The sequence below is a fragment of the Borostomias antarcticus genome (assembly GCF_949987555.1).
Source record: "Borostomias antarcticus genome assembly, chromosome: 15".
NCBI lineage: Eukaryota > Metazoa > Chordata > Actinopteri > Stomiiformes > Stomiidae > Borostomias > Borostomias antarcticus.
This window is the reverse complement of record NC_140248.1, coordinates 24,843,166-24,950,665: the sequence shown is the minus strand read 5'-3', so window position 1 is coordinate 24,950,665 and position 107,500 is coordinate 24,843,166. Positions and strand designations below refer to the sequence as shown.

The window sequence follows — 107,500 nt, the reverse complement described above, 5'->3', positions numbered from 1 at the left end:
GCAGGTTAGGACCTCTCATTGTGCGGCTCGGATACTCGGGGGTCTTTTGTTGTGTGGTTGAGTCCCGGGGCGGGGGGGGGGGTACGGGAGGGGGCTGGGGGGTACGGGAGGGGGCCACCCTTGCAGGAACAACGTTCAAGAGTTCGGAATATCATGGCAGTTGTCTTTTGTGTGCACTTGGTGCGAACAGCTGTATGGTAATGTCTGGCACATGGTCTGTCCACAGCGCCTATTGTCTTCTCGAACCGTCCTCGCAACTGCGTACTTTGTTGGTTTAGGAGTCACAGTGGTAGTATAGCCTATAATTTCCAGCATCTGTCACTGTCCCACATTATTTCTTTCTTCAATGTGGTCTATAAACTATCTGGACTTTAGAGCAAACTCTTCTTTGGTGATTCATATGACCATGACGCACAATGAGCACTTGTCACCAAACACGGACTAGGCTAGCCTATAACACCAATGACCACTGCTCCTATCTTAAGAAGTAGATTTACTTTGAACATTCATCCTGTTGTGGATGAATACGTGTACCCCACAGACGTACTGGTTTGCCATATTGTGTTTATTAAAATAAACATCCATTGGTTTAGCCTAGGGAAGATATTGAACAAAAAAAAACTAAAATAGGACCTAGTCAAAAATGAACGGTGCGTGAAGGTGTTTTAACATTTCAGACGTACTTCAAGTGTGTGTGTGTGTGTGTGTGTGTGTGTGTGTGTGTGTGTGTGTGAGAGAGAGAGAGAGAGAGAGAGAGAGAGAGGGAGGGGGGGATTTCTAATGAGGGCGGCGCGTGCCGTCACTGACCCGCCCATCTCCGGCACGCTTCACCAGCGACAGCTCACGTCAACACAAGTGAAATAGGTCCTACTTAATATGTGTAACAAGCATGTCGTCAGTTATATATGGCTATAGCATTTGCCTGAAGATTTTTTTTTTGCAATTATTTCTTTTAACTATCGTTTTGAATTTACATTTACATCTTTATTCTGGTCATATTTGGGGTATTTTTAATAAATCTATGTAGGTGATAAGTGTGTGCGTGAATTGACTTTTTTCTTTAGAATTGGATCTACGGGGAATGGATTCTATGCACCACAAAAGAGACAAAGCAAGTGTGCGTGTTTCCTTCATCATATTAGAGCAAGTGTGCGTGTTGCCTTCATCATATTAGAGCAAGTGTGCGTGTTGCCTTCATCATATTAGATAAGAGCAAAACTACGTCAGCTGTACCAACTTGCACATTTAGAGAATCACTTTATTTGAGTAGGCTATTCATCCAAACGTATTAATACATGACTATAATATCTGCAAACTATCAACTGTATCTTTGTTGGTAGGCCTATTCCTAGATATAGGCTACTAGTTACAGATTAAGATTTTAAGGTAGTGGAAAGTTGAATAACTTGATAGGCCTATTAAACCATACATGTACTGTATCATATGAACCAATTAGTGTTGACAAAGTCAAACCAATGCTATACCAAAAAATGACACACATGCCGCTTGTTGATTGATTGACTGAATTTATTTGACAAATTTTAAAAACAATACAGCTTAAGCAAGTCAAACATCACCATACAGTAAAACTAAACAGAGCAAAATAGAAGAGAACGTGTATTTGCCCTGTGTAACACGTACAGGTACATTGGGATTCTTAGTTGTTTGTCCTTACAGAACGTTATCAGAGCTAATCAGCTCCTCATTCCAGTCCCAGGTACTCACACACTCAAGACCCCAAGCTGGACATGTGCTATACTCTCCGTCATCTATCAGTCTATCAGTATCATCCTCATCTACTCATCCCATCCTATCATGGATGACTATGTCTGCGTCCACGATGAAGGTCACACAACAAAACCCTAACCCTAACCCTAACCCTAAGGGCTCGTTTCCACTGTGTTCCCCTGGAGGGGGGAGGGGTCAGGGGGCAGATCTTCATACAAATTCCACCAACCAATACATCAATATAATGATATGTCAATACACAAGTACTTCACTAGTTATAGCCTATACATAAACCTGGCACTGTACATCATCACAAACCACTTCAATACATCAATAACGTCCTGAAAACAATACAACTGTCAAATCATATCCGACTATAATTGAATTCTGAGACATTTTTTACACACCTGATTGAAACTGATGGACTGAAGATTAACTGACACCTGTTCCACAGCGTTGCTCAAAACGCTTCCTTAACTAGGTCTTAAATCTAGGAGGAACAAAATGTGTAGTTCTTAAGATACATAACCTTAGTCTATTGTCATCTCTTTGAGTCATACAACACAATGATGTGTAGTCCTATTATGTAGGTAATGTCTGCCCAACATACTGTATGCACTCACTAGACTGATTGTTTCAAAAGACCTTTATCTATGATATCTGATCTCAACAATGCACCCTGTATCTCAGTACCTGTGCCCTTTGTGTGTGTGGTGTGTGTGTGTGTGTGTGTGTGTGTGCGTGTGAGTGTGTGTGTGTGTGTGTGTGCGAGTGTGTGAGCGTGTGAGTGTGAGTGTGTGTGCGAGTGTTTGTGTGTGAGTGAGTGTGTGTGTGAGCATGTGTGTGTGTGTGTGTGAGTGTGTGTGTGTGAGTGTGTGTGAGTGTGTGAGTGTGTGTGTGCGTGTGTGTGTGTTGCATATCTATATGGTGGTGGCCGTATCCAGAGTCAGGAGAGCAGATGGGCCGTGCCTGAGCCCGCCCTGCTGAGTCATCTGTATCCCTGGAGGACGGTGACACGAGCGTGCCACGGGGCATGGGAACCTGGTCCTCACCCCCCCCCCAGCAGAATGACCAGCATCTGCCTCCCTCACAATGCTCCCCGCCCCGCCCCGCCCGCCTCCCCCAGGGGAGAGAGAGGGGAGCAGCAGCAGATCAGGCCCTGACCCTGGGGGGGGGAAGCAGCAGATCAGGCCCCGACCCTGGGGGGGGGAGCAGCAGATCAGGCCCTGACCCTGGGGGGGGAAGCAGCAGACCAGGCCCCGACCCTGGGGGGGGAAGAAGCAGCAGATCAGGCCCTGACCCTGGGGGGGGGAGCAGTAGATCAGGCCCTGACCCTGGGGGGGGGGAACCGGTCTGCTCCTGCTGGAGATCCACAGATCCAGCCTGCGTTCTGACTGGGGACTGGACAAGAGGAGGGTGAGGAGGGGTGGAGGGAGTGTGTGTGTGTTTGTGTGTGCTGGGTGGATGGGTGTGTGTGTGTGTGTGTGTGTGGGGGGGGGGGTCATTGATATGCTGCACATGTATGGGGGCTTACGGTTAAGTGTGTGTCTGCATTTCTAGATGGCAAAATTCTCCGTCCGTATATCGGTCTGCGCCAGACATGAGATGAACTGCAGCATGCGCTCAATGACATGTTTGTTATGAGGCTAACATGACATCTCTCGTGTTCTGGCGTGCAGCTGCCATGGGAGGGAAGAGCATCGCTTCAAACCTTTGAAACAAAACTGAACAGACTCTCAACAAAGTATGAGGTCTGATTAAAATGTGTTTACATATTTCTATGTTCCACTCCTCTGAAACCACCAGCATCAACACTCACCAATAGTGAGGAAATGCAGTGAAATAAACCACATTCATGTTTTGGCTTCAGCAACAGACGTAAAATTGGACGGTTGCAATTCCTTTGTCTGGTGAATTGTGGTGGTATGGCGATGATTTAATACAGGCAGACGCAAGGGACAGATCTGCCTGTCTTCACGCCTACCTCTCCCCCATCTCTCTCCCTCTCTCTCGCTCTCTCTCTCTCCTGGCAGATGGGAGATGAAAGAGGGAGTAGGAGGGACCGGAGAAGAAGAACAGGTGGGGGTGAAAACAGAAGAATGAAAGGTCACCGGGGTCAGCAGGGGTACAGAAAGGGGGAGGGATGTCTAGCTTGTACTCGCAGAAGGGCCGATCGATGGATAGATTTGGTCTTTTCTCTCACATCTCTAAATCCACGCCTTTTTTCTCCACCAGACGTCAGGCAACTCTGTACCCCGGTGGCCGGCCTCTGCTGTGAGGAAATCTACAAGAAAAACCACCATACACAACAATATCCAAACATTCAAAATTAACATGGAAAAAATACAGATCTTCATATACATCTTTGCACATACATCTTGGTTGCCATAAATCACTACTTATAGTTTGTTGGATGCCTATACCCATATTAATTCACCAGTCACCACATGCTATGTGCTTTGATTATAATGGTGGTGCATCTGTTATGCTGATGCAGATGCTACCGCTGGGCGTGTGTTTGAGATGGATGAATGGGGAATAATTTAATCCCTTCATTTGAATGAAGCTGGCCCCTAGCGCGAGGTCTCGGCTGGGCCTCGACGGAGACATGTTCCTGGGGAAATATCAATGACTTCAAAAATGTGAATGTAATTCCTGAGCAGAGACTGTAAATGTGGAACAGGAGCCATGGGACAGCGGGAGAGACTACCCACGTAGTCTACATAGATAACATTTACACCAGAATCACTTCCTCTACAGTCTCTAAACAGAGGAAGTCTGGCACCATAAGACTGTGTTTTTCATCTATAGACTAAAGATACAGACATACCAGACCCAGAATACCTCTACTAGTGAGTTCTGGAGAGCTGTTCAAACCCCAGAAGGATAATTCCTCAGAAGCAGTAAACGTGTCAGAGCCTTTAGTCTGTGTGACTGGAGGACTCTGAACTCAAGGTATAGGAGCGCTCCAATACAGCTGCCTATTCAGAGTCCCTCAGCCATAATACCTCCCTGCCCCCCCCCCAGCCATAATACCTCCCTGCCCCCCCCTGCCCCCCCCCCAGCCCCCCTCACCAGACTCCCCTGCTGCTAGCTGCCTTCCAGCTATACGGAACCCCCCTCACACCCCCCCGACAGACCCAGGAACCCCCGTCACATCCCCCCCCCCCCCCCCCGACAGACCCAGGAACCCCCCTCACATCCACACTGTCCACGCCCTCCCCCCCCCCTCCCAGGACAGACCCTCCCAGGCCAGCCCCCCCCCCTCCCAGGACAGCCCCCCCCCTCCTAGAACAGCCCCAGCAGCTGTTTAACCAGCCTACCGAGACAGGAGGAGGAGGAGGAACAATGCAATCTGGTTAACTGCCACTTCTGTGTGTGTGTGTGTGTGTGTGTGTGTGTGTGTGTGTGTGTGTGCACACGTGTGTGTGTGTGTGTAATCAGTACTATGGTGAGTGCATGAGGGACAATGAAACTATCATGAAATCCATTCCTTAGGCCCCACTCTCTCCGAATCTGGTCTCACTTTTGTCAGAAAAAAAGTCCGTTGCTGGGGTTCAAAGGTCACTGATAAGATGGAGACCAGATTCGTAGAGGGTGGGCAATAATGAGTAGATTTCACTACAGGTTCATGTGATGTAGAAATGGTTGGTCGAACAATACAAAAACTAAATAACCAAACAACTTTTATTGCCATACAGTGGTCACACACACACACACACACACACACACACACACACACACACACACACACACACACACACAGGGGTCAGGGAGGAGGAGTATGCGGACCTGCTCCCTCTGTGCAGCCCTGTCTGGACCTGTGGTTCTGTACAGACCTGTACGACTCCCCCCACATTGGGACCGGGCCTTTTTAAAGTAGAACATGAACATGGAGCTCAGAAATACTGTGTTTGCATTCAAGAATGAGACTCAAAAATGGAATCTGTGATTGTATCTTTGCTGTAGGCTACCGCTGCCTCAGCCCCAGTGAGCACAGCCAGGCTGGGAAGATGCCTCACCTTCACTCTTCATCCATAGTCCTGTGATGCCTCACCTTCACTCTTCATCCATAGTCCTGTGATGCCTCACCTTCACTCTTCATCCATAGTCCTGTGATGGATCACCTTCACTCTTCATCCATAGTCCTCTGAATTTTCTCACCTGTCTTTTGAGCCTTTGGGGCGAAGAGTCAGTGCAGGCCAATTTCAAAGCCGTTTATGAGGAAATTTCAGCCGCGATGGTAGAGCAAGGTTTGAAACGCTTGTGGCTCCAGTGTCAGTGCAAAATCAAGTCCCTAAAAGCTAAATACAAGGAGCACAAAGACCACAACAGCAAGAGTGGCAATAGTCGTATTACATTCCCCTTCTACGACTAAACGGGAGTCATTTTAGGTGACAGGCCTTGCTGCTGACCAAAGAAAGAGCAGGCTGGTGGTTAGGTAACCAAGGTAACCAAACCCTTGTGTACGCATGCGGGTTGTTTCAAGTGTTAAGCAAGTACAGTAACAAGTAACAAACCATGGGGTTTGAAAGCTCGGCGCTACCGTTAAGTGATCTTTTTAGCCGTTTTTTGTTGAATCGTCATTATTTTTTGAGGTAGTGTTCTTCAACTGCCATACAACTCCACATAGCGGACAGCGCCCCATCTGGTCGGAAATCCTCGAAATACCTCGAAAAATAATGACGATGCCACAAAAACCGGCTAAAAAGATCACTTTATGGTAGCGCCGAGCTTTCAAAACCCATCGTTGGTTAGAATAGGCGTTTCTGCTTTGGTGAGGGGCTTTGAAATGTTTATTTGACACTTTTAAATATGAGCGCCAAGCGCCGCTGACTTGGCGACTATAGGGAGGGAAAGTGAGAACATGCGCCCCTAGCGGATGTGTTCCTATCTGAGAGGAGTTTCAATGTAAACTCCCTATTGCGGCTGACTGGCGATCCAACTTTCAAAACAGCCGCGGTAGGCTAAGCAAGGGAAATTGTCAATTGAATTACGCGCACAACAAATCCACGTCTGCGTCTGCTATAAACGTTTACCTCTTTATTCCATTTCACATCGCATGTCAATCCAGACCAGTTTCTGCATTATAAGTAGGCGAGTGCAAGGAGGCAATATTATCCAGTGCAGAGTGTTGCGGTAAACAAATAGTCTCCTCTTTCCCCGTGCTCACCCCACCATTACCAACAAACCCAACAGGTGCACAGGCTAGAGCAATTAGTAGGCCCCAGCTACAGGTACACGCCCACTGTCACTCCCACACCTAATTGCCCATACAACAGTGAGTGCATCCACATAACCAATAACAAATTCATAATAACCCTACCCAAACAACTACAAATAATAAACACACATATGGCTCCTACATTCCCATAGACCGGATTTTCTAATAATTACTACGAAGTCATTTTGGTGAAGTTATCAAGACAAAAACTTGTGAGTGTCTTTACAGTAATAACCTACTAACTGTGAGAATTTCAAACAGTATTTCGCCTTCTTTCAAATTTTTGAAATTGCTCCATTGGTTTCATAAAGGGACTACGAAGCCGTGCGCTTATGTACGTCACTCATGAGAAAAATGCAGTGCTTTGCGCCAGATTGCTCCCATCGGTATGAGATGAACGGTTTTATATAGAAAAAAAAACAGCTTAGGCTGGTCAAGCTGGTCAACCTCAGACTGGTCATAGCTGGTCAGTATGGTCTGATCAAGGTGGTCTTAGCTGGTCAGCATGGTCTAGCTGGTCAGTATGGTCTGATCAGGCTGGTTAGGATGGTATTAGCTGGTCAGACTGGTCTTAGCTGGTCAGCATGGTCTAGCTGGTCAGTATAGTCTGATCAAGGTGGTCTTAGCTGGTTAGGATGGTATTAGCTGGTCAGTATGGTCTAGCTGGTCAGTATGGTCTGATCAAGGTGGTCTTAGCTGGTCAGACTGGTCTTAGCTGGTCAGACTGGTCTGATCAAGGTGGTCTTAGCTGGTCAGACTGGTCTAGCTGGTCAGTATAGTCTGATCAAGGTGATCTTAGCTGGTTAGGATGGTATTAGCTGGTCAGACTGGTCTAGCTGGTCAGTATGGTCTGATCAAGGTGGTCTTAGCTGGTTAGGATGGTATTAGCTGGTCAGACTGGTATTAGCTGGTCAGACTGGTATTATCTGGTTAGGATGGTATTAGCTGGTCAGACTGGTATTAGCTGGTCAGACTGGTATTAGCTGGTTAGGATGGTATTAGCTGGTCAGACTGGTCTTAGCTGGTCTGATCCGCAGGTGCGCCTGGCTATTCTTTTCATTCAAACCTTTATTTATTCTCGAAAAGACAATTGAGTTTTCCCTCATTTACAATGTCGCCGAGATTATTATTCTTACTGGTCCGTAACCCTAACCTTAACCCCTAACCCCAATAGGCTCACTTATGATGCTAACTCACCGTATCATGATATGACCCTTCATGCTAGCCCTGACCACACCTAACAGCTCCCCCTGAGAATGGCGGCATTTTTCTACATGGCCAGATCTAAAATGATTGTCAGCATGTGGGATGCACTTCTTGTTATTGCTGAAGTATTCTGCCAGCCATGCAATGCATATCGGCACTTTCGTAGGTGTACTGATTTGTACTTTGTAATTTGGTTGTATTGTGTTAGATGTTAGCTGGAGGAGTCAGCAAGCTCGCAGAGGCGCAGAAAATGACCTCATGTATGTATGCAGTTCTTTACAACCTCGTTACAAAAAATATATGCATAATTCGGATTGTGATTGAAAATTAACTATGATCACCAGAATCAATAAAGTTTGTCTCCAAGTATATCATATTTAATGCATTCTACTAACTTTTCGATGTAGGCCGATATAGAATTTTTCAGAAAATGTCCAATGAGAAATCCCATTCATTCTCTCGTCATTAGGAACACTACCGCAACACTACCGCTAGAGGGCGATGAGACTACTTGAATTTGCGGGACCTTTATTTTGAAAATCGTGTCCTTACTGGCTCAGGCTTCACGCGAACGTTAGTTTCCCCAACTTTGATTGACATCCGAGAACAGGTGGGTGTTTGTGAACGTTAGCTATTCTAAAACATCATGCTAAATATGGTGCTTCTAATAACAAAAATGTCACACATAATGGGGAACATTTAACTTGTGAAGAGGTAGTACTGTATAAGAATTGTAGCTTTCCACAGCACCTCCCGTCATGTTCAAGTTTAAAACTCACGTGTTCAGTTGCTAGTTATATAATATAATATAATTCGTCAGGTGTTAGCCTCGTAAAGGTCTGTTAGAGTTCATCCCAGGTCAAGGATAGAGTTTAAATGAGCTAGCTAACCTAGGGTGCTTGAGTGAACATAATAACCGTGTTCTGCAGATCGGCCTACATCCGAGTCAAAATGGCGGATCAGCCGGTTGTGAAGAAACGTCTCCCCAGAATGGCGGCCACCCTCCTGATGCGCTTCCCCTCGGAGAGAGAGCCCCACCTGGGCCTCCACCTGGGCCTCCACCGGGGAGGCAGCGGCCTCCGGGGCCGGGAGTTTGGTCTTGGTGGGTTTGGATCCTCCGGAACCCCAGACCTGCTTGGGGCCGTGCTGTCAGAGGACTGCCCCCCCATGGGGAGGTCACCCTCCCCCAGCCATGGCCTGAGGGCGCCCCGGCTGGGTGACCCGGGGGAGATCACCGATGATGATGAGGATGGGTGTGATCAGTACTCACTTCCTGGGACGCCCTCCAAGGAGGACAGCAGGTTGCTGGAGCAGGAGCTCTTGGACCAGTCTGACAACCCAGAGAGCAGCCCCAAGAGAAGCACGAGGGCTGGAGGTGAGGCCTGCTGATCTATCAGTGTTTGTCCTGGCTCAGAATGAGTCTTTTGGGGGGTGATACACACACAATTATGGGGGGGAAACCTGTTTTATGCCGAGTAGCCTGCCATATATAGACCTATATTCTACCAGCGTATATAGACCTATATTCTACCAGCATATATAGACCTATATTCTACCAGCATATATAGACCTATATTCTACCAGCATATATAGACCTATATTCTACCAGCGTATATAGACCTATATTCTACCAGCATATATAGACCTATATTCTACCAGCGTATATAGACCTATATTCTACCAGCGTATATAGACCTATATTCTACCAGCATATATAGACCTATATTCTACCAGCATATATAGACCTATATTCTACCAGCATATATAGACCTATATTCTACCAGCGTACATGACACAAAATGGCAAAAAGTTTAAGATACTGATAACCTGTCTATTCGTGGGTTTCATTTGTAGTCCCAGATCTGCCATTTTGAGGACCTACAGGTGTTTCATATTAATTGATTGCATAGGATTCTATGCAGTAGAGCCAATCAGACAAATGATACACCTGTGCAGGTCCTCAACATGGCCGGTCTGTGACACCCATGAATTAATGATCTCCATTACTAGTGGTCCAAACCATGACAGTGCAAGAAAGAGGGATGGGCTGCACTTGAAACAAGCTATCAAACACATTTGGAGAGGATTTGAATTGCTATTTTTATTCTCAATTTTTAGCATCTTGGCACTGGTGATTTTCCTTTGGCTCTGGCTAAAAGCAATTTCCTCTATGCAGGAAAAACCCTGCTATGGTGTGGGATGCATGGGTTGTTCAACTGAGGAGTGAGTTTAACCAATTCAACATGGCAGCTACAGGCCTACATTCTGCCCTGTTTTTCTTCTTCTAGTGGGTGTCACAGAATGGCACAAGCACGGGGTGGCAGCGGTGTCTAGTGTGAAGTTTGATCACCTCCTGAGGGAGTTCCCAGAGTTCACCAGCTGTAAGAGCACCCTGGCTGCCTTCGTCCTGGAGAGAGGTGAGGCCTCTTCTGCTGACTACGGCCTGTCACACACAACATGTTAAGAGAATTACTGTGACCTCTATTTAATACTCTTATGAATTACTCTATGATTAGCCAAATAGGCAGATATGAAATGCAGCTAGCTAACGTTAGCCAGGTTAGACATTTCAAAGCAGAGATCTACGTATAACGTTAGGTTGACTTACTTATTTGTCATTTGCCCTCCGGGACGCTCCGGTCTGTGTCTCCTCTTCCAATTTATCCTATCTAAGCGGAAAAAAGTTTCCAAAACTCCTCGGTCCAAATGGGCTGTGTGACTACCATGCTCTGTCCTGGGCTGCGTGACCTCCATGCTCTGTCCTGGGCTGCGTGACTACCATGCTCTGTCCTGGGCTGCGTGACCTCCATGCTCTGTCCTGGGCTGCGTGACCTCCATGCTCTGTCCTGGGCTGCGTGACTACCATGCTCTGTCCTGGGCTGCGTGACTACCATGCTCTGTCCTGGGCTGTGTGACTACCATGCTCTGTCCTGGGCTGCGTGACTACCATGCTCTGTCCTGGGCTGCGTGACCTCCATGCTCTAAAAAAAAAAAAAACATTACAAAAAAAACAAATTTCCTGCAGAAAATGCGTATAAACGCTGAAAATAAATCGCAAAAGCATTGCTGAAAATGCATAGATTAAATGGGAAAAATGTGAACTAACCCATTTAGTCCACAACACACAGCCTAGCTAATGTTAACCTACAATGTATGCCCTACATAGTTACTAACATCAGAAGACATGACATCACTGTGGTTACATTACTTACCCAGCAGCAGAAAATATTTTCATTTCATCTTTCACTCCCCAGTCTTATGCTGTGTTCACACCGGGCGTGGCGAGAAAATTCATGCTGCCCAGTTCGTCCAATCTCGCCGCGGGATCAATGGGTAGCCACGCGAATCCGCCGCAGAAAGTCAAAAAAATTGAACTTTTGCAAATGTCACCGCGCGGCGACTCCTGGCCGCCGGATTCCGCGATTCGCGCCGCCCGCGCCCAGTTCGCACAAATTCTATTGACTTTCTATGTAAACTCACCGCGCCGCAGGAAAAATTTGCACCGGGTGGGAACACAGCATTATGCTAAAAATGTTAGCGATCTAAAAGTCCGTTATTTTTGAGTTTTTGGGCCGCCCCTTCAAGGCAATGGCAGGGGAAACACGGTCCTGTATGCTTACCTTACGAAGTCCGGGGGAGGAGGCTATGATTTCGGTGCCGTGTGTCTATTTGTTATTGTTAATTTGTTCGTTTGTTAGTTTGTGCGTACGTGCGATAGTACATCAGTATGTGCGCAAAAATGACAAGACGAATTTTCTTGAAACTTGGTGGAGGGGTGTAGCAAGGGTGATGGAAGAACCTGTTAAATTCCAGACCACAGGGTCGATCCAATAATTATTTTTCATTTTCCGTTATTAACATTGCGAGTGTAGTGATGGGAGTTATTAATATTTCCGACGAGCCACTAGAGGGCAGTAACGACTAACTCTCTCCACAAAGCTACACTTGTAATTACAAATGTAGGTTCTACAGTAGTTAATACATAGTCCTACTTGATGAGCCCAAGTTTCATAAGTTTAGATTAGAAACATCAGCAAGGTGTTATATTATACAACAAAGTGTATAACAACAAAGTGTGACGTAACGCCACAAACGCACGTGTAGTTTGCTTCCAAATTAAAGTAAAATAAAAAATAAGTGTTTTGGAACACTTCATTTCTTTGTTCCCCTGGCACAAAAGCGGGAATAAAAATAAAATTAAAATAGCCATCAGCCATCGGCCGGATTGTTATTTTAAACATCGGCATCGTCCCAGAATTTAGTAATCGGTGCCTCCCTATTTTCTCATGCATCTGTCCCTCCTCAGAGGTGTGTGACACCGGGGGTCAGTCCTGCGAGCGCTACGAGGTGGTGGCTCTGGGGACGGGCCAGGCGAGCTACAGCGGCTGGCTCTGCTTCACCGGCACCCTGGTTCATGACTGTCATGCCGTTGTCACAGCCAAAAGGGCTCTCCAAAGGTAAGAACTTTGCTTCTGTTCACATTTTTAAACAAATCAAACTTTGTGTATAGCGCTTTCACCCGGGGGCCAGAACAGTGAGCTGTAAAAACTCCTCCCTGACCTCTCTCAACGTAAACAACTACCCCTCAATCTGCATTGTTTCATCACTGCTCTTTATTATCTTTCATTATGCTTCTATTGTCCTATTGTGTTGTCTACTGTGTTTTTTGTATTGATTGAAATGGAAAGCACTTTGGTCAACTCTTGTTGTTTTAAATGTGCTCTATAAATAAAGTTGGATTGTATTGGAGTGCTGCCAGAGAGCGGAACCCGAGAGGAATACGTCCTGATTGTGTTCAGGTTCTTGTGGAAGCAGCTGCTGCTGTTCTTCAGCCCCGACCCGGAGAGCAAGGAACGCTCCATCTACCAGAGCTCCTCAGACCACCTGCTCCAGCTCAAACCCCACATCTACCTGCACCTCTACACCAGCCAGACCCCCAAGGGAGCTGCGCAGTGCATCCTCATGTAAGTGTGTGTGTGTGTGTTGGGGCTGAATTTTTTTTCCAAAGGTTTCAATTGGACAGTAATAAAGTGAAAGACATGTTATCAGTGCTCATGCATTGTGTTCTTGAAATATAACTCTATCATATCAAATCACACATTATCATTCACCAGAAACATTTTATTGGGTGCGTTCAATAAATGAAAAATATGGAAATAATGTTAAATGTCCCTAGATTAAAACAAAATGACCTTGAATTAAATCAGCCCTCACAAATGAGAAACTTGTGTCAGTGCGTGCTCTCTGAAAGACATACCCTCTAAATAACATTGTAGGCCAGACCATTTTAGGTCATTTTAGGGTGCGTCATGACTGTGATCAAGATGTGTGTGGGGGGGTTTCTTAGAACACAGGCCATGTGACGACCACCAACCAAAATGGCCGCTGCAAAATCTTTCATGATAAAATCAAATACTGTTGTGATGCCGACATTCTTCTCTATATTGTAGGACACCATTGTGCCAACATCAAGTTCCCCAGTTGATGACCATGTGCTTGTGTGCAACTTTTTAGGCTGAACACGACTAATTATCGACTAACTTAAACACTGTGTGTGTGTGTGTGTGTGTGTGTGTGTGTGTGTGCGCGCGTGCGCAATTACTTGTGTCTAATAGGTACTTACCTGTGGTTGATAGCAGAACACAGTGCATTGTGTTGCGTTTGTGTATGAAATGCGCTATATACAGTAAATAAAGTAGACCCAGGACCAGGTGGCGGGACTACACCTCCGCACTGGTCTGTGAGCGGCTAAAGATTCCCCAGGCAGAGCTGGTTGATGCTGCCAGGGAAAGGGATGTCTGGCGCCCCCTGCTGGAACTGCTGCCTCCGTGACCCGACCCCGGATAAGCGGATGAAGATGGATGGATGGATGGACGGTAAATAAAAAGTAGTTTTGATGGTTGCCCTCCTGTTTCCCCTGTAGGAAAACCCAGAGCAGCAGCTACACCTCTCTGAAGCTGCAGTGCCACGTGAAGGGCTCCCTGATCCCCGCTGCCCTCCTCCACCCCAGCGCCTGGGGGGCGCGCGTCTGCTGCATGGCCGACAGCGACAAGCTGTGCCGCTGGACCGTGACCGGGGTCCAGGGGGCGCTGCTGAGCCACTTCCTCCAGCCCCTCTACATCACCAGTGTGGTGCTGGGTAAGATGCTTTGTTTATGTAATGTGATGTTTATGTAATGTGATGTTTCATGTGATGTCTCAGAGCTGTGGAGCAGTGTTGTTCGGTGGATAATATCAGTCTCATCTAGTCAGCTATGGTGGCAAGGCAGTTGATTTTGTGAATCAATAGGCCTTACATAGGTTATAGTCTTTACCCATGAGCACATGGGGTCTTTGAAGATCCCAACCTGATGTAACTTGATACTTCCACTGCAAAATCAAAACCCCTGTCGATGTCCCTGAAAATACATTACTGATGATTAGTGTTAGACCAATCAGAATATCCCCTACGTCACTGCGTCATGATCGTGACCAATCAGAATATCCCCTACGTCACTGTGTCATGATGGTGACCAATCAGAATATCCCCTACGTCACCGCGTCATGATGGTGACCAATCAGAATATCCCCTACGTCACTGCGTCATGATGGTGACCAATCAGAATATCCCCTACGTCACTGTGTCATGATGGTGACCAATCAGAATATCCCCTACGTCACTGTGTCATGATGGTGACCAATCAGAATATTCCCTACGTCACTGCGTCATGATGGTGGGAGAGGATGGAGAGGGAAGTGCGAAGCCGTTAGTTGCGAAGCCGTTAGTTATGTCAGCGTCTGCATGCGTCAGGTGACTCCAGCCACTACTCTGAGAAAGTGTCCGACACCATCAACAAGCGCCTTGGTGAGGGCTGGGAGGACCAGCTGACTCCGCCCTTCCGATGGCAGAAGATCTTCTTCCTGCGAGGCGAGGGCGTGGGCTCTCCTCTCGTCTCCCCCAACCTCAAAGACCTGAGCGTCAACTGGTGCCAAGGGGACACGAGCATCGAGGTCCTGGACAGTACGACCGGCCTCATCGCTGATGGGTGAGTTAGAGGAGACACACTCATTAGAACAAGTCTCATATCATGAGGGCGCTAGGTACCCAGTGGCATCCGGCCAGTGACTGAAGGTTGCTGGTTCAAGACCGGACAAAGCCACTTGACAAGTGATTTCCCATCAATCGCCTACCGTTGTGCCCTTGAGCAAGGTACTTAACCCCACTAGTAACCCCGCTAGTACTTAACTAGCTCATAATTGCAAGTCGCTTTGGATAAAAGCTAAATGTAAACATCCCCTTTGGCTCCCAATAACTCTTGGAAATACTTTCCCATAATGGTGGTAATTGTATGCCTGACAGTGTCTGAATAACTTGGTATCATGTAGCTTTGGATTATGATCTTGTATTTATTCCTAATACAATTTACCTTTTTTTAAGTAGATGTACTAAATTGGGCTGTCCTACAGTTGTGTAGACATCACATAGTTGTCTGCTCTCTAGCCTGGTGGTATTCATTCATTCATTCATTCATTCATTCATTCCCTCAGGTTCCCCTATATGAGTGGCCCTGGCTGTACCAGTAGACTGTGCAAGAGCGCCCTCTACAGCTACTTCAGGAAAGTTGCAAAGCTGAGTGGACAACAATCCTTTCTGGAACTCCCCACATGTCGCAGTGTTAAGGTGTGTTACCAGGAAATCATGTTTTGAAGAGAAATAAAAACTCCTATTTGTTTCAGTGAACATTGGGGAGGGAAAGCTTTATGCCGGCTCAGACTACAGGATTTTTGGGCCGATTTATCCCCGATTCACCCCTCCCGACAATCAGAGGAGAAATCTGGTCTGGAACGTTGGTCGGGGCCGATGTTGGGCCCAGATGATCTTGTAATGTGAGGGTTTACAGATCAGATCCAATCTTATACCTCCCGATCGGCTCGCAGACCCATCCGGGCGGCCCCAATAATATCAAACATGTTTGATATTTAAGATTATTACGTCCCGACTTTACAAGTGAGACGGCGAGACCAGTGGTTCCTCGGGCGCGATGAGATCCTGTCAGGAAGCCGCGGGGCCGGACGGTAATGCAGGGCGGGTCCGAAAGGCGTGCGCCGACCAACTGGCTCCTGTGTTCACAGTGATATTCAACCTGTCCCTGGTCCAATGTCCATTGCAGTCCATTGTCCTCACATGCTTCAAGACGTCCTCCATCATCCCCGTACCGAAGAACCCAAGACCAGCCTGCCTCAATGCCCAGCACACTAGACCCCCTACAGTTCACATAGACCCAACAGATCCACAGAGGATGAGATGGCTCACATCCTCCACACTACCCTAACCCACCTAGACAAGATACCTCACATCCTCCACACTACCCTAACCCACCTAGACAAGACTCACATCCTCCACACTACCCTAACCCACCTAGACAAGATACCTCACATCCTCCACACTACCCTAACCCACCTAGACAAGACTCACATCCTCCACACTACCCTAACCCACCTAGACAAGATACCTCACATCCTCCACACTACCCTAACCCACCTAGACAAGACTCACATCCTCCACACCCCCCTAACCCACCTAGACAAGACTCACATCCTCCACACCCCCCTAACCCACCTAGACAAGACTCACATCCTCCACACTACCCTAACCCACCTAGACAAGACTCACATCCTCCACACCCCCCTAACCCACCTAGACAAGACTCACATCCTCCACACCACCCTAACCCACCTAGACAAGATAACTCACATCCTCCACACCACCCTAACCCACCTAGACAAGACTCACATCCTCCACACCCCCCTAACCCACCTAGACAAGACTCACATCCTCCACACTACCCTAACCCACCTAGACAAGACTCACATCCTCCACACCACCCTAACCCACCTAGACAAGACTCACATCCTCCACACCCCCCTAACCCACCTAGACAAGACTCACATCCTCCACACTACCCTAACCCACCTAGACAAGACTCACATCCTCCACACTACCCTAACCCACCTAGACAAGACTCACATCCTCCACACTACCCTAACCCACCTAGACAAGACTCACATCCTCCACACTACCCTAACCCACCTAGACAAGACTCACATCCTCCACACTACCCTAACCCACCTAGACAAGACTCACATCCTCCACACCCCCCTAACCCACCTAGACAAGAGAGCTCACATCCTCCACACCCCCCTAACCCACCTAGACAAGACTCACATCCTCCACACTACCCTAACCCACCTAGACAAGACTCACATCCTCCACACCCCCCTAACCCACCTAGACAAGAGAGCTCACATCCTCCACACCCCCCTAACCCACCTAGACAAGACTCACATCCTCCACACTACCCTAACCCACCTAGACAAGACTCACATCCTCCACACCCCCCTAACCCACCTAGACAAGACTCACATCCTCCACACCACCCTAACCCACCTAGACAAGACTCACATCCTCCACACTACCCTAACCCACCTAGACAAGACTCACATCCTCCACACTACCCTAACCCACCTAGACAAGACTCACATCCTCCACACTACCCTAACCCACCTAGACAAGACTCACATCCTCCACACTACCCTAACCCACCTAGACAAGAGAGCTCACATCCTCCACACTACCCTAACCCACCTAGACAAGACTCACATCCTCCACACTACCCTAACCCACCTAGACAAGAGAGCTCACATCCTCCACACCACCCTAACCCACCTAGACAAGACTCACATCCTCCACACTACCCTAACCCACCTAGACAAGACTCACATCCTCCACACTACCCTAACCCACCTAGACAAGACTCACATCCTCCACACCCCCCTAACCCACCTAGACAAGACTCACATCCTCCACACTACCCTAACCCACCTAGACAAGATAGCTCACATCCTCCACACCACCCTTACCCACCTAGACAAGACTCACATCCTCCACACTACCCTAACCCACCTAGACAAGACTCACATCCTCCACACTACCCTAACCCACCTAGACAAGACTCACATCCTCCACACTACCCTAACCCACCTAGACAAGACTCACATCCTCCACACTACCCTAACCCACCTAGACAAGACTCACATCCTCCACACTACCCTAACCCCCCTAGACAAGAGAGCTCACATCCTCCACACTACCCTAACCCCCCTAGACAAGAGAGCTCACATCCTCCACACTACCCTAACCCCCCTAGACAAGAGAGCTCACATCCTCCACACTACCCTAACCCACCTAGACAAGACTCACATCCTCCACACTACCCTAACCCACATCCTCCACACTACCCTAACCCACCTAGACAAGACTCACATCCTCCACACTACCCTAACCCACCTAGACAAGACTCACATCCTCCACACTACCCTAACCCACCTAGACAAGACTCACATCCTCCACACCACCCTAACCCACCTAGACAAGACTCACATCCTCCACACCCCCCTAACCCACCTAGACAAGACTCACATCCTCCACACCCCCCTAACCCACCTAGACAAGACTCACATCCTCCACACTACCCTAACCCACCTAGACAAGAGAGCTCACATCCTCCACACCACCCTAACCCACCTAGACAAGACTCACATCCTCCACACTACCCTATCCCACCTAGACAAGACTCACATCCTCCACACCACCCTAACCCACCTAGACAAGACTCACATCCTCCACACTACCCTAACCCACCTAGACAAGACTCACATCCTCCACACTACCCTAACCCACCTAGACAAGACTCACATCCTCCACACTACCCTAACCCACCTAGACAAGAGATACCTCACATCCTCCACACCCCCCTAACCCACCTAGACAAGAGATGGCTCACATCCTCCACACCCCCCTAACCCACCTAGACAAGACTCACATCCTCCACACTACCCTAACCCACCTAGACAAGACTCACATCCTCCACACTACCCTAACCCCCCTAGACAAGACTCACATCCTCCACACTACCCTAACCCACCTAGACAAGACTCACATCCTCCACACTACCCTAACCCACCTAGACAAGAGAGCTCACATCCTCCACACTACCCTAACCCCCCTAGACAAGACTCACATCCTCCACACCACCCTAACCCACCTAGACAAGACTCACATCCTCCACACCCCCCTAACCCACCTAGACAAGACTCACATCCTCCACACCCCCCTAACCCACCTAGACAAGACTCACATCCTCCACACTACCCTAACCCACCTAGACAAGAGAGCTCACATCCTCCACACCACCCTAACCCACCTAGACAAGACTCACATCCTCCACACTACCCTAACCCACCTAGACAAGACTCACATCCTCCACACCCCCCTAACCCACCTGGACAAGACTCACATCCTCCACACTACCCTAACCCACCTAGACAAGACTCACATCCTCCACACTACCCTAACCCACCTAGACAAGACTCACATCCTCCACACTACCCTAACCCACCTAGACAAGACTCACATCCTCCACACTACCCTAACCCACCTAGACAAGACTCACATCCTCCACACTACCCTAACCCACCTAGACAAGACTCACATCCTCCACACCACCCTAACCCACCTAGACAAGAGATATCTCACATCCTCCACACTACCCTAACCCACCTAGACAAGACTCACATCCTCCACACTACCCTAACCCACCTAGACAAGACTCACATCCTCCACACTACCCTAACCCACCTAGACAAGACTCACATCCTCCACACCCCCCTAACCCACCTAGACAAGACTCACATCCTCCACACCCCCCTAACCCACCTGGACAAGACTCACATCCTCCACACTACCCTAACCCACCTAGACAAGACTCACATCCTCCACACTACCCTAACCCACCTAGACAAGACTCACATCCTCCACACCACCCTAACCCACCTAGACAAGAGATATCTCACATCCTCCACACCCCCCTAACCCACCTAGACAAGACTCACATCCTCCACACTACCCTAACCCACCTAGACAAGACTCACATCCTCCACACCACCCTAACCCACCTAGACAAGACTCACATCCTCCACACTACCCTAACCCACCTAGACAAGACTCACATCCTCCACACTACCCTAACCCACCTAGACAAGACTCACATCCTCCACACCACCCTAACCCACCTAGACAAGAGATATCTCACATCCTCCACACTACCCTAACCCACCTAGACAAGACTCACATCCTCCACACTACCCTAACCCACCTAGACAAGACTCACATCCTCCACACCCCCCTAACCCACCTAGACAAGACTCACATCCTCCACACTACCCTAACCCACCTAGACAAGACTCACATCCTCCACACCCCCCTAACCCACCTAGACAAGACTCACATCCTCCACACCCCCCTAACCCACCTAGACAAGACTCACATCCTCCACACTACCCTAACCCACCTAGACAAGACTCACATCCTCCACACCCCCCTAACCCACCTAGACAAGACTCACATCCTCCACACCACCCTAACCCACCTAGACAAGACTCACATCCTCCACACTACCCTAACCCACCTAGACAAGAGAGCTCACATCCTCCACACCACCCTAACCCACCTAGACAAGACTCACATCCTCCACACTACCCTAACCCACCTAGACAAGACTCACATCCTCCACACTACCCTAACCCACCTAGACAAGACTCACATCCTCCACACTACCCTAACCCACCTAGACAAGACTCACATCCTCCACACCCCCCTAACCCACCTAGACAAGACTCACATCCTCCACACTACCCTAACCCACCTAGACAAGACTCACATCCTCCACACCCCCCTAACCCACCTAGACAAGAGAGCTCACATCCTCCACACTACCCTAACCCACCTAGACAAGACTCACATCCTCCACACTACCCTAACCCACCTAGACAAGACTCACATCCTCCACACTACCCTAACCCACCTAGACAAGACTCACCTCCTCCACACCCCCCTAACCCACCTAGACAAGACTCACATCCTCCACACTACCCTAACCCCCCTAGACAAGACTCACATCCTCCACACTACCCTAACCCACCTAGACAAGACTCACATCCTCCACACTACCCTAACCCACCTAGACAAGACTCACATCCTCCACACTACCCTAACCCACCTAGACAAGACTCACATCCTCCACACCACCCTAACCCACCTAGACAAGACTCACATCCTCCACACCCCCCTAACCCACCTAGACAAGACTCACATCCTCCACACCCCCCTAACCCACCTAGACAAGACTCACATCCTCCACACTACCCTAACCCACCTAGACAAGACTCACATCCTCCACACTACCCTAACCCACCTAGACAAGACTCACATCCTCCACACCACCCTAACCCACCTAGACAAGACTCACATCCTCCACACCCCCCTAACCCACCTAGACAAGAGAGCTCACATCCTCCACACTACCCTAACCCACCTAGACAAGACTCACATCCTCCACACCACCCTAACCCACCTCGACAAGAGCATGTGAGACTGCTGTTCATTGACGACAGTTCAGCTTTCAACACTATGACCCCTCCCAGACTCGACACCAACTGAGGAAATTCAGAGCGTCCCACCAGATCCAATGTAGCTTCTACTCATCCATGATCGAGAGCCTCCTGACTGGGAATATCGCCAGCTGGTACGGGAGCAGCAGCTCTCAGGATCGCCAGGCGCTACAGAGAGTGGTACAGTCAGCTGAATGTACTTTTTTAGGGGGGGGCAAGTCCCCCACCTTGAGGACATCTACACCAGAAGATGCAAGAGCAAGGAAGGCCAACAGGATCCTGAAAGACCCCAGCCACCCAGGAAATGGACTGCTCTCCCTGCTGCAGTCTGCTTCTTCCAACAGGACATCCAGCACCTGAACGACCATCTAGAACATCTAGTGAACATAACATAACCACATGCAAATGCAAATGGTCATATACCCCACCGGTTTATTTATTAATTTATATCAATATATAGCATGTGCATAATCCATCCAGACCAGTATATATTCTCTCACCCCTATCTTTATACTGTATAAAAATACTTAAGTACTTATTGTGTAATTAAGTACTTGTGTCATTTGTACATTTGTAAATCTGTCATTTGTAAATTGAGTGTTGGAGTTTGCTTTGTGTACTGGGTCACAGTCATGCTGGAACTGGGTCACAGTCATGCTGGAACAGAAAAGGGCCTTCCCTAAACTGTTCCCACAAACTTGGAAGCATAGAATTGTCAAGCATAGAAAGCATAGAAAGCTATTCCCCAAGACACACTCCCAAATCTTGTAGAAATCCTTCCCAGAAGAGTGGAAGCTGTTATAACTGCAAAGAGGGGACCATCTCCATATTAATGCCTATGAGTTTAGAATGGGAGGTCAGGAAAGCTCTGATAGGTGTAATGTGTAGGTGGCCCAATACTTAAGTCCATGTAGTTTACATTACATGTGACAAATAAAGAAATCTTGAAATCTTGTTATAGTGAATAAAGCATGCATGCCATAAACTCAAGTTGTGTTGTTCAAAAACCTATATATACACACACACACACACACACACACACGTACATTTGACATTCTCTTTCGTTCCAGATGCAGGCCCAGCTCTACCAGAGTGCCAAGGCTGTTGTGAACCAGCAGTTCCTGTCCAACAACGCCGGGCCCTGGAACTCAAAGCACCTGGTGGACTGCTTCCGCCGCTGAGGCCCTGGAAGAGAGAGCAGCGCCCCCAGCTGCTGCTGAAAGAAGGCTTTTTACTTTTGGAAGTTAATTTAAACATATTTACAGTTAAGCATTTTTTTTTAATAGTTAGAAAACTTCCTCCAGCCTTCCTCACACACTTGTTTAGTTCTACAATTCTTAAGTTTGGCTTCATAATTGTTTATTAATGTTTTTTATACATTCTATAAATTATAATCTATGAATCCCTGTGTTCTAATAATCTAAAAATAAAAGTTCTACAAAAAGCTAGAGGTAAGAAATTGAGATCATTTTTAATTTGCTTATGTGACATCTCCAATCTCAATACTATAGTACATGGGGAAACTACACGAACGGGAGCATTCATTTACATGTGGAGAACATGGACCAAGTCATTTACATGTGGAGAACATGGAACCAAGTCTTTACATGTGGAGAATATGGAACCAAGTCTTTACATGTGGAGAATATGGACCAAGTCATTTACATGTGGAGAACATGGACCAAGTCATTTACATGTGGAGGACATGGACCAAGTCATTTACATGTGGAGAACATGGAACCAAGTCATTTACATGTGGAGAACATGGAACCAAGTCATTTACATGTGGAGAACATTGAACCAAGTCATTTACATGTGGAGAACATGGACCAAGTCATTTTTCTCAAGTAGCTATGGCCAGAAATTCTGCAGCCATCAAACCTCTAAACACAATCTGCCCTTAGATTATTTTACAGTAAAGGGAGACCTGGGTCATAGAAAAACAGTTGAAAGCTATTTGGTCACTATAAAACCATTAAAACATTTTACCAGTGCATTTACTGTTACAGCAATGTTGGAAAAAATGCTTTCAAACTAAGCACACCTTCATTTTTAGGTCTTGCTCCATGTCAGGTAACATTAAAAAACATGAGATCATTACATCACATCAGAAGTAGGTTTGACACCACTCCATTTTAACAATTTTCATCTAAAATATGAGGAAAAGTATTAGCTAGGTTCTTCCAAGCAAAACAATTCATGTTTTAATAATTGTTCATTTTGCTGTAGAGGGCTTATTGCTTCAGTTCTTCATGACTGATCAGGTACAGTAATGAAATCTGAAAGTACAGTAGCCTTATCTCAGAACACCATTCCTATGGCAGGTCAACCCTGGACTGAACGACTTGGCCAAGGAAGGACCAACCAGGTTCCCAGTGTACATTAATAAACAAGTCCCGCCTCCTGCAGGCAGAGAAGTCTTTGGAAGATGACGATTGGCCAGACTAGGCCTACAGGAAGCGTCAGGTGACTTGTCACTATAGCGCCGGGCGTCCGTTTATTTTGTCGTGCATGAGAGCCAGGGCTCCGCTGGTGAAATCTCGGAGCACCTGCACTGTCTCTCTCTGGAGCTGCAGCGAGTCGCGAACAAACTCCTGCTGCGTCTCCGCCAGCTGCTGCACCGACTCGGAGAGCAGCTCCAGGGAGCGAGACACCGTCTCCAGCAGCACGTTGGTGGCGTGCTGCTCCTGAACGCTCTGAGAGGCGCTCTGGACCATGCTGTCCCGCGCGCTCTGAGGGGGCTGTCCCGACGCAGGGGGGGGAGGAGGAGGAGGCGCAGACGAGGAGGCGGGGGAGGGCTGGGCGCTGCTGGTGGAAGCCTTCTGGACGCCGCCGTTCCCCTGGCGCTCCTCAGAGAGGCTGGACGACTGGTTAGCAGAAGGGAGCAGGTCATCGCCGTGGTCGTCATCAGAGTCCCCAAAGGGCCCTCCTTCAGTGTCTAAAGCAACAACAACAAAAAGGCGGTACCTACGTGTTTATTTGTGTTTGGAATGTAACACTTGTCACAAATATCAAAACTTGCATGCAAGACACACATAGCAAGACATGCAACTCTTTTGTAATATCAGGTGCCCTTACCTTCCAGCGGAGGTATCTCGTACTGCATTTCAAATGAGGGCTGTGACGACTCGCCTGAAACAAAGAAAATCAATTAACATATGAATGAACATACTTTTCAAGTGAGACGAGTTCAAGTTGTGTCTTCCGGTCCAGTGTATGAAATACAATAAAATGTATGCCAAGCACATCCACCATGCTGGTGCAGGACAAAATGAAGAGTAAGGTTGAGGTCCGCACACAGCTACTCCACAGGGCTATTTATTAGGTAAAAGGTGACGATGTTTCGACCCGTGTGGGTCTTCGTCAGGTGTAGGTGTAGGTTCGGGTCCAGTGTACTCACGCGTCGAGCTGCTGTAGTTGGGCAGTGACGGGTCTGTGTTGTGCGAGGGGAGCGGAGGCATCGACCCAGGGACCGAGCCTGGCATCGCCATGGGATGGGGGGGCGGAGGCATCGAGGCCATGTCCATTCCTCCGTCGGGGGACCTGTGTATTCCAACCATGTCGTCATCCTCCTCTTCCTCCTCCAGCCCCTCGTCGTCGTCCCCTAGCAGCCTGTGGGGGTCGTAGGTCAGCTCGCCCAGGTCACGCTTCACGTCCATCTCCAGGATCTGGTGCACGATGCTCTCCGTGGGGGTGAGGTCACGGGACACGCGCGAGTTCACGCTCTTGTGGCTGCCCAGCCCCGACCGCATGGCGGCCACCTTGCGCTTGGTGTCGCACTTGAGGTCGGACCACTTCTTGATGATCTCGATGACCTCGCGCTGGCAGTCCCCGATCTCGTTCACGCGGGCTGTGATCTCCGCCCACGTGCGCTTCTTCGTGTCTGTAGGCACGCCGCGGTTAAACTTGCCTGAGGGGGGTCACAAAAACACATGACTGGTAGGAACGCCATGACAGGGGTTCAGGTGGCCATGCAGGTGTGCATGCCCAATCAAATGGGTTAATATATGGCGTAGTGCATTAACATCAAAGACTTACATTGTCATTAGGTTAGAATTTACATCGGCAAGGCCAGAGCTAGTTACATACCAACAACAATATGGCGGTGCTTTCTCACTTCATCCAGGAGGATGTGGACCTCGCTGAAGCTGAAGCGGGCTTTTCTCTTCTTGAAGCGGGTCACACTGTCTTGGTTGTAGTACAGTGGTGAAGACATGTTACGGGTGACTGGTGGTTGATCTCCTTCAGCCACTGGGGGGGTCTCTGCCTGGGCTCCCACTGCCACCTGCAGCTCAACTCACTCTGGGTCTGAACACAATACACACAAAACAAGCATGGTACATTAACACAATACACAGAAAACAAGCATGGTACATTAACACAATACACACAAAACAAGCATGGTACATTAACACAATACACACAAAACAAGCATGGTACATTAACACAATACACATAAAACAAGCATGGTACATTAACACAATACACATAAAACAAGCATGGTACATGAACACAATACACATAAAACAAGCATGGTACATTACACACTTGATGACAACATGTGTCTTAAATTGTTAGATGTGAGAGAACAGGGGTGGCCTAACTACATGGTTTGATGATGGGGTTGTTACATGGACCCAGGTTCACAGGTAACACATCATGTGCTGCAGCAATGAACACGTGTAGCCACTCATTAGCCAATTGCAACCCACTTGGTACCTGATACAAGTATTATATAAACCATGCATAGCACATCTGGTCTGGCACAGGGCTCAGTCTCACAGCCTCTTCCCAGATCATTCCTCATTAGCTTGGGCTTTTATACAACCTCATTTCCTCCGAGCAGGTGCAACTAGTCTGTACATGTTAAACAGCTTCAGTAGCTAGCTGATCAACAAAGGAAGGCTGTGAATATGGTTAAGGTTAGCTAGCTAACTGGGTATCGTTTGGGCTTATGTAGCCAGCTAGCTAATAAAGGCAATCCCGAGGGCAACAGCAACACTCGCATCCAAATCGCTAGCCAGGTGGCTAGTTTGAATTTAGCCGTATTGCATTTAACATCAACGTAAAGCCACGGCTAGCATGCTAGCTAGCTAACTAGCCTACACTGCTAGCGAGCTAGCGTTACGTCTACGCCAAATCAGGGTCACCAACGTACTAACATTTATTCACGCTTATTCTCTCATTCATTTGGATGAGAGGAAACCCTACCGACACACTCGGACGTGTGGTTTCGAGTCGTGCTCTCCGTGTGGAGGTTACCTGAGGGGGCTGGGAAAGGTTCGTTATTCTGAGGTAAATCCAGAAAGTTCGTTAGTTAGCTTAGCATCATCACGTAGTTACGCGTTCCACGGGGCGCGCGCTCAGGGTTCTAATGCTCTCGCGCAGGGTTGAGGGTGCAGTACCGCGAACGGCCGCTACACGGGTGGCGCGGTGCGTATATCATATTACTAGAGTGTGTGTGTGTGTGTGTGTGTGTGTGTGTGTGTGTGTGTGTGTGTGTGTGTGACCACTATTTATTAGGATGAAAACGTTAGTAGCTACACTGTTACACGCGTAATATCTATCAGAAGCGTGCGTAGCGTAGTGCACTGTTCACGTTGCAGGCGTCATTTTTTCCCCCAACCAACTTCTGCCATAACCACGCCCCCGCGAGTTTTCATTGGATAACCCTAACCCTAACCCCTAACCCTAACCCCTAACCCTAACCCTAACCCTAACCCTAACCCCTAACCCTAACCCCTAACCGTAACCCTAACCCTAACCCTAACCCTAACCCCTAACCGTAACCCTAACCCTAACCGTAACCCTAACCCCTAACCCCTAACCCTAACCCTATGAAAACTCGCGGGGGCGTGGTTATGGCAGAAGTTGGTTGGGGAAAAAAATCACGCAGCTACACAACATCGCGTAATGTAAATCAGAAGCGTGCGTAGCGTGCGCTGTTCACGTTGCAGTTTACGCTACTTCCTCTAGAGGGCATGCTGAGTCAGCTGACATGAGGATGGTGTTCCCATGGAGATTATCCCACAAACAGCCCCAACCCACCCAGTAAAGTTTAGCTACTAGTCATTAATCATGGGGAAGAAGTCAGCTGAAGACAAAACTACATTGGCTGAGGCATATATACATTTCCAGTAAGTAATATACCTAAATCAGCAAATAACAACGTTAAAACTTTTGGCAGATATCATATTACCTGCTAGATAATATTACTTGGTCAAATAAAATCAGGTCAGCGAGGCAACTTACTAGCTAGCTCATACTGGGTTGTGCACTGTGCACTGTGCTATCCAGCTAACTAGGCCTGCTATCTGTCGTATACACTCACGTTTACATGCTTGTGTCTTCACCCCAACCCCACATTCTTGAGTCAGACCATGTGTTATATCCAGAGGCTTTTTGTTTTTAAGGCTTGAAGTAAAGAAAAAGGAAATACAAGATTTCCAGGAAGAAGTCATTCAACTGGAGGAAAAGAAACAGAGATACACCGAGTTGGTTAGTCTCAGCCAGTATAAAACAGGCGAGCAGAGTGATTTATCTCTTGCTAGACCCTCGTGCTGGAAGAGGCTTCTCTGCGTGCTCATGTTTCTCTCTGCTGGCACTAGAGGATAACTAAATACCCGCCATCTGATTTACACCAGACTATTATTCATGAACATTGTGATGGTGATGATGGTGAATGAGCAGGAGTGTGTGTGTCCCCTCCCCAGAGGGATCAGCTGAAGGAGGAGCAGCTGGGCCATATGAGGGTGTTGAGGCAGCAGGCCAAGGAGCAGGAGAGGAAGCTGAAGCAGAGGGAGGAGGTCAACAAGGAGCAGGTGGAGCTCGCTCTGCGTCAGAATCTGGACGTGGCTCGCCGCCAGGAAACAGACCTAGCAGGTAAAAGAGAGCTGTTGATATTGGCAGCAGCAGCGTTTCTGCCTGTCGTTAGGCCTCATGTGTAAACTAGCAACAGTAGATGCGTGTGAAGGATGGACCAAATTATGATAAATAAATAAATAAATATGTAACCCTGAGACCTCAGTTTCACACAGTAGTCTCTCATAGACAGAAGTAACACAAAACGAATAAGGTTGATGTCTGTTATATATGTATATGTTGTGTGTGTATTTGTGTGTGTGTGTCTGTGTGTGAGAGAGCTACACAGCGAACTGAGGCGTCTAGAGGAGCAGGTGCTGGTCTTGCAGGCTGAGAAGCACATCTGGTTGGAGTACAAGAACGTGGGGAGCCAAGAGCACCAGCGCCAGATCCAGCATGTGGAAGCTCATCTGGATGACATGCAGAGGGGCTTCCAGGAGATGGCAGGTAGGCTGGAGGATTTCAGGAGCAGAGGCTGAACAAATATCTGGGCTGGGGGATTGCAAGTTGGTACTGCCCAAAGTCTATCCACACATGAAACCAAGATTTAGAGGAGCAGACTGATCTGTAGTCCTCATCCATAACTAGTAAGAATGACAGCTTATAAATCTAGAGCAGTCTAGGGTATGACTCAATAATACTGACACATATTATGTGAAATCAAGTCACACATTTGGATCAATAAGGGCTTCTAGTCCAATGATTGGTTTTTCGGTCCTTTCTTTTACTCCCAGACAAAGACAAACGAGCTCTGGAGGTGGCGTTCAATGAGATAGATAAGAAGACGGCGCATCTGATCGATGAGAAGAAGCATCTGGCTAAACAGGCAGGAGAGGCGCCGTGTCCATCGCATCACGACCACACCGTCTCAGTCATGCACCGGCGCTCTAGTTTGACATCAGTGTTTCTGTGTGTAGAGGGCCATCAAACACCTTGACAAGCACAGCAGACAGGAGAACAGAGAGAACGAGTGGCTAAAGAGAGAGGTATGGAACAAGATCATTCAGAGATAGAAGCCTATTTCAATACTCAAGAGATGGAGAGATATAAGATGTGTTTTAATACTCTAGAAATGCCTCCTTCCAACCCTGCCTTGAGGGGATCTCTAACGTGACTGGATAGGTGAAATGATGTTGCTTAGATGTGTCACTAATCTCTTCAGATCAGTGACTTGTCAACAGAAAGAGGAAGTGTATTGAAACGATCGTCCCAACAGGTGGCGCCATGAACCAGAAGAATTCATACATATTATTATTTTCATGTATCCTTTATTCATACAGGGTTTAATGTGTTAAGAGAGAGAGAGAGAGAGAGAGAGAGAGAGAGAGAGAGGGAGAGAGAGAGAGGGAGAGAGAGAGAGGGAGAGAGAGAGAGAGGGAGAGAGAGAGAGAGGGAGAGGGAGAGCGTTGACTTTATAAACCCCCTAAGGGAAATAGAATCACTACAGCAGCAGATACATTAAGATCAAGTACATAAACACAAATATTCAAACACTCAACCTAAGTCTCTTTCTCTGTCAACACAAACAACACAATACAACAACAGAGACATCAAATAAACGGCTATGAAACCAAAATAATTCCAACAAAAAACATGAATAAGAGAATAGAAAACAAAACACACATGAACACATGAGCTAAAAACAGCTCGATTCTTTTGATGAGGTTGTTCAGACACCATCCTGCTGAAATGACTCACAGGAACCAAGGACTCCAGTTTCTTTATTTATTTATTTCTTCCATTCATTCATTCATTCATTCATTCATTCACTTGCTCGCTCGCTCACTCACTCACTCACTCGCTCGCTCGCTCGCTCGCTCACTCACTCACTCACTCACTCACTCACCCACTCACTCACTCACTCACTCACTCACTCACTCACTCACTCACTCACTCACTCACTCACTCACTCACATCAAACACACATGCATATCTAACCCCTGCTGGTCTACCTCTGTGTGTTCCAGCTGGACATTTACAAGAGGGAGGTGTCCATCACTACGATGGCTGTCCAGGTTCTGGAGGAGGAGAACCTGGATTACATGACTCAGCTGTTTGATCACCGCCTGGAGAACCTGCAGATCTCCAGGTGTCACATGATCTCACCTCATCTCCATAACAGGGGGGTTGAGAAGCTGTCACATGATCTCACCTCATCTCCATAACAGGGGGGTTGAGAAGCTGTACTACTCAATACTGACCTTCAAGGCCCCGATTCATCTCTCTCTCTTCTCTCTCTCTCTCTCTTTTCTCTCTCTCTCCTTACCTTTGCTCTTTTCTTTACAGAGGTGTCTTCCTGACTCAGATAGCTGGACTGGGACCTTGTGAGTGGACTGACCAGGAGAGCGAGGCTTTCAGCTGCCCAGCTACAGGTGCGTCAGAGTGGGTCAGTTCCTCTTGAGTTGTGAAGCCCTGAATCTCCAGTCACCAGCTGCATTACATTCACACAGAACATGTGTGAAGTCTTAACAGCCACAGCAGTTAGAAATGGAAGGTAATAAGCAGGATTCAAAACCTTTTCTGTATCCCTGAATGAGACGGCCGTTGTTGAGCACCTGAATGATTCTCCTTATTCCACAAGGGGGAGTGAAGGAGTCCACAGGGGCAGAGCATCTGAATTCAACACTAGGGTGTAGACTGGCTCCATTGCTAAACGCTGTTCATTTGGTTAGCAGTGGTGGGGTGAGAACAAGTGCTTCTGAGCACGGGGGGGGGGGGGGGGGGAGGGGGTCACGTGTTCCCTCAGGATCATTAGTAACATGGCCCCCAGACCCCTGGGGCCCCAGACAGACATGTCTTTTAGCTTCAATCCCTGATAAAAGAAAAGAAAAACACAACAACAACCGTCACATTTTCTGGTAGGCCTCGTTTTCCCCACTTTCTAGGATTCCCCACTGATGTGCCCTTATCATGCCCCCCCCCCCCCCGCCCCATGCCTGTGGTTCCCTCCAGGGACGGAGGTTTCGGGGGCCGCCGGGAGGGGCGGAGCTCTGGAGAGGGATGAATCGGACGGCAGCTGCAGCCCGGCAGGCCACCAGCCAACAGACGCCCTCCCTGGGGACCTGAGCCTGCTTCTGTATGGCAGACAGACCCAGCTGCAGGTGAGACCCTCTCTGGCCCTGGTCAGACAGACCCAGCTGCAGGTGAGGCCCTCTCTGGCCCTGGTCAGCCAGACCCCCTCTCTGGCCCTGGTCAGACAGACCCAGCTGCAGGTGAGGCCCTCTCTGGCCCTGGTCAGCCAGACCCAGCTGCAGGTGAGACCCCCTCTCTGGCCCTGGTCAGTCAGACCCAGCTGCAGGTGAGGCCCTCTCTGGCCCTGGTCAGCCAGACCCAGCTGCAGGTGAGACCCCCTCTCTGGCCCTGGTCAGTCAGACCCAGCTGCAGGTGAGACTCCCTCTCTGGCCCTGGTCAGACCCAGCTGCAGGTGAGACCCTCTCTGGCCCTGGTTAGACCCAGCTGCAGGTGAGACCCCCTCTCTGGTCCTGGTCAGACCCAGCTGCAGGTGAGACCCTCTCTGGCCCTGGTCAGACAGACCCAGCTGCAGGTGAGACCCCCTCTCTGGACCTGGTCAGACAGACCCAGCTGCAGGTGAGACCCCCTCTCTGGCCCTGGTCAGACAGACCCAGCTGCAGGTGAGACCCCCTCTCTGGCCCTGGTCAGACAGACCCAGCTGCAGGTGAGACCCCCTCTCTGGCCCTGGTCAGACCCACCCAGCTGCAGGTGAGACCCTCTCTGGCCCTGGTCAGACAGACCCAGCTGCAGGTGAGACGCCCTCTCTGGCCCTGGTCAGACAGACCCAGCTGCAGGTGAGACCCCCTCTCTGGCCCTGGTCAGACCCAGCTGCAGGTGAGACGCCCTCTCTGGCCCTGGTCAGTCAGACCCAGCTGCAGGTGAGACCCCCTCTCTGGCCCTGGTCAGTCAGACCCAGCTGCAGGTGAGACCCCCTCTCTGGCCCTGGTCAGTCAGACCCAGCTGCAGGTGAGACCCCCTCTCTGGCCCTGGTCAGTCAGACCCAGCTGCAGGTCAGACCCCCTCTCTGGCCCTGGTCAGACAGCCTGTCTAAGAGGGATCAACAAGGATGGACCAGCACAGAAGACAGACGTATCCAAGATTGAACTCTCATCGTTGTTCACCATTTGATCTAGAGTCCACATACTGTAGTCATAGTAGGACTTTATTTAATCATATTTCTTGTAACTTCCCCTTGCACTCCCTCCTGCTGCAGGCGTTTAAGCATGTTTACCCAGAAGAGCAGAGATGGTATTAATGAACATTCAAATTGTAGCATGTCATTTAAGTCACGCAGTGATCATTGTGACAGCGAAAAGCAAGGAGATTCCACCTGACAGAGAAGCTTTGATTAGTCCTGAGGGAGACAGAGGAGGAGGAGGGGGAGGAGGAGGAGAGGAGGAGGAGGAGGGGGAGGAGAAGGAGGAGGAGGAGGAGGAGGAGGGAGTGTTGCTCCTATTGCAGCCACTCCAAGAGGAAGTGTCAGAGACTACCCAGGGACCAACAGTCTCGCTCCTTGTTCGCGACGGCAGACCTCCAGCCAAACAGGAAGCGTGGTTTGTGAGCGCCTCCCTGTGCGGTTTCCCCCCGGGCAGGAGGGGCCCGTGCACCTGGGGCCTCTGGAGCAGAAGCTGCTGTGTGTGGTTGGCCGGGCCGTCCCCCCGCGCCCCCCCCCGCCTGAGGACCGGTCTGTGCAGGGCTGCCGAGGCCCCTCCCCCCCAGGGCGGTACCACGCGTCCCAGGCCCCGGAGCCCTGGCCCCTCACAGCACACATCATCCACAACAGATTCAAGTAGCGTTAACGCACCCTAACACCCACCAGGAAACACTACATTACTATACATGCACAATAAAATGAATTTGTGAAGCAAGCATTTCCAGTTTGTTGAATGTTTTGTTGTGTATTCACATTGAGTTGGCGACTGACCGGGCAATGTTTGATTTTCAAAGTAACTGTTCGATAGGAATAGGTATTTATAAGTATCTATATACCACACACACCTCTTCAAATGACATGAGTCTAGATGTGGCACTGAGGGGAGATTGTATATGACTAGAGAGAATTAATAGAAGATTGTATATGACTAGAGAGTCTTAATAGCAGATTGTACATGACTAGAGAGTCTTAATATTAGATTGTATATGACTAGAGAGTCTTAATAGCAGATTGTTTATGACTAGAGAGTCTTAATATTATATTGTATATGACTAGAGAGTCTTAATATTAGATTGTATATGACTAGAGTCTTAATAGAAGATTGTTTTTGACTAGAGTCTTAATATTAGATTGTATATGACTAGAGATTCTTAATAGCAGATTGTATTTGACTAGAGTCTTAATAGCAGATTGTATATGACTAGAGAGTCTTAATAGCAGATTGTATTTGACTAGAGAGTCTTAATAGCAGATTGTATATGACTAGAGAGTCTTAATAGCAGATTGTATATGACTAGAGAGTCTTAATAGCAGATTGTATTTGACTAGAGAGTCTTAATAGCAGATTGTATATGACTAGAGAGTCTTAATAGCAGTGACTGATCTTCCTGCATCTCTGGGAAGCAGCAAACCCGTGTTCCTCAGCTGTTTCAGGAGCCCCATCATTTCCTAAAAAGTCATTCAAGACAAAGATTGTGGAAGCTACACTTTATTGGAAAATCAACCAAAGTCTGCATACATTTCTTTTTATATATTTAAATATATAAACAAAAATATAATCTGCAAGGACAATGCCGCAAATATGCTCAATTAATGAGAAGAAACCCTTCATGCTCAGACCATCTCTCATCCTAACCCAGCAGAAGAATCCTTCATGCTCAGACCATCTCTCATACTAACCCAGCAGAAGAATCCTTCATGCTCAGACCATCTCTCATCCTAACCCAGCAGAAGAATCCTTCATGCTCAGACCATCTCTCATCCTAACCCAGCAGAAGAATCCTTCATGCTCAGACCATCTCTCATCCTAACCCAGCAGAAGAATCCTTCATGCTCAGACCATCTCTCATCCTAACCCAGCAGAAGAATCCTTCATGCTCAGACCCTCTCATCCTAACCCAGCAGAAGCTCAGACCATCTCATCCTAACCCAGCAGAAGCTCAGACCATCTCATCCTAACCCAGCAGAAGAATCCTTCATGCTCAGACCATCTCTCATCCTAACCCAGCAGAAGAATCCTTCATGCTCAGACCATCTCTCATCCTAACCCAGCAGAAGAATCCTTCATGCTCAGACCATCTCTCATCCTAACCCAGCAGAAGCTCAGACCCTCTCTCATCCTAACCCAGCAGAAGCTCAGACCATCTCTCATCCTAACCCAGCAGAAGCTCAGACCATCTCTCATCCTAACCCAGCAGAAGAACCTCCTTCATGCTCAGACCATCTCATCCTAACCCAGCAGAAGAATCCTTCATGCTCAGACCATCTCTCATCCTAACCCAGCAGAAGAATCCTTCATGCTCAGACCATCTCTCATCCTAACCCAGCAGAAGAATCCTTCATACTCAGACCATCTCTCATCCTAACCCAGCAGAAGAATCCTTCCTGCTCAGACCATCTCTCATACTAACCCAGCAGAAGCTCAGTCCATCTCTCATACTAACCCAGCAGCCCACCCTCGATGGGCAGGATGTGTTTATATACACACAGCACCGATCAACAGTGCCCCGTTCTCCTGCTCAACCGGACACCTACAGCCAATTTACCAAGACGGAACTGACGCCACCCAATTCCTTTCATTGACCGCCTGCTCCAGGACCCGGCCAAGCCTCGTCAACCGGATCGCTGACCAACAACCCTGTTGAAAACGCCCCAGTGTTGGTCTACACAGCATGTCAAGATGGCCGCCGCAGGAAGGAGAGCGCACGTTCAGGTTGGAAGGCAGCTGTGAGAAGGGTCAGTGTATAATCAGTGGCATGCCAAGCGTAAAGCAGAAATGCACAACTTTCCCAATTCAACGCCGACAAATCACAAATGTAGTGCTTTGAGTTTACCAAAATGTTCCCTTGCCAAACCAACTCTAACTCACAGAATTGACGGTGTGGATTAATTGTTTTCTCCTGTATATGCCCGTATCAACCTCACAAAAAGGAGGGTTAGGAGCTTCTTTTTGCCATATAGAACTATACCAGACGTCAACAACGCCACTTCAGAGCCCCATCAGTCAGTTAAAAGGTCTAATCTTTTTCTTTATATTAACTTTTTTTTTTAACTCAGTCACTCAAAATCCAATTATACAATCAGTCATACCCATATATAAACCTGAATACCTCCCACAAGGAAGAGTTCAGTGACCGCCCACCCCAACTCAGATCCTCAGTGGGTAATAAATACAAACAATACACAAGGAATGTCTACTGCAAACATAATACATTCAAAAATAAATCATGGTACAAACAGGTTAGCATGTCTAATCTGCGATGGTTAAAGTAGATAATCATGACTGATGATCAGCTCAAGCAGTTATCCCACCCTTGCGCCCAAATCCTCACCCAGTGAGAACATCCTGTTTGTGTGTCAACCTGCTATATTCTGATACATAACGGCAAAGTCAAAATAGCTCCCTTTCAGTGCTGATGTTTCTGTTTGTAGATAACAGATTGGATGAGAGATCCTTGAAGAGGGGTGGGGGGGGGGGGGGGCAACATGCCGTTACCTCCTTAGACATATTAGGAAACCAGCACCATGTTCATTGTGATGTCGTCAGACAGGGTTGAAACAGGCACCATGTTCATTGTGATGTCATGTTCATTGTGATGTCATGTTCATTGTGATGTCGTCAGACATGGTTGAAACAGGCACCATGTTCATTGTGGTGTCATGTTCATTGTGATGTCATGTTCATTGTGATGTCATCAGACATGGTCGTCACAGTTTCCCAGACGAGTCCTTATTTGGGCCAATATTCTCAGAGGGAATTAAACTGCAAAGGAGTTTTGCTTGAAGGTGAATATTTCGCCGTCTTGTGGCTCGTCTTCCAGGGTCCCCTCAGGATCACATGAACTGCATCTGTGGAGGGTCACAGAAGAGAAGGATGAGTCTGTGTTGGTTATATAAGGGAATGCATACAGATATTAGATCGATACTTTACCCAACGTGGAAGACACCCTTTCTTTGGCGTAACTCTTAACTTCTTTCACATTCAACTTATCGTGATGTGATGCAAGTTATGGAAACGAAGACAGCAAACAGCAAACTTAATGAGACGGCAAAGCTGATAAGCTTGATCAAGGCACACTGAAGCACACTCAAAAACTCCTACAATATTGTGGGCTTTTTGTCCTAGAGTACACTAAGACTCCATTTTAACATGCAGTACTAAAGCATTTTAAGCATCCTCAATCCAATCTAATTTCTAATAGCTGGAGGCAGACTGTCTATTTCAGAACACATTCTGAATGGATGCTTATTGAGGTGGTTGTGCAACTTAACTATTCAAATGGAGGTGGTTTGTTTTTGTGTAAAAGCCCAAATGTCTACCAGTAATCTTGTAAAGTCCTCTGTGCAGACAGACAAGGAGAGATTGGGAGAGATTAGGAGGGGGTGAAAAGTGACACGAAGAATGGAGCTATTATGGGATGTCTGAAGCGCACGTTTGTGACGACCAGCCAGCTAGCCAGTGAGCATGCAGCGCGTGCACACACACACTCTAGAGATGCAAACACACACACACAGGACATGCTGTACCTAAAGATGTTCTACAAGAAATCCTTGAGAGAGAGTTGTGCAAAGGGGTCCGTCCCTGGAGCGGTGAGGGGACAGAGACTGGAGGGACTAGAGGCAGCGGAGGTCTAGTTCAGAGAGGACGAACCGGGGGACAGACAGGAGGGACAGCCCTCAGTAAAAGTGGAGGGAGGAAGAGGAACGCTTGGTTCCTCACTCCTACAGTGTTAACATGCCAGCAGCCATCATCCTGGGATCAGATCTGAAATCAGTTCTGAATAGAAGCTCCACAGTGAGAGTTCTTAGTACCATTTGGAACAGAATTCCATGGGTCATGTGACATGTAATGCAATTTCACAGTGCTATATGAAATACAGGGTGTATTCCAATAGCACCTTTATGAATAATGAGTGATGAGACAGAACAGTACATAAGATCCTAAGAAAAAGAAAAAAAACTTCACCTCAAGGAGTTCAGCTGAAGTTATTAAATGATCCGACTGACTTGGACGGCGCTCCACTGCTAGTCATTGGTCAACTTGGCCAGGAAGTGAGGTAAGGGACGTACCTGTGCTCCGGGGGCGGAGCCAAAGGGGTTAGCTGGCCTCATGACCGGCTGTGTGTACATCATGGTAGGCTGGGTCATCATCGCCATGGAGCCCATCTGCGGAGGCTGAAGGGACACAAAGCAACAACAGAACAGAATGAGTTGAGAACTAGAAATAAAAACATTCTACCAGCATTTTAGTGCTGTTGTATGTTTGGTTGGATCGTCAGTCACCAACCAGCAGGCCTCTGTGGGAAAATGTAATGGAACATTTGACCTGCTTTGTCTGTTTTCACAGGGAGAGGAAGTCATTTGAAATTTGAACCGAACAAATCATTATTATACCTTCTTGATTTGACTCGGGTTACTGGTTAACTATAGTCTAAATATAGCTCTGTTTTGAGAGCGGTAGTGGAGGTTAGATTGGAATCGAGCCAGGCGTACAGTGTGTGTACATGGTAACCGTTGGCCTGGTGAGTCATCATCCATGTCCCTCACACTCCGTTCCCCCTGGATTGGCTAGAGGAGTTTGGTTCCCCTGGATTGGCTATAGGAGTTTGGTTCCTCGGTGTCGGTGTAAAGACAGGTAATAACATCCAGAACTGAAGAATTTACTTCCTGGAATTATATTTCCCAAACAATTCCGGAACGGAACAAATCATTTCCGTGTGTCATCAAGTGAGTCATTCTCAGATACGCTTTGAAAGGGAGGTGACTGCAGCCTGCATATTAATTCCACGCGTCTCCAGTGAACTGAGTAATACGAACACATCCGTTACATAACACCTAGAGTGGCCAGCATCAGGTGGATGAGGTGAGGTTATCATCCAGCCACCAGGGGGCTCTCCTGTGTCCTACCACCTACAGTAACTACACCACTGGCATACCGCTGTCCATTCCAGGACTCATAGTGAGCCCAAAAATAACTATAAAAGCAGAAGTTCTGGATGCAGAGTACAGCAGGGCGTCCCGGGATATTCAGCACCATTCACCACATTCTTCACAAAATCACAGGAAGTCATTCCAGTCGAAGTACTATGGTAGAATGCTGGGCCAGACACACATCCAGACACTGAAGCCTGCTGTAGACCTGCTACCTGCTGTAGACCTGCTACCTGTAGACCTGCTACCTGCTGTACACCTGCTACCTGCTGTACACCTGCTACCTGCTGTAGACCTGCTACCTGCTGTAGACCTACTGTAGACCTGCTACCTGTAGACCTGCTACCTGCTGTAGACCTGCTACCTGCTGTAGACCTGCTACCTGTAGACCTGCTACCTGTAGACCTGCTACCTGTAGACCTGCTGTAGACCTGCTACCTGTAGACCTGCTACCTGCTGTAGACCTGCTACCTGTAGACCTGCTACCTGTAGACCTGCTACCTGCTGTACACCTGCTACCTGCTGTAGACCTGCTACCTGTAGACCTGCTACCTGCTGTAGACCTGCTGTAGACCTGCTACCTGTAGACCTGCTACCTGCTGTAGACCTGCTGTAGACCTGCTACCTGTAGACCTGCTGTAGACCTGCTACCTGTAGACCTGCTACCTGTAGACCTGCTACCTGTAGACCTGCTTTTAACTGCACGTACAAAAGATGGCCACTATGCTGCGTCTCCTTCCTTCCTGTGGAGCGTTGGCTGTGATTGGCTGCAGGTCCTCAGAAATCAACGCCGCAAAATGTGTGCTTGCCTACGGGCTGTGAGACAGCAAGTACACCGCAGGCTTTAACATGAAGAATGAGGTCATAACATGAATAATGAGGTCATACGCCATGAATTCCAACACTCCCACAATCCCATACTTACCAGAGATGATGCTGTTCCCAATGAGCTCGCTTCTCCCACGCCGTTCTTTTCACACACACACAATATTGCTCCAGAATCTTTTTCACTCACGTTTGCAGAATCTGTATGAGCAGAGCTGCTTGAGAGTGAGACCCTCCCCACGTGACTTACCATCCCATACGCCACCAGGCCCGTTGGTGTGGTCGCCGGGAACGCCATGACAGATGGTGCCTGAGATGACAAGCAAAGATGATCAGTCACAAGAGGGATATATCTGTCACACACACACACACACACACACACACACACACACACACACACACACACACACACACACACACACACCTTGTTATGGGGATGTATAGAACAGGACAGCAGTACTTTATTGATGAGTTGTGTCCCATTTGAAACAGTCAGACACTGTAGACACTCGCTATGACAGTTACACTCGCTATGACAGTTACACTCGCTATGACAGTTACATAACTGCTATAAGGGGGAGTGTGAACTTGAGTTCTGAATTTGGATAATCACACGATTGCGAGTACTAGTTTATGCATGCGTATCCCTACGCCGTTTTTTCTCATGAAGTCTATGAGACAGACTGGCGTTTCTCTTGAGCGACAGGTGCAAACTGAAGCTCCATGCAGGTGCAGACGCAGAGCGAGTCCTTGGCTGCCGAAGGAGCCTCTCTTCCAGGAACCAACCGCCTGGACAAAGAGCTCTTTGTTCATCCCTCCAGCGTCACTGGTTCATCATTCACACGCCACACTCGCCGCACGCTGCTTTCACACTGGAGAGGTACTGCTTATAGACCACATCTGAGACACGCTTCTTACACACACACACACACACACCTACTTCATCCTTAGCAGAGAGAGAGTGAGTGAGCACGCGAGAGAGGCAGGGAGAGAGTGTGTGAGTAGAAGGCTGTTGATGGCAGGTGCAGAGCGCTGGTGCAGTAGAGAGAGCTCTTTATACCAGAGCTGCTAGGCTCTTTAAACGCACCCTGCAGTGGAAACAGACCCACATTTGTTTCAACATTACTGGCGTTTTCAGGGGAAGGAAATCTTTTATTAGGTATTCCCAACGGGGAACGAACCCCGAGCAACGCACGCACGTGTCCGACAGACCGGCCCATGGAAACTCCGCCCACTAATATCCAATGAGGCTACTTTACATGAAGGCAAATTCAGCAGTTTGGCACGCGTCACGCCACACGACCCCAGCGCCCTCAGCTGAAACCCTGCCCACATCAGTGACCAGTTACCTGCATGACGTGATGGTGACTAACTGTGCATTCTTGCCACAGTTATCTAGATATAATGCCTAGCCAACTGGCGGTGCTAAATAGGTATACAGTCAGCGTTCATGAAGCTGGTTTATTAAGCCACGCCCATTCATGACACCTTGTGTGATTAACATGGCGGTGGTATGCGCCTTCAAGCATCCATAAGCCCAGAAAGCGTTAGCATTAGGGATGTTAATAGTTAATCGACTATCGATTAATTGCCGATTAAGAATTTACTCTAATAAGATTTGGTTACTCGATTAATTGCTTGTTAATGGAACATAACTTATTTGGGGGGAACGAATGTTATCAACGGGAGTTGAGTGAAATGTAATCATGATTTAGGGTCTGACTGCACATGAGGGCCACGCCATGTAGTGAAGGATAATTGGGATGCCGGGAAATTTCAACGACACAGCGGAAGAAGACACAAAAATGAAGCGAGCAAAGTGCAGTCCGGCGCGGGACGTTCTTATCAATTAATCGACTATCGTTTAAGGTTAACAGTTATCGATTAATGAAATTCCTTGAAATTTGCAACCCTAGCTAGCATATATTATTACCAGTGGGAAACTAAACAGCTGGGCTGAATGAACATGCCCACCTGTAGCTCCTAGCATCAAAGCACATCACACATTCACAGGAACTGCTTGGGTAAAAGCCACATGCTAGCAGCTCCACTGGATCTTTGGTTGACAGAACATTTTACAAATTGCTTGAACCATCACACCCTTCCAGGTGGTTAGAGGGTGGGGCTTAATTTAGGACCAGGCCGAAGCCTGTCATGCCGTGTTAGCAATGCTCGCTGTGCAGACCAGAAGTGCATTGTGGGCCGAGACCCAAGCCTCCTGGCGCAGGCCTCAGAGTGAGCTCGCTGGCTGGTGAATGTGAGCGGTTAATCGAACCACACATGCCAACTTTGGTCAAAGTCAAAGAGCAGGAAATGACTCAACCGTTGGGACTTACGTATTGTGGGACATGCATGCCCTTCTGTATGTTTGCCCCCGGAGAACAATTACACAACGCAACACACACAGAAATGTGATAATATCGTTACAAACAACGTTAACACATACAGTTCAACAAGAAGGAACACACAGCTAGTTAGTGCTTTGGTCCCATTTCCCCAGTGACTTGGAATCTTAAAAGCATAGGTTTACTAAAAACACTTGTTCAAACAAACTATACCATCAGCCCTGATCACAACACAACCTTTTCTTGAGCACGAGCAGTCTGGTGAGGACGTACCATGGCAGCAGGGTTCCATGTGGTGGACGGAGCCGTCTTGGGCTGCCAGCTGGTCCCACCGGTCAGCTTCTTCTGACCCGGCTGACTCCAATGAATATCACTACAAACCAGGAACAAACCAGGAACAAACCAGGAACAAACCAGGAACAAACCAGGAACAAACGTTACTCACTAATAGCACACTCGAATCAGTGCAGAAGCAAGCCGAGTGTGAGATACTCACTTTTTCGTAGTGCCATTGCCAATTCCCAAATCTAGAAGGAAACAACGAAGCAATAATTTACTTTAAACATTCTGGCTGGTGAATTCAGTAGTTTGGCTGGTGAATTCAGTCGTTTGTCTGGTGAATTCAGTCGTTTGGCTGGTGAATTCAGTAGTTTGGCTGGTGAATTCAGTAGTTTGGCTGGTGAATTCAGTAGTTTGGCTGGTGAATTCAGTAGTTTGGCTGGTGAATTCAGTCGTTTGGCTGGTGAATTCAGTCGTTTGGCTGGTGAATTCAGTCATTTGGCTGGTGAATTCAGTAGTCATCTGTTAATCGGTTGACCCCTAATCTGAGATGGTGACACACAAACGGCAGAGGACCCCGAGGGGGGAACACTACAGTTTGGAGGGGGCGCGTGGCGTGACCGGTGGTACTGGGGCGCGTGACATGACCGGTGGTACTGGGGCGCGTGACATGATCGGTGGTACTGGGGCGCGTGGTGTGACCGGTGGTACTGGGGCGCGTGGTGTGACCGGTGGTACTGGGGCGCGTGGCATGACGGGTGGTACTGGGGCGCGTGGCATGACGGGTGGTACTGGGGCGCGTGGCATGACGGGTGGTACTGGGGCGCGTGGCATGACGGGTGGTACTGGGGCGCGTGGTGTGACCGGTGGTACCGGGGCGCGTGACATGACCGGTGGTACTGGGGCGCGTGACATGATCGGTGGTACTGGGGCGCGTGGTGTGACCGGTGGTACCGGGGCGCGTGACATGATCGGTGGTACTGGGGCGCGTGGTGCGGATACATACTGCCCACCAGGTTGGCCAACGAAGAGTCCAGGTCGTCAGACACCAGCTTGCCGGGCAGCAGGGCGTTGAGGCCGAGCCCCTGGCCAGGAGAAGCGCTCACTGTGGGTTTGAGGATGCCGCCTAAAACATCTTAAAGAAAGGGGGCAGGACAGGGGTGGGCACACAACAGGCCAGGAGGAGGGTGAAGACAGAGGACACACACACACACACACACACACACACACACACACACACACACACACACACACACACACACACAACGCCACAGACGAGACAGGAACAGGATGTTTAACATGGGCGAAGCAGGAAGTCGCGCTCACACATCAGAGTGAAGTGGCCGGCGGTCCAAGAGGAGTGTGTGTGTGTGTGTGTGTGTGTGTGAGTGTGTGAAGTGTGTGAGTGTGTGAGTGTGTGAAGTCAACTCACCCAGTCATGCGTGTGTCATGCAAAGACGAGGCCAAGCGTGTTTAACCAGGACCAGGGAGAGAAACAGAGGGGGGGGGAGATAGTGAGCAAAGCACCCAAAACCCACAGCACACACACACACACACACACACACACACGCTCACACACGCTCACACACGCACACACACTCGCACTCGCTCACACACTCGCTCACACACACACACACACACACACACGCTCACACACGCTCACACACGCTCACACACACACACGCACACACGCTCGCACACGCTCACACACGCTCACACACGCACACACGCACACACACTCGCACTCGCTCACACACTCGCTCACACACACACACACACACACACACACTCACACACACACGCTCACAAACACTCTCACACGCTCACACACACACACACTCTCTCACACGCACACACGCACACACACACTCACACGCGCACACTCACACGCGCACACTCACACGCGCACACACTCACACACACTCACACACACACACACACACACACACACACACACACACTCACACACACTCACACACACACACACACACACACACACACACACTTTCATTGTCTGCAAATTCAACCCAATTCAAGAACAGTGGTCAAAATTAGAAGCTCAAACCAGACAGAAGCGTTCAGCTGAGGATAAAACACAGCGTTGTTGTGGTGAACAGGAGAACTCAGACCTTCCTGGTTCCAGCAACAACACAAGCAGCTCATGACAGATAAAGACAGGACATCCAAAACAACGCCTGTGACCTACGACCTCAGGAAGGTCTTCCCAAACACAAACAGGAACGCTCTCCAGTGTCCTAGAGGCGTTCATAACCCTCATGGTGACAATACTACGAACGCTCTGCTAATAGTCAAAGGGCAAAGTCACTGCAAAAACCACCAAGCCCAGAAGAACAGCAATGACCAATGAGAAGGTGCGTTGCAGCCTAGTTCTCTATGGGACGGCAGGGTGTATGAGGCTGACGCGCTGGCGCCCCCAGTGGCGTAGATGGGAAGTGCGTGTGAGGAGATTGATGGGAGGAGGAGGAGGAGGAGGAGGAGGAGGAGGATGGTGCGGTCCTTACCAGCAGGGTCCATGTTGTTGACAGTGCTGCCATTATTGCCAAACACAGAGTCGAAGTCGACGTTCAGGCCTCGGGAGCTCGGGGTCTGGGAGGTGGGCGACGCTGTGAACCCTGGGACAGAACAGGAGGGAGAGGACGGTTAGGAGACGCTATGAACCCTGGGACAGAGCAGGAAGGAGAGGGCCGTTAACACTGAGAGAACCAACGTGCGCTAAGACGACACACGCTGCCCAGACGACTTGTAGTGGCATCTTATTTTTGGATGCACCCGTTAGCGGGCGTGTGAGCGAACGTCATATTGCTGAGAGAGCTTTGGGCCTGGAGAGCCGTGCCCCCCAGCCCTGGAACCAGGTGAGGATCTGCGCTCAGTCAAGACGCGTCCAGACTTCCAGAGAGTAACAGCACATCCACACCCACGCAGCACATACCAGATGGGAGTGTGAAGCATTCTGGGTATGCCGTGACCCTCAGTAGTTACAGCATTTCAAACAGATGCCCATACCGGGTCAGTGGCGTACCCATCAGTAGTGTACATCTCCGCCCTGCATATTATAGCTGGGGACATACAGGGGTATTATAATCCAAATGGGTATTTTGACCAAACTCATGCCAAAAACACTTTCCACTATTTCTTTTGCAGTTTTCTGAGACTACAGTACGTGAACATTTCTTTCGCTCCTGTTGTTACTGGAAAGCCGAGCGTGATCAGCTGTGATCGAACCCGATGATCAAATTGAAGGCAGGCTCACACCTCCTGGTCCAGGAGCTCTCTCCCCTGGTTCCCTCAGAGTTAGAGGAAGGGAACCATGTCTGCACTCGACCCCTAACCTCTGCTGGGCTTGACCTCTGACCTGACCTGTCCTCATAGACGTGTCTCTCACTAGGGGAAGGAGGGGATGGTCACTACGGTTCAGCCCATGCCAGAGGGAGGTACCTACCTCCAAACAGCCCAGCTATGGACGGGGGCTCGGGGGGAACAGAGGGGTAGTAGGGTAAGGAGCTGGACCACACGCTGCCAGGGGAAGGAAGCAGGGCGAGAAGAGGAAGCAGAGAGGGGAGCGTTTAGGAGGAGACGCGTGACTCAGAAGAGGAAGCAGAGAGGGGAGCGTTTAGGAGGAGACGCGTGACTCAGAAGCAGAGAGGGGAGCGTTTAGGAGGAGACGCGTGACTCAGAAGCACGGCCAGACTAGAGACACCGAGCACAAGTAGAGCAGACGTTTAAAAACCCGAACCTACAGTAGAGGCAGGGAAACGCCAGAGCTACGGTCAACGGAACAACCCAACCAACAACACTCAGACGCTAGGAGGCACACGGCACTCTGGGAGGAGCCAACTGAGCCAGCGTGAACCGAGCGTTCAGGGCCCTGTGTTGAGTCATCCCCCCACCGTGGACCCTGAGACACACTGCTCTATCTGACCCTGGTACCTGAGACACACTGCTCTATCTGCACCCTGGTACCTGAGACACACTGCTCTATCTGACCCTGGACCCTGAGACACACTGCTCTATCTGACCCTGGTACCTGAGACACACTGCTCTATCTGACCCTGGACCCTGAGACACACTGCTCTATCTGACCCTGGTACCTGAGACACACTGCTCTATCTGACCCTGGTACCTGAGACACACTGCTCTATCCACATCCTGGTACCTGAGACACACTGCTCTATCTGACCCTGGACCCTGAGACACACTGCTCTATCTGACCCTGGACCCTGAGACACACTGCTCTATCTGACCCTGGTACCTGAGACACGCTGCTCTATCTGACCCTGGTACCTGAGACACGCTGCTCTATCTGACCCTGGACCCTGAGACACACTGCTCTATCTGACCATAGTACCTGAGACACACTGCTCTATCTGACCCTGGTACCTGAGACACGCTGCTCTATCTGACCCTGGTACCTGAGACACGCTGCTCTATCTGACCCTGGTACCTGAGACACACTGCTCTATCTGACCATAGTACCTGAGACACACTGCTCTATCTGACCATAGTACCTGAGACACACTGCTCTATCTGACCCTAGTACCTGAGACACACTGCTCTATCTGACCATAGTACCTGAGACACACTGCTCTATCTGACCCTGGTACCTGAGACACACTGCTCTATCTGACCCTGGTACCTGAGACACACTGCTCTATCTGACCCTGGACCCTGAGACACACTGCTCTATCTGACCATAGTACCTGAGACACACTGCTCTATCTGACCCTGGTACCTGAGACACACTGCTCTATCTGACCCTGGTACCTGAGACACACTGCTCTATCTGACCCTGGACCCTGAGACACACTGCTCTATCCACACCGTGGACCCCAAGGTCAGATGAGATGGAGGAGCCGGGGTCAAGAATGGGATTGTAATGATCTGGAGGGTGAAGAGTTCAAATGGACGGTGAGGCTACGGTGCTTCACGCTAAAATCACGCTCAACACAAAGACATTGATCCAGCGGAAAATAATCAACTATGAAAATGTTAAATGTGTTTAAAAAGATGATGTGAAAGAAGCCTGGATGGTGACACACGCTGTATAAATATAATCATTTATTATTAGATCCATTGATTGTCAGCGAATGTTTGAGTTCATGCTTAGCTGGCCCGAATACAGAACATAGTTTTTCCAAACTCCTAACCTCCCTCTCCTTCCTCCCCCTGGAACAGGGAGTTTCCTAACTCCTAACCTCCCTCTCCTTCCTCCCCCTGGAACAGGGAGTTTCCTAACTCCTAACCTCCCTCTCCTTCCTCCCCCTGGAACAGGGAGTATGGTTATGATCTGATAAGAACCCCCGGGCCAATCATGGAAAGACTCAATAGGTCTAGCGTCAATGCCGAGGGTTTGATTTAGGCTGGGCTTTATTTAGGCTGGGCTTGTTTCAGGCTGGGCTTGATTTAGGCTGGGCTTGATTTAGGCTGGGCTTGATTTAGGCTGGGCTTGATTCAGGCTGGGCTTGATTTAGGCTGGGCTTGATTTAGGCTGGGCTTGATTCAGGCTGGGCTTGATTTAGGCTGGGCTTGATTTAGGCTGGGCTTGATTTAGGCTCAATGTTATTTATGTTAACTAAGGTTCACTCACCTAACTCTAACCCTAACCTTAAATAAGGTATTAATTAACATTAGTAACCTAACCTAACGCTAAATAAGCATTAGTTAACAGTTAACTAATGTTTTTGTGACCCTTATTCTAAAGTGTGACCAGTAACAGTCCCTTTGTAGATGTATATTGAATATATTGTACGTACGGTCACATACTAGGCTTGTGTGGTTACAGTCAGGACAGCTGAGACACGGTATGACTGTGACATTTGACGACACCACATTTTACACAGAGAGAGGAAAAAAAACTTAACAGGAGAGAGAGAAGGAATGGAAAGGAATGTTTACCACCGAACGCTTCATGACTGGGTGTCCTGGACCTAGAGGACAAACTCCCAGCATCGAGACACACAACAGGGAGAGGGACAGCAGCGACAACAGGAAGTGTGAGGAAAGGGTTTAAGTTTGGAATGGAGTCATCGACAGCTTCTGAAGAAGGGAAAGGATCTACGCGGGTAAAAGAGGACAGGAGAAACAGAAGGAGAGAGAGAGAGAGAGAGAGAGAGAGGGAGGGAGAGAGAGAGAGAGAGAGAGAGAGAGAGAGAGAGAGAGAACAGGGAGAGAGATGTTAGAAGGTGATGAGTCAGTCACATGAGGTCAGACATGCATGCAGAGTATTGGACCAGAGTGCAGCAGGTGAATACAAACCCATGTGGATCGATCACACACACACGCACACGCACACGCACACACACACACCTCTGTATAGGGATGCACCGATGTTGGCCTTGTTGACTGCCATCGGCCCATCGGCAAATAAAATTACATTCACCGATGCTACCCAGCTGCAGATTCAGAGAAGATCCGTGACGTAACGCCGCAAACGCACGAGTAGTTTGCTTTCAAATTAAAGTGAAATAAAAATGTCGGCCGTGTGGGGATATTTCACCATCTCAGACAAAGGCGCTATGCAACTTGTAAAACTTGTTCAAGTGACATTTCAAGAGGAGGTACTACAGCCAAGGATTTTAACACATCAAATCTAACTGGCCATTTGAAAAGCAGGCATCATTTCTTTGTTTCCCTGCCACAAAAGGGGGAATAAAAATAAAATAAAATTAACATTGGCCGGATTGTTATTTTAAACATCGGCATCGGCCCAGAATTTTTCCATCGGTGCCTCCCTACCTCTGTACCATTTGTCCTGTAGATCCTGTTCTTCAGACAGAAGAGCTGATCCACTACAGACCGTTTGGAAAAACATGCCAATTCCTGAATGTCTTCTACAACATGCAGTCCTTCACCTTCTGGACTTACAAGTAACTCAACTCAGAAGCTATAGTTCAACATGCATCAAATACATGCTACAAGAACATGACCAAATACTGCAAACACAATCAAATCCAAACTTCAAGCAGATTAACTTGTCCATGTTCACGATATGAAAGAGAGCGATATATTGAACTGATCAATCACAGTTACCTCTCTAGACAGTTACTGCTCTAGACAGTTGGCGCTCTAGACAGTTACAGCTCTAGACAGTTAGCGCTCTAGACAGTTAGCGCTCTAGACAGTTACCGCTCTAGACAGTTAGCGCTCTAGATCTAGGTCAGAAGGAAACAGAGCACTACCACATGTAGGCCAAAAGTTAAAAATAAAAATAAAAAAGGGATTCTGTATCTAATCATTTGACTCTTATCCCTATTTACCCCTCACTGACATGAGGCTGATTTCCAGAGCACACATGGTTACAGGGCTGCCAGATAAAGACGCCCGCTCAGCGCTCATGACAGCCCTCCTGACGCAAACACTCGTTTTGTCGGGTCAGTTGTTTGGCAACCCTATCTGTTAAGACAGTGATCAGATACTTTGGAGCAATGATCAGAGACAGAGCAAGACCCAAGGCAACGTCCACTGACAACCCCCCCCCCCCCCACCCACAGTCAAAATGATTCCTAATGCACTGAATCCATGTACACATGGCTTGATGAACAACAATGTTAACAGTGAAAACCCAGAATATGGTCCAAATATATTTGGGTCCCAGGCAAATAGTTGGAAAGCGCCCCCTGGGTTTCTAGATGATTCTGTAAGGTGTGTTTATACTGCGGTGTGCACCAGGCCTGATCGGCAGTGTGTGTGCGTGTGTGCGTCTCAGGATCAGGAGGGGCCATCGCCAGGCTTCCAGGGCTACAGGGAGGGGGGGGGGGGGGGGGGGGGTTCTCACCTGCCCACGTGCTGGCCGGGGGGGGGCCCGCGGAGAGGGGCGGGGTCGGCTGGAACGCCGGCTGCAGGTCCAGCAGATCGTTCGCTGCCTTGGAGGCGCTGTGGTGACGGAGGAAAGAACACAAGAGACAAAACATGAGGCTCATCTCTCAACAGAAACAGCCTGGATCTGGTCCTGGGCAACAACAACCAGTAGATGACCTCCTCCCTAACGCTCCTCCAGACCAGGCATGTTGAGAACAGTGTTTGATCTGGGATCAGACCGGCGGTCCAGTCCGGTCCAGTCCGGTCCAGCCAGGAAAGAGAGGCGGTCCAGGAGCAAACCCTGCGCCAGGAGTTGGTGAATGTCACATAATCAATATTCTCCTTCCAGACATGGAGTCTCCTTCAGTTATCCAGCTCTACACGCTTACAGACGAGGACCATGAGCGTCTCCAGCTGCATGGTTCAGCTATATTTACCTTGGTCATCTAAGATGGGGTTCATTGGATAACTCGTCTGACCTCGATTCCACAGTAAATAAAAGTGAGACGTGCAGGAAGGTTTGGGATGATATCTCTCTAGGAAGGTTTGGGATGATATCTCTCTAGGAAGGTTTGGGATGATATCTCTCTAGGAAGGTTTGGGATGATATCTCTCTAGGAAGGTTTGGGATGATATCTCTCTAGGAAGGTTTGGGATGATATCTCTCTAGGAAGGTTTGGGATGATATCTCTCTAGGAAGGTTTGGGATGATATCTCTCTAGGAAGGTTTGGGATGATATCTCTCTAGGAAGGTTTGGGATGATATCTCTCTAGGAAGGTTTGGGATGATATCTCTTTAGGAAGGTTTGGGATGATATCTCTCTAGGAAGGTTTGGGATGATATCTCTCTAGGAAGGTTTGGGATGATATCTCTCTAGGAAGGTTTGGGATGATATCTCTCTAGGAAGGTTTGGGATGATATCTCTCTAGGAAGGTTTGGGATGATATCTCTCTAGGAAGGTTTGGGATGATATCTCTTTAGGAAGGTTTGGGATGATATCTCTCTAGGAAGGTTTGGGATGATATCTCTCTAGGAAGGTTTGGGATGATATCTCTCTAGGAAGGTTTGGGATGATATCTCTCTAGGAAGGTTTGGGATGATATCTCTCTAGGAAGGTTTGGGATGATATCTCTCTAGGAAGGTTTGGGATGATATCTCTCTAGGAAGGTTTGGGATGATATCTCTCTAGGAAGGTTTGGGATGATATCTCTCTAGGAAGGTTTGGGATGATATCTCTCTAGGAAGGTTTGGGATGATATCTCTCTAGGAAGGTTTGGGATGATATCTCTCTAGGAAGGTTTGGGATGATATCTGAGACGCTATAGAGACCAGTGTCTCTAGTCTCTAATGGTTTCAAACGCCCCCCCCCCCCCCCCTCTCCCCCTTTACTCCCTCTTGCTCCCCCCCCCAATCTGGCAACTTCATGCTCTATTTGATCTCTCTCCCTTCTTCTGTCTGTTCTCTGTCTTCTGGCCAGCTGTGTTCTATATTGGTCTGTCTTTGTTTTAGTTTCGTGTTGTTTTTTATGCTGCCATTTTGTCCAGGTGTTGCTGTAAAAAGAGTTCTTTGATCTCAAGCTTCTTTACCTTAGTACCTTAGTTAAAAGTTAAATAAAGGTTAAAAAAATGAAAAAAATAAAAGTGATTGTCCGGTCTATGATCTAATCTACCTTTTCTCCATCTTTCTGTAATTTGAACACGAAATAAAAAGTCCATCTAGGGGTGAATAACAGACTTTCCAATATCTACTGTACATGAAGCCTACAGTCTGGATGAGCATCTGCCCCCAGCCCGGACCACGGTCGGGGGGATGAGAGGGGGAGAGTCCTCACCTGGTTGTGGAGCTGGGCGTGGAGAAGAGGTCGGGGGGATGAGAGGGGGAGAGTCCTCACCTGGTTGTGGAGCTGGGCGTGGAGAAGAGGTCGATGGCGGAGGTCCCTTCCCCCATGGACACGGGCGACGCGGCGGAGGGGTTCTTCTGAAGCTCCTTCAGACGCTGCGGAACCAGTCCAAGTCAGAGAAATGCGACATCGAGCACAGAAGGCCTAGTACATCACTCTAGCACAGAAGGCCTAGTACATCACTCTAGCACAGAAGGCCTGGCTACATCACTCTAACACAGAAGGCCTAGTACATCACTCTAGCACAGAAGGCCTAGTACATCACTAGCACAGAGGGCCTAGCTACATCACTCTAGCACAGAAGGCCTAGCTACATCACTCTAGCACAGAAGGCCTAGCTACATCACTCTAGCACAGAAGGCCTAGTACATCACTAGCACAGAAGGCCTAGTACATCACTCTAGCACAGAAGGCCTAGCTACATCACTCTAGCACAGAAGGCCTAGTACATCACTAGCACAGAAGGCCTAGTACATCACTAGCACAGAAGGCCTAGTACATCACTAGCACAGAAGGCCTAGTACATCACTCTAGCACAGAAGGCCTAGTACATCACTCTAGCACAGAAGGCCTAGTACATCACTAGCACAGAAGGCCTAGTACATCACTAGCACAGAAGGCCTAGTACATCACTCTAGCACAGAAGGCCTAGCTACATCACTCTAGCACAGAAGGCCTAGCTACATCACTAGCACAGAAGGCCTAGTACATCACTAGCACAGAAGGCCTAGCTACATCACTAGCACAGAAGGCCTAGTACATCACTAGCACAGAAGGCCTGGCTACATCACTAGCACAGAAGGCCTAGTACATCACTCTAGCACAGAAGGCCTAGTACATCACTAGCACAGAAGGCCTAGTACATCACTCTAGCGCAGAAGGCCTAGCTACATCACTAGCACAGAAGGCCTAGCTACATCACTCTAGCACAGAAGGCCTAGCTACATCACTCTAGCACAGAGGGCCTAGCTACATCACTCTAGCACAGAAGGCCTAGCTACATCACTCTAGCACAGAAGGCCTAGCTACATCACTCTAGCACAGAAGGCCTGGCTACATCACTAGCACAGAAGGCCTAGTACATCACTCTAGCACAGAAGGCCTAGTACATCACTCTAGCACAGAAGGCCCAGCTACATCACTAGCACAGAAGGCCTGGCTACATCACTCTAGCACAGAAGGCCTAGTACATCACTCTAGCACAGAAGGCCTAGCTACATCACTCTAGCACAGAAGGCCTAGTACATCACTCTAGCACAGAAGGCCTAGCTACATCACTAGCACAGAAGGCCTAGCTACATCACTAGCACAGAAGGCCTAGTACATCACTAGCACAGAAGGCCTAGTACATCACTCTAGCACAGAAGGCCTAGCTACATCACTCTAGCACAGAAGGCCTAGTACATCACTAGCACAGAAGGCCTAGCTACATCACTAGCACAGAAGGCCTGGCTACATCACTCTAGCACAGAGGGCCTAGCTACATCACTCTAGCACAGAAGGCCTAGCTACATCACTCTAGCACAGAAGGCCTAGTACATCACTAGCACAGAAGGCCTAGTACATCACTCTAGCACAGAAGGCCTGGCTACATCACTAGCACAGAAGGCCTGGCTACATCACTAGCACAGAAGGCCTAGTACATCACTAGCACAGAAGGCCTAGTACATCACTAGCACAGAAGGCCTAGCTACATCACTAGCACAGAAGGCCTAGTACATCACTAGCACAGAAGGCCTGGCTACATCACTAGCACAGAAGGCCTAGTACATCACTAGCACAGAAGGCCTAGCTACATCACTAGCACAGAAGGCCTAGTACATCACTCTAGCACAGAAGGCCTAGCTACATCACTAGCACAGAAGGCCTAGTACATCACTAGCACAGAAGGCCTAGTACATCACTCTAGCACAGAAGGCCTAGTACATCACTCTAGCACAGAAGGCCTAGTACATCACTCTAGCACAGAAGGCCTAGCTACATCACTAGCACAGAAGGCCTAGTACATCACTAGCACAGAAGGCCTAGCTACATCACTAGCACAGAATGCCTAGTACATCACATGACAAAGCAGGTATATAACTGACTGACGTGCAAGCTGCCAAAACATGAGTCTTCAGGTTTCATACAAGGTTACCTTCATACGTTCATGTAGTTTTCCACCAGCCCACCCTTAGCTACTATACTTAAGCCCACGCTACCCTGGAGCTAATATCTGTTACTGATGTGCTGAGAACCAGACTGAGTGGGTAGTTATCAACAGTCCATGACAAATCCAGCGCAGAGAAACTTTGGTACCTTGGCCCATACATGGCTGTGGTTTGTTGAAGAAAATCATGTATTGGAATTCAAAAACAAATTATTTTTAAGGCACCTTACCTACAAAAACATGCTGAATAAATTAGAGTAGAAATATAGCCTCTCACTAAAACTCTGCAAACAAAACAATCGTCTTTAAAAATGACCATACAAAGCAAACTTTTCCCTCTCCAGTGGATTCAATGTGGATTCAATGTGGATTCAGGGATGAGCTGAATGCGTTGAGCAGGGAGGGCATCCAGGCCATGAAGAGTGAGGGATGTGGAAGAGAGGATGAAGAGAAGATGAAGAGAAGATGATGAGGATGAAGAGAGGATGAAGAGAGGATGAAGAGAAGATGAAGAGAGGATGAAGAGAAGATGATGAGAGGATGAAGAGAGGGTGAAGAGAGGATGAAGAGAGGATGAAGAGAGGATGAAGAGAGGATGAAGAGAAGATGAATAGAGGATGAAGAGAGGATGAAGAGAGGATGAAGAGAGGGTGAAGAGAGGATGAAGAGAAGATGAAGAGAAGATGAAGAGAGGATGAAGAGAAGATGAAGAGAAGATGAAGAGAGGATGAAGAGAGGATGAAGAGAAGATGAAGAGAGGATGAAGAGAGGATGAAGAGAGGATGAAGAGAGGATGAAGAGAGGATGAAGAGAGGATGAAGAGAGGATGAAGAGAAGATGAAGAGATGATGAAGAGATGATGAAGAGAAGATGAAGAGAGGATGAAGAGAGGACGAAGAGAAGATGAAGAGATGATGAAGAGAAGATGAAGAGAGGATGAAGAGAGGATGAAGAGAAGATGCACCTTCAGGGCCTTCAGACGCGCCTGCTCCTCCTCCAGAGCTGCCTGCTTCTCCCTCTCGTCCGCCTTGGTGAAGGAGATGCCGGTGTTGGCCAGCGAGGAGACGGCGCTGGACAGGGTGCTGGCTCTGGGGCAGAAGGGGCGGGTCAGTTTGAGGGGTGGGGGCGGAAGGCGCCATTTACACGCCGTTGTAATAAATAAATAAATAAATAAATGGATAATTGCTGTGCTCAGCGACAGTCACACAGGCTCAGGGAAGGAAAATACCAGATATAGTGAGGTGCAACAACTATGACAGGAAGTTGGCAGAGGAAGAAAGGACTGCTGTTCTAAAGCAATAAGTTAGTCCAAAAATAGTCCTCCCACTGGAACAGAAACACAACCTGCTGCAACGCAGTTCACACGACATTCAAAAGCACCATTTGGACAAAGAATTGACTCCTGAGGCCTACGGTGACCATACAGTAGCTCTATCAACAACGTTATATGTTTACATATTGTACGACACCAACAGCCTGTAAAACACTACAAAGCCTCTTCTGGAGGATGAGTCAATGTTTTCCCTGAAACGATGGTGAAAACAGCTGAAAGGCTTAGCGGTACTTTGGACTCCAGGCGTGGAATTGCAGCCAGCCCACACACACATTTAAGCTCCAACTCACACCAACCTGCTACCTGCTGCATGAGCAAACAGTGTTGGTCTGACAGGAGCGGACGGCGTTGGACAGGAAACGTCGAGGGGAAAGTACTCTAGTCATACCTGCTGGCCGCGGTGGAATCTTTCACTTTCTTCCCTTCTAAGGAGGCCAAGTGCTGCTCCAGAGCATCCAGGAGACTACTGGGAGCCTGGGCCACGGAGAGAGACAGGGGTCAGCTCAGAGGTCATGAGGAGAGACAGTAGTCAGCTCATATGTCATGAAGAGAGACTAGTCAGCTCAGATGTCATGAAGAGAGACTAGTCAGCTCAGATGTCATGAAGAGAGAGTAGTCAGTTCAAATGTCATGAAGAGAGACAGTAGTCAGCTCAAATGTCATGAAGAGAGACAGGAGTCAGCTCAGATGTCATGAAGAGAGACTAGTCAGTTAAAATGTCATGAAGAGAGACAGTAGTCAGCTCAGATGTCATGAAGAGAGACAGGAGTCAGCTCAAATGTCATGAAGAGAGACTAGTCAGTTCAAATGTCATGAAGAGAGACAGGAGTCAGCTCAAATGTCATGAAGAGAGACAGGAGTCAGCTCAGATGTCATGAAGAGAGACAGGAGTCAGCTCAGATGTCATGAAGAGAGAGTAGTCAGTTCAAATGTCATGAAGAGAGAGTAGTCAGTTCAAATGTCATGAAGAGAGACAGTAGTCAGCTCAAATGTCATGAAGAGAGACAGGAGTCAGCTCAGATGTCATGAAGAGAGACTAGTCAGCTCAGATGTCATGAAGAGAGAGTAGTCAGTTCAAATGTCATGAAGAGAGACAGGAGTAGCTCAAATGTCATGAAGAGAGACAGGAGTAGCTCAGATGTCATGAAGAGAGACTAGTCAGCTCAAATATCATGAAGAGAGAGAGGAGTCAGTTCAAATGTTATGAAGAGAGACAGTAGTCAGCTCAGATGTCATGAAGAGAGACTAGTCAGTTCAAATGTCATGAAGAGAGAGAGGAGTCAGCTCAGATGTCATGAAGAGAGACAGGAGTCAGCTCAGATGTCATGAAGAGAGACAGGAGTCAGCTCAGATGTCATGAAGAGAGACAGGAGTCAGCTCACATGTCATGAAGAGAGACAGGAGTCAGTTCAAATGTTATGAAGAGAGACAGGAGTCAGTTCAAATGTTATGAAGAGAGACAGGAGTCAGCTCAGATGTCATGAAGAGAGACTAGTCAGTTCAAATGTCATGAAGAGAGAGAGTAGTCAGCTCAGATGTCATGAGGAGAGACAGTAGTCAGTTCAAATGTCATGAAGAGAGAGAGTAGTCAGTTCAAATGTCATGAAGAGAGACAGGAGTCAGTTGAAAGACACATAAAATCACAAAATGTTACTTTCAAACAAGAATGAAATACAAACATTGAGCATGCCTTCAAGCATTAAGCATTAATTCATGGTCTGTGGGGAGAAGAAGCAAGCTACCGTTGAACACAGAGAGAGTGAGATACACAGAAAGAGTGAGATACACGGAAAGAGTGAGATACACAGAAAGAGTGAGATACACAGAAAGAGTGAGATACACAGAAAGAGTGAGATACACAGAAAGAGTGAGATACACAGAAAGTGAGATACACAGAAAGAGTGAGATACACAGAAAGAGTGAGACACACAGAAAGAGTGAGATACACAGAAAGAGTGAGATACACAGAAAGAGTGAGATACAGGTACTTACACAGACCGAGAACTGAAAATGGAGAGATAAGGAAAGATACAGAATATAAAGGTGGTAATTGTCAGAGAGAAGTGAAAGAGATTTGGGGAGAAAAGACCAATATATCCAATATTGGAGTAGCTAGCTGCTCATCTCTACGGTCCAATACAGAACAAAATACAGTAAGCTATGGTTTCCTAGAAAATGCTTTTGGCTTGATAATGCACCATTTCAACAAGAGGCAACTGTCTTAAAGTGCCCAGACAAAGAGTGAGAACTTATCCTCATTCAACACGCTGCCCTCCTGTCAAGGTGACCTATGCCAGGTGCGTGGTTTAGATACTGGAGGTGCAGTGTAGAGTTTTCCATTTTCTATGTGCTGTAAACTATGCAAAGTGAATGTACTCTCCTCTATCATGTCTCCGCTCCTCTAGGCACTGTCCACATCGGTCCCATGACAGAGACTGGCCCATGACAGAGTTACACACCTTTATTTGCTGTATGTTGTGCGAGGTTAGGGGCAGGGTTAGTCTGAACCTTTCAACTAGGAGGGTTAAGGGGTGCAGCAGGGTTCAGATCAGGCCTCAGCCCAGCTGTGTTTAAGGACCAGGGTCAGCAGGGTCAGCAGAGTCACGGTCTGTGTTTAAGGACGAGGGTCAGCAGAGTCACGGTCTGTGTTTAAGGACAGGGTCAGCAGAGTCACGGTCTGTGTTTAAGGACCAGGGTCAGCAGAGTCACGGTCTGTGTTTAAGGACCAGGGTCAGCAGAGTCAGAGTCTGTGTTTAAGGACGAGGGTCAGCAGAGTCAGAGTCTGTGTTTAAGGACCAGGGTCAGCAGGGTCACGGTCTGTGTTTAAGGACGAGGGTCAGCAGAGTCACGGTCTGTGTTTAAGGACGAGGGACAGCAGAGTCACGGTCTGTGTTTAAGGACCAGGGTCAGCAGAGTCACGGTCTGTGTTTAAGGACAGGGTCAGCAGAGTCACGGTCTGTGTTTAAGGACCAGGGTCAGCAGAGTCAGAGTCTGTGTTTAAGGACGAGGGTCAGCAGAGTCAGAGTCTGTGTTTAAGGACCAGGGTCAGCAGAGTCAGAGTCTGTGTTTAAGGACCAGGGTCAGCAGAGTCAGAGTCTGTGTTTAAGGACGAGGGTCAGCAGAGTCAGAGTCTGTGTTTAAGGACGAGGGAGAGCAGAGTCACGGTCTGTGTTTAAGGACGAGGGACAGCAGAGTCAGAGTCTGTGTTTAAGGACGAGGGACAGCAGAGTCAGAGTCTGTGTTTAAGGACGAGGGACAGCAGAGTCACGGTCTGTGTTTAAGGACGAGGGACAGCAGAGTCAGGTCTGTGTTTAAGGACGAGGGACAGCAGAGTCACGGTCTGTGTTTAGGGACCAGGGTCAGCAGAGTCAAGGTCTGTGTTTAAGGACCAGGGTCAGCAGAGTCAGAGTCTGTGTTTAAGGACGAGGGACAGCAGAGTCACAGTCTGTGTTTAAGGACGAGGGACAGCAGAGTCACGGTCTTACTTGGGAGAGGTCTGGGATGTCCCCACGGTCGATCCCTACTTGCTGCAGAGAGGAGACAAACGACAGAATGAGACATAACGCTCGAATAAAGGCACAAATAGATTTACATCAAACGGTTGATACAGTAGATAGACATTTACTTACCTCTGCTACTTTGAGGAACTCTGAGATTCTCGTCATTCGCGTGAGGAATTTCTTGTAGATGTCGAGGCCTTCTTTGCATTGTGTTTTCTTCATGTCAAAGTACTTCTCTGTGGTGTGAGATGGAAGAAATGAATCTGATTTCAGCTTCACAGCATTAAAATAGACAAAACTGCGCAATGAGGACTAGAAGCCACTTTAGTCAGTCACTCAGAAGCCACTTAATCTTTACTGGTTTCCCAGTGGAAATAAACCCAACAGCTTCCACACAGACCTGCACTCACTCAGCGCAACTAGAGCACTGCAGAGCCCTCATTCGCTGTCAGAGTTGGGCAGGTTACATGTTGAGCGAGTTGAGTGAGGAGGAGACAATGAGGACATTCAGGCCAGGGATATCGTTCCCGGGCGTCACGGTGTCTTTCGGATAAGTGCAGCTCGATGGCAAACGATGATATGGTGACTATTATCTAGCTCTGGCAGGCTGGGGCCTCGGGGGAATCAGCCAGGGCACGATACGGACGTGTCTTTGGGAGGCATCGGAGGCCCTTACCCAGGAGGTTGATGATGCCTTCGTTGTACGCCGCGAACAGCCGGATGGCGTCTTTGAAGAGGAGCATAAAAGCTGCGTTGATCACGCCGTTGGTCAGTTCGTTGGTGTAGACCTGAGGGGGAGCGGGCAGGGAATGTGAGCCCTCGCTGAGGAGAATCTCCCACCCACACCTCAACACAGAGCCCAGTTATAGCAAGGCATACTTTCTACTGGTTCAGGGAGACAGAACACATACTGTACCATTTACAGTAAAACCTCAGAGATCCCAACATTAGAGATCCGAAACGTCCAGCCAACCGAACAGGTGTCAAAACCGGAAGTAGCCATCAAATTGAACATTTTACTGTAGCGTGACAAAATGGCTAGCACATAACACAAGTACAGTACATGGTTGTTTGATTGCAATTTCTCACTGCTTTTCCGATTGTTATTCTAACACATAAATGCACTACTCTCCGCCTGTCTGTCCTCCGCCCCTCTGACCAGACCTTCCTCTGACCCCATCGGCCTGACAGCGCCTCTATCCAGACCTTCCTCTGACCCCATCGGCCTGACAGCGCCTCTATCCAGACCTTCCTCTGACCCCGCCCCTCTATCCAGACCTTCCTCTGACCCCATCGGCCTGACAGCGCCTCTATCCAGACCTTCCTCTGACCCCATCGGCCTGACAGCCCCTCTATCCAGACCTTCCTCTGACCCCATCGGCCTGACAGCGTTCATATCTGGTACGGGTATCCGCAGGGGTCCCGGACAGACCGTGACAAGGTCGGATTTTAAAATTATTTAAGTTTTGGCTAATCTTAACATAAAATACTGCCAGCCAATAGAAAAACTGCTCCTAGTAGAATCCTGCCCCCAGTGTTCCAGCTGCCTACTCTAGAATTATCTGCTCATCAGCTGCAAGGAGCTTTACTGAACTATTACCTCACACAAGCCCTGATAAACACTGAACTATTACCTCACACCAGCCCTGATACAAACACTCAACTATTACCTCACACCAGCCCTGATACAAACACTCAACTATTACCTCACACCAGTCCTGATACAAACACTCAACTATTACCTCACACCAGCCCTGATACAAACACTGAGCTATTACCTCACACCAGCCCTGATACAAACACTCAACTATTACCTCACACCAGCCCTGATACAAACACTCAACTATTACCTCACACCAGCCCTGATACAAACACTCAACTATTACCTCACACCAGCCCTGATACAAACACTGAACTATTACCTCACACCAGCCCTGATACAAACACTCAACTATTACCTCACACCAGCCCTGATCCAAACACAACTATTACCTCACACCAGCCCTGATACAAACACAACTATTACCTCACACCAGCCCTGATACAAACACTGAACTATTACTTATCGGATGTCTGAGGTTCTGCTGAAATAACAGATTAAGAGCTGATGGTAGTTTGAGCTGCACAACAAGGTGCACGCTCAGCCAAGTTTGCCACCATCAGCATTGAAGACTCACATTGAAATCAAGTAGTGCATCCATCTGATTCTGGATAATGGGGATGGTCTTCAGGAGCTTCTCTGTGTTGATGGTTCTCATCACACCATCGGACCTATGGAAAGGTTGACAGTTTAAATTATAACCAAACCTGTACTTCATGGATCCAAATCACCAATACAACCAGGGCCCCTGGTTATCTGACACCATAAACTCCCCACCAAAACAGTGAAACTGTCTCCTTACCCTCTTTTTACTTTTGTGAAGTCAAATGCGACTTGTCTGTAGGACACAGCCTTCTCGTTCAGGTAGCGGCTGTACCTCCGTATGAACGTGGACATGTCATAGCCTGAAGGGGGGAGAGGGAGGGGAAGTTATCTGACAACGACTAGAGCGCCAGCATTTCAGCTGTTTAGAAACGATGCCTTTTCAACACAGGACTGAAGCCAAATCAGCTTCCTTTTAACACGGGAAACAACCCTGACCAAGATTCCTCAGCGCTCCACGTTAACTGGAGGTCCCGTACTCTACTGCTGGGGAACAGATGGGGGAGGGGGGTGTTCAGATGGGGGGAGAGGGTGTTCAGATGGGGGGAGGTGTTCAGATGGGGGAGGGGGGTGTTCAGATGGGGGGGGGGTGTTCAGATGGGGGGGGGGTGTTCAGATGGGGGGGGGGTGTTCAGATGGGGGTGTTCAGATGGGGGTGTTCAGATGGGGGAGGGGGTGTTCAGATGGGGGGGGGAGGGGTGTTCAGATGGGGGGGGTGTTCACAAGTTCTCTAGCGGTCTAGAACAGTCTGTGGTCTATCACATCACCTCAGAATATTATGCTCCATTCCCTCCACTCTCTCTCTCTGGCTGGATTACACTACTGTGTTTTTCAGAGTTTTTGCCGAAAAAGACCTCCGTTTGCGTCTAGACTACAAAACAAACCTCGCGCTCAGAGGCCTGGGGATACGGCCGGAGATACAGTATGTTTTGGCTCTCGAAGTCCGTAGGAATAGGAATAGGAATAGGAATAGGCCGACACTAACGCTGTGTTCACTTCACATCATGACAAACAGCTGATCCAGGAGTTTGAGCTAGCCTATATAGTTCATAGCCTATATAGCATCTTGGTGGATACTATAGTTCATATCAATTTGGAAATAAGAATATCAGAAGTCATGCAAAAAACAGCCAAAGAAATCACTTCAAATCATAACCCAAACAAGAGTAGACACTTCTAATAATATTCTTGTGTTCCTGACCAAATATCTCCTTCATCACACCTGTCTGAACTTCTGAGCACTCATGCCCTTTTCTTTATGAATAATATTCTCTATTCAATAATCTAAGTCAGTTCTAATGCTTCAATGTATTAAATCTATTTGTTTTAAGTCCTTCATCCATTCCCTCACGTTAGAGCTCCCATAATGAGACTTGAATATGATGAGACGTATTGAATAGGATTATGTCAGCAATCATGGTGCTTGTGAATAAATATTAGGGTGTGTGAATGTTTTTACAAATCCAACTGTCTGCCTGCATGTTCTCAGTCTCAACATTAAGAGATGAAGAGGCCTACTATTTTAACCCTCACCTCAGATATGGGCACACATGAGTTAGGATAGCTAATAGGCCCACAAACAGAGATGTGATTTTTACATTTTGTACAGTTTTAATCAGGAAATATTTTGTTGTTGTTAAATGTTTTGTTCATGTGTGAGTCAATGAATGAATGAACGTCAGTGATCAAAAATCTAAATAGGAACTGGATATGAAAAATGAAAAGAGAAACTTTAGAACGATCTGTGGTGAAGCGAGTAATACGGTAGAACTCATCCTATAGGCCTCATCCTACAGACCTCATCCTATAGGCCTCATCCTACAGACCTCATCCTACAGGCCTCATCCTATAGGCCTCATCCTACAGACCTCATCCTACAGACCTCATCCTACAGGCCTCATCCTATAGGCCTCATCCTACAGACCTCATCCTACAGGCCTCATCCTATAGGCCTCATCCTATAGGCCTCATCCTATAGGCCTCATCCTACAGACCTCATCCTATAGGCCTCATCCTATAGGCCTCATCCTACAGACCTCATCCTACAGGCCTCATCCTACAGACCTCATCCTACAGGCCTCATCCTATAGGCCTCATCCTACAGGCCTCATCCTACAGGCCTCATCCTATAGGCCTCATCCTACAGGCCTCATCCTATAGGCCACATCCTACAGGCCTCATCCTACAGACCTCATCCTCCAGGCCTCATCCTACAGACCTCATCCTACAGGCCTCATCCTATAGGCCTCATCCCACAGACCTCATCCTACAGACCTCATCCTATAGGCCTCATCCTACAGGCCTCATCCTACAGACCTCATCCCACAGACCTCATCCTACAGGCCTCATCCTACAGGCCTCATCCTATAGGCCTCATCCTATAGGTCTCATCCTACAGGCCTCATCCTATAGGCCTCATCCTACAGGCCTCATCCTACAGGCCTCATCCTACAGGCCTCATCCTATAGGCCTCATCCTACAGACCTCATCCTACAGACCTCATCCTACAGGCCTGTGGGACAGGGCACTCCCAGGCTGCGCTCCAGGACCAGGTCAGGTGAATGGATGCTCTTAACTTTCTCTTCTTGGTAAAAGTCGATTACGCTCAAAAACATGAAAGAATAAAATGCAAATGCAAAAAATGCAGCAACACGAAGTAGATGAGATGGTGGTTGGGAAGCAAAGGGAACAGTTTAAATGAATGGTAATAGGGCTGACTGAGTTCCTTCATCTCTCCCAACATAATCCATCTATAATAAGGTGGACAGTAGTAATAATATAATATTCTTATCACAGCAGAGCAGATTGAGATTGACTATCTTTTTGGATCCGTCACAAAAAAATAGATTATTTTAAAAGCAGAGAATGCCCACCCGACATGACACACACACACACACACACACACACACACACACACACACACACACACACACACACACACACCTCTCTGAATCCGTGTGGACCATCTCAAACCCCTCCCCCAGTGCCCGGCCAGCCAGGACTGACCGCTCATCTGGCCCAGTGAGAATGTCCCTCCTGAACGGTCAGTTCTATACTAGACAGGACCCTGGATGTGTGCTCTACAGTTCTATACTAGACAGGACCCTGGATGTGTGCTCTACATGGCAGTTCTATACTAGACAGGACCCTGGATGTGTGCTCTACATGGCAGTTCTATACTAGACAGGACCCTGGATGTGTGCTCTACATGGCAGTTCTATACTAGACAGGACCCTGGATGTGTGCTCTACATGGCAGCTCTATACTAGATAGGACCCTGGATGTGTGCTCTATGGGACTGTGTTACCTTGTAAGCCACTTTTGTCCAAGAAATTACTCAGGTTGAAAACTGTATTCCTGGAGGCCAAGTACTGAATGAATCTCTGCAAAGCAAACAGAATTCAAATCATTATTATATCAATTATTACGAAACTGACTGTACCAAACATACTTCCTTTTAAAACAGCCGTAGGCAAAATCTACACAGGCCAGATGAAGACCAGCCACCATAGTGAGACCAGCCACCCTAGTGAGACCAGCCACCACAGTGAGACCAGCCACCATAGTGAGACCAGCAACCATAGTGAGACCAGCCACCATAGTGAGACCAGCCACCATAGTGAAACCAGCCACCATAGTGAGACCAGCCACCATAGTGAAACCAGCCACCATAGTGAGACCAGCCACCATAGTGAAACCAGCCACCATAGTGAGACCAGCCACCATAGTGAGACCAGCCACCCTAGTGAGACCAGCCACCCTAGTGAGACCAGCCACCCTAGTGAGACCAGCCACCCTAGTGAGACCAGCCACCATAGTGAGACCAGCCACCATAGTGAGACCAGCCACCATAGTGAGACCAGCCACCATAGTGAAACCAGCCACACGCGCGTTCAAGCGTTGAAATACGTTTAAAAGCTGTTATGATGCTGGTGAGTGGACATCTTGCTGGTCACTTTCTTTGACTAGTAATGTAGATGGTTGAGTCTTATAAGAAACCAGAGCCTGGGACCTGGGTAATTCACACCTGGCACCTGCAGGTGAATGAGCCAGTTAGCCGTCAGCTGCATTCACTCCCACGTATTTCCAAACACGAAAACAACGGCAGTGAAAAACAATCAGAGTCTGGTAATGATGAGTTTGTAACCCCGATAGTGTATTCAGCCTGTTATTTTGACTATTTTGGTTCTTGAAGTGGTGTTTTTACAGCAAAACTTTTAACATTGAAGTCAACGGGCACTTCCTCATCCGCACCCCTCATTACGTCAGACTGACCAATATGGCAGCTGAGGTGAATCAGGCGAATAGTCCCATCTTCCCTCAAACGATAGTCGCTAAGCACATTCTGAAACACATTCCTTTCAGCACAGAGTTCCATTCCATTACAGGACAATAAGCCTCCATCAGGGGATGAGGGTGACCCAGGGTGACCCAGGATGACCCAGGATGACCCAGGATGACCCAGGATGACCCAGGATGACCCAGGATGACCCAGGATGACCCAGGATGACCCAGGATGACCCAGGATGACCCAGGAGAGGGACGGCTCTGACCTCATTACCGTAGACCATCAGGTGGTGTGTGGCGGTCAGCGACTTGAACACCACCACCCAGCTGGTGTTGGTGGTCCTCTCAAACAGCGTGTCGGCCAGTTGGGGGATGTTGACGTTCATCTCGTTGGTGCACTGGATGAGGTCTGGAGGAGGAGGAGAGGAAGAGAGGTGAGTCACAGGCGTAGCATTGTGAGCGTGAGCGACCGTGTTTGAGTGCTTTGGTAGCTACGGGTAAACAGTTCCACTGAGCGGATGAATCAATAGCACACTTCCTGGTACTAGAGATTCTATTTATTTTGACCCTGATGCGAGGTCACCGTGGGAACAACATCCTTATGTTCAGTTCATGTTGGGTAGCGTTGACTATTGTTTATTGGGCTAGTGGTCACTAACGTCTGAGGACGCCATACATCCTGGACTTCACCCTGCTCTGGCAGAGGTCCACTGCCATCTGGCCTCTAGTGAAAGCAGATGCCTTCTGGTCTCTCTTCATCAACGCCTTCTGGTCTCTCTTCATCAACGCCATGAGACTGGGCTCTCCTGCCCGATCCCAACAGCCCATCCATGCACACGCAAATAGTGCTTCTTTCAATCTCGTGCGTGCACACTCACACGCACACGGACACGGACACGCACACGCACACACACACGCACACACACACGCCAAGTGCAGACTATGGCAACCAAGCCACATTTTTGGGGTTTCTCCGCTCAATATGTTTTTGTAAAAACACACACCAATATCAAAGCCTTCACACAAGCATAGGATTTTAGCAGGTGGCCTACACTAATGCAATGGCAACATTTTCAGGCGAAATGACACTCAGGTTTACGTGGCTCAACAGTCCGTCATGCATTCAGTTTTGTGCTTACACGGTTGACCCTCCCTTCACCTGACAGGCTGGGCCACAAAACATCTTCATCCACTGCAGAAGCCATTTTTATGCATACAATAGGCTAACCATGTGACGACAAAAGGCTTTTCAAACCCGACAAACAATTATGTTGGGGTCGGTGTGTGTGTGTGTGTGGAGGGGGGGGGGGGGGTGGGGGGGGTACGTTCATCAAAAGGTTCCTGTATATCAAGGTCCAAATAGCGTCCAGAGATGGACTTGATGGTCATTGGAGCTGCAACAGGCACCAGTGTACTGAGGGGGGATTACTTTGTTAAAGGGAACAGAAATCTCCCTGTAAGATACACAAGGTGAGTCACACTACACTAACTAAATATATGTTAGCCACCAGAAGCTTCTCACGTGTTCACGTTCTCCCACTCCTTTCTCACTAAACACGGCTCATCTAGTTCCCTCCCTGTTTTCCTATAGAGCCAAGAGCATTCAGAGGACATGTCTTTTTAGCAGCGCTGAGGCAGAAGATACTGTGAGAATGGGAAGGTGACTCCAGAGAGCTTGGTCAGCTCAAAAACACCTCATCCATCAAAGCCTCGCTCTTACCAGCTCTCTCGTGAGGCGGACGCGCTAACCGTTGCGCCAACATGGACGGCCCACTTGGAGGGACTATCAGCGCTCCTTTGAGGAGAGAGTTTAACCAACTACTCGCTACCACTACCTGGGACTCACAAGGACACTGTCACTCGGTTACATGTGCGTGTACACACACATACCACACACACACCACACACACCACACACACACCACACACAACACACACAACACACACACACACACACACACACACTCTGAACCAAACCTGAGAGACTCTCATATAGATGAATGAAAAGGTGACATCAGAACACAAGGCCTACTATTGTGTAATCTCATCAACCAAATATTACTGGTCTTTCCGATAAGACGTTAAATGACCCTCTTATGTAATAACAGACTGGAGGCCTGTACTACTTTACGGCCCTGTTGCAGGCAAAGCATGAGTCACTTCAAAGAACTGTAGGGTGCTGCTCTAGTAATATAATATTCAAAATCCCCACATGCCAAAATGGAAGCTTGGCAGGAAACTTCAATTAATATTTCAGTGTTTTGGGGGGGTTTTTGTCTCAGAGAAAATTAATAAGTTCTCCTCAACATGTAAAAAAATAAAAAATAAAATAAAATCTTCAGTCTTCAGGACATCTCAGAGGCATGTCACTTCCTCCCTGTGACTTATGAAACAGGATGTGTGAATCTACAGTAATTCACAGCATCTAAAACTGCTCTTAGAAAGCAGAAAGGGGAACTATTGAAGCAGAAGGATGCTTTTCACTTCCTCTATTTCAAAACCGGAAAGCAAAGTGAATTGAAATGAATCTCCACTTCGCAAGACCAGAACAAAAGAAAAAGTGATTTCTCCCCTAAAGACTAACAAAAGATCCTACAAGAATTATTCACTAAAAGGTTCATCTTTTCAATGTCTTCTACTACACATTCCAGTAGGTTGCAAGACAAAGAATGTAAGATAATGGTTTCACGTGAACATCAATGATTCATATTTCATTCAGTCAGTGAAACGCGTCTGTAAATGTTAAGTAGAGTAGTAGACTGGGTAGCACACACACGCTGAGGGCCAGGAGAGGGCCAGGAGAGGGCCAGGAGAGGGCCAGGAGAGGGTCAGGAGAGGGTCAGGAGAGGGTCAGGAGAGGGTCGGGAGAGGGTCGGGAGAGGGCCAGGAGAGGGTCAGGAGAGGGCCAGGAGAGGGCCAGGAGAGGGCCAGGAGAGGGTCAGGAGAGGGCCAGGAGAGGGTCAGGAGAGGGTCAGGAGAGGGTCAGGAGAGGGCCAGGAGAGGGTCAGGAGAGGGTCAGGAGAGGGTCAGGAGAGGGTCGGGAGAGGGCCAGGAGAGGGCCGGGAGAGGGTCGGGAGAGGGCCGGGAGAGGGTCAGGAGAGGGCCAGGAGAGGGTCAGGAGAGGGTCAGGAGAGGGTCAGGAGAGGGTCAGGAGAGGGCCAGGAGAGGGTCAGGAGAGGGTCAGGAGAGGGTCAGGAGAGGGCCAGGAGAGGGTCGGGAGAGGGCCAGGAGAGGGCCAGGAGAGGGCCAGGAGAGGGCCAGGAGAGGGCCGGGAGAGGGTCAGGAGAGGAGAGGGACAGGAGAGGGTCAGGAGAGGACCAGGAGAGGGCCAGGAGAGGAGAGGGACAGGAGAGGGCCAGGAGAGGATCAGGAGAGGGTCAGGAGAGGGCCAGGAGAGGACCAGGAGAGGGCCAGGAGAGGAGAGGGACAGGAGAGGGCCAGGAGAGGGCCAGGAGAGGGTCAGGAGAGGAGAGGGTCAGGAGAGGGTCAGGAGAGGGTCAGGAGAGGGCCAGGAGAGGGCCAGGAGAGGGTCAGGAGAGAGAGAGGGCCAGGAGAGGGCCAGGAGAGGGCCAGGAGAGGAGAGGGACAGGAGAGGGCCAGGAGAGGGTCAGGAGAGGAGAGGGTCAGGAGAGGGTCAGGAGAGGGTCAGGAGAGGGCCAGGAGAGGGTCAGGAGAGGGCCAGGAGAGGGTCAGGAGAGGGTCAGGAGAGGGCCAGGAGAGGGCCAGGAGAGGGTCAGGACAGGGCCAGGAGAGGGCCAGGAGAGGGTCAGGAGAGGACCAGGAGAGGACCAGGAGAGGGCCAGGAGAGGGCCAGGAGAGGGCCAGGAGAGGGCCAGGAGAGGGTCAGGAGAGGGCCAGGAGAGGGCCAGGAGAGGGCCAGGAGAGGGCCAGGAGAGGGTCAGGAGAGGGTCAGGAGAGGGCCAGGAGAGGGTCAGGAGAGGACCAGGAGAGGGCCAGGAGAGGGCCAGGAGAGGGCCAGGAGAGGGTCAGGAGAGGACCAGGAGAGGACCAGGAGAGGGTCAGGAGAGGGTCAGGAGAGGGCCAGGAGAGGGTCAGGAGAGGGCCAGGAGAGGGCCAGGAGAGGGTCAGGACAGGGCCAGGAGAGGGCCAGGAGAGGGTCAGGAGAGGGCCAGGAGAGGGTCAGGAGAGGGTCAGGAGAGGGCCAGGAGAGGGGAGGGTCAGGAGAGGGCCAGGAGAGGGTCAGGAGAGGGCCAGGAGAGGGTCAGGAGAGGGCCAGGAGAGGGCCAGGAGAGGGTCAGGAGAGGGCCAGGAGAGGGCCAGGAGAGGGTCAGGACAGGGCCAGGAGAGGGCCAGGAGAGGGTCAGGAGAGGGCCAGGAGAGGGTCAGGAGAGGGCCAGGAGAGGGTCAGGAGAGGGCCAGGAGAGGGTCGGGAGAGGGCCAGGAGAGGGCCAGGAGAGGGTCAGGAGAGGGCCAGGAGAGGGTCGGGAGAGGGTCGGGAGAGGGCCAGGAGAGGGTCAGGAGAGGACCAGGAGAGGGCCAGGAGAGGGCCAGGAGAGGGCCAGGAGAGGGCCGGGAGAGGGCCAGGAGAGGGCCAGGAGAGGGCCAGGAGAGGACCAGGAGAGGGTCAGGAGAGGGCCCGCCGGGCTGTAGGGAGGATGGTGTACGTGTCACAACCAGTGTACATATTCATCTTTTTACATGCGCCGGGGGAGCAGCAGCCTAGGTCTTTGGCGGGGAGGTCAGCTGACAGCGCGGAGGTTCAGAATCCCAGGCATGCGAGAGGAAGTGAGAATAAAAGGATGCAGCTGGAGGGAATCAGACGAGGGCTCAGTTCTGAGATCCGCCGTCACACAAGAAGCATGAACACTGAGGTCTGTTTGGACCGGGGACTTTCAGAGTCACAAGCATGAGAAGGAAAGGCTGGTCTGACTGGGTCTGACTGGGTCTGACTGGGCCTGACTGGGCCTGACTGGGTCTGACTGGGTCTGACTAGTCTGAATGGGTCTGACTGGGCCTGACTGGGCCTGACTGGGTCTGACTGGGTCTGACTGGGCCTGACTGGGTCTAACTGGGTCTGACTGGGCCTGACTGGGCCTGACTGGGTCTGACTGGGCCTGACTGGGTCTAACTGGGTCTGACTGGGCCTGACTGGGCCTGACTGGTTCTGACTGGGCCTGACTGGGTCTGACTGGGTCTGAGTGGGTCTGACTGGACCTGACTGGGCCTGACTGGGTCTGACTGGGTCTGACTGGCTCAAGGCAGAGACCTGTTTCAGCAGCGGAGCTGCAGGGAGACAAACAGACAGAAACATGAGTGATACTTTCCACAGAGAGAACCCTCCCTCCACAGAGAACCATCCCTCCACAGAGAACCATCCCTCCACAGAGAGAACCCTCCCTCCACAGAGAGAACCCTCCCTCCACAGAGAACCCTCCCTCCACAGAGAGAACCATCCCTCCACAGAGAGAACCATCCCTCTACAGAGAGAACCCTCCCTCCACAGAGAGAACCCTCCCTCCACAGAGAGAACCCTCCCTCCACAGAGAGAACCCTCCCTCCACAGAGAACCCTCCCTCCACAGAGAGAACCATCCCTCCACAGAGAACCATCCCTCCACAGAGAGAACCATCCCTCCACAGAGAGAACCAGAGAGAACCCTCCCTCCACAGAGAGAACCCTCCCTCCACAGAGAGAACCCTCCCTCCACAGAGAGAACCCTCCCTCCACAGAGAACCATCCCTCCACAGAGAGAACCATCCCTCCACAGAGAGAACCAGAGAGAACCCTCCCTCCACAGAGAGAACCCTCCCTCCACAGAGAGAACCCTCCCTCCACAGAGAGAACCATCCCTCCACAGAGAGAACCCTCCCTCCACAGAGAGAACCATCCCTCTACAGAGAGAACCCTCCCTCCACAGAGAGAACCCTCCCTCCACAGAGAACCATCCCTCCACAGAGAGAACCATCCCTCCACAGAGAACCATCCCTCCACAGAGAGAACCATCCCTCCACAGAGAGAACCCTCCCTCCACAGAGAGAATCCTCCCTCCACAGAGAACCCTCCCTCCACAGAGAGAACCCTCCCTCCACAGAGAGAACCCTCCCTCCACAGAGAGAACCCTCCCTCCACAGAGAGAACCATCCCTCCACAGAGAGAACCCTCCCTCCACAGAGAGAACCCTCCCTCCACAGAGAGAACCCTCCCTCCACAGAGAGAACCCTCCCTCCACAGAGAGAACCCTCCCTCCACAGAGAGAACCATCCCTCCACAGAGAACCATCCCTCCACAGAGAGAACCCTCCCTCCACAGAGAGAACCTCCACAGAGAGAACCCTCCCTCCACAGAGAGAACCATCCCTCCACACAGAGAACCATCCCTCCACAGAGAGAACCCTCCCTCCACAGAGAGAACCATCCCTCCACAGAGAGAACCATCCCTCCACAGAGAGAGAGAACCATCCCTCCACAGAGAGAGAGAACCATCCCTCCACAGAGAGAGAGAACCATCCCTCCACAGAGAGATAGAACCATCCCTCCACAGAGAGAACCCTCCCTCCACAGAGAACCATCCCTCCACAGAGAGAGAGAACCCTCCCTCCACAGAGAGAACCCTCCCTCCACAGAGAGAGAGAACCATCCCTCCACAGAGAGAACCCTCCGTCCACAGAGAGAACCATCCCTCCACAGAGAGAGAGAACCATCCCTCCACAGAGAGAACCATCCCTCCACAGAGAGAACCCTCCCTCCTGAGTGCTCATTACACAACCACCGTCTGAGTGGAATAGCTTTGTAAATCCACCATGACCATTAAAATGACATATAGCTTCTGAATGTCTATACTTAATGGTTTTAGTTATGGGCTGCAGCCAGGGACAAGGTAGGGAGAACATGGGGCTCAGGACAACACAGCCAGGGACAAGGTAGGGAGAACATGGGGCTCAGGACAACACAGCCAGGGACAAGGTAGGGAGAACATGGGGCTCAGGACAACACAGTGGGGGAAGCTCCCTTTATTGAGGATCATATTTAAGGTGTGAGCGTAGACCTGGTGTGGTAGAGGAGCAGGCCTTGGACCGATGGTGTGAGCGTAGACCTGGTGTGGTAGAGGAGCAGGCCTTGGACCGATGGTGTGAGCGTAGACCTGGTGTGGTAGAGGAGCAGGCCTTGGACCGATGGTGTGAGCGTAGACCTGGTGTGGTAGAGGAGCAGGCCTTGGACCGATGGTGTGAGCGTAGACCTGGTGTGGTAGAGGAGCAGGCCTTGGACCGATGGTGTGAGCGTAGACCTGGTGTGGTAGAGGAGAAGGCCTTGGACTGATGGTGTGAGCGTAGACCTGGTGTGGTAGAGGAGCAGGCCTTGGACCGATGGTGTGAGCGTAGACCTGGTGTGGTAGAGGAGCAGGCCTTGGACCGATGGTGTGAGCGTAGACCTGGTGTGGTAGAGGAGAAGGCCTTGGACTGATGGTGTGAGCGTAGACCTGGTGTGGTAGAGGAGCAGGCCTTGGACCGATGGTGTGAGCGTAGACCTGGTGTGGTAGAGGAGCAGGCCTTGGACCGATGGTGTGAGCGTAGACCTGGTGTGGTAGAGGAGCAGGCCTTGGACCGATGGTGTGAGCGTAGACCTGGTGTGGTAGAGGAGCAGGCCTTGGACCGATGGTGTGAGCGTAGACCTGGTGTGGTAGAGGAGCAGGCCTTGGACCGATGGTGTGAGCGTAGACCTGGTGTGGTAGAGGAGCAGGCCTTGGACCGAGCCTCTCACCACTGAGCGCCACAACGTAGGGGAGAGGAATGTCCTTCCCACTCCCATGGGAGCTGCTTATTAATAAACACACAGCAGATCTCCAGTCCAGACCGAGGCACAGAGAGAAACACGAGGCTTCTGCTTCCATTCACACGGGGAGGGGGTTGGAAACAACGTGTTTGCAGTGGGATCACTCTCACCAGCTGTAAACAACATGATATGTACTGTATACACGTTCCTGGTCAGCAATTACTATTCATTTTGAAAAGGCAGATTCCATCCATAAATATGGGTTAGGAGAGAAGGCCACCAGGGTAGAGGCCATGTAAGTATTTAATCTCATCTAATTAACAGTCATTTGGGGAACAGCTAATTGCTTTACTACAGGGTGAATCTGAAAGTGCAAATTACTAAACTACTGATGTTGCCAAGAGTGGCCTTCTTTATTGGTAATACATGTTTGTCAGTTTGAAATAGATGTTTTAGTGTGAAGGGGTTTTCAGATTACACAGTCAGACGTTTGAAAAACCTTTGAGCGAGATCAAAGTTCTCAAGACTCTTAACTTTGTTGGGGCAACGAGTGGACGTGATGCGTGCGCTGTCCTAATCCACAGCCTCATTTGACAGGAAACTAATCAAAAGAAAGTCTGGCTATCTCCTCTGCCATCTTACCAGTCTGATCCCCAGCATTTTGTGATTTACGTAATGACTTCCTGTTGGCTGTTTTCGCCAAAGCAAGCTAAAGACTGGAATAATTCAGAAAGTACCACTTTCTACAAGCCCATGTGAGACACTGGCCTCCTGGCCTCAAAGCCTCCCTCTGGGTGAGGGGAATGAGGAGTCAGCTGATCCTGATAACGGAGAGACATCCACCCTCCACACCTGGGTGAGGTCATCTCAGGATGCAGGTCTCATGAGACGCCTGTGAGCCATGTGACCAAGGACAGAAGCTCTGGAAGAGGGACATGTTCCAGGTGGGTTGGTCCAAAGGGCTGGTCCCCTGGGGTACTTCTGGGGTACTTCTGGGGTACTTCTGGGGGTACTTCTGGGGGTACTTCTGGGGGTACTTCTGGGGGTACTTCTGGGGTACTTCTGGGGTACTTCTGCAACAGGCAGATGTGGAGGCTCATGATGAAGAGCACAACATGCTCAGGGAACAGAGCAGGCTTTCCCAGAGAGCAGTGACTGCAGTTCTACGACCAACTGCTATCCGATGACAGAAACACAGGTGTCTCATGGGTAAAATCTTTGGCGTCTCCCTACAAAACAAGAAATGAGCCAAAGAGAGATGTGCTTGGCTGCTCCCACACCCCCTCCAGTCCTCTACGGAGGCCTGGGAATCTCTGCGAGGCTACAGAACGTCTGTTTGCCCCCGTCCAACGCTGCATCGTGATATTGAATCTCAAAGGCCTTTCAGAGGTACAGTGGGTTCCATTCAGCCAGGCAGGCGGGCGGTGTGTCAGCACTCTTTATAAGGGGTTGTCATTCGATGCCGCTGCGGTCACATGCTCCTGGTGGGCTGTGTTCCACAGAGGGGGGGGGGGTTCAGGGTGAACCTGCGGGCAGTGCCTCTCGCGGGGCACAAAGCGGCAGACATGTTGGCGTGTCCTCTGACCCCGCCCACCTATCTATACATCTGCCACTTCAGAGGTTCAAGGAGTTTGACCAATCAGAAGACCCCACCTTTTATCAGGGAGTTAGGTCTAACATACATACACACTGAGGCCTGAAAACAACCTTACTTTTGTTCAGAATATGCTTATTTGGGTCAGACTTGCAGTTTTCTAATACTTTAGAAAATTATTTGAATCCTCTCGGGAAAAAAAATAATAAAAAAGCTGATTTGGGAATGATCAATTTAAACAAATTTATGTAGCAGAAATACTTGCATTGCATGTTCTGATTGTAACTACAGAAACCACATTAGACCAATCTGAGATGTCTGGCTGATTTGACCCCTGACTCATTCCAGTGACATTCTTAAGACAAAGGTTTCCATGACGTACAGCAGGATACCCTATAAGGCCAGAACGGCCTGAGTCTGAACTTGATTGTGCACCAAATGGTTTTATGACATCATCGGTCAGGTGCACTACCACAAGTGTGGAAACACTTTTATTAACTCTTTAGAAATTGTACTGTTTGATTTAAAACATAAGGGACAGGGAAACAGGCACAAGAGAGGTTGGTTTCAACTGTAAAGTTAAACTAATGTAGTGTAAAGTGCCTGAGAGGAAACGCACTAGTGATTGAACCTTGCACTTTGAGACTTAGCTACTGAGTAATGAGCTACGTAAGCAGTTAGATCATAAAAACCCCAACCGGGACCTTGAGTGACCGTAGACTGTTTTCTGTACGAGTGGGATGAGAGCGTAGACTGTTTTCTATACGAGTGGGATGAGAGCGTAGACTGTGTTTTCTATACGAGTGGGATGAGAGCGTAGACTGTGTTTTCTATACGAGTGGGATGAGAGCGTAGACTGTGTTTTCTATACGAGTGGGATGAGAGCGTAGACTGTGTTTTCTATACGAGTGGGATGAGAGCGTAGACTGTTTTCTATACGAGTGGGATGAGAGTGACTGAACAGCGCAGACCCAGAACTGCCGTTGTGTTTCAGGGCTCCTCACAGACCTGGGAAACACATACAGTTCAGGCAAACAACAGCAAGCTCTTAACGAAAAAGCATTGATTGTTTGACCTTTGACTCCTCCCCCCCCCCCCCCACACTCACGTAGCTGGCTAGTCTCTCAGAAGTTATTTGGTGAAGTTTATTTAACGGGGCCGTGCTAAAGAATGCACACACAGGCCGGAAACCCGTCCCAGATCAGAAGGACCCAGCGGAGGGGGCTGTATCTCGGGTCCAAACGCGTCCCGACGCGTCACTGCTATTTCTGTCTGAGAGGAAACTCCAACACAAGAGCACCCAGCCCTCCTGAAATACCTCCAACCTCTGTGACATTCCTGCTCTCGCCAGCTCCAGCCTCACAGCCCCAGCCTCACAGCTCCAGCCTCACAGCTCCAGCCTCACAGCCCCAGCCTCACAGCCCCAGCCTCACAGCTCCAGCCTCACAGACCAGCCTCACAGACCAGCCTCACAGACCAGCCTCACAGCCCCAGCCTCACAGCTCCAGCCTCACAGCTCCAGCCTCACAGACCAGCCTCACAGCCCAGCCTCACAACCCAGCCTTGAGCCGCCCAGTCAGCTGGTCTTCTATGCACCGGGGTCGGAGAGGAACATGGCCTCTCTCCACCAAACAGCCCATCAGCTGGCCGCCTCAGACTTCCCTCTCAAAACACCCGGTAAAACACACGGCATTTCTGATCACAGAGCCAATACTATAAATAACATCTCTCAGGAAGTGGGTCTCAGTCTCTGACCGCTGAAACCAGCGAGCTGCGTGCATCTTGTGTGATTCTGGAGGAACAACTGATGTTTAGTGACAAGCCTCACCACAGCTTCAGCACTGAACACAACAGGGCAACACTTAACCCAACCACTTCCTAGTTACAGCTGACTGAACACTATGTTTGCAGATTCACCTGGGTTAGGAAAGAGGTATGAATTAACCAATAGAGTTGGAGGGGGGCGGGGCGTTCGGAGACCAATATGGAATCTGGCCAAGACGTGGGGATTGACAGCTCTACTCCACCAATAACTGGGATCTCTACTGACTAGTGTGCGTCTGCCCCGATGACCTCTGGACCAAGTGATCCGAGGGGTCGGGCGCCGAGGACAACCCAGGAATCTAAACCATAACAGGGCCAGCTCAACCCAACAAGGGCAAACGCCCGGGAGGGAACAGAAATCAAGATTAAACTGTAACCTCGACTGTACCTGGACGCATTTTACACCCTCCATAAACCTGGACACAGCCCAGTAGAGCAAAGGGTAGGCTAGCTGACGCAAAACATGCTCCGTCATCAACCCCCCCCTGAACACAGGACCGTCTGAGCACAGACATGGAAACACATGAAAGCATGAAGCCTACAGACTAGTCGCTTACAAAAGACTGCATTGTCTGATGAATAACATGTCACTGCTGGAGCATAAATAGATCTAAACTCATATCGTGACCATCTTGTGGTGTGAGTTTACCGAGAGGTTTGCCAGACTAAGACCATCTGTCTATAAGTGAAAGTCCTCCAATAAACATGATCATAGCACTGCGTCTTTCACAAATATAACACTCTCTTTTCACTCTCAGAGGCGGTACAATGTTCAGCTTTGGTCTATAGTCCACTGCAACAGGTAGTAGATACACAATGATAAATCCTGTACTTCCGTTAAGGCAGCACAACGCATGAATGTATGTAACACACAACACAATCTCTTATAATAGGCTATATCTAAATAAAACACAAGAACGAATACAAAACAACTGTTGGAGACCCACGATGATGACGACTGCTATTGGTGGTATACTTGTGAGAGGAGGACCATATTAAACGCAACTGCTCCCCAAAAGCATGCTGGGATGTGACAGTGACTGAAAAACGTGGTCAAAAGTCAGAAAGTTCACACCTTTGAACCATGACATCTCTGATCACACCACCGCACTGAGTGTTTGGGGGAACCAGCCTAATGTGGTTAGTCCTTCATGACCAGGACCATATAGGTCATATGGTATAGCCCTGGAGCTTGGGCTAGTTATCCATGTTTATAACACGCAGCAGATCACCATTGTTTGACAGGTTTCCAACATATCATTTGACACAAACCTCTGGGGTTTCAATTGTAGGAAACAGTTCATTGTTTAAAGGGCAGGAAACACCGGGAAAAAAACCTGCTTCAATTTGCCTTCAGGTCTACCAGGCCTCGGTCAGGCCACATAAGGAGGATGGTTATGTATCTACCAGAGAGGACGGGATGTAACCATGTAACAGACTTTATACTCACAGTCCAAATGTTTCTTCTTTGGCCCCATGATCTCGTGTGTGGTGGCCTTGCACACCGTCTTGGTCACCGCGGAGCCGGTGACACTGTGCTGGGCGGCTGTGATCCGGTCAGTAATGCTCTGCCCAGACATTCTCCTAGATTTGCACAATGAATGAGAGACAATGTTTCAAATCCAGCGGAATCACTTCCTCGGGTAGTACAGCTTCTCCACCTGACACGAGAAAGAGGGAGAGAATGAGACAATAGCGGGCTCAGTCTCAAGTGTAGTATAGTAGAATAATAATTCCAAAGGACACAAATGTTTCCCAGATCCGCGTCTCCCGACAGCTGATAAACAGAAGTTTGTTTGGTTATTCTCTTACTAAAGACGACCATGAAGATACGAACCCAGAGTTTGGACTTCTGACTGATTACGAATCCGGATAGCCTACCCTCTCCCATGCGATTCTCTCTCCCTATTCCTCTCTCTCACACACACTCTCTCTCTCTCTCTCTCTCTCTCTCTCTCTCTCACACACACACACACACAATCTCTCTCTCTCTCTCACTATCTCTCTCTGTCTCTCTCTCTCTCTCTCTCTCACTACCCCTCTCTCTCTCTCTCTCTCTCTCTCTCTCTCCCTCTCTCTCTCCCTCTCTCTCCCTCTCTCTCTCTCTCTCTCTCTCTCTCTCTCTCCCTCCCTCCCTCTCGTTGGTTTCACAGAGGAAGTCTTCAGAGCTTCTGTTCTACTTCACCTCCCCCTGCTGGGTTTAAATGGACTAGAAACTCATCAGAAAATGGCGGGGCTAATTCCAATATAATATATATATAATATAATAATAATAATATAATATATATTCCAAGTTCTATTAATTCATCCATGGGCTAATTCCAATATAATATATATATAATATAATATAATAATAATAATAATAATAATAATAATAATATAATATATATTCCAAGTTCTATTAATAAATCCATGGGCTAATTCCAATACAGTATTTCTGTGCCTGGAGCCTTTTAATAGGTAGCCTAGTGACCTAACCTTATGAATGATCAAATCTGTGTCTTTATGCTGATCATGGCTTCCTTATGTGAACAAGTAGACCGACCTATGTGATTTAAATTAGTTAGCCTGGTAAAATAAGTTTCTGTCTTTTTCTGCCAGTATTAATAGATATACAATATTATATTGTTTAGCCTGTGTTATATGGATGTATATATATATATATATATATGATTGTATTGATTTGAATTAAAAAATAAATAAATTGTGAATTGATTTCATCATCAGTAATATTTATGTGATAATACATCTGTCATTTAGCTAAAAACTAGTGTCCACTGCCAGCGGAAGTTCAAACTAGTGCAGTACTAGCTAAAGATATGTAGCCTTAATTACTATCACACTCAACGTTACATAGCTAATAATGACATCATCTGAAATAATGAAATCATAGTTTTTTTATTGATCAATCTACACACAGGCTCAAAGGCGTGTCAGCACACTGATAGATTCCAGTTATGTGTCATTGATCAAGATACACTTTGGTTTCAGACTGAAAACCAATATAGAGAAACATGTTTTGAGTCCAGATATTTGTGAACACTTGAATCTCATTGTTGATGGATCACAGGTGGACCCAGTACATATTTACATTGCACATTTCATATTTTGATTAACATTTCAAAGTTGCAAATATCTCAATTCTGAAACACCCTTCATTCCCAGCATGCTGTGTGGTTTGTAGCTGGCAGATTGTCAGAGCGCTGCATGGCTTAAAGACAGCCTGTATGGTCTCCTGGTTCCAGACCTGTATGGTCTCCTGGTTCCAGATGTACGCAACATCATTTAAACATGCTCTGAGTTTACAGGAGTGATCAGCCTCCTTCTTAAAGTGCAACTACCCACCCTCATTTCAGACTTTGCCTAGTCTGGCTCAAGGGACGTACGTTTTTGAGATATGCCTCTCATTGGCGCCGTTTAATTCCAGCAGAGCCAATCAGATTCAATCCCCTGACATTATATAGTAAGGACACCATTGAAAAAGAAGAAATACAGCATTTTTCCCCTCATCTAAAATGATAATCGAGTGTTGCCGCAACGGCACAAAACGGAGTGTAAAGAAAAGTCTAGCTATGCCAGACTAGACTATGCCTAACCCTTTCAAGTTAAAATAAATAAATAAATAAAATAAAAAGAATTCAGGTAGACCTGTAGCACCCATACCTACAGTAGACAGCCCACTCAGATGATGAAGAGGCACATAAAAGGCGCTTCCCCATGAATTTAACCTGCAGATTTGAGCCACTAGAGGGAAAAAAAAAGCCAGATCTACCACCAACCACAATGTTGCTACAAATGTGAAAATGCAGACCAGGGTTGATGTGTTTCGCTGTTTGTAAGCCTTGTCACATTGGTTTCTCACTGAAAAACTTGGTTTTGCTGTATCGTTACTCTTTAAAAGAACAAAGAACCAAAGGCTGAATAAAAACAAAATACACATTAGAAAAAAAGGTGCAATGGGGATTTACAAGACAAGAACTCATAAAACAGACATATAAAACATTTTCTGTGTATAAAACACCTTTTGTGGACATATCTTTTCATAAATAGCAGAGTTGATTGGTAACAATGTCTTCTTCCTCATATCCAGTCTTAGAGGCTTTTGGATTCCTCCTTCTTGTTCCTGTACTTGTGGTAAACCACTCCAAGTGTAGTGAAGTAGTTCCCCATGAACAGAACCAGGTAGCAGCATCCACACATGAACACCTGGTGTGAGGAGGCGCATGAGAAACAAGTAAGAATAGCAGCATCCACACATGAACACCTGGTGTGAGGAGGCGCATGAGAAACTAATAAGAAGTGGTGTTGGGTGCTGTTGACGCACAACACGGATCTTAGTGTAAAGTTAACTCAACTCAACTCAACTCGTATTTATAAAGCACATTTAAAACAACCGAGGTTGACCAAAGTGCTGTTCAGCTCCAGAGCAACAAACACAGCACAGAACACAACAGAACACCACAATACATCATCACAATAAGCAATATAAAATACAGAACAATACAGGGGCCATCGGGTGTCCAGCTGGGAGAACTTTAAAGAAGACTTAAAAATCTTAAGTTAAGTCGACTAAACTACGCAACAGTTTCCTCATTGAGGTGAAATCCTTAGAATGTTGACAAAGATTGCATTCTCATGACTGGTCTGGTGAGAGCAGGGGCAGAACAGACATGTTGTCTGTAGCTCATGAAGTGTGATTGTGGTTGCAGAGAACACGTGTAATGTGAGGCGTTCCAGGATGTATTAACTGCGTAGTGTTTGCCCATCATTAGCATATTTAATCCTAATAGTTCTAGTTATGATTATGGGGGGGTGGAAATTCAAGAGAACATATCCAACATACTGATAAAGGAACATCGTTCGTGCATCGAGAACATTTTGGGACATAAACTCACCTGCCACTCTTTGCATTCTGGGAGCTGGGCCATCCTGAAGAGTGTTACTCCATTGTACAGCTGCCAGAACTATAAACACATAGTGTGACAGTCACGCACAATGACATGGTATGCAGTGACACCAGTATCCAGTAATAGCCATGCCACCCCTGTCAATGTTCATGAGAAATATCCACAATGACCCCAAGTAACAATTCCTTGAATGGCTGAGCAGATTGAAGGTAAGGAGGTTGTTATGAGTATGACTGTGACTTATCAGGTGTCATATGACATTGTTATGTGAGCTTTGAGGAAGGGTCTTAGGAGATGATACTCACATGACCCAGGAACAGGAAGTGATACTCACATGACCCAGGAACAGGAAGTGATACTCACATGACCCAGGAACAGGAAGTGATACTCACATGACCCAGGAACAGGAAGGGGAGGAGGAAGGTCAGACCGCGCCACATCCACGATTGGAAACCCTCTAACGTTGAGTGAAATTTATATCAATAAACCAACCAACGCGCAACACTGAACACACAGAGATGTATCAGCAACACTGAACACACAGCGATGGTTCAGCAACACTGAACACACAGCCATGTATCACAACACTGAACACACAGCGATGTATCAGCAACACTGAACACACAGCCATGTATCACAACACTGAACACACAGCCATGTATCAGCAACACTGAACACACAGCGATGGTTCAGCAACGCAGGGCTTTTCACACTCACCAACTGTCAAGTCCATGTTGTGTCTCTCCCCCAGAGCTCGGAGGCGGTACAGACAGCCACTCTGGTAGTAGTACTGCAGGAACTGGACAAAACCTACTTTGCACAAGCAAAAACACACATGTATAATGTCAATACAGTCTTCATACACTTTCTACCAATAATTTGGACATCACTCATTGTTATTAATTCTTTAATCCCTGAGGCAAAGGCAATCCTTTATCCAGGTGAATATGAATCATTAAAAGGTGCTACGTGTTATATATATTGTTTTTATCTATATTAGCCTGGTTAAATCTGAAAGGTTGGTGAATTAGCAATGAAATCGCATGTTTACAGAAACCGCTCCAGCTTTCCTCTGTTCAGTAGGAAGAGAATTGTTCAGGCTGTCTTCTTATCAGTATTAGACTATGGTGACACAATCTATAGACATGCTTCTGTGACGACCCTGAAACCCCTGGACTCTTGTCTATCACTCCGCCCGAAGATTTATTACGGGTGATAGATATGACACCCACCACTGTGTTCTTTATGATAAGGTGGGCTGGTCTCCTCTCTCCTTAAGGTGTAACTATCACTGGTATTTGTTTATTTTAAAAGCCATTATTGGTAAACTTCCACCTTACATCTGGTCTCTGTTGGACTGGAGCCTTGGTACCTACCAGACCCGATCAAACGATCAGCTTGTTCTCAGGGTTCCTCGAGTGCGTTCTGAACTTGGTAGAGCTGCTTTTTCCCATGATGCTCCTTGGAATACGTTACAACCGACTCTACAGCTTGAGTTACCTTCCTTCAATCACACAGTTTAAACGCCATGGCTCTTGATATTAGTTTTTTATGTATTTTGTTATTTATGTATTTGAGTAAACTCCTCTATGTATTTTGTTATTTATGTATTTGTGTAAACTCCTCAACACTGTAAATGTGGGAAACCTCAGTGCTTTATGAGTATAAATTAAGATTTGAAATGAAATGAAATGTTTAAGTTTTCCTGGGAAGACCATTTACAAAATGAGCGCAAGTACTGTAAGTAATAGATTAGAGAGGCCAGGTTTAGTTAAAGTACTGTAGGTTAGGCTAACATAAAGCTGGGTTGGGTTAAACTAAGCTAAATTCAGGAATTGAGGTAATGTTAATGTTAGCTAACACATTTGGAAAGGAGGCAACGTTAGCTAAACCGTTTTCCAGCACTGAGATTGTCTCTCAATAAAAAGTGCTTTAAAGTATAAATATATAAGTAAGAAGCCTTGAGAACCAATGGTTCTGGAGCCTAGTGGCCCATAGGGGAGGAGCCTATCTCCTGATTCCTTAGCAGGAGGCAGCTTGATGTACAGGTCCACCCCCTGGACATGATGCTAGTATGTATAAGTCCACCCCCTGGACATGATGCTAGTATGTACAAGTACACCCCCTGGACATGATGCTAGTATGTACAAGTCCACCCCCTGGACATGATGCTAGTACATCGCAGGGACTTGCCCCCAATCCAACCCTTGATGCTGAGTGCCAAGCAGGGAGGCATTGGGTACCAAGCTCTCAAACCCCCAACCTCAGGGTGGACACTCTAACCACAAGGCCACTGAGCAGGTACAGAGTAAATATAACAAATTATTATTATATGTGTTAGGGAAATACTGACACATATTCAGTTCACCAACCCTGAAGATTTAACCTGGCTAATTTGCTCCTATAGAATAATTAACTCAAACATTATATTACATGTAGCAGCTTTAATAGAAAGTAGATTGATAACTGATATTACTAAATGCCTCTAGTCATCTCATAAGTAGTCGTCCCATCTCTTACTTTGGTACAAGCAGTAGGTGAGGAACTGGCTTCTGAACATCTGGTAGAGTTTGCCTTCAGGCCTGAGGGGAGTTGGGGGCAGTCAGGTGAGAAAGTGGGCCATGCTACTACTACAACAATAACAACAACAACAAACAACAACCGTAATGAGTTTATGAATGATCTTTATATTTTATACATTTATAATTTATTTTTTTGATGTTTGAGGTTTGCCTCTGAACTCCCAAATTCATTCTCATCATTAAGATGTATTGAATGGTTAGAGTGAAAACAATGTGGACTATCAAATCTATTAGGTTGATCAGTGTGTCCATTAGTAGCCCTTACTACGGTGGCCCTGAAGTGCAAAACACAGCGACATTTCACAAAACACAATGACGACATTTCACAAAACACAACATTTCGCAAAACACATTTCAGATATTAGGGAAAGGGTATAAGAACAACGCTTCTTGTTTGTGATTGGACAGAATCCAAGTCAGTTCAATGTAATTTCCTGTTTCGACTCTTAGGCATCTGGGGCCAATTGCTTTGTTTTAAGTCTCAAACTCAGTGACCTATCCAGTCAGGGTTGGGACTGGCGTACTCTCAGTGACCTATCCAGTCAGGGTTGGGACTGGCGTACTCTCAGTGACCTATCCAGTCAGGGTTGGGACTGGCGTACTCTCAGTGACCTATCCAGTCAGGGTTGGGACTGGCGTACTCTCAGTGACCTATCCAGTCAGGGTTGGGACTGGCGTACTCTCAGTGACCTATCCAGTCAGGGTTGGGACTGGCGTACTCTCGGGGGAGATAAGCTATCTGCTAGATGTGTTCTGAGCATGCTGAGTCAGTCATCACGCCTGGTGCATCGAAATGAAACATTCAAACGGTCACCACACGGGCTGTCGGAGCTGGACACACGGCGAAATGGACGTATTTATGCTCCCAAGTTCCCTGAACATGTAGACACTGAAAGTCAGCCAATCGGATGCTCCTAGCCTGAGATATGACCGCTTGACACTGTGAGAGTGGTCAACTCCCAGTCAGAGGTGCGCCTGCCATCAGAGCCTGTACCTCGGGCTAGGAGCATCCGATTGGCTCAGCGGGGCTAAGGGGGGTCTAGGGTCCCTATATCAGAGGGTGGGTAGACCCAAGCTTCCTGAACATGTAACAAACCGTCAGGTGATAGGACCTCCTAGCCTGAGATACCACTGTTCCGCTGGGTGATAGGACCTCCTAGCCTGAGATACCACTGTTCCGCTGGGTGGACGAATTCTGGTGGGGCGACACTTTTCAGCACAACACTAGCGGTTCCAACACTAGCGGTTCCAACACCAGCGGTTCCAACACTAGCGGTTCCAACACCAGCGGTTCCAACACCAGCGGTTCCAACACTAGCGGTTCCAACACTAGCGGTTCCAACACCAGCGGTTCCAACACTAGCGGTTCCAACACCAGCGGTTCCAACACCAGCGGTTCCAACACTAGCGGTTCCAACACCAGCGGTTCCAACACCAGCGGTTCCAACACTAGCGGTTCCAACACCAGCGGTTCCAACTGGCCCTAGAACCGCCTCAGACTGGTTTTGTCTTGTGAAAAGTCGTGTTTTCTAAATGTCGTTATGCTTTGTGAAATGGCGTCGTGTTTTGCAAAATGTCATGTTTTGTGAAATGTCATGTTTTGCAAAATGTCGTTGTGTTTCGTGTGAAATGTTGTTTTATGAAATGCTGTTGTGTTTTGTGAAATGCTGTTGTGTTTTGCACTTCAGGGCCACCGTAGCTAACCCTGTGATTAAATAAATCTGAGTGTGTAGTGTACTCACCAAGTAAGCATGACCCCAGAGAGGAAGGTGGATACATAATGATGAAACACCCACCAACCTTTGATTCTGCAACACAAGAGACAGTATGTGACTGGGAGACAGGGGAATGTGCAGTTACATCAATATAGGAGCACAGCCTAGAATACACAAAGAAGTTAACATTTCAATCAATTATCAATGAGTGCATTCACTGGGCTAATGCTATTGTATGAATGCAGGACTGCAGGTATAAAACGGACAAAGCAGAGCAGTGTTATGTAGAACTCTATCCCGAGGGAGGACAAGGGGACATTGTGACAGACAATACATACATACAGCAGGAAAACAGACCAGCGTCCACACACCCCTCCTAGTCACAAGACTGACACAGAAGCTCTGTCCTATCGGGCCACTTGTAGAAGGTATACAGTAATGCAGACCAAGACTTGCAACAACAGAAGTACTGCTTGAGTGAAAATGAGTAGTACAGAATGTTTTAAAGCTACACTGTGTAGGTTTCCATGTGAATTGCTAACCTAACACTTCGTACTTTATCCACCCCACCACCAGTGAGCTAGCTTTGGGTTAGCTCAGTTTATTCATTGCTTAGAAAAGGAAAACATTTATGGGTGGAGTCCAGACTGTTGGAACGGCAGCACAAGCTAAAGGTGTGTGTGGTACGTTCAAAGGTGTGTGTGGTACGTTCAAAGGTACGTGTGGTACGTTCAAAGGTGTATGTGGTAGTTGCAATATAACAAGGCCAGCCAGCTGCAGACACCTGATTATGGCTTTAAAGGCAAGGTACATAACTTGTACCTGGAAATATAATGGTAAATTCAGTCCGGGTAAGCAGTTTGGGTACGTCAACACTCCCAAATAAGGCCATGTGTGCTGAGATTCAATCACACGGGTTGAACAAGGTGTGGGCGTGGCCACACCTCGATGGCTCCAAGCTGCGTCTTTTTCTTTCGTTGACGAGACAAAATAGTTCCGAAATTGGTGTACAAGAGCCAGCCAAACCACGGTCGACAAAGAGACGCTTTTCACACAGGAAGTCATTCACCGATCCCTTAGACAGAGAGTTAGGAACTCATTCACCGATCCCTTTGATAGAGAGTTAGGAACTCATTCACGATCCCTTTGGATTTATCATAGCAATACACTGTAGATATTTTAGTGCCTTCAATCCTACATATTGGACGTTTAATGAATACTAAAAAGATTCACATGAAGTAGCTAGTGTAGTGCCTTCAGCTGAACGCAGACGCAAGAGGTCTGGTCACTCTGACCTCTGACCTGGCAGTGAGGCTGTAGGGGTGGAAGCACACTGACCTGGAGCCATTGTTGATGAGGATCGTCTCTCGGATGGTCAGCGTGCAGTAATACCAAACACACAAGAAGTTGAAGAGGGCATCGAGGGCTCTGGTGACCAACCAACAAGGGCAGATGAGCACAGAGAATTCTATTCATTGTCAGAGAAACCAAATTGGGGTAAATGTAAAAGACGGTGAATTCTTTTACTATAGCGTAGGATGAGAGGACCAGCATGAGAACAGAGCAGCTGATTCACCTGTAGCTGACCACAAAGCAACACGTGAAAGAGAACAGGAAGAGAATAACCGTCAGGATCAATTTGAATTTTTCATATTCATCTTTGTAGGCAAATCTGGTGGTAAAAACACAGAAGAAAGTGGATCAGCAGGAGGTGTGGGATGACATTAGGATGGTATTGTTACACAGCAAAAACACATGTAATCCTCACTTAGATTGTTTGTTGAGTAGAGTTACATTCACGTTTCCCAGAACCAGACTGAGGTAGAGTCTGGAACCCAGAAGAGAGAGTAGCAGGTTAAATATGCATCTGGTCATATTAGTAACATGGCATTTCATCTTAAGAACTATTAACAAAGGTTGAAAAATCTTATGTTACTAGTCAGCAAAGCTTTAAAGTATAGCTGTTTATTTGAATACAAGGATGTGTTGGGCCAATATTGACACCGTAAAATTTGCAATGAACTTTTTTATTTATTTATCTAGAACGGTCAGGTAAAGCATGTGTGAGGTTCTTCTGGATCAATCATACCCATTCTTCTTTGGCAGAAAAGCCTCCATCTCAAAGAAAACATTTGTCCTCTCCTTGATGGACTCCCTGATCCCCTCGATCACGCTCACTTCCTCTGGACTCAGATCATCCCTGCATCTGAAGAGGTCATGAACACGGGATTGAGGTCACGCAAAGTAGGTCAACACATAAAGAGAAAACTAATTAGTAAAAACGTTAATTATAAAAACATATAGTCTACTGCTTCAATATCATATAACTTGGCCTAGTGCAAACTATTTGGGTCAGCTATGTTATTACAGAATTGAGCTGAAAAGGTTTGGCCTGCTTAAACATGCCATCTCGTTATACAGAAACCTACTCTTCTATTGACTCAGTGATATCCTTTATTTTCTTCCTCTGTCGTGTGATTGCAGCTGAGCAGTTATCCTGTAGCTTGGACACCTCATCCAGCTTCTGTTTATATAGTCGGTGAGTCTCCTAGACAGGAAGAAGAGAAATGTGTTTATATAGAATAGAAATGTGTTTATATAGAATAGAAATGTGTTTATATAGAATAGAAATGTGTTTATATAGTCGGTGAGTCTCCTAGACAGGAAGAAGAGAAAGAAACTCAATCTAACATATTGTATAGGTCGGTATAGCCTTTGCAAATGTATGTTGCTCCAAGCAGAGGTGTTTCAGGGAAAGGAAAACATTTTTCAAGTACATTCACAACAAGCAAGCAGGCCGACTGCTTAAGCAACAAGCAACTGCTTTGCATTTTTAAGGCGTCATGTCGTTTTTCTGTTCACAACCTTCAGATGAATGTATTTAAACCTGTTATGCTAATTTTAGAAAGTTGAAGTTGCTCTTTAGCAGTCAGATCTATGGAGGAGCAGTGCGTCTGAGCGTGGGTGGGACAGCCTGGTTGTTCAGTCAGATCTATGGAGGAGCAGTGCGTCTGAGCGTGGGTGGGACAGCCTGGTTGTTCAGTCAGATCTATGGAGGAGCAGTGCGTCTGAGCGTGGGTGGGACAGCCTGTTATTCTAAAGAGTCTCTCCAGACACCTGGAATGCTGTCATAAAAGGAAGCCCACCCTTCATCTGTATTATTGACTCCGCCCAGCGACAACTGGTGGAGGGTATATTTTCAGTCGTGTGTGTTACTTTGTTCGTTCGTTCATCCGTTCATCCGTTCTTCAGATGTATCAGTATGCATGTATGCGTCCACCCAGGTTTGGTTCCCAGGTTCGGCTTTTGATATCAACTTTTTTTTGGTGCTGTTTACGCCCAATGTTGTCTTATGTTTCTATTCATGTAAAATAAACTAATATCTGATTCATGAAAAACAAATCAGATAAACACTGTATTAGGAAAAGTTAAATTTTCTTAGCCTGGATCCTGTGGTATTAACCTACATATAAATCAAACTACCTGCACATCTGGGTTGAGGTTTTGCCCCTTGAGTGTCAGGTTTCACTAACTATGTGTTCTTTTTCATTTGAGTGTTGAGGCAAATGAAAAAAAACAGTATTATCCGTCACATGGCCCTCCCAGAGGCATGGACACTGGGCTAGTGCCCCTCTACCCCTCCCAGAGGCATGGACACTGGGCTAGTGCCCCTCTACCCCTCCCAGAGGCATGGACACTGGGCTAGTGCCCCTCTACCCCTCCCAGAGACATGGACACTGGGCTAGTGCCCTTCTACCCCTCCCAGAGGCATGGACACTGGGCTAGTGCCCTTCTGCCCCTCCCAGAGACATGGACACTGGGCTAGTGCCCCTCTACCCCTCTCAGAGACACAGGACTAGTGCCCCTCTACCCCTCCCAGAGACATGGACACTGGGCTAGTGCCCTTCTACCCCTCCCAGAGACATGGACACTGGGCTAGTGCCCTTCTACCCCTCCCAGAGGCATGGACACTGGGCTAGTGCCCTTCTACCCCTCCCAGAGACATGAACACTGGGCTAGTGCCCCTCTACCCCTCCCAGAGACATGGACACTGGGCTAGTGCCCTTCTACCCCTCCCAGAGACATGGACACTGGGCTAGTGCCCCTCTACCCCTCCCAGAGACATGGACACTGGGCTAGTGCCCCTCTACCCCTCCCAGAGGCATGGACACTGGGCTAGTGCCCCTCTACCCCTCCCAGAGACATGGACACAGGACTAGTGCCTGTCCTTTTTACCCCCCAGAGGAATGAACACTGGACTTAATTTCTGTATATAGTTTTGTAACTTATGTCTTCTGTTATTGTCTGTAATGGCTGATTGAAAAAATTACACAAGTACACAAGTACAGTATGTTCAGTTGTGTTCATACATGACCACCTTTACTAAAAACACTATCAGTTACACCACCAAAAAGCGTACTCTTCAATGGTGCAAGTGTGCTATATTTATACTGAGGAGTGAGTTTTAACCATTTCAACTCGATTACACCAACTAAATGCATTAGTGGGCGGAGCCCTGTGCTCTGAGCCCCGTTTCTATTCAGAAGGGTGACATTATACAGGGATTCTGCTGACAGAGGGGGATTCACATGATTTCAAGCTATTTCTGAAGCAGCAGGGGGGTAGCTAACGCGAGGGCCATTTCATAAGGGTTCAAGTGTATTGCAGTGAAGTGTGATGAAACCCCAGGCTTTTAGAGGCCTACCCCCCTTTGGTTAAAACACAGCAGTGTTTATACGTGACGCTCTTTTTACAGAGCATTGTATTCAACTGAAACTATGATGTCCTTTCATTGAAACATAATAAATATCTGAATATCTGAGTTCGATCGCATACTACACACAGAGAGATGCCAGTCTTTGGTGAAGTGTACACATTGTGTGTGTGTGTGTGTGTGTGTGTAACGGTACTCTGACTGATTAAGCCCTGATGGCCATGGCCCGTGGCTGACGCGTGCCAGCGGGCCACCGTCAACTTTGTACGAATCACTGGCTCAAAGAAAAATCCTTACCTGGACTTGTCGATAGTCCTTTTCTAGATCATCCCACTCCTGTAAGCACTCGCCTATACCTGACGGACTAAATAACATGTTGATATTGATATTTTGCTGAAACAAGAGCGTTTTTGACAAGATAGTTCCCGTCTGTGCAACATGTACCCACAGCTGTCAGCACAGCCACATCCACTACCTCCAACTCTTTCAGCCAATCAGATAACGTGATGAGTTTCTTGGCGTTGCCTCCGCCCATCTGTGAGCCAATCAGCACAATCGAACAATAGAACAGCTGCTGGAGGGCGGGGTCAGCATTCACGTTTATATTGATTTAAAAGCCAAATCATTGAATCGTTCATCTTTATCTATTCAGCTCTGCAGTCACATTTGCCGAACGTAATGAAAACATTGTGCCAATGACATGTGATGCATGTTGAAGTTGGAGTGAGATCATATTTTTTTTAATGTTATAATATAGAATGGCTCAAGCAATAAATTATATCCTGATGATTTACTATGAAGACCCATAGAGATGCTGAACATATTGATTTTCTTTTATTTGCATTAAGTATAATGTATAATATACATAATATACTATTATTGCAGTGTGTAATGTCATAGGCGAGGCCTTGTGTGTTGGGGATTTCTCAATAGCGAGGCTCAGCAATATCTGTCATCCTCCCTCCCAGTCTGTGTTTCTCCCAATCAGACAGCTGTTGCACAAACCCTCTGTTTGGCCTCATGTTGGTTCTACATCGTAGGACGTGCTCCCAGGCCTCCTGCACCAGGGAACCAGATATCAACAGCATCACAGAGCAGGAGTCATGGAACATAAGTTACAGAACAAGGAGCAGAACTCCTCATATTTCACTAGCATCTGTAGACTACTATCGATTTCTATTTGACACATTCCAAAGACAGTAAAGAATATAAATAGAACTTGCCCCCAAACTATAGTTCAGGTGGTGTAGTAGGAAGGCCATGGCCACAGCACTACAGCGGCTAACGCCATGACTTGAACAGATCAAGACCGCAGATCCAGTGTTGATACAAGAGTCTAAAAATGGGTAACATGAGAAAGATGATATACATTAAATAAAGACCACGTTTCAAACTATTAAGCAAGACAAATTTCAGTCAGATGTCTAAGTCTTGGATCTTTTGTACTCATTTTTTTTAAGCATGTCATGGAACAAAATGCCCACCGATAAAAACACATATCCGCTCAAAACTGGAGTACAAATCAGCCTCCGATGAATCAGCCACACAGATGTGAAGGACGCTGTTTCCTTTTTCAAACCTGATTTGACAGAAGGAGGAAACATGAAAACAATGTGTATTACTACTGTATCATACTGTTCTGTTTACATGTATAGTACAGATCTGTTATACGATTATAACATATATTCTAACATATATAACATATATCATGTGTATATAGAGACATTATCCCTCACGCAAGACTGTTGTCCTCTGAGACGTTGACCAGGGCGTTGAGTTTCAGGTCTCTCAGGATGTGTGTGTTGGTCGCCTGCTTTATATCCCCCATATACAGCTGGCCTGGTAAGATCTCTACCGGGTAAGGCCTCAGGCTCTCCAACTCCTAGAACATTGCATCAATCTATATCATTCAACACACCTCGAAGTTCACCATAAACATTGATCAATGCAAATTAACACACAAAAAACCCTCACCAGCGTGTTATACATTCACTCAAACAGAAAACAATGACCCAGAGAGAGGTGGTCTGGTCAACGTTTGGCTGGGTCGTTTGGGTGAGGACATATGAATGACCCCAAGAACATCACTGCTGAAATGTCCCAGGGCACCATGAGATCACAAGTACCTTCATAGTGTAAAGTATTTTCTGTGTTCTGAAGAAAGGATAGAGGGCTGAGAATCGTTGAAATCCTCCTTTTAGGATTTTGACAGGAGAGCGGCTTGCTTTGGTCATGACTTCAGCACATTCTACAGCTGCACCTAGAATCACACACACACACACACACACACACACACACACACGCACACACACACACACACACACACACGCACACACACACACACACACATGCTTTATGTCACTGTTTGGTTCATTTGAGCAAATTAGGCTTTCATACAACAAAAAGTAAAGGGGGTCGTCAACACCCACCCACCCACCCCATCTCCAACATGGTTCATCAAGTATCCCCAAGCCCAGCCATCTTCCTGAATGGACGTCTCACCTGAACTTTGCAAAGAACTGGAGTTGCTGTCATAAACCACAATATACTGCATGCTCTCAACCTCCACCCCCTCAGGCATTGCAAATTTGCCCTTTGAGTCCTGTAGAGAAAATAAATGATTATACCACTCTAACATTATGATCAATTACATGAGAAATAATAAACTACTGAATGATAATATGTAGGTCTATATCAGTGACAGGTTAGTTTATCCATACCCATTTGGCATTTCTGGCAGTAATGATGTGACTTGCATTGTATTGCTCTTTAGAACGCGCGTCTAGAGAGAACATGTTCAAATTTCACAAGAACAATGAATTGTTTTGGACTGGGCCTGTTGCCCATTAACTGGGTGGAATGAATCATGAGTAGCTTGACAACCAGCCCTACTTGATTCTTACCCATCAAAATGAGGTAGTTGAACTCGGCAAGTCTAGACAGGCGGTTGTACTGGTTGAGGAGGTTGTACAGCTCAGCAGGCTCACACAAAATCATCCCAGCCATTGTGGGACGCCTCACAACCTGCAGACAAAAATGTGTTAGGAATCTGTTTATCCACACTTATTTTATTGCATTATAAAGCCAGATAGCTAAGACTGATACTTACCTATCAATGATTTTATGACAAGGATACCTTTGTTTTGACCTCTCTCAAGTGTGCAACAAGTTCTATTAATACATCCATGAACATGTGGGCTCAACTTGTTTGTTAGGTTTTTGTTGCTTGGCAACGCTTCATATTTGCATACATTTACTCCCTTTTTTTTGGGCAGCCAATCAAAGTGCGTGTTTTTCATGCTCCTTGTAAAACGCCGCCTGATTGGCGGAAAAGGATGTACGTGCTAATTTTGAAACTGTTTCCGTAGTCCGTTGCAAGAGCACGGATTGTATTATCTTCACTTATCAACTAATTACAGGGATTTATGGCTGGATCATGGGTATGATTTATTACATAAGCAGAATGTGAGAGCATTCCGGCAGACTGCAAAGTGATTATTTATCTAGATAACATGAGCGAACCTGGCTAAGCAGATAGCTGCTGCTGGAATCAGATGCTTTATCATTGTTGTATCGTTACTAATTCAGCACTATTTATTCATCACATGTTGTAAGTTATAAATGCAGCAGCCGTTTTACAGCCACGTATGTGTATCGCCCTGAATAATTGATTGCAAACTAACTAATTGATTGTAAGCTTTACTTGCAACTGAGATGCAATGCTTGCATGGTACAGAAATAAGCACTAACCTAATCATATTTCATGTGATCGACCCTATATACTATACTATATTAAAATGCTTTTAATGTCTCATGTAAAGCACCTTGAATTGCCCTGTGGCTGAAATGTGCTATATAAATAAACTTGCCTTGCCTTGCCTTGCCTATATACAGTAAGCGGTCATATCAGAATCTAGTCCAGGCTAAAGCTGCTTCAGAGAGGCTGTCTGGACGGGTTGGTTAGTCTTTTAGTGTGTCCTCACTATGTTGTGTTCAGGGACCGAGCAAGTCCATCTTGCGACGGAGGAGGAAGAAGACGAGCAGCAGACGTTGGGCTTTGTTGAGTAAAAGGTCAGAGGTCATACCAGGGTCCATCACATCACTAACAATACAGAGTTCAATTGGGCAACGGAGCACAATTGAGTCTGTTGTGATTTTGTGTCGGCACAATGTGACAACAAAATAACCGTGGCCAAATACATTTTGTAAGCTGTATCCTAATTGTGGTGTTTTGCTTTAGACCTGCACAGTGTGGACTGGTCGACAAAACCACCCCACCCCAGATAGAAGACAGTGATGCCATGACAGTAGAGACATGGGCTCCCTACCTGCGTGTCCGGTTGCTGCTGCTTGCAGTTGGAAATGCATGCCAAGTCTGGAAGAACAGACTGTGTCAGGTATGTTTCTGCTGTAAAACTTCAGTCAAGACCATAGTCTTATTTCCACTGTCGTGCAGAACCGTTCTGAGCACGCAGGGTAACCGTTCCGACGGTGTTTCCACATGGGACCGGTTGGGCCCAGAACCGCTCGCAGAACCGTTCCCATGGCACGGTCGTCTAACCGTACTGAGTGAAGCAGAACCGTTCTTTAGTAGAAATGTGAAGAGACAAAAACAAACTACCATGGCAACCGACAATAACAACATTCGGTGGAACGCAACAGCCCGAGAGGTGGAACCAGACCCTGTCACCGTTCCCACGGGTCCGGAGCGGCCCGGTTTGAGCACGGTATCGGTTCAGCACCACAGTGGAAATAAGGCTCACGGTAATGAAATGCTCAGGGAAATGCATAATGTATAACGCCTGTGTGATTTATCAACGTGGATGCAAGGTGGCTTGAAGAGCAAAACATATTATTCTGATAGAACCGACACAACACAGGTTGAAATCAAATATCTGTTTTGAAATATTTTGAACTTCATTGCAGGTGTATACTGGATTTGTGGATGCCATACTTTTCTGGAGGGGTTATGCACAACAAATAAAGACTCTACAGAATCAAATGACGGAGTTGCAGAAGGATTTGGAAGCCTTGCATTCTGTTATTCAGGTTTGAAGCAGCACAGTCTCACACACACAATTAATAGTATTCTGTTTGAATATTTAAGCACAGTGCAGTCCTAAGTCCACTTTTGATATTTACCTCATACAAGGCGATGCCACCTCAGAAATCGTCACGCTGCCATTGCGTCTCTAAATACAAGTCTTTTTTCTGCTATTGCGTCTCTAAATACAAGTCTTTTTTCTGCTATTGCGTCTCTAAACACAAGTCTTTTTTCTGTTATTGCGTCTCTAAACACAAGTGTTTTTTCAGCAGGGTTCTGGTGCTGCTCAGACTGGCGGCCAGTTCTGTGAGACTGTGGCTGCGGGTTCAGCTCATCTGATGCTTCCACAACCAAATCCATTGTCACTTATGTTGGGGGGTGGGTGTGGTGCGGTGGCCCTCCCAACCCTCACACCGCCACCTCCACCACCACCTCCTCCCCCACCTCCTCCTCCACCTCCTCCTCCTCCTCCATCTACCACTGGCCTACGACCCTTTATTCCCAAACAGAGAGCCTCCAATAGTCTGCTGGTAATACCACAACCACCTACCCATCACAAAAGCTCCAGGAAGTTGTTAATGCAGTTTTGTAATTTTGAAAAATGTTGTTAATTTCAGTTTTGTATTAGTAACTAGAGTTTCCATCAACATTCAGAATGTGTTTTCTAACCCACAGAGCGCCAAGGAGAAGCAGGACAGGCTCACGGCGGTGACCCTCAGCGACATTCAGGCTGTCAAGCTGAGAAAGGTCATCACTAGCAACTGTGGAAGAGCAAAGGTAGGAACATCTCCTCTGATCGTCCAATATCATACCTGCTCTCCAACCGTATCCAACATGATCATCATCTAATATACCCTCCCCCCAACAGTATACCCTCCCCCCAACAGTATAGCAGTTTAAGTGTTCATCCACTTTATTGAAGAACTTGTGTATAGTTTCTAGCAAGTGTATGTTATGCTGGTGTAATAGTGACCATTGTGTTGAGTAATACATGTTTAATAATGAGCCTTTGTTGAACGGACATGTTGTGGTCTCTAGAAGTCCGTGCAAGGCCCTCTGGTCACTGTAGCAGATCTGCAGAGGGTCAGCCTGCGACGCTCCTTCCACTGTGAACCGCCCCCCAGACCACGCCTCAGCAGGTAAACCAATCACCTCTGTTTCCTTACGTGCCTCCGCTGTTTCGACTGCTCTCAAGACATACATAGCTCAGGAGGTAGACAGGGTCGTCCAATGAACGTAGGGTCGACGGTTCGAATCCCGGCTCCTCCTGTCCACATGTCGAAGTATCCTTGGGCAAGACACCTAACCCCAAATTGCTCCCAATAAGCAGGCTAGCACCTTGCATGGCAGCTGCCACCATTGGAGTGTGAATGTGTGTGTGAATGAGAGGCCTTCATTGTAAAGCGCTTTGGATAAAAGCGCTATATAAGTGCAGTCCATTTACCATACATATTGTCTGTACATGCTGTGTGCATGCTGTTTTCTTAAATTGCGCCCGATGATATTAATATTATGATTAATATATCACCGTTAATATCAGTTGTTGTACGTACGTGTACTCGAAAATATTGCTGCAAGTTAAAAGTGTTATTCTCAATCTCTCCCAGTAGATCACCACGTACCAGAAGCCCCATGAACCTGCGACCTCAGCTGAAGAGAGTTCAGATCAATAGGTTGGTCGATGTAATCAGTGTTGTTTTTGTTTACTTTTGATGCTCCACAGTTACTGGTGATAAAGCGTAAGACATTTTTAATCTACATTTGTTTCTCCAATCGGCAGGAGTCCTGGTGGAACCCCTCTGGAGAACAAGGAGAACATGGAAGCGAGGCCTGGGCTCACACCCATGATGATCCAGGCCCTGAGACGCAAGTTTCCGGTTGGTCACTCATTCCACAGTAAACCACAATAGTACTGGGCTGAGTTTCCCAGAGGCATCGTAGCGCTACGTTCATCGTAAGCTACGGCGTTCATCATAGCGCTGCGATGCCTCTGGGAAACTCAGCCCTGGTCACGCCATGCCAGACTTGAGATCTCCCCCTCTGAATGTTGAGCGTTTAGAGACTGACTTCTGAGTCTACAGTAGTACAGAACATGTCTGCCTCACATGGGGTGTTGTAACAGCATAGCTTGTTTTTCACTGGTCATTTTGTTCTTGTCCACTTAGAGCGCCTTACCAAAAGGACCCTCTCCAGCGAAGAATATCAATCAAAGATTGGATGACCAAAATATAGCTGTTTGTTGAGCACACGTGGCTGGGGCAGCTGAGAGGCTCAACGGGTGAAAAGTGGGCGCCTCGTTGAAAGAGGCCGGGTGCTTTGATAACTGTTTACAAGTTTCCTTTACTTGCTGCTTTCCACTGCTGAGTTGGATACTGTGATGGTGATGGTTGATGAAGAGAATATGTTGTTCTTTTAACTGTTATTTCAAGATGTTCACAATGTGTCTTAACCAAGCAGAGTTTCTGTTTCTTTTTTACATTTTACATTTTTATAGAATCACATTGTGACTTCAATTGCATTAACTCAGTTATTTCACAGTGCTATTTCAGTCGTGTGTAGTGATCTTGGTATGGCAACTATCTGGTGTAAAATGCACTTGGTAATGTGCATGATGAGTTACTGACACAACTTTATTATAAATTAAAGGGCAACATTTGCGAGGGAGTCACCTATATGATATTTGAGGGATGCTGAAATTGCACATTAACTGAAATCATTTATCTGTGCTTTGTGTGAGCCATTTTACAAGTCCTATTTCAGAAAAGCTTACATGACATACTGAAACCAAAGCGTTTACAATTGAATGTATTTTTCTTGCAATATCTCCAAACCACTATTGTGCTTTGACAATATAATAAATTCCTATACCTATCTTGGCAAACCTGCTATTTTATTCCATACAAAAGTATGTTGTCTTTATCACCAAATCAAATGTCACAAAAGTGGAACATTCAGAAAATGGTCTTCAAATCTACACGACACTTTTTATTTGAAGTCCCCGGAAGTGTAAGTGGTGCGCAGTTATATTCCTCCGTGTGGTCGCAGTAGTAAAATGGCTGTACCCGTGAGTGTGGGTGCGCTCTTACAGACAGAGGTGATCGAAGACCCTCTTTATAAAGATGAAGGTCTGTGTGTTTTGGGTATATTTGGTAAAAGCGCAATGCAGCCCGGCTCTCCGAAAGAAGCGCTTATCAACACGCTGGCGGATAAACACATGTTCCCTCTGTTCCCTGGGTTTGAAGAGGCGGACATCCCGGGCGGGGGGAGTCTGATCCAGGCGTACTACAGTCAGGAGAACCGGGTTCTGTATCTGATCCTCACATCTGTGTGCGACAACCGAGAGCTCCTGCGCGCATGCGCGTCTCTGGACGCGGGGATGGGACACTCTGATGCGCACGACTTCTGGAAAGGCGCAGACAAACAGCACTGTCTGCAGCTGCTCTACCTGTTCTCTCTGTGCCATGTCCTCCTCCTGGTCCACCCCACTTGCTCGTTCGATGTCTCATACGACAGATTGTTCCGTGCTCTAGATGCGCTTCGCCAGAAAGCTTTACCGCTCCTGCGCTCTGCCATCAAGGACTCCCTCATATCCAAGGAGTGGAAGGTGAACTGTCGCCCTTGTCCCCCACGTCTGCTTTTCGTGTTTCAGATGAACGGAGCAATGAGAGTCAGTGGTTCCGGTGGGAACGGTACAGACGCAGGGGGGAACCCGGACAAACCCAAGAAGCACTCCCCGCGCAGACGCCTGCAGCACGCTCTGGAGGACCAGATCTACCGCATATTTCGTAAAAGTAGAGTTCTTACCAATCAAAGCAGCAACTGCTTGTTCACTGTACCTGCGAACCAGGCGTTTGTTTACGTGGTACCGGGTCCAGAGGAAGACCCGCTCGGTGCCTTGCTGGGTCAGCTGCGTTCTAACTGCGCCCTGCGCGACAACGACACCAGCGGCTCTCTATCTGGACCAAGACGCTACCAGCAAATGCGTCGCTCGGCCAGACAGCCCTCGTTCAACGTGGAGGGCAGCACCATGTCGTCCAGCGGTCAACTGATGGACTGCACTTTGAAGGAGTTCCTATGGCAACACGTAGAGCTTGTGCTGACCAAGAAGGGCTTTGACGACAGCGTTGGCCGCAATCCCCAACCTTCCCACTTTGATCTGCCCACATACTCCAAGTGGGCTGAGGTGGCTCTGAGACTCTACCAGGTCATGATCACAAACACGGAGGAGGACACGGCAGAGCTCGCCATCAAAGTGCAGAGTCAGCTGAAGGTGCTGGAGGGGCTCCTCGACGCGGACGCCAAGTTCTCAGAGAACAGGTGCCAGAAAGCTTTGCCGTTGGCGCACAGCGCTTACCAGTCCAACCTTCCCCACAACTACACCACGACGGTCCACAAGAACCAGCTGTCTCAAGCGCTGCGGGTGTACAGCCAGCACGCACGGGGGGTGGCCTTCCAGCGCTACGCCCTGCAGCTGGGCGAGGACTGCTACAAGTTCTGGAGCAACGGGCACCAGCTGTGTGAGGAGCGCAGCCTCACGGATCAACACTGTGTTCACAAGTTCCACCTGCTGCCTCAGACAGGTAACACCCCCCCCCCCTCTAGAACAGCCAGGTAACACCCCTCCCCCCTCTAGAACAGCCAGGTAACACCCCTCCCCCCTCTAGAACAGCCAGGTAACACCCCCCCCCCCCTCTAGAACAGCCAGGTAACACCCCTCCCCCCTCTAGAACAGCCAGGTAACACCCCCCCCCCTCTAGAACAGCCAGGTAACACCCCCCCCCCCCTCTAGAACAGCCAGGTAACACCCCCCCCCCTCTAGAACAGCCAGGTAACACCCCCCCCCCTCTATAACAGCCAGGTAACACCCCCTCTATAACAGCCAGGTAACACCCCCCCCCCCCTCTAGAACAGCCAGGTAACACCCCCCCCCCCTCTAGAACAGCCAGGTAACACACACCCCCCCTCTAGAACAGCCAGGTAACACCCCCCCCCCCCCTCTAGAACAGCCAGGTAACACCCCCTCTAGAACAGCCAGGTAACACCCCCCCCCCCCCTCTATAACAGCCAGGTAACACCCCCTCTAGAACAACCAGGTAACCCCCTCTAGAACAGCCAGGTAACACCCCCTCTAGAACAGCCAGGTAACACCCCCTCTAGAACAGCCAGGTAACACCCCCCCCCCTCTATAACAGCCAGGTAACACCCCCTCTAGAACAGCCAGGTAACACCCCCTCTAGAACAGCCAGGTAACAACCCCTCTAGAACAGCCAGGTAACACCCCCTCTATAACAGCCAGGTAACACCCCCCCCCCCTCTAGAACAGCCAGGTAACACCCCCTCTATAACAGCCAGGTAACACCCCCTCTATAACAGCCAGATAACACCCCCCCCCCCTAGAACAGCCAGGTAACACCCCCCCCCTCTAGAACAGCCAGGTAACACCCCCCCCCCCTCTAGAACTATCAGAGGAAAATAATTATGTGTTCCCTTATGCTTGCATGTCTAATGGGGAACGCAAAAGGCCTAATAATGGACGTAGTAGAATTGTGTGATTTGGTTCTGGCTGATGACTGTGTCACTCTGCACTCTACAGGCGAGAAGCCTGAGATGGACTGCAATCCTCCCATTCTCAACCACAACAGCAGGGGGCGCTCTACCAGCTCTTGCAACTGTGGCCGTAAGCAAGCCCCTCGCGAGGACCCCTTTGACATCCAGGCTGCCAACTATGACTTCTATCAGGTGCGTATTCACGGCCAAATCAATCAATCAACCAATCAAAGCTTTATTTGTATAGCGCATTTCATACCCAGAGGCAACACAATGCGCTTTACAGAGAACAAGGGAGGTGGGCATACGACCCACTCTCTACATATTCCAGAGGGAAGCAAAAAAACAGTAATCACCCTGGGGCCAGATAAGTGAGCTGTAAAAATTCTTCCCTGACCCCTCTCAACAAGGAACTGCAAAGAATCACCGGCATGATCACCATCGTACTGCCCCCTCTGAGACCTCAAACGTTTGCTTTTCTGTCTGAGACTGTGGTGCCGTCTGTCTATACACAACTATAATATAGCTGGTTTCTTTTCTCAGATGCTAGAGGAGAAATGCTGTGGGAAGCTAGAGAGGACGGACTTCCCAGTCTTCCAGCCCAGCACCCCGGACCCAGCCCCGGCCTGCGACGAGGCCCCGGGGCCCTCGGAGGACTCCTGCCCAGGGACGGAGCCTGTGGAAGGGGAGAGACTGAAGGAGAGGGACCCCGCCCCCACCACCACCACCCCCGCCCACTCCCACACCCCTGGGGACAGCACCAGTCTCAGCCTGGCCCTCAGCCTGGGCCAGTCCACGGACAGCCTGGGCCCCTACGCGGACGCGGAGGCCAGCGAGGCCCAGGGGCCGCAGAAGAGGCCGAGTCTGGTGGACCGTCAGCCCTCCACAGTGGAGTACCTCCCGGGCATGCTCCACTCAGGCTGCCCCAAGGGCTTGTTGCCCAAATTCTCCAGCTGGTCCCTGGTCAAACTGGGCCCTGCTAAGGCCTACAACCACCACACCGGTCTAGAACAGCCAGGCTTCCTCCCCGGCTCCTCCTTCCTCCTGCCCTGGGACGTGGTGATTCGTTCCCGGTCGGAGGAGGACATGGGCCTGGCCGAGTCATTGGACGGAAGCTGCTCCTCCTGGCCCGCCCCCAACAAGGCGTTGGCCGGGAAGCGCGGCGGCGCAGGAGGGCTCGGCCGGGGACGGCGGCGAGACGACGTGGCTCGGGCCTTCGTGGGGTTTGAATACGAGGACAGCAGGGGGCGCCGTTTCTTCAGCTCGGGGCCTGATAAGATAGTGAAGGTTCTGGGACCAGGAGGAGCCAAGGAACCAGCCACTAGGACGCTGAACACGGACATGCCTCTCTACATACCCTCCCCTGCCCAGGGGCGGGGCCTGAAGCCTCACTACGCACAGCTCGCACGACTCTTCATTGTGGTGCCAGACGCCCCTCTGGAAATCACTCTCAACCCACAGGTAAGCCGTCTCTTCCTTTCTAAAACTCACTTTCCTTATAAAAATCCTCTTTTTGACCAATACAACGATATGATTCCACTATAAGAATTGCGTGAGGATAAACATTCTGATGTGGAATGTTAATGTCAGAATAATGAAATGTCCGCTCTGATTTTGAGTCTGTTTCTTTCTTCTTCAGGTCCAGCCCGGCCCCCTGCCCTGCCCTGTGTTCCACCCGGAGCAGACGGAGCTGGTGCTGCCCCCCGATGGCCTGTGGGTGTTACGGTTCCCCTACTCCTACGTCACAGAGCGTGGGCCCTGTTACCCCCCGAAAGAGAACCAGCCCCTCACCAATCACAAGGTGTTACGAGGGATATTGCGTGCGAACACGACGAGCCCTCCGCCACAGTAGCTCGCCCATATCCACAACCACCATCATTGTTTCACAGGTTAGTTTAAATAAAACAACACATCTCCAAGACAGTGGGACTGTGATGTGTTGCTGGTTTAGTCTCATTGTGTCCTCCATCCAATTAATGATTTGAAAAAATGTAATGTACTCAGACGCTCATTGACTAGAACAATCGTGAACTCAAAAGTAAGACATTCACAGAAATCAAAGTGTACTTGGAAAACTTAAAAAATGGAGACCTTATTTTTACAGATATTTTTTCTGTGTTAATTGTGTTTTTCTAACTATATTCCCTGCTGAGGAGTAAAAAGGTATATTACTGGTGGTTTTTTTTGTTCACTGATTCTGTGCATAAGTGAAATAAATCTCTTCTAGTCACCAGATTCCTCTGAATCGTCAGCCTTATTCCTGATCAGCCGCAGGTGAAACGGCGTCTTTCAACAGGTGGAGTCACGCCTATAACAGGTGGAGTCACGCCTATAACAGGTGGAGTCACGCCTATAACAGGTGGAGTCACGCCTATAACAGGTGGAGTCACGCCTATAACAGGTGGAGTCACGCCTATAACAGGTGGAGTCACGCCTATAACAGGTGGAGTCACGCCTATAACAGGTGGAGTCACGCCTATAACAGGTGGAGCCACGCCTATAACAGGTGGAGTCACGCCTATAACAGGTGGAGTCACGCCTATAACAGGTGGAGCCACGCCTATAACAGGTGGAGCCACGCCTATAACAGGTGGAGTCACGCCTATAACAGTCACACAACCTGCCACAAAGGGCCATTTCATTCACCTGATTGTGACACCAATGTGTCAAGAGCTTGATCTTCTGAAGCTACTATGAGCCATTGTGGGGTTGGGTGGTAATCTATGTGGTGGCATGTTGACTTCATAGAGGAACATTTAAAGTCATGCAAAATATAGTTTTAATCATTAATCGTTCAATCATTTAGAGTTCACCCTCCATTCCTTACACATCAGTGGTTGTTTCTTTTGTGCGTGGCTGGAAGCCAGCGCACCATAGATAGTGTTCGTCGGGTTGTCACTCCCAACCTCCCTCCCTCCCTTACTCCGTCGGATGTTGACCTGCATCTCTCTGTGGGCACCACAAGAGGCAGTAGTCCCAGCACACCAAAATAAAGAAGGATACCAAAATCAACCCACCGATCTCCACTGCACAAGTAGAGTAGCGGTGAAAGTATTGGACTCCCACCCGGGAGATCGGGGTTCAAGACTTGATGGGGATGATTTTATGGGACTAGACCCCAAACCTCCCCACGTTCATCCTTTCACTCCAACCTTTTCCCAGATAGCACACAGATATCGGTCCTCCATCGGAATCAGAGTGACAATCCGCTGGAGTGTTTCTACTGGGGGTGTCTAGAGGGGCACCGTTGTTAAACAGCTGGAGCATTTCTGCTGGCGAGTCGGTAGCGGTCTCTGAGGGGAATTCCACTCGCATTCACACGGGCTCTAACCCTGACGCCCTGCTCTGTCGCTTTTCTGATGGTAAAACTCATGTGGACCTCTGTTGGGATACTGTCAGAATTCTGCTTGCAACCGTCACTGGAGGGTAGTCACTGGAGGGTAGTCACTGGAGGGTAGTCACTGGAGGGTAGTCACTGGAGGGTAGTCTTGAACAACCTAGTCACTGACGACCAGCTCAACACAACACCCCGGACAGGTCAGGTAAATTCTGGTTCAAGATGTAAAGCTGTATACAAACATAACGTAACGTTAGCCTAGCCGCCAGCTACTGTGTTGTAGATATTTAGTTGTAAGTCTTTTATTAGTATAGAGATGGATAACAGTGTGAGGGATAATTATATTTGAAGTGTACTGGTTCAATCCCTTAATGGTGAGATTCTACCACGATGTTTTATCATTGCTTAGAAATGCCCAGTAGATTAGTGTTAGCCCTATGTTACTAGCTATATTAGCGTTAGTCCTATGTTGCTAGCTATATTAGCGTTAGTCCTATGTTGCTAGCTATATTAGCGTTAGTCCTATGTTGCTAGCTATATTAGCGTTAGTCCTATGTTGCTAGCTCCGCCCGCTACTGCGTTGTAGCTCTTTAGTTGTAAGTCTTTTATTAGTAACAGTGTGATAACAGTGTGAGAGATAATTATATTGAAGAATATAGGTAAAAGTCTGCAGAGTCTTAAAGTCAATGTTGCTGATTGTGTGTTTCTGTGCTCATGTGGACGTCTGGAATGTGCAGTGGAAGGGATAGAAGGAGACAGCTGGGTTGGGGCCGTAGGTCAAGAGGTCACCTTGGGGGCGCCACAGCAGGGCCCCTCTCCTCTCTGGGGTGTCCGGTGCATCCCCCCAGGGGAGGCCATACAAGTTATCTGCCATACAAGTTATCTGCCATACCAGTTATCTGCCATACCAGTTATCTGCCATACAAGTTATCTGCCATACAAGTTATCTGCCATACAGGTTATGTGCCATACAAGTTATCTGCCATACAAGTTATCTGCCATACCAGTTATCTGCCATACAAGTCATCTGCCATACAAGTTATCTGCCATACAAGTTATCTGCCATACAAGTTATCTGCCATACAGGTTATGTGCCATACAAGTTATCTGCCATACAAGTTATCTGCCATACCAGTTATCTGCCATACAAGTTATCTGCCATACAGGTTATCTGCCATACAAGTTATCTGCCATACAAGTTATCTGCCATACAAGTTATCTGCCATACAAGTTATCTGACTTACCAGTTATCTGCCATACCAGTTATCTGCCATACAAGTTATGCGTCAACAACCCGTAGGATTGAGACTTCAGGTTGTGACTGACAGGCCAGTTGTGAACCGTAGCGCCCCTCCAGGGAGCCAATCTGGCTTCACTAGGCCTTAAGAGAGGAGGAGGGGTGGAGTAAGAGAGAACTATTTAATGTCTTGACTAAACCTTGAGACTTTGATTTGGGAACGGTAGGCAACTCAGCCGGACAGATTGGCTGCTCCCAGCAGGCAGACAGGCTGATAACACCATGCGGGGAGGGAAGTCTAAGGCCTTGACTTCACGCCACAGCCGCAGCCAGCAGAGAAGCAGGGAGAGAGAGAGACGAGGGAAACATCCCAGAGAAGCAGGGAGAGAGAGAGACGAGGGAAACATCCCAGAGAAGCAGGGAGAGAGAGAGACTAGGGAAACATCCCAGAGAAGCAGGGAGAGAGAGAGACTAGGGAAACATCCCAGAGAAGCAGGGAGAGAGAGACTAGGGAAACATCCCAGAGAAGCAGGGAGAGAGAGAGACTAGGGAAACATCCCAGAGAAGCAGGGAGAGAGAGAGAGAGAGACTAGGGAAACATCCCAGAGAAGCAGGGAGAGAGAGAGACTAGGGAAACATCCCAGAGAAGCAGGGAGAGAGAGAGACCAGGGAAACATCCCAGAGAAGCAGGGAGAGAGAGAGACCAGGGAAACATCCCAGAGAAGCAGGGAGAGGGAGAGACTAGGGAAACATCCCAGAGAAGCAGGGAGAGAGAGAGACCAGGGAAACATCCCAGAGAAGCAGGGAGAGAGAGAGACGAGGGAAACATCCCAGAGAAGCAGGGAGAGAGAGACTAGGGAAACATCCCAGAGAAGCAGGGAGAGAGAGAGACCAGGGAAACATCCCAGAGAAGCAGGGAGAGAGAGAGACCAGGGAAACATCCCAGAGAAGCAGGGAGAGAGAGAGACTAGGGAAACATCCCAGAGAAGCAGGGAGAGAGAGAGACCAGGGAAACATCCCAGAGAAGCAGGGAGAGAGAGAGACGAGGGAAACATCCCAGAGAAGCAGGGAGAGAGAGAGACTAGGGAAACATCCCAGTGTTCCATGTGATTTTATCTTTGTCCAATAAATCTATCATCTGTCGCCGCTTCCAATCCCGTGTTGGGTGACTTCATCAATGACTATTACAACAAGAAGGCTATTAACATCATGGTTCATAATTAGATGGTGCTGTAACTCTTATCAAGGTTTACAAAAAAAAACAACGCAGAGCAACAGAAGAAGATAAGAAGATATACCTGTTTGTTTGTTGTTGTTTTTATTACTTCTATGCACATTTACATGTGCATTACATGCCTCTCATCTTTACAAAGATGGTCACAACCACAACATGTCCTGAGAGCACATGCAAAATTACAACGTATGGCTACTTTTAATGTTTACGTCTGTGTGTTTAATAAAGCATTTAGGAAAAGTTTCAGTCATGACTTGTGTATTACCTGTTCAGTACGGTTTACAACTGTTCAATCGTGATATTAAGATTGGGCTTTCAGGTCTGCCTACACTTAGCTTACTTAGCTAAGAACCATTTTAATTACAATTTACTTCTAAGGGCCAACACTTAACACTTTCATATGTTCATATCAATATAATATCAAGATCATATATATATAGCAAAAGCAGGCCTATTAACACTTAACTATTTACAAACAAGATAAGCCACGGTGTCTTGGTCTACTAACTTCCCCACCTGAAGGGAAGTGCAAAACAGCAGGTAATGACTTTTGTCCAGAAACAGAAGTTGAACCAATTACAGCAAAATAGGTAATGTTATAAGTGTAACTGCTTTAGCAACTGACCCCTACCATTAATGTTATGGAAGCTGCTGCTAGTTGTTGTGAGCTCATGAGCTAACTGGCTATCCTGCTCTTATTGTGCAGGATTAGCATTGGAAGCATTGGAACTGATGTGTCCAGGTGACAAGACCGATCTTTATTTATCAGACATTCTTTCATGTCATTTCAATTCACA

General features: G+C 48.1%; 7 protein-coding genes across 14 annotated transcripts; 3 read left to right on the top strand and 4 right to left on the bottom strand.

Annotated features, from left to right (window-relative positions):
* Positions 1-9,109: 9,109 nt before the first annotated feature.
* On the top strand, positions 9,110-22,841 carry adad2 (adenosine deaminase domain containing 2; the record flags this gene model as incomplete). The annotated part of the gene is made up of 8 exons (XM_084450412.1): positions 9,110-9,533; positions 10,447-10,575; positions 12,465-12,615; positions 12,958-13,122; positions 14,082-14,296; positions 14,948-15,182; positions 15,685-15,817; positions 22,716-22,841. 8 exons carry the CDS (start codon positions 9,110-9,112, stop codon positions 22,824-22,826), a joined length of 1,563 nt encoding a protein of 520 aa, XP_084306538.1. The 3' UTR covers positions 22,827-22,841.
* Positions 22,842-23,226: 385 nt separating this feature from the next.
* On the bottom strand, positions 23,227-26,995 carry LOC311318173 (uncharacterized protein). Its single transcript, XM_084449419.1, has 5 exons — positions 26,908-26,995; positions 25,735-25,953; positions 25,046-25,555; positions 24,724-24,777; positions 23,227-24,583 (listed from the first exon to the last, which is right to left on the bottom strand). Exons 2-5 carry the CDS (start codon positions 25,859-25,861, stop codon positions 24,123-24,125), a joined length of 1,152 nt encoding a protein of 383 aa, XP_084305545.1. The 5' UTR covers positions 25,862-25,953; positions 26,908-26,995; the 3' UTR covers positions 23,227-24,122.
* Positions 26,996-34,154: 7,159 nt separating this feature from the next.
* LOC311318376 (phosphatidylinositol-binding clathrin assembly protein-like) lies at positions 34,155-78,340 on the bottom strand. Of its 5 annotated transcripts, none has more exons than XM_084449694.1 (21): positions 78,224-78,340; positions 77,837-77,970; positions 65,506-65,648; positions 64,260-64,335; positions 61,152-61,254; positions 60,927-61,020; positions 59,426-59,537; positions 58,879-58,985; positions 58,735-58,776; positions 55,638-55,723; positions 54,881-55,004; positions 51,759-51,862; positions 49,844-49,941; positions 44,574-44,684; positions 43,058-43,177; positions 42,269-42,299; positions 42,046-42,145; positions 39,678-39,737; positions 37,742-37,846; positions 37,199-37,302; positions 34,155-36,520 (listed from the first exon to the last, which is right to left on the bottom strand). In XM_084449694.1, exons 2-20 carry the CDS (start codon positions 77,964-77,966, stop codon positions 37,210-37,212), a joined length of 1,839 nt encoding a protein of 612 aa, XP_084305820.1. In that variant the 5' UTR covers positions 77,967-77,970; positions 78,224-78,340; the 3' UTR covers positions 34,155-36,520; positions 37,199-37,209. The 5 variants fall into 5 exon arrangements, with proteins under 5 accessions (XP_084305820.1, XP_084305819.1, XP_084305821.1 ...); XM_084449693.1 differs by having other exon boundaries at positions 77,837-78,047; positions 78,199-78,235; XM_084449695.1 differs by having other exon boundaries at positions 43,058-43,156; positions 77,837-78,230.
* Positions 78,341-79,284: 944 nt separating this feature from the next.
* On the bottom strand, positions 79,285-90,749 carry tmem120aa (transmembrane protein 120Aa). Of its 4 annotated transcripts, none has more exons than XM_084449353.1 (12): positions 90,602-90,749; positions 88,020-88,138; positions 87,680-87,796; positions 87,359-87,418; positions 87,167-87,262; positions 86,929-87,018; positions 85,618-85,683; positions 83,814-83,875; positions 82,011-82,106; positions 81,686-81,750; positions 81,282-81,350; positions 79,285-80,592 (listed from the first exon to the last, which is right to left on the bottom strand). In XM_084449353.1, the coding sequence occupies exons 1-12, from the start codon at positions 90,677-90,679 to the stop codon at positions 80,479-80,481; spliced, it is 1,032 nt and encodes a 343-aa protein (XP_084305479.1). In that variant the 5' UTR covers positions 90,680-90,749; the 3' UTR covers positions 79,285-80,478. The 4 variants fall into 4 exon arrangements, 2 of the variants coding, with proteins under 2 accessions (XP_084305479.1, XP_084305480.1); XM_084449354.1 differs by having other exon boundaries at positions 82,011-82,103; XR_014630792.1 differs by having other exon boundaries at positions 80,518-80,592; positions 81,282-81,750.
* A 481-nt stretch (positions 90,750-91,230) lies between these two features.
* styxl1 (serine/threonine/tyrosine interacting-like 1) lies at positions 91,231-93,325 on the bottom strand (the record flags this gene model as incomplete). Its single annotated transcript, XM_084449356.1, has 8 exons — positions 93,208-93,325; positions 93,025-93,086; positions 92,807-92,906; positions 92,431-92,564; positions 92,041-92,186; positions 91,789-91,883; positions 91,528-91,640; positions 91,231-91,362 (listed from the first exon to the last, which is right to left on the bottom strand). The coding sequence occupies exons 1-8, from the start codon at positions 93,308-93,310 to the stop codon at positions 91,231-91,233; spliced, it is 885 nt and encodes a 294-aa protein (XP_084305482.1). The 5' UTR covers positions 93,311-93,325.
* A 2,391-nt stretch (positions 93,326-95,716) lies between these two features.
* prr11 (proline rich 11) lies at positions 95,717-97,618 on the top strand (the record flags this gene model as incomplete). Its single annotated transcript, XM_084450411.1, has 6 exons — positions 95,717-95,878; positions 96,024-96,125; positions 96,387-96,487; positions 96,959-97,021; positions 97,129-97,225; positions 97,514-97,618. 6 exons carry the CDS (start codon positions 95,717-95,719, stop codon positions 97,589-97,591), a joined length of 603 nt encoding a protein of 200 aa, XP_084306537.1. The 3' UTR covers positions 97,592-97,618.
* A 782-nt stretch (positions 97,619-98,400) lies between these two features.
* smg8 (SMG8 nonsense mediated mRNA decay factor) lies at positions 98,401-103,024 on the top strand (the record flags this gene model as incomplete). The annotated part of the gene is made up of 4 exons (XM_084449352.1): positions 98,401-99,928; positions 100,942-101,087; positions 101,439-102,356; positions 102,535-103,024. 4 exons carry the CDS (start codon positions 98,401-98,403, stop codon positions 102,745-102,747), a joined length of 2,805 nt encoding a protein of 934 aa, XP_084305478.1. The 3' UTR covers positions 102,748-103,024.
* Between the last annotated feature and the right edge of the window lie 4,476 nt (positions 103,025-107,500).

Coding starts and splice junctions, on each gene's coding strand:
- LOC311318173 (XM_084449419.1), bottom strand. CDS start 25,861: ATGTCTTCACCACTGTACTACAACCAAGACAGTGTGACCCGCTTCAAG. Junction 25,556..25,734: donor GCACCGCCATATTGTTGTTG/GTATGTAACTAG, acceptor GACCCCCCTCAG/GCAAGTTTAACCGCGGCGTG. Junction 24,584..24,723: donor CGAGATACCTCCGCTGGAAG/GTAAGGGCACCT, acceptor TTGTTGCTTTAG/ACACTGAAGGAGGGCCCTTT.
- LOC311318376 (XM_084449694.1), bottom strand. CDS start 77,966: ATGTCTGGGCAGAGCATTACTGACCGGATCACAGCCGCCCAGCACAGT. Junction 59,538..60,926: donor ATGCACTACTTGATTTCAAT/GTGAGTCTTCAA, acceptor GCTCCCCCTCAG/GTCTACACCAACGAACTGAC. Junction 44,685..49,843: donor CCCGGCCAGCACGTGGGCAG/GTGAGAACCCCC, acceptor GTTCTGTCCCAG/GGTTCACAGCGTCGCCCACC.
- tmem120aa (XM_084449353.1), bottom strand. CDS start 90,679: ATGTTATTTAGTCCGTCAGGTATAGGCGAGTGCTTACAGGAGTGGGAT. Junction 82,107..83,813: donor CACCTACTGCTTGTACCAAA/GTAAGAGATGGG, acceptor GCTTGTGCAAAG/TAGGTTTTGTCCAGTTCCTG. Junction 80,593..81,281: donor CAGAATGCAAAGAGTGGCAG/GTGAGTTTATGT, acceptor TCCTCACACCAG/GTGTTCATGTGTGGATGCTG.